We start from the raw sequence: 132595 nt of genomic DNA, 5'->3' as shown, positions 1-132595 counted from the left end.
ACACTGGGGCTCGGTTCATGTGCTGTGCCTTCCACCCACTGTGAATGCCCGAGCCTTTGCTGCTTTTAAATTAAGTTCCGGAGCCATTTCACAACCCACAGCAGCTGCAGGACTCCTGCTGCTGTCCCTGCTCTCCGTGTTAAGGAACCTCTCTTCTCAGAAGCCAAGACATCTCTCTGGCTGTCTTGGATGGCTCAAGCCCCTGCCTGGGGGGCTCAGAGACCTTGGCACAGAGCCCAGGACCCCTGTGCCTTTAATTTTTGACCCATGGAGCAAATTACCGCCTTTATATGAAGAATTACAAGTCAAGACAGTTTACGTAGAATAATAGTTAGTTTGTCACAGGGTGAAAAATAGATTTTTGGGATTTTAGAATGGGGGCTCGGGGTCTCAGGATGGAGGAATTTGGGCGTGCCCTGTCCTTCTTTCTTCTTCCTAGCCTCCATGTTCTGGGTGATGTTGGCACTTTTAGATTGGTTTAGAGTAGAAGCTCACTGTCTAACATAGGTGATAGGCATTGGGAAGTTATTGTAAATAGTGTACAAGTCGTTTTTAGTATAAAAAGATAACACCGCCCCAGGGGCAGGCAGTGTGCCTCAACCCTGCCTGCCAGACAGACCTCGGTGGGGTGGAGAAACAATGTTATAGGTAAGAAATAATAAACAACCTTGAGAATGGGAACAGAAAAATCCCGACTCCTTATTCGGCTGCTGGGCTGGGAAAAAGAGGCTTGTATGCATCTCAGGGTCACTCTGACCAGCAGAGATTCTGAGACTGTCACTCTGCAGAGACATCTCTGACACTGATCTCTCTGCTCCCCATCCCTTTTCCAGCCCCAACTCCGACTCGCTGGAGACAGGATGGGATCCAATGATGCTCTGCCAAGTTATAGGGCTGCCTGACAGCCACAATGAGGGAGCACATTATATTTTAGAGCTCTGTCCAACAATTTCCTAATTAATTCCCATCCCCCACTCCTACATGCAGTAGGGAGTGGGGACATCTCAATTTTCTTATTCTCCCAATGAGGGGAAGCTGCAGCACAGCGAACTTCCACGATTCATTCCTGGGCATTACGAGAAGGCACATGGTGAGAGGAAGCTAATGCTGAGTGTCCCCCTTCCCCTGTAAAGTAAAATATAGGGATAAAAAAGGCATCTCATGAGTAGGACTTATCCTCAGCAGCATCCCTCTGCAGCGCACTGTGCTCGGAGGACAATTAAATTACTCTGCCGTTTCCCTTTCATCATGATCCGATTTACAGGGGAATTAATAGGGGCAGAGGAAGAGGCCTGCATGAAGCCAAAGCCAGGGCAACTGGCAGCTCTGAGCCTTCTTGAAAAACAGGAAGCTTGCCAGGATGTCTTTATTAGAGAGGAGAAGGGGGAGAGAGGAAAGGGCTGCTGCAGGAATGAAAGGCAGATACAGACGTCAGCCTTGTTTACAGCAGGGATTTTGCACTGGTGCAGCTAAACCCTCCAGTTCAAAATCCACCCATAGGCATCTGCCACCAGCACAGCTGGAAAAAAATCACAGCTCAGACTTCTTGGCAGCTGCATGAAGAAGAAAGTCGGCCATACAAGAAGGGTTTTTGTTGTGCTTGGTCCCATGGCTCCAGAGGTCACACCTTTGAGTGGTGATTTCCCATATTTCCCTAAGAACTGCTCCTCCCCTGAGCTCACAGGATTGATGTCCCCATGGAACAGCCTGCAGGACCTGACAGTGCCACCCTGATGTGACCAAGCCTGTCACCCAAGTGGGACAGCAGGTGCCATGGAGACACACTTACTTGAATACATAATAAAATCCCAGCTTCTCACGAGCTGTTTGGCCAGGCTGTGAGGGTGCTGCTCTGCAGATGGAGACATTGGAGCTGGCTCTTGTAGTGCCACTTCACTTCCAGACTGGTTATGGCTTGGATGCCCTATGCTGCAAGCTCAGCCATCGCTGCTGTTGCCAGCTGTGCTCCAGAAGCATTGGCAGCTTGGGGACAGCACAGAGCCACAGCAATTAAACCATGGGGCCAGTGAGCTCTGTGCACAGTGCACATGAGGGAGCTTTGGAAACAATTCCCTGTGTAAAGCCAGATGAACTGCAAAGGCATCTGGTTTGATGGCACTCTTGCTACTCCATGTAACCCATGTACCTCTGTGCCACCCTGCCTCACACCTGGGAGCAGGGCTGCGTGGTGGCACTGGGACAGGCTCTGCTGACTGGGAACTGGGCTGTACAGGAGCTGGTGGCAACAAGAGAAGCAGGGAAGAATGCTTCCAGGCCCATGCTCCCACTCTGCAGAGCCCCTGCAGCAGCTCTGCTCTCTGCTCTCTGTTATGTTCCATGTTATTGAGATTTTTCTGCTTACCTGAGTAGCTGAGCCCTCGGATGAACCTGCAGTGTCCAGACTGTGGAAAGGAGAGGAGACATGGTGCCCCTGGGAAGCCATATCTCAGGTAGTTATATCGACTGCATCCTCAAATTTACATCTCCTCTGCCTCTGGCGCTGGAAAGGCACGGTGATATTTTCTGCATCTAATCCTTTTTGAAGGTTGACTTATGATAAAAGTTTTGAGATGTGCTGGAATCCCTCAGATCATGTTAACTTCCCTCTGTGTGAGGGACAGTCTCTCCAGATGACAGATCCTGTAACAGATGAGGGACATCATTGTCATTGCTCTCCAGAGCTGGAGAAAAGCAACTCAGGCCATTGGAGAGTTTCTGAAGAACCTTCCTGTGTATGGACTTCTCCTTGACATCAGGGGAATGGAGGGGTTGGAGCAGCAGAAATGGATCAAAACCCACTTCTGGAGTCTGGAGATTCCTAGGTAGAAAGAAAATGGTTCCAGAAGTCATAGCAGGTAGATCACAGCTGTACAAAGGTGCAACTGCCTCTCAGGAGCACAAATAGAGGAAACCTCAATTCTTAACTTCAGAAATAAAATGTTGAAAGGAGGGAAATAAGTAGAGAGCTAAAAGTTACTTGCATTCAAAAGAAGCCAAGGATCTAAAATTGCACAGTGAGTGAGCTCAGTGGTGGGACTGTGTGTGTGTGTTACAGGCTGGTGAGGAGATGGCAGAGTCTGTGTGCACCTGATGAATGAAATAGCTGTTAATTCCTAATGCCCATCTCCTCCCATCCTGTTTTCACCAGGAGCTGCCCCTCAGGGAGTCATGGTTCTGATTCAGCTTTGTCAGTGGGACCAGTGGGCTGAGTTAGCTCAGGGGTCTGAGGACAGACACTCATTTAAAGGTGGGGCTTATTATGCAAATAATACCCTGCTTTGTTTTAATTACTGTTGCTTGAATGATGACATTAGCTCTGAGTGGCAGGGCCACTGCTGTGTTGTCACTGTCACCCATGGTCCCACAACAGCCACCCAGCCCAGCTCCTTGACCCTGATCTTGGCTATACCTCATTGACCGGCCCTTTTTCCACTGCCAATACAGTGCCAACAGCGAGTTTTGTCTGAAATGTAAAGGGGAATCTCCACTGCCAGTAGCAACCCCTAATGACAAGCACCTGAATGGTGTGTGTTGGTGAAACATCACTTCTGCTGAGGTTTTACTCAGGCAGTGGTGGGTGGCATAAGGACTGTGGGAGACACTGGGACATGTGGCATCCCAGCCAGTGACCCTCCAAAAGCAAGGGGAAGTGTGCTAGGAAAGGGAGGAGGAGCTGGAGAAACCAATGTCACTGACTTCAAAGATGAATGATTCTCTCTATACTCTGAAAGTGATTGAATAAAATGACTAGCATCATCACTGAGCTAAACAGGATTTTCTATTTGAGTTGGATTATTTTAGATGACAGTTTGATTAGCCTGATTGGTGTTGATTTGTCCCTAAGAAAGGTATTACTTTAATTTAGCCTTATATTAAAAAATTATTTTGAATTATGATGCCATTTATTAAAGTTGATTTGCTTTCTCCCAACAGATGTGTTAGCTTTGCCCAGCACTGGAAGCTTGATGTTTGGAGTGGAGTTCACAGTGCTGGTTGCAGCTGTGGGCAGAGCTGCCCTCCCTGTGAGCACTGGCTCACAAACCCCCTGCTCATGCAGGGACTCCAGTCATCCCATCCACTTAGAGCAGGCTACAGCAGATAACCCCTCATATCCTGCTGAGCTACAGTCACCTGAGGGACAGTTCACACTGCTCTATTTCACACATTCCAGATAAACCCCTGGAGTTATGAAAAGCACTGCTTTTCCTAATATTATTAAGGCAAAGGAGTTCCTAGGAGAGGAAGGAGGAGGAAAGATTACTGAATCCTTGCTGAAAGCAAGGTGAGATCTTATGGCCTGGGAATGCAGCCAGCATTAAACCCCACTGCACCAAGGTATATAATTAACAATACATTGTTCCACCTGCACTTCCCAGTTGTGAGCAGTGCTTGTACTCACTGAAACCTTCCTTGTGAGCTCCTGTCTGCACTCAGCCTTCCATGGCACCGGGACAGAAATCACCCCTCATCTTCAGCCACACATTCTGGAGCCTTCCTTCTGACCTGGAGACCCAAACAGGCATTTTGAGGACACCCATGCAAGGTTTTGTGCAGGTTGTATCAGTGAGTGATCAAGGCATCTCTCGGGATGCTGCTGCAGTCATTGGCTGCAGGAGAGCTGCAGCTCTTCGCTTGCATGCTCCATAACCTGCAGATGGTCAAGCATGTGAAATAAACACAGACTGACCTCCTCAGGCAGAAAGCAATTTGAGAAGGAGCACCTCGTTTAGTCCACCTGGGAATTGCTGAAGGATATATTCAGGAAGATATTTCAAGATTGTCCCTGGCAGCAGCAAAAGCCCAGGTTATTCAATGCTGTGGCTGCACAGTGTCAGCCATGGCCCCAGCTCCTCTGGTCACCTCTCAGAGCTCAAATGCACTGGGAGCACTCCCTCATAACCATCAGCTTCTCAGTCCTGCCAGGTGAGGGAAATGTTTCCAAGATTTCATTTAATACCTGTATTTAATCCATTAGTTCTCCCTGCAGACCTCCTGAAGGCTGGGCTGTGATTAAGGAGGAGATAAGTGCCCTGTTTATTGCTCTCCTGATACTTCTTCACTCTCCTCTACACTTTCACAGTTTTCATCCTACAGTCATGCAGTGCCTTGGAAATGTGCACGGGAGCCCCCTGCTCTGTCCCCTTGGGATGGGTTGGAGAGTCCACCCACACTCCAGCAATACAGCTCCTGCTCTCCTCTGAGGCCCTCTGAGATTCTGTGATTTTATGGAGTTACAGCCTTGGTGTGAGCAAAAGTTATCAGCAAAATGGACCGAGAGTCATCTGCAACCACTTTTTCTCCTTGACTCCTTGCCATTAAGCTGCAGGCTTGAATATGATTTGTTTTGTTATCTCAGTTTAAAGGGAAAATTCATTATTTTTTATGTTTTTCCTTTTCAAAGTACAAGAGGAAGGCAGCAGGAAGTGGCCAGGCCAGGAGGGAAGGAAAGTGACCATCTCCAGCAGACCATGTTCTATGCTGAGTTCTTTCTGGTAATATGCTCCATGAATCCTGCAGCATGGCCATGACTCCTGTAGAAACCAGAGAGGACAAGGATGAGTATTGAATCACAGCAGCTCTCTCTGGGCTTTTGCAGCTGTCACTGCTGCAGCACAGGCTGCACTGGTCTCACTGAACACTTGGCTTCTCCTAGTGCTAAAAGTGCTGGATTTCCTGTGCAGATCAATGCATTGGCAGCTGTGAGGTCAGAATGGTTCCCATTTCTGCTTCACTGTCACATCCTCAGGTGCCAAAGGGTCTTGCATATGGGACAGAGAAAAGTTCTGGTTTACTGCCCCTTTCTACTCAACAAAGATAAATAATCCCTCTGTAATGCACAGTTTATTTCCCTCCCATACAGACTTCCAGTCTTGATGCACTTTTTATTACTGACCTAGGCATAAAGCAGTTTTTATGTTCACTGCAGACTTGGAGTGCCCTACACACTTTCTGCAAACAGGGAGCTGTTCATCTCCTGCTCACTGGCTCTGACCACCTGAACAAATGCACTGCTGCCCACAATATTCATCTGCCTTGTCTTCCATGTTTCTAATGGCTTGACTCACACCTTTCCTGGGGCAGATACCATCAGCATGTGAATTAGCAATGCCTCAAGGAGGTCTTTAGTTTGTGGCAGCACCTGCATGCACCAAAAAGGTGCTTGAGCCTGCTGCATGAGAAGCAAAAAATGCAAAGAATTAAAGAAAAACAAACCCAACACTGGAAGAGCTGAAAATCTGGCATTTTGACGTATGTTCAGCTGTAAGAACCCATGTCTGCTGTCTGTGGACATCAGCACTTTTAGTGCACACTTCAGACAGCTGCAATGATGTGACTGTCTAGTTAACAAAAACTCCAGTTGTCATTTGCTGCTCTTGGCAGCAGCTTCTACCTAAACCACACTGAAGTCCTTATCTGTTAACATTCCCAAAGGGGGACATGTCTGAGGAGCGCTGGGCAGCCCCCTACAGGCCTTTATGTTTGTTTCTCATACACAGACATGAGAGCACAAATTCTGGTGAAATATTCGAAGAAAAATATATTTTCTAATATCACAACTGAGCTCAGTTTCCCAACTAATTTCTGTGAGGTATTTTTGCATCAAACCTTTCAGCATGGCAAAAGAAGGAGTCAGATCATTCAAACAGACCTGCAAGCTCCTGCTGAAGTTGGTTGCTAACTTGGGACCTTCCTGATGCCTTTATATACCTTCCAAGAGGTTGGCACACTTGGAGAATATTACCCTTCCTAATGGGCTCAGAGGCAAGGGAATACACCAGGGTAAATGCACCACAAGCCAAGTCCTTCTTCATCACATTGTATTTTTCTATGCTTGGATACAGCACCCATGTGGCCTGCGAGAGTATGCCAGAGTGAAATTTCTCTCATGATGCACCATTTTCTTAAGGCCTAATTTCCCTCTAACTCCATTTCCCTCTACTCTTCTGTGTTGTACTGGGAATAGTTTTCATCTCCTGACATCACTAGATGCTGAAAGCACACATCTTCTGGGGAGAAAGCACTGTGTGGCAATGAAAAAACAATTGTGGTGACAGGGTGGGGAGAGCAGATATGTCTCTCTACCAAGATTTTACAGCCTCATTTACATTTAAAAAGTTTTTTCTTGTTAGAAGCAGCAGGTAAACATGAGAAATTGAGAAACTCAAAATATTCCCATGGAACAAAAAGAAAAAGGGTTAAAAAAATAATCAAACCCACTCCTACCAAATCACACCTAGTTCAAGCAGCAAAGAATGCATGACCAGCCTGGGGCTGATGCCTGCTTCCTACCCACTGCAGGAATTTCAGGGGCCTGAGCCCAGCCAGAGCTCACTTCTGGAGAAGACACAAACCTACCTTTCATTAACCTCTCTGCTGGAGTGTGGCACTGGCTGAGGCAGGCATGGCCTGGACCTGTATGGTGCACCTGGAATGAGAGCCACAGGTCCCAGGAGTGGACATAGCACAAGCTGGAGCTGCTTGGTGGTGGTGGTTGTAAAGGGCTTGAAGCTTAACTTTAAATTGACACCTGTGTGTGATTGCAGACAGATTGAATTTAGGACAGCTCATCAGCGCTGACTGATGGGAGAACAACAACCAGCACCTTTGCAAGGGGCAGGTATTGATAATCCAACCAAAATGACCCAAGCAATCATTGCCTCACGTGGGCCAGGGCTGGTTCAGACACTGCAACCTAAAGCACACCCAGGTCAGCCGGTCACAGACATTAGTGGTGTCTGACAGACTTGTCCCCCCACAATGCATGCCATGAGAAAACAGCAAAAGCATGGACTGTGCTACTAGAGCATGGAAAATTTGGCATTGGCTCAGGCAGACTTCCATTGTCAGAAGTGCAGAAAATAAATGCTTAAGACTAGGAGGATCTTTTAACCAGGAGGAACTGAGCCAGGCTTCTCAGCTCTGTGCACAATTTTAGCTCACTGCAAAATTACCACTGCTCACCCTCCTTCTTCCAGCGAGTAACGGGATGGCAGAGGCTGGTGATACAGATTCCAGGTGAAAAATAAGCACAAGCAGCATGTCAGGGCTTTAATCACATCTCTGTGAGATGTGATTTTTCCTCCTTGCCAGATGTACCTTTTTTTGTACACAGACATTAATGCTCATGGAACAGCACTTGATCAGCCTTCATTTCCTGGCTGGATCCCTGCCCGTTTCTCTGGCTGAGCAGCCCAAGGTTTCCTCCTGCTGCCTGGCCAGCCCTGGGTGGCTGTGACAGCCAGGGCCAAGCGCAGGCACTGCAGTGGAGCCGCTGCCCATGCGGCTGCCTCAGCCTCCTCTCTGCCACCCCTGCCTGCCTCATTAGCATCACGCTGTTCAAAGGCATGGAAATTCAATTATATTTAGGTCACAAACATATTTTAAGCAAAAATACCTATTCTACTGAAAGCATCTTCAGAGACTGTCTGCTGCTTCAGGATGGTTGCACTAATACTCACTGTCCCTAATGTTTTTTAATGAGATACCAGGTGCTTCCAAAGTCTGATTTTTGTTTGAATACAAATTAGACACATTCTCTCTCTCTCTCTCAATCTAAATGCTGGTAAATAAGAAAGTGCTTTCTGACAGCTCATTTAGGTATCCCAAACAGGAAAAAGCTCAGATTTCCCTGGATATCTTTGAAAAAGAGATAAAACAGCTCTGCCACAGGGACAGGACTATATCCCGAACAGTCTGGTGCTCCTGGTGCTCTGCTCTCTGCTTACTAGCAGGCAGGCAGGCAGGCAGCTTTCCAAGAGCACCAGCACTCAGACATTGCTCCCCATGCTTTGGGCTGCCTCTCCTTTTAGCAGTGGCCTCTCCATGACTCTCTGTGGATTCACATCTTAACCAGATCCAAGCATCTGGCTACACCTATCAAGGCTGTACGAGTGATGATCTCCTTGGACTTTGTAAATATTGATCATTATTCTGGAAGCAGCTCAGCAGAGAGAAGCTGCTGTTCAGCCCCAGCACCTCTGCTGCTGGAGGAGACTTGTCTCACAGTCAATACACTTCAAACTGGAGCACACTGTGATGCTTAGGGATCCTTGGCTGTCCACGGTTAGATCAGTATTCCCAAGCCTCCTGTGAACAAGCCTGGGGCACGGTTACCTAGCCCAAGGCTTCCAGTGGGATAAAGCAGTACCAGTCGTGGACAGCCCAGAGCAATAACCTGGAGCACTGTGTGACACATCCCTGCTCTAAAGGACAGGTCCCAAAGCCTCCCTTGTTTCTGCTGGCACACACCAGAGGAACAGGGCTGCTGCTGCTTTGCCCCCACAGCCCGCCCCTGGACTGCCTGCTGCCTCACCCTGCTGCTGACATGTCCTTCCACCTCATCATAACCTTTCCATTTCCATGAAGGCTTTGTCTTGCATTTGATTCCTGAGACAATTTTCTCTCTCCTCCTAGGGAGGCTCAGTGGGAGACAGAAACCCAAGCACAGCAGGCTGCTTCCCCTGCCAGGCCCTCTTAAACTTCACAGCATGTCCTGGCGCTGCAGGCATCACTGAGGCACAGCTCCCCAGATGTCTCAGGAAGGAGGTGATGCTATTTTTCTGCCCTCTAGGATTCCTCCAGGGGATCTTCAAATCCCTTGACTCTCACAGAGCAAGTCTTTAATCCAAACCTGAAGGAGGCAGCAGCACAGGAAGAGCTGGATGGAGGAAGCCAATTTTTGGAAGCTTAGTAGAAAATACTGTAATGCTTCTGTTCTTCAGGGTTGACAGTGCACATTCTCTCCATCAACAACTTAGCTCATCTGCTCTGGCCTGCTCTGCACTGGGCCAGGGAGCACAACTCCACTGCAGTTTTCTTGACCTGCAGTGGTAGCAGGAACAGAGGAAATTCTCATCCAGCTGGGAGACACCTCTGATCATTGGGAAGAGGAGCAGGAGCAGCCTGGGAAACGCAGTTCTCTTTCCAGAGGGAGCTCCAGTGCCCTGCCCTCATCTACGTCCACAGAACCACAGAATACTCTGAGTTGGAAGGGACCCACAAGCATCATTCAAGTCCAGCTCCTGGCCCTGCACAGGACACCCCCAAGAATCACACCACATCCCTGAGAGTGTTGTCCAAACACTTCTTCAACTGTCAGGTATCACTCATCAGATAAAATGCACTTTAGGCCGGAAGCAGATGCAGAAACTGGTTTGAATGGAGTTAGAACATCCACCCAGGAAGGCTTGGCAGTGTTATTGGGTTAGAGTTAATGCAGCACATGTGGTCTAGCAGGCAGGGGAAATGGCTGGGCCTCCCTCAGAATTGATGCCTTTATCCCTTGCATTAGCACCAACCTGCCTGGCTTTGCTTGCAGAGGCTGTTTTCCCCTCCTGCCACGCCTGCAGAGCTCTGTTCCACTGCAGGAAGAGAAAGAGGGCACTATCAACTGTGTGTTCTGTTCAGGCCAGGCTTGTCATGACAGGGAAGCAGCAGTGTGTGGTTGTCCTTCAGGAGCCTGAGCTGGCTGGAACAGAGCAGAGCAGCCATCCTTTCTAATGCCAGCAACTGTTGGAGAGGGCAGGAAACAAAGGTGCATCTGCTCACACACCTTTGACCTTTCCAGTCCTCCCAAGGGCTGCATGTGGGGCATGAGAGATGGAAGGCAAACCCCACAACCACTGCTCTGATTTCCCCATGTGCAGGGCCTGCCTTGCTGAATGACAAAAACTTCAACCGCTGCACAAACCACAATTAAATGTGTTTATTAAGAAAACCACTACTTTATAGATTTTTATGCTGATTATTTCTTCACTTCATCTTGACTAAACCTACAGCTTGATTTTGCAAACTGAAAACTCAGTATACAGCCCTGGTGAGTTCAGAGCACGAGCAGTTTTCTGTATTCAGGATTAGTTCTGTTTCTGCTTTTGGCTCCTTGTAAATCTACCTGCTTTTCTCCAGTGATAATACTGAATTCAGCCAGATTAAATCTAGACAGAATGGGTACAGCATGGGTTTTTTTCTGCTAGGTGATCACTGAATCTGACTTATCAGCTCTGACTTGATATCTAGAAGCTTGATACAAGATCTTGGAAGCCTGTCTACACAAGAACACCATTTTAACCAGCAGCACCATGTTTGCAAGCCCTCTACCATCAGCCTATGCTTCCCTTGAGGAAGGAGGAAAGAAATGGAAGTGCTGATCAAAAGCAGCCTCTGTTTTGTACACAGCACTGATGCAATGAAACATCCATCCTGGAAGTGCAGGAGGTACCAGGAGGCATTCAAGGAACCTCTGCTAAGGAGAAACAATGTGCAGTGGGATTTCAAATGGTCCTCTCAAAGGAGACCTCAAATTGGTTTTTTTTTTCCTTGAATCCAATAAATCAAAATGATAAGCAAAGAATATTCCCAACTAGGCACAAGATAAACTGAAACATGACAAAGGGGAGAAGTTTCTGTTTATTTATTCCTCTTTAAAATGACTTAAAAGAAAATTCAAAACACTATTTAAAAAAGAGGGGATTCAGAGTATTGAGAAGCTGAAAATCAAACCACAAAGGAGGCATTACAAGGTTAGCAGAACATAGAAAGCATGGTTAGTATAAAACAGATTTACAGTCTCAGTGAGCAGCAAATTTGTACCGCCCATATAAGTGGAACAGCACATAATGCTGCCCCTACTCTCTGGAACACAGAACTCTTTTATAATTTTGTTTTATTGTAGCACTGTGTAGGAAAACACAACAATTTTAAAAAAGCAACATTTTCAATTGAAAGAGAAAAACATTAAAAACATTATATTGCTCTATAGGCACTGATAAATGTCTTTCCGTGGTAAGAGTGTGCCAAGCAGAATTCAAATTGTACAATTCCTTTTAAAATCATATAGCCCTGGTGAGATTGCAGATAAAATTTAGTTATGCTACTTCTCTGGCACTGCCTGACAGCAGCTCTGCCCACTGTGAACTGTCTGCATGTCTTCATGGACAGGGCTAGGCAGAAACAACAGGCAGCAATATTGGAAAATGAAGGTTTCTCCTGGCAAGTCAGAGCACTGGCAGCTCAGATCCATGGAGGGCATTTGTTACACTGACAAGCAGTGACTGACTGCGTGTGCTTGCCAAGGCTTTCGCTCTGCCTGTTTCAAGTTACACCTGACCTTGAGGTGCTGAGTCCCAGCAGGGAGCGAACGGGAGCAAGAAAAGGTTGCTGCCTACAGGCCTGCTTACAAAGAGCCACTCTGGTGGCCAGTGGCTGCTGGCAGAGATTCAGCTACAAGCCCTGTACAAGCTTGCCATCAGCAGACAAATACTTCCCTCCCCTCTCCCCTCACTGAGCACAGGCAGCTGTATGTTACATACGCCCTCCTCTGCAGAGGGCTCTGCTCAGGCTACGGAGCCCTTAGGTCCCCTGAGAGCAGGGATGAGGACTTCACTGGGATCTGCAACAAAAAATCAACTTAAAGCCATTGGGAGAAAGAGCTGCTAGGGCCTTGGAGAAGGTTAAAGCAGTGCCTGTGCAGGGCACCCTGAAGCAGATTTTTACCGTGCAAGCATCCTCTCATCTGAGACTCGTCCTCCCCTATGTGCTTTGGCACATGCAGCTCTGCTGCTCCCCCGCTCTGGAGAGCAGGATGCCTGAGATTAGCAGGGCTGAGCTGCAGTGACCCTGCCTGTGCACAGGGGAGGGAAGATGCGCTCCAGTCTTCTGTTCTGCTAAAGAGTCTCTGCCTTAAAAAGTCCCCTTTAAAAACATGCCCTGGCAGGGACAGTTAGTCGAACATGTCCTCGAACATGCGCTGCCCCATGGCTATGTAAACCTCCTTTTCCTCCGGCGTCATCTGCGCCACCAGCTCGGGGCGCTGGCTCACTTGGCTGTAGGAATGAGGTCGCCCAGCCACTGTGACAGTGGGGTCTTCTGCCACCACCTCGAACTCTTCATCCTCCTCCTCCTCCTCCAGCCCGTAGGTTGCGGTGGCCGCGGCGGCGGGGCGGGGCGGGGACTCCTCCTCCGACTCGCTGGTCTCGCTCTCGGAGTCGCTGGCGTTGCCGCCCGAGAGAGGAGCGGCGCCGCTGACGGTGACGGTGGAAGCGGAAGGCGTCTTCTTCTCGTGGATGAGCAGGGCACGCATCACCTCCTCATTGTCATCCAGGGCTGCCCGGCTCTCCTCACGCTCCTGGAACGCATCCAGATCCCGGCCCCCTGCAAAGGGACACGAGGGAATGAGCATTTCCTCACAGAGATCTGTGTGATGGCCCTGAGAGCTTTCTAAACCTTCAGTAATTACTGCCACTGAGTTCAGCTGACAAAGTCACATCCTTGCTCTATGCCAACCCCTCCTCTCCCTTCAAAGACAGAAACAGTCATGTCTCATAATGGCAGAGCAAGTACTGACATTTCCTAGGAGCCGGGAGGCCAAGAGTCACTGTGGCTCCCAGCTGGAAGCCTTGACCAGGAGCACACTGAATGTGAAGACAACAAATGCACGATGGGCAGGCACCTGGAAAAGACTTCCCCAGGGAGGTGTCAAACTCAGGCTCTACAGTGGAGCAGAAAGCAAAGCAATCCTTAAAATGCCGACCTCAAGCCCAGACCCTAACCTGCTGAGCTCCCTGCCTGTAAGGATTAACACAGAGAAGAAATTGATCCAGGCAGACAAAGAATATGTGGAAATCATGTGTTATAAAACAACATTGAGAGCAGCCATGCCTGCTGAGCTCAGAGGTGCACCTACACCAGGCAGAAAGGGGAAAAGCTCCTTACAGGGAGATGGTGCTGGCATGGAGCAGATGCAGCTGACAACCTGCAGCCCAGCTGTGCAGCACAGCACTAACCAGTGCCTGCTCTCCAAGAGAAACACAGCCCAGACAGTCCCTGGAACTCCCTACCTGCACCTCTTATTTGGAGGGGACTGCAGTGTCCCAGCTGACACACCTGGCCTGTGCCCCTCTTTCAGAAAACTTGGCTGAAAACAGCTGCGAGGGCTCAATACGGCTCTGGCAGGCAAAATGTCTGCAGTTCATGGATTCTAAAGGTAAAATTCTGCTCAAAAAGTAGCATCCCACAGAAAACCTCTCCTAATCCTACCTTTAGTGAGAGGGCTGTGAGTCCACCTAGCACCAAAAGAACTACAGGGAGTATTGGAAAAAAAGAAACAAACCAAATCTAAAAAACACCAAAAAACAGAACAAAAAATTAAATATGGAGGAGGAAAAAAACTAAGGCCTAAAAAGCAGGACAGGCTCCCTGTAGCAAAGTTTCTGTCTTACACCAAAAGATGCTGCCTATGAACAATTGCTGGAGCTGAGGTGTTGGCATTCTGCCCTCATACAGGCAGCCACTTGCCCACTCCTCCAAGACACAGACCCTCATGGTTTCAGCACCACATCCAGGCAGCCAGCTCCCAAGTCTTCTCCCTCCCCAGTTAGAAATGTGCTGGTTACATTTTCACCTTGAGATTAAAAAATAACATGAAGGAAATAAGTTCCAGGGCAGTTTGTGGTCACTCCTTTCATGCAGTAAAATAAAGGCCCAGAGAACTATACCTAATTTCACCAGAATTCTGTTTACATTGTAAACAAAGCTGTAGTAACGGGTGATGGCTACAACTACTAATACTAGAGCACTGCCAAATTCCTGAAAGAAAGGAAGAATAAAGGCATCGTGTTGGCAGTTGTGTGCTCAGCTTACTGCTTGTGATTGTGGAACAGAAGAGGCTGTAGGAGAGCATTTCTGTGAAATAATATCATAGCTCATCACACTGAGAGCTGTGAAACGACAACAGCCAGAGTTAGCTCCACAAAGGCTGACTTTGTGGCTCAGAGGGGCTGTCTCTTGCTTGCAGAACTGTTTCTGCCAGATCCAAGCAGTGAATCTTTTCTGTCAATGGTCCCAAGTTTCTGTCCTTCCTGTTCAGGCTATTTCCACAAGCTCCCTCTTTGATCTCCAGTAGCTGACGAGGTTAAGCTGTGATGCCCCCATCCTGTAAGGAGATACTCCACCCCCATGTCCCTCAGTGACTTCTTGAGAAACATTTATGCTGTGTACATCAAAAACTGTCTCAAGGAGTTGATTTAAAACTACAGGTGAATTGAATGTCTAGCAGAAAAATGGGGTGAGAACTCACCATGGCTGGTGAGTAACAACAACATCTGCTGCAGACTGCAGGAGCAGGTTGTTCAATCATCTCACTTTACTTAATCTATTTGAAAAATGGTTTGGGATCCATAACACACTTGACAGCATTACATGTGAACAAGTTCTTTAGGTATCTTGTGACCACTATATCACATCTATTTTCTTCATTTCTGCTACACCTAAATATTCCGCTCCTCTCCTGAACATGGCATGAGTTTCAGGGTCACATACTCACACATATGACTCCTTTTTGCCATATTTTCTTCCTAGGGCACCAACAGTTTCAGTCCATAATCCTAAAATTACTCTATCTATTGACTCACTCTTGTAAAAATTATAAAAGGCCTCCATTTCCAATTTTGTCATGGAATCTTAAACAGCACACATACCAAAGCAGAATGTTTCCACTAATGGTTATAAGATTTTGACCATTGGTCTGTGGATAACCTGACCCCAAGATGAATGAAAATAAAAGCAGAGATAATGAGAAACAAACAGAAGGGAATAAAGACTCATCACCTGTCATGGTGACAGACCTTCCTACTGTACTTCCAGAAGCTGTATGTCTGAGTATTCTTCATACATAACAAGTTTTGAGAAACAATTATCATTATGGGAGCATATAAACAGTGCTGGTGGATTTAGTAGACTTCAGGGTCACTGAACATTAATAAATGTTATTTTTTAGCAGTGACCTATTAGGGAGACAGCTTTCTAGATGAAACTGAAAGACCTTCATCTAGAAGCAATAAGCTCTCAAGGTGGAAGACATAACACTTAATTAACATTTTAGAAGCCCCACAAAATTTCATGGACAGCTCAGCTTTACTGACCTAGATTTCAATCCTGGATCTAAGGAATTTTTCCATCTGCCTACACACAGGTGCTTTGCACAGCAGAGGGGAGCAGACACTCCGGTGTTGGGAGCAGCAGCTGTACACAAACACCAGAAGATGGTTTGGACAGCACTGTAAAGGCCTTGTACCAGCCCAGCAGTACTTGTGCTCTGTGCATTTCTTACCATCCTTGATTTCATCGGGGTCATAGGCCCCCTGCACCGTGCTCTCCCGCAGCCAGATGGGTCTCTCCCTGGCTGGCTTTCCTTCGCCAGCAGAGCGGCTCAGATCCTCCTGGTCCTCCATGCTGATGACGACGTTCTGGGTGTACAAGTCCTCGTATGATGGCCCCTTTGTGGTCCATGCTTCCCGATGGTGTCCCCCTGCAAGGCCGGCTGCCGCTCCTGAGCCAGCACCAGCCGCACGCTCCTTGCTACATGGAAGTTAAAGAGAGAAAAACAGCTCTCAGAACAAGCCCCTTCTTAGAAAAAATACTGCAGTGATGATTAGTTATCCCTCATGATCTGCACTAGGAACTTTCATTCTCAGTTTTAACATGTGCTGCCAGGAATTTCTGTGCCAGCTTGCTGGTTTGGGAAACTTGTGGGTCTCTACTGGGAAACCCTACATAGGGCCATGGCACCATCCACCACAGACACTGAAAATAAGAGGCAGCACTAGAGATGCAAATGCACCTTGGTTAAAATAGGCATAACATGCCAGAATTCCCTGAAACAAAAGCCACAGCAGAAAAACACAGTCAAAGAGTAGTCTGGTATTTGGAAAAGCCTCTTTTTGGCCTTCACACAGCAGCCAAATCCTGCATTAAAAAAGCACTGAAGCCTAACCAAGGTAGATGGTCGGCCCAGGGACGCAGCATGCTCAGAGCGGTGAACTGTTATTAATCACAGGACTCCTGAAGGAGTTAACTCACCATGAAAAACACAATTCAAACCTTTGCTTGAACTGTGAGTGACAATGCACTTGAGAAGTCACCTCTCCTGTGTTACACAGGAGATCTGTACTATCCACAGAGGCCGCCCTGGGAGGACTGGGGAGCCCAGGCAGAGAAGAAAGAAGAGAGAGCATCTTCAAATCAGAGGACTGGGACTGGACAAAAGGCTTTGTGTGCTGATGCAGTGCAGGAGGAGACAGAAGAACTGTCTTCACTGTGGAAAAAGTGGAGAAATGAAGGTGCTGACCCATGTGAAGGGAGGGTATGGCAGCCAAAGCCCAGCCCTCCTTTGCTCTCTGCACATTTCCCTGCAGGGCTCCTTCTAGCTCAGGAGACTGATGGAGAAAATCATTCCTGCTTGGATCTGATCTAAACAGGCTATCAGGTGAAATATTTTCTGCACACTGATGATGGCTACGAGCCTAAAATACACCCTGGCCTGTGCTGCTATGTATACAGAGTGGGGAAAGCCAAATGTGACTGTTCCTCTACTTTAGAATGAGATTTCATCTTTTCAGAGAAACAAATCCACTGCAGATCATATAATTTCAGTCATCCAATTGCCAGGGGTACCTACAGCTTTTCATGAGGAACAGCCCTGCCTTGACTCCTTCTCTTGTCCAGATTAAATCCATCAGGAATACTCCAGGATGCCAGCTGAGCTGACAGTTGTCATCAGTGAGCATGGTTCAGTTGCTGCTGTCTACTCAATGACCTTTTCTCCAACCAAGAAGCTTAAAGTTGCACTTGGAGAAGACCTGATTAATTTGTGTTTTTTTTTAGTTCAGTAAGGACATTACCACTATTTGATGAGCTAATTCTGCTGGATTTTTAGGGATAACCAGTGAGGGGAAATGACACAGGTAGGTGAACATTGCTCTTCCCCAAATAAAAAATATGGTGTGTTCAGCCACAGTGTTGATTGAGAGCTACTCACAGGCTCTCAGTAGTGGAATGGCTGGGATCTGTTAACAAAATACTTCACAGCATCTGTGTTAGCATGTCTTGTGTCCTTAGCAATCCTGCAGAGCCAGCTCTGCTAGGAGAGCTTCACAGCAGCCTTGAATTCCGGGCAGAAGGCTCACGCGCATGGATTGCTTATGTAACCCAAGGAGCCACACAGAGACCTTCTCCCCAGCGTGTTATTTCAAGTGTTGGTACCTTTCAGCTCCCCAAGACAGGCGTGTGTTCTGTGAAAAGCACCACTCTGCTTCCCACACAATAGAAATCTCTAACCAGCGTTTCCCTGACGATTTTATGTAATCCACTTTCCTCACAGGATGCACAATGCAGCTCTCCCCCAAGCTCTCCCTCCCCATGACTACAGCGTGACACTAAACCCTCCCTAGTGCCAGGAACTACCTAATAATACTTTTGCATAGAAGCCTCTGGGAGTGTGCCTGAAACTGACTTTTTTCCTACACAGAACCATTTAGCAGCAAAACACTTATTCCATGACGTCAGGAACGTTTCAAAAATGAAAGTAACACTTCTAAGAGACATCTACAGTACTAATTACTTCATGTGATCTGCTGCAATGTCCTACACTGAGCTGGAGCCATCCAGACACTTTCTGTCTGAATTTGGACCCCAGTGAGCTTTGCAAGTGTGTCTCAATTGATGTCACTGTTGGTAGGCATGAGCACCACCCCAAGACTACCTGAGCAGGGGAACCACTTCATTCTGCAAGAAGAGAACTTACAGTGGAGCAACCTGTTCCAAAGTACAGCATCAGACACCACGGGCCAGGCACCAACAAAAGCCAGGTGTGGGAGCTGCCTTACAGGCATCACAGAGCAGATGAAGGGATCTCTTAAATCTCTCTTTCTCTCTTAGATCCACGAACTGCTTTTTCCCCACCTTGCTCCAGACTTCACATGGCCACCCTGCAGGCAGGAACTGTGGCAGCTCAGTGGCCCAGATGTGGCTACATTTAGTCTGTTTTATTCACCTCGATGGAAATCCCTTAATGAGTGGTTTAGCTGCCTTTAAAGGCAACATAAATAGCCCTTGACACAGCTGAGGTATGGCCTACAGAAACCACACTGTGCAGTGGGCAAACAACTTGAAATTTTCATCTCAATCCTGCCCAGACTATTAAGAGAGGTCTTGGATAATGGGGACAACTCTCTTTTTTTGCCACATTTGAGATAAAACAAAACACATTTTCATTGTGCTGCTCTTAAAGAGTTTCAACTTCACAAGAGACAACCCATGGTTCTTGACAGCATGACCACAGAAAATTAATTCTGTGAAGATTTTTTGTTAATTGAAATCATGCTATTTTGACACAATGAAATAGAAGGGCTATTAAAATCCATAATTTTTCAAAAACTATGGAGAAGGGCTTAAGTAAAGCAGGTTTATTTTGAAACCTGTGGGGCTAATTCATGCTCTCCCACGATTAAGAAAATTAACAGCCTCTTAGGAAAACATTAATGAAGATCTACCCGGTTTCCCAGGGCAGGTGAATGACAGTTCTGCAGTGCCAGTGGGGCCACCTAGAGCTGTAACTCTCCTGAAAACACGTGGAGTTGCCCAAGTTACTGCAAAGAGAAGATGCAGGCATTTTGTGACCTTTCTGGTTTGTTTCACAATCATCAAATGTCAGTTTTGTCAATGATTTTAGACTCTCAAGACTCCATAAAAACAGAGAGGGTAAATAATCCAGGGTTTGGCACTTTAAAAAAATCTCACAGCAGTGCTTTCATGGAATTAACTGCTTTGAATTAATAAGAGTTAATAAATAATTAAATCACTGTATGTGCTGAAGCAAGTTGTGTTCAAGTAAGCATTTAAAAAGCTGCCTATTTATTTTGTCATTCCTTGCACAGAGTAATTAATCATTTACAATGTTTTTTAAGTATTTAAGAGTCAAGTAAGTGGGTGCTGCGATTTAATCATGGGACTGCACCAGGCCTCTGCTGTGATAATTTCCTGTACACAAAAAGGGAAGACTAAAAAATTACTCTCTTTTTGGTAGGGTTATCCCAGTTCTACTACTTAAACTACTGAAAAAGGGATTTTAAAGAAAAGTCTAGTGATTCAGCTTGGGTATAAAAGCTTCAAACAATTTCCCATATCACCACAGACACGTTGAGTGACCTTGGAAAAATCTCTTCCGCTCTTTATATTGCTTCTGTTTTTCTATCAGAATGATGAGGAAAAATAGCTACCTTCTTGGCTAGAAAAAGACTATGAATAGACAAAGAATTTTTATTATATTAATTAGAAGCTGTCTAGAATGAATATATGAGGACCATTCTTTCTCAAGGTTAGCCTGAGAGGAAAAAAAGAGTATCTTGCTTGCTCTCCTATTAACTAAAGCCAAGCACCCCAAGGCACTGTGGGAATGTTTCCCCTCATGGTACAGCTCTTTTCCCCCATGTGTATAATTAATTTTTTTTAAAATACAGAGAAGTGCATCACATTTCACCACAGCTGACAAAACTGACAGCTCCCCACATCTTTTTGCATTATTTAAACATCATCTGTTTTTGTAAAGCTAGGAATGTTCTGAAAGAAAGTGTCATTTCCCATGGGTAAGAACATTTTAAGGAGTTTTTGATTCCAACATGGTCTTCTCCTGAAAAGAAGAGGTGTGTAACAAGTTGGACAAAATAAGAAGGAAAAAACTGCTTATTACAAGTAATGTCTTCAAACTAGAATACTATTATATGAGGATTTGAAATACAAGGTGTGGATTGCAGATAGCTTCGTTTCAAAAGCTGGGTAGAAGCAAAAGGAACAGATGACAGATAAGTATTTGAGAGGTAGAAGACAGCATAGGTGGCACCTTCAGAGCTTTATCAAGCAGCTGTATTTTTTAACTATTGGGCCAAGGGCTTGGCGTGCATACCAGCTGCAGCGTGGCAAGCAGCAGGCAATTCAGGCATCCCATCTCATAGAAAAATACATGCAGAGGGCTGTTTAGTAAAAAATGGTTACAGCCCCCTGTCTCCTTCTAAACCACACAGCCCTGGGGCAATCTGTCAGCTGTTTGCATAGTTGGTGCTGCACAAGGTTTGGGAAAGCCCCACAGAGCAGAGCAGAGGAACACTCTACAAAGAAGCAGCGCAGTGAGGAAAGACCAGGCAAGCTCCCACCTCTGCTTCAGGGCAGGAATCTCTGTGGGTTCTGGCTCCAGGATTTCATAGGCTAAGTTAACATCTTCTGTCTCCCGAAGCAGGGCATAGATGGGCTCAATCTGCTCGTTGAATCTCGCCACCAGTGTCCTTGCATCCTTCTTGGGCATGGCTGACTCATCTTCCTCCACTTCAGTCTCGCAGAACGTACAGCGGAAAGTTCCTAAAACGAGAGAAGATGCTCAGGGTTGGAAGGAAAGCAGCAGGCCCAGCTCCTCATGCAGCCTTCCCAACAACAGTGCCTTGTTGTTCCCTTAGCTGGATGCTAAGGAGTTTTTCTGCCCCAAAAATCCCTTCCCACACACGGTGTACCTGGTTATTATTCAAGCAGGCAACAAAGGAAGTATTTTGATAGCGGCCTGGGATACCCAGCAGGGTACAGTTTCTCACTCTGAAAAGCCCAGATGGGCTGCAATACCTCTACTGAGACATCTCCTAATCTCCCTCCCTCCTTGCTGCACATTTTAAATGTCAGCTATGACTGGGCTGTGATAAAAAGCTACACAGCATCCTCTAAGGAGTTCAAATATCTTCTGTTTCAGGTGCCTGGGCTGCTATCTCCCAGGCCACACCAATAGGCTGATTTCACAATAAAACAGTGCAGTTTTACACTGCACCAACCAGCCTGCAGGAACTGATATTCTAACCCTTGTCACTTTGCAGCTACTGCAAAAAAGAGATGGTTTCTCCTTCTGTTTCAGGGCCAAACCAGGCAAAAAAGTCATTACTGCAGAGCACCCAATGCAAAAACCTATCCCACCCAACTCCTGTATTAGCTTCTTAAAATTACAAACGGTAAGATACGAATCATGTGAATAGCAGTTAAAAATAAGTTTGTTTTGCAGACCTTGTCAGGATCTCTAAAAACAGGTCAGACTGAAATGGCTACATGGCAAAGCAGCTACAAAAAGCCCACTGAAGTCCTGCACAGCAGCTTTTGGGTTTCATCACTCCATCTGTGAGCAGGACCCTTGGGGCGGTACGTGCACAGTGGGACCTTTCCATCTGCTCTGCTAGGAGGGAGCAGAACACTGTGATGGCTTTGTCTTGCAAGTGCTGGACTGAGAACACACCCCTGCCACCTCAGAACATGACATCAGAGTGATGCTCACAGGCTTCTTCATTTCCCTTGCCCCTGGGTGATATTTTTTATTTATCCATTCTGTGACACCCATGCACATCTAGCCTCACCTCTCAATACCTCAATGAAGAAATTACAAGATCTTTTTACCAATAAGAAGCCTGAGGATAGGTCCTGCCACAGAAATGATAATCTTATGTATAAAAATCAGAATTAGATCAGTATTGAAGCCTTCTATGTCACCAATGCTATGGACAAACACAGTCAGAAGAACAGGGTTTGCCCAGGGCACTTGGGCATGATGTAATGACACAGGCTGGCAAGCCAGGGCTTCTGGGATCTTGGTTTGCTGCTTACACAGACTTGCTAGTGTTGTCACTTCATTTTTCAGCAGAACTCCTTCCCTGCCTGTAAAACAGCGATAAAAACAGACCTAACTTCTTCAGCGCTGGTGGTGAGGGCTAGACAATGCTCACACTCGTCTCAGCAAACACAAAAAGCACTGGTTTTGGCAGAAGGGAGATCTGTTGCCTCTCACCAGTCTGTAGAGATGCAGTTTTCTACTCTGGCACCATCTGAAGCAGCTTTTGCTCATTGTTACTCAGAAATTAATGCATGCTGTGTATGTGCCCTACAATATGGACACATTTCCTGCAATAAATCCTCTCTTTAGAAAGTCTGTCTTATTGACATGCAAAAGCCAGAGCAGCCAACAACAGCACTATGCAAAGTAAAACACAAGTGGATAAAGTGCTCTTCTCTCCTATCCAAGCATGAAACACTTTGCTTCTTTTTTTCCAGGCTGTAAAAACTGTCCCTACTGATTCCAAACTGTTCATTATATAAGCTGTCAGCCCAGCAAAAACTGAACCCAACATTTGGTCTCCTTATCCCACACCTGAGGCTATCAGTGTGACATAAGTTGAATCAAATAAAAATGATTAGCACATCTCAGTTCCCTTAATGGACCACAGGAACAAACACAGGTTAATGAAGAACACTCCCCTGTTTTTACACACCCCCCAAGTCCTGTTACATGTTCCTGAGACAGCTCAGACTTTTCACACTTCCATCTGTGAACCCCATGAGTATCTGCAAAAGACTAAGATCATAGGGAGAATGGTTCCAATTCAGAGTACCAAAAAATCAGAAAGTAAATACAGCTCTAACGAAACAGAACTCCTAAAGCTATCACAGATTTGCTGCAACTTCCACCCCTCAGGGTTCATAATAAGCAAAAGAAAATTTAATAGATGAATTATGTAAAGAATTTGGGAATGAGTGAAACGACAAGCTTCCTCCATTAATATGCTGGTTTTTTCAAGGTGATGCAGCATTTCACAAGAGGCATATGTGATTAGAGAGCTGGGAAGCTGCTTTGCCATGGCAGATGGCATTTACAAGTTGCAAACCTCTTTCATTAGTTTTTAAGAGGTCAGAAAATGTCACCAAAGCTTTTATGACATGGCACATCACATCAGCAGTGACACACGTTCCTTTCAGATATGAATTGCATGTGACAAACATGAAGTGGAGGCTATCCAAAGGCTGGAAACGGCAATGTTTCCACTCCAACGATGTATTTTTTTCCTTCAGCCCTTACACAACAGTTTTTCAATTCCAAAATGCTGCATAAACCAGGACTAACAGATATCCTGGAGCAAACAGACATGAGGCTTTTCTGCATCTTGGAAACGCTACCAGAGAGCACATACATCCCCTTCTTTGAACACATGCTCAAGCACTCAACAGAGCTCTCTGGCTGCATGTTAAAAACCAGCCATCTGAAACAGATCTCCTCATATGCTCCTGGACTCTGGGGGGCACATATGCTGGTAATCTGGCTCCCCAAGGTTTACTAAGATTAAAGCAGCTGAAGCTCTGAAGTATAGGGCCAGAATATTTAGAGATAATTCCTAATGACTTGATTTCACTTGAGAGAAGGAAAAGGTCAACCACCCACACGCGCTGAAGGCAGGATGTCCAAGTGTGCAAGCAGCATCTGCTGCAGTGAACACATTCAACTGGCAACAGACTCCTGAGTCTGAGCCCAGGCCCTGCTTACACCCTTGTCCAAGGGCTCAAGCCTCACCTCCAGCCCAACAAGGGTCTTCCACTCTGTCCTTTGGGATGCTGCCCAAGACTCTCACTACTCTCTCAGAAAACTATTTGATTTTCAACCTCAACTTAATTCCCATTTATCTCACACCCAATGACAGTTTTGCTAAGAACTGTACCTCATCTCATCAAGTTTCCATCCTGCTGTTAATCCTTCAGGTGTATTTACAAACTGCTGTCCTGTTCATCCCTCAATCTTCATTTTGCAAGGCCATATATTCTTCTTTACCTTTTAAAACTGGCCACCCATTCTTTTGACTTTGCTAGCAGCCTCACTGGCCCTTTCTCCAGTTTGCTCTCACCATTCTGCTGTGAACATGGAAGTATAGACAAGTGTCCAGATGAGTTCTCCCAAAAGCTCAAAGGCATTAGTGCTTCTCTGATAGCCACTGAGACCTTTTAAGATCACATTGTAAGAGATCATGAAAGTGATGCCTCAATTATCACAAGACCCAGCAATGTTCCCAGATCTTTCTTTTCCTTTGTATCTTTCCTTCTCCTTTGTAGTTTCCAGTTGATGAACTCCATGTTAATGGCAGACATTTGCATTACAGGGTAGGTGCATGACACTAGTTCATAGTATAATCTTTCAGCTCCTTTGTCGTCCTCCAGTCTTCACCCTCATCCAATTTTTTTTTCTTGACTGCATCACAAAACATTAAGCTAATTTATTTTCAAAATCTCCCACAATCTTCTTTTAGAAGTAGCATTATTACCATTACATGGTGAGTGAGCTGAGGCACAGATGGCATAATTTCAGAAGTATCTGCTGATTTGAGCAGTACTTGATTTGAGATGCTTTTCTGGAACTTCTTTTTCAGAACAGAACGTGCAGTATTCTTACCACTCTTCTTTCAGGCTCTAGGATTGGACATCTCCAGTGAGTTAGATACAGTGGCTAATGAGAGCCTCTGAAAAGCTTAAAATGACTAGTTCAACATCACACAAACTCAGATAGCCTGGAGGATTAGATCATGTTCTTGTAGCTTCTGCAGTCACTCTAGTTAAATAATTCCCTGACTCTTACTCTGCATTTTTCCTTTTTCTGCAGCAAGCCAGACAAAAAGTGCATTCTATAAGTAAATCCCGCTCTCTCATTGAGCAAAGCATGTTTTGTCAGAGGGAGGAATTACGTCAAAGAAAACACGTTACAGGATGCAGAGGCAGCTTTAGTTCAGCACTCCTTAACTCTGCGTGCTTCAGCTGATGTTAAAATGAGAGTATAAAGACCCTGAGGAGAGGACAGGAGTTTCCTAGGTCCCTACCACCAGGAAGGCAGACAAATGCCTCCCACCATGGGATGCTGTGCCAGCAGCCATATGGTTCATCTGCAGACCTGGAGCCCTTAGTCCCTCAGGCCCCTGCCCCCTGACTCACCAAAGGCAAGATGACATCCTGCCAGTGCTGCAGGGGAGCAGGATGCTGTGCCAGCCTGCTTCCTCCAACAAAGGCAGGATGACAAGGAAACACCTTGGGTGCTGCTCTAGCTTCTTGAAAGAGAGGTGCTTTGTGGGAATCTGCTGTTCTGCCTGCTAGCCCCGTGCCTAAACTTTCCTGTCCAGCTCTTCCCATCTGCTTCCCATCCCGGTTCTGGGTTTTTCCTTCACTGATGGTCCTATTCTCCTTGCTGTCCTGCTTTTTCAGCATGGGCTTCACTCACTTCTCAAACTTCTCCATTCATTCTTCTTTTCCTGGACTTCTTTTTCCAATTTCAGCCTCTTCTCATTCCTGTGCCTCTCTGCCCCACACTCTTAGATCAGCTAATTCGGCCTCTTGATTTGAGCCCTGGTCATCAAACAAATTTCCTGTTTCAAGCCAGAGAGATGGAAGATCTTTTCACAGCATTGAAAAGAATATTGCCATTTAGAACAATATTACACAGGCAAAGGAATATACATTTTTCTGGTCTAACCTTCCGTTTTCTCATCAGCCCATTCTTCAATACTGTCTTTAATTAAATTTTCCTAAGCAATTTAAACATAGTCAGATGCACAGAATGGGAAAAACTCAGAGTACAGTAAGTGTTTGACAAAGTTTTGAACAGAACAAAAATCACAGAACAATTCCTATGCCTGCTCTCCACCAATGAGCCAATCTCATGAAATGAAAATGCTTAGCAACCTAAGTAACAGACAGTGCTGTCAGTACAAATAATAATTAAATTCCTTTCATTTGTCATTGATTTTTAAGATTTAGAGGACTGTTTACAGCAGCACCTAAAGGCACATCTCTGCTGAATCATTAAAAACACAAATAGTAGGCCAAGTAGCTACAACAGACCTGGATCATCAGGTACCATAACATAATCTACATTAGGCTATAAGGACACTCAACCTACTAGGAGTGGCAACCTGAGGAGTTAAATGAAAGCAAAGAGAGTTTTAATGACCTTAATGTAAGGTAACAGAGCTAATTGTTAAAACAGTTGATTGTTAAATGGATTAATCATAATGCAGATTAGACTGTGGCAGCTGCTGTCCTTTAGTGACTCCCAAACTTAAACAGACTTCTCAGCCCTCATCAGACTGTTCTCACCTTCCCAGCGAGAAAGCAATCCAGTGTGTCTGAGTGGGAAATGTATTCCTGCCACACAGAAAGATGAGTCTGCTGTTGATTTCATCAGGCAGCCTTCTCTGGCCCCATCCCTCTTTCCTCACTGTACTGGAAACCCACAGTCCCTAGCACATTCCTATCCACATGTGAGTTCTAAAAATGCAGCTGCTTTGGGTAAAAACAAGAGAAATCCACCAACTAAAGCTGTCTCCTGAACACCACAGCAATACACCATTCTCCCTTGCAAGTGATTCAGTGATTCTACACATGCAATAAAAGAGCCAGTTACGAGCACAGTGTGTTACATAAAATGGAATGCCACATCTCATCTTTCTGAGACAGGTTTCATGGTCCACTGGATTTAAAGCTCCTGGGGCCACTCCACAGCCCAGGGCTGATTGCAGTACTCTCTTGAAATGTGACACAGAAAGTTTAACTTCTTATATTAGTCCTGTTTGGGATAGCCCAGAACAGACCCTGCTGTCAGAACTCATGGCATGAAAACAAACACTGGGCCATGTGTAGAAAATGTCAGCATTTGGGGAAGATTCGCTGACCCACTTCTGTAATAAAACATCCATTTTTGCCATTGTAATCCAAAACACATCAGACTTCATCCAATTTGCTTCATAATTTCTAACTATAAAGGAAATATGGGATATTGCAATTGAGATGAGTAGCCTTGGTCAGAGACAGTGTCAGGGCAAATCCAGAACACGTGGGTGATACCTGAAAGCAGAGAACTGAAAGGTTCATGGGCAGGGCTGCCCAGAGCAGCTCAGTGCAGTGGCTGCAGTTTGGAGCCAAGCACACAGCACTGCTTGAACAGCACTGCACCCGAGCAGATGCAGACTGCTAAATACAGATCCTGCCCCCAAAACTGACAGCTCTCCCAGTAACAGCCTCATGAACTACAGCATCTTCTCTGTGCCCCTATTCTTTTTCTGAAGACCTAATACCAGGTACATACAATTACCATTATGGGCAGGAGGCACAGCAGCAGCCAATACTAACACTGCTGGACATATCCTATTGTCAGATTCTAAACAGAAATTTGCTAAAACATCTTTTCTATCACAGTTCTGCCTCAAATGAGTGAGGAAGCATGTGGAGTGCACATTAGAAAATGTCAAGCGTGGTACTTCAGCTAAAAATGGGGCTAGGAACAAATAATGTAACTAATACTATTATCTGAAGAAAGATTTAAATGTCTATTAATTTTTCCACAATGTCTGAATTATTAAGAAAGTTGTGTAATCTACAGTTTACAAATAAGATCAAGATTACAATGAAGTAGAAAAACCCCTTCCTTTTAACTTTATGTGCCCCAAATCTTGATCCAGTTTTTCTCAAGTCTGTACCTTTTCTAGCAAAAATCCTACTGAGTCAACAGCTATGAGATTGATCCTTCTCAGTATCAGACCATAAGGTTTTAATATAGGTTTCTGAGAATTAGAGAATGAGTAATGACTGTTCACCTTCCAACAGCTTGTCTTCACTGACCTGCTGTTCAATATGAAATGGGACTGTATATTGGAGACAGGAGAGTAAAATCCAGGTTCCTGGAACAGCATTCAACTTCCCAGCCTACAGGTTTGGGAAGGAGTCATATATACTCCTACCCTCCAAATCAGCCTTTGAAAATGGGTGATTGAAAAGAGCTTATTCTATGAATTTAGTAAGTGGAAAACCCAATGTTTCACCATTTCATAACACATGCATACCAAGATACAGCTCTGACTTTTAAGTACCTATTTTGAACCTCAATAATGCTTCTTAAACATTTTAATATTAAACATGTTTAATATAGGTCCAGAGTATTGAACTGCCCAGCAGGTTTTAAACAGAGAGTAAACATTTCATTTGGGATAAATGTCAATCAGTTCCCTTTCAAAAATTCTATTCTTGTAATAGATGTAGCAGCCTCCTCATTTAAGGGCACTCATGCAGTAGCACTATTTCTGATTTAGATGAGGTAATTCTGCCAGAAACGTGTTCAGAAGATTTCAAAGCTGCAATTCACTAACATATGAAAAAAATGATAAATTTGTTTAAAAATAAAAACAAGAGGGTAACTTAAAACAACAACAACAACAAAAGAGATAAAGGCATACTCTTCAACACACAGCAGGAACAGCACAAGATGAAAGAAACATATTTTATAATTGCCATTAAACAGTGCCTCACTATAATCAGAAGGAAATTTCACTTAGCCAATGCATATGTTCAAGTATTATTTATTCTTCCAGAGAGCAGTGTGTAAATGTATAAAAACTGAGGGACTGGCAGTCCTGGAAACAGAAGGTCTCTCTGTTAAGCTGCAGAGCGGCTTTTACTCCAGCAGTTACATTATCCTAGGCATAATTTGGAAGAATTCTAGGTGGTGCTAGAATGTTATTACAGATGGCTAAGAATAGTGTCCAGCACTCATTGCAGACCCTCTCGGCACAAAATGAACCCTGCTGTTAACAATAGAAGGAGGAATTGCCAAGATAAGACACCCTTGGCAACACCTTCAAATACATAAGGCCAGCGTTTTTCTCCTTGAAAATCTCAAGTGTTTGGGGACAGAAAACCAGAAGGTTTCAGAAGCTTCTTCTGCATTGCCCTGTTTCAGGCAATGGCAAATGTTAAATGCTTTCCCCATGCCTGAGATCCACTTGTTAAACTACAGCAGTACTTCTGATTTTCTGAGAGATCTTTTCTTCCATGTTCACTGCCACTACCAAATCCCTTTAGTATCATACAAGACATTCCCTGAGCAGAGAAATCCAGAACTCTGGCACACCTACTATGCTACTTATAGTCCAAAACGGCTTCAAATTCCACTGCTCAGAAATGGCAACAACTTAAATCCTTTCTTTTCAAATTCTCCCTCAGAGAATTCAGAATCAGAGTTCGTGTGTAGCAAGAAAAATCTCCTGCATCAGCACCCAGAGCCACCAACAGAGAACAATACAGATTAATAGAAAAAATGTAGAATGTCATTTTTTGCCTTATAATAAAATCTAGTTAAAAAGAAGGGCACCCAAGGGAACACACAGTGGATGCTGAGACTTTGCATTTCATACAAATCTGCTCATGTACACCCCAGAAATCTATTTAAGAACAAAGAGCAAGAACAAAATTCTTAAACCATGGTCCCAAGGCAGTATTTGAAAGGCTAACGGGGCCAATATCAGAAGTGTGTGTTTCCATACCAGTGCTTGGGATGGCAGCAGCTGGAAATAGCAAGAGAGAGGAATTAAAGCAGGACTCCAAAGTCTGCATGGTGTTTCCAGCCTTAGTTTCAACAGCAGCACATAATGGAATGGGCCAACACCATGAGAACAAGCTGCTCTTAAGTCCACTTTTCACTTTTTGTTTTCCAAGATGTTTTGGAGGCCCTTCACAACAAACAAAGCAGGTTTTTCCCATGTTGGTTACTTAAGAATAAAGACAGACTTACCAGAACAGACATCACACTACCCTCCTTCCTACAGGTTTGAAATAATTTATGGGCAGTAATGACCAACAATTTACTGGTGGAAGAGATCATGCTCCTAATTTGCAGCTTTTGAAGGTGCCCCAGCACTGCAAAATATACATCAGTATGTGATAAGGATGAATGCTGCTTTTCAGCTGACTTTCTGCTGGTAATGTGAAGGATGATGCAAGGCAGCATTTTCTACTCAACTAACTTGGATTCTCAGCCATACATAAGGTAACAGACCTCCTGAAGAAACTTCTGCACACACCCTTTGCCTGAAATGCCACCTTTTAACTGCTGCCTTACACGGTATTTTTGTCAATCTACTGATCCATTCTGTACTTCTCACATTTTAGCACATGAAGCCTCACTTCTTACCTGCCATCAAGGAAACAGAAATATCCATGAATTCTTTTTTGTTCCTTGAGACTTTCTTCTGGATAGTCAAGCCACCCACTGTTCTCTTTTCTTCTTAATGCTATGCCTTTTAGAAACTCCTTTGTGCAGAAGTTCTTTATTCTTTACTCTCAAAGGAAATGCCTTTCCCCTGCTCCCTGTGGAAACTACATGGCACATGAAACCAGTCCCAGCAGTGCTCCATGAAGGGCCACCTCTCCTGGCTGGAGAAGGATTACAGCCAAGCCAGCTCCCACCTGCACAAAACCTGGGCCTCAGGCCAGAGCTGGAGAAGAGAGTGAAGAGAAACCCCAAGAAGGGTGATGATGGAAAAGCTTCCTTCAAAGACAGCACTTAGTGCTTAACCATCCTTCCTCCCTCTGTCCATGCAGAGCCATTAGAGTAATGGGAGCAGCCCTGAAAGCTTGGGCAGTGCTTCCCAGAGGCTGCCAGGGAGGACCCCATTTTCTCATGGAATGTAAGGGAGAATAAATGCAAAGAGAGGCTACTCTGGACTGAGCTGAGCTCCAAACTGCAGGACGGTGCCAGAATTGCCATGGACAGAAATAAGTTGGCAGTTTCTAAGTGAAAGAGCTGCACAGATGCCAGGAGGGAACCTGGAGCATAAAGGGAAACTAACACAGACTAGGACTACAAAAATGTTGAAAAAAAAATAGGAAGGAATAACAGGGCACCAGGTGAAACGTGCAGAAGAAATTGTTGAGGCTGCTCAAGTGCTGACCCATAATACTGGGCAGGATCTCTTGTGCAGCCTGGACTGAGGTCTGGGTACCTCTCTCCCACACTGCCTCAGGAAGGAAAGAATAGAGATGTGTATTTTTTACCTTCTCTGTCCTTTTCATTTGACTCATGCAGCAGGAACCACATGGGCCCACACAAGTGAGAGGGACTAAAACAGCAGTGTGGCCTGGTGAAACAGTCACAGGTGCCACAGGCTCGTGTTAATAAACAGAATTTCTGCTAACAACACTTCAAAGAGCAAATTCCCAGCACTCTCACTTCTACTACCTGCTTGGAAAGCAGGTGCTTGTTTTCAATTACAGTTCCTCTTAGAGGAGAAATATGTCTCTAGCTAAGGGCGACTTTTGCCTCCTGTACTGCAGTCTCTCATCACGGGTTTCATGGCAGAACTGAGTAATGCTCACCCATGGAGCCAGGCGCCTCCGCACTGCAGGCTTTGTACAAAACTCACCTTACCAGCATCCAAGCACTCAGAAGGATTTAAAGAGCAAGCCACCCCACGTGCACACACTTCCTTTAAACCATCCTCTCACTCCAGCAACGTGCAGTTTGGAAAGGGCAAGGGCAATGAAATAAACAGGTTCCTGAGATTATTTCACTTAGTACAAAAAATAAATAACAAAGGACTTTTCAGGTGCTATAGGTGCCAAATAGTAAGAGCCTGACTTTCCTGCAGCAGCACACAGAAGAATTGATCAGAAACAAAGCCAGTGAGCCTAGTTTTCCAGGACAGTCTGACTTATGAACAACAAGAAATACTCCAGTAAAAAAAAATATTTTAATTCTCACCATTTTCTATACCAAGCAAAACAAAAATGACTTGTTAGTATCAGGAATATTTTAACAGGGTTCCTGATCTCCAGATTGCTGCTGTTGCAGATAACCCACCAGTGATCTGCCATCTCACTGATGGAACTGTTAAAGACAGAGGCTGATGAAGCTCACAGTAATGCCAAAGCAACAGAAAGTCTGAAATCTGCAAATTTTTAGTACAGAGGCACCACCTCTCTTTAGCCATTCTATCTTATTTTTAACATATCAAATTAGACCATCTGAAAAACAGAAGCTGAAGCAGTTGAATTCAGCCTTGCCTTGACTTAACACTCCCTGTTACATACAGACAGAGCCCTCAGATTATGGTATAACCTAAACCAGCACTACCTGCTTAATAGAAAGTATAAAAGAAGAGCAGATTAAAAATGTGAAGAAATAGCAAATTTCATCCAAATTTTTGCATTTTTTACTGTATATTTGTGGAGAATGTGCTATTTCAGATAGACTGTACAGACCTGACAGTCTTAGATAAAAAAATACTTAGCATATCACCTTTTAAAACAAAGCATAAATTTTCCACAAATTACACCCTAGACATAGCCTGGACAACAGATGCTGAATACACAAAATAAGAAATTTGGTTTAACAAATGTTAGCAGCTTAACAAAATAGACTGACAGGTTATCTAAGTGGACTAAGTGATTAAAAATTACCATTATTTTTAATTAACAATAATCAAGAATGCACTTCCTGTTTTATTTCTTAATGTGATCCATCACTGCTAATTGTTAAACCATTTCATTAACCTCTTGAGTGAAAAAGAAGGTAACAGGACTAAACTACCCTTCAGATTGCTAAAGCATCAGAACTGATACTGCCTTTCAGCTCAGTGGGTTTCAGCTTTTGCCTTGTCTGTTTTGAGAGTGCAGAGATTTAACATTTGTGAACATTTTTGAGCACAGCAAGTGTCAAGTCCTCTCCTCTGACACTGATCACAAATCCAAAACAGGTGCATTCATGGATAACATTTCATACTAGCAATAGAGATAGTGCTTGTAAAGGGTCCTATAAACCTCTTAAATCTTTTTATTTCAGATTATCTACAATTCCAGTGAAATAAATGCATAAGAAGGTGACCAAGTTTTCCCAGTTGCTTTTCAGAAGCAAAGCATACCTATAGATATATAAAAGTGTTAGCACATTTTAAAAAAATCAAATCCTAAAAACATTCCTGTTTTGCTTATTAGAGTCTCTTCTCCATCAGAAACTTTTTGCTTCTTCAAAACAAGTGTTTTTCCAACAATTTATTTTACAGAGCTGTATATCTGCTCTTTCTTCTCTTTTTCAGGGGGAGCAGTGGCTTCACTGATCATGTGCCACAACAGCTTCTGATTAATTCTGATAGACAACCAGCAGTTAGCTGGCACATTATCATCATCACCCTAGGATGAACAATAATCTGCCTCACCATCTGCTCCCAAATTTATTTTTAACCAGCCCCTGCTCCCTCCAGTGCAGAGAGCACGGCAGGAAGGGCAGCCTTCCCCTGGAAGTGCTGTGCTGGGAGGTGCTGTCAGGGGCCAAGTCCAGTCACACACCCCTGAGCACCACCATGGATGGGAAACAGATGGATAAACACAGCATCCCAGGGAGCAAAAAGGGCTCTGCCCCAGAGGGGCTGGCAACTGCCTCTTCTCCTCCAGCAGACAGGGAACACCTGCTGGGCTTTCAGTTCCATGGGCAAGCTAGGTAAGGTTAAATGAACAGGCCAAGGTGGGAGGAGAACTAGGGGCAAGTGATGGATGTGGACCAGTTACTGATGGCAATATGCATGCCTGCTTTTTCTGAGGTCTACCCAAAATTGCAACATGAGCTTTTTTGATCACTTCAGTTCACCACTGAAAAATTAAAACTATGCAGTGTTTACAGACAGACACTGGCCCAAGTGAGCTGTGCTGCTGTGCCAGTTAGTGTGCAACATCCCTGGTGTAGCACAGACTAGATTAAATAATTTCCTTTGAGAAGGAGCACCAAGATGTTACATGTCATGGGGAAGGAAGCTGGGGGGATGGGAGAAAGGCTTGACAAAGGCACAGGGCAGCGAGGAGGTTCATTTTGTAATGAATACTGCAGGGCCCTGCAGGTACAGAAGCACAGTGCAGAAGGTGGCAATGACAGGGTCCTGTGGCTGAGCCACTGCTCACAAGTGTTGCTGCCACCAGCAAACTGCCTGTAGACAACACTGTATGTGGGAACTGATATGATGTAATAGAGAAAAGAAGGAAATCAGCTGGAACCTAAGGCTTTGTACAGCTGCTAAAACAAGTGACACATCAGCAAGATCTGATGATGTTTCCCCCAGAGAACACAGGGAATTGTTGAAAGCAGGCTCTGGGATATGAGGAACTATCAAAATCTCAGGAGGACAAACATAAAGAGTGAAAAGATCAGATTTGAGAAAGAATAGAGACATAGATGGACCTTAGCATGTCTCCAGTCCAGCCTCTTGCACAAATGAGGGCAATCAGACCTGACTGCTCATAACTTTATCTACCGATGCTTTGAAACCTCCCCAGGGTGGAGACTGCACAACATCTCTGGGAAGTCTTGCTCAAAGTGAAAAGGTCATTTATCAGGTTAGATTCTCTTGTCCTCCAACCTGGCATCACTCTGAATATCCTGGCTTCGTCTTCCTGGAGATCTCATAATTACAAATGCTGAGGAACAGGCATTAGGTGTGATGTAAACTGATGCTGGACTGCCCTGAAAAAACATCCTCACCAGGGAGAAAGGCTACAGGTGAAATGACAATAAGAAGGATGCACAACTCAAAAATATTCCCAATATTCTCAGTGAGTAGCCATCAGTAATTTGGTATCAGGTGGGAATGAAGCGAGGCCCTGATCACAGTGTCAGGAAACTAAATTTTGTAAATTTAGTTCACAATTTAAAGAAAGAGTAGGGCTTATCAATGCTTTAGGAGACAGGATTGCCATTCCAAATGGAGAAATATAAAGAAATTCAGTAGAGATTAATAGAAAATATAGCATTTGGGTTAGCAAAAAAAAAAAAAAAAAAAAAAAAAGAGAGAGAGAGAGAGAAAAGAAAAAAAAGGAAGGGGATGACCAGAAAGGGGTAATTGTTTTGGCAGCACACTGCAAAGAACCTCAGGTTTATGACAGAGGACAAAGCCAGGAACCAAACTTGTTGTGCTGCAAGGAAAGTAAGAGAAAAACTGGCTGCTGTATTAATAACTGTCATGCATGACTATGACTGTTACTCTCCACAGTATGTTATCCTGCTTTATTCTTCCCTGTGAATATCTCCTCCTGATAAACCAGGTGTAGCTTCAGATTCCATACTTGTAGTTAGGGACCAATTGTAAAAATTCCAAATGAACCAAATGACACAGCTTAATACATGTTTCTGTAGGGAAAAATTGGGAAGACAGACTTGCTTAGTTTTAAGAAGGTGGTGGTAGAGAACAGCAAATTTTGGGTATTACAGTAATGAAAACAGTGACAAACTGTTCTTTCATTTCACACATACATAAAAAGATTACTCACAGGTTTAATTTGGGGTAAAAAAACCCCTTTAGGTTAGGGTATTATGAAAAACTGAGGATAAGAAGCCTGGAATATGCCAGCCATGAAGGTTAAATTTACCCTGCTTCAGAAAAGGATGATGACATGGCTATCTCTTCTAGCCCTGCACTGTATCTGAAAATAACCTTCAGCATATTCTGAAATGCAGATAATTTTACTGTATACTCATTCCCGATTTTGTATCTATTTTTCAAAGCAGAAACACACATGGTTTTAAAGCCACAAACATAAAATTAAAAACCAAGTATGAAAAATTGAAACAGAACTTCCCTCCCACTACTGAGGGCTGTTTAATAAATAGAATTGTTAACAACATCCTTCCTTGGAAAATTTGATTCTGCATCAACATTCTGGTTCACAAATGCTGTGTCTCTTGTTTCAGGCTTTCTCCTGTACATTTTAACCAACAGATTGCCAGGTGTAGACTATGTTTATGCTGGAAGCCAGTGAGCCAGGGTCACAGTAATTGAAAGTCACCAGAAAGCACACCCCTCTGGAGGCCTGTATGATTATCCATTCTCCCTTGCCTTCTTGTTAGTACTAATAACTGATATTTTAATCAATACCCCACAGAGCCTGAATGCCTTTCTGGCTGGGATTGTAGCAAACACTTGCACCAGTGCCTTACACAAGGACTGACAGGCCATCTGCTAACCTGTTCAAGTGAAAGTCCCAGCTGAGTGTTTTACTTTAACAGGTTATTTTATGTCTGACTTGGCACTGAACACCTCTTGATGCTCTTGTCCTCTTTTCCCAGTCTCCAACACATGCAGGCCGAAAGAAGAGTAAAAACCTGCAGGTTGATTCCTATGACAAATTCTCAATCCTCTCATTTCTTTTCTCTTGCTCCTAGCACACTCCCTTGCAAGGCATGCTGTGAGGCACATCCTCTCCCTTTGGTAGCCTGGATTTCAAAGCTGGAAGGGAGCTTAATCCAACTTGAATTCCTTTAGGCAATGACCACTAAAAAACCCAAACAAGTAACATGCTTGAACCTTGACACTTTCAAATGGTTTCAGGGGTCATGACAACAAAGTACACACGAGGAATTTTACCTTCATACTTGAAACACTGTACAGAATCTGAGCCATGATATTTGTGATCTGTCTGCTATTCCTGCTTTTAGCAACTCAAAATATAAAGCACAGCCAAACAATAATGACTAGCACAAAAACTATCCTAAGGGATAGAGTTTGATTTCACAAACAAGAAGTTTTATTAATGAATAGCTTTCTTGAAGAAAACTAAACCCTGCTATTTTTGTAGCACAGCTCAAAGTCTCTTCTGAATTGTGTTGCTCTACACAGAAGTTTAATACACACCAGACCATATGTGAGCTTAGCTTTAGCTCCTGCCAGTTTAGTAGGTGTTGCAGAGTCCAGAATGGAACTGCCATTCCCATGGCGCACATGGCAGGCAGGAAGAACTTCCACTGAACTTAGGACACTTAAAACCAGACAAGAACAGAGGGGCTCCTGGCCTGCAGGGCTCCCTTCACTGGCAGCAAACAGAAAGATGGATGCTCTGTTTGCAGTTTTCTTCTGCCTCAAGTGTCCATGTCAGCTCTGTAAATGCCTAAAATTAGCAAGATTAATACCTTGTCTAGTATCAGTACCCACGCTTGGAAAGACTCCCTTTCCCTCTCTCCCATTTACTGAATTGTATTACTGGAACATTTTCTAATGTTTTGCAAGTAATTTTTTTTTTAAACAAAAGTATTGTTGACACTAATTTTGGCTTCCTTCCAAAGTCTTCAAAAGAATACAAGAGTCATCTGCATCAGTTTCCTGAGCTGCATTTTCCTTTTACTTTAGCAGAATTAACTAATGAATAGTGCCACTCTAAATATCATATTTTGAAGCACAGGCAGATGAAAGGTTCTACAGTTTTAGATAGTGGCATCAGAAAGAAAATAACAATATCCCAGCCTTTCAAGTTTTCTCTGAGGATGATAATTTAGAAGCCTGAACTCAGAGTCTCTATCTAGGTTTGTCACCAAGTTATTTCCAATTAGGAACACATCATACATCTACCCATGCAATTTATTTACATTTATATATACTTTCACAAGACCTGACTGCAACACTGTCAATTATTGCCATCAGAGAAGAACATTACTGACACAATTATTAGTTCTTTTTAATTAATTAATTTAGCAGCTAAGAGTGCCAGCATATTTTAACACTATATATGAAAAAGCAGCTTAGTGCAAGCATATACTATTTGATACAGCACACAAGGCAGAAAACTCATTTGCAGACAAACAATATCTTGTATTTCTTCTGAGAAGAAAGGGCATATGTAGATTGTGTCAAATGCTTATGTACAGAAGAAATAAAGTTGAAAATCAACCTTAACAATGTTAATTTCCTGATTTTTTAATATCAGTTTTTCACCCTTCTTAAACCCAAGCCAGAAAATTCTATTTAGATATTTCATGCTCATCGCTGCAGTAACTTCTAGAGTCCAATGTCAATAGACTTTCTGTTCTGCCTTGCATCCTGAATAAATTTTTGCATGTATACATTTTTTAAAAATCTAAGAAACAATATTCTGGGTACTTCTCTATTCCTATATTAAACATACTTTTTTGCAGAAAAAGTTTCCATCAAGTATTATCTACCCACACAGATAAGCATCTTTCCTTACTTACACAATCCAAGATCCTATCACTTTTGCTGGCTTTTCTTTTAACAAAAAGCTCCAACTTTCCTAAATGTTTCCAAAATAATTTTGCCTCTCTCACAACAACCTGAGGAATGAAGCAATTTGTTCTGGTTCCATTTGAACACACAAGGATGTTTTTCCTTAGAGCTATGACAAAGTAAGGTAACAGAGGACAAAAAACAAAAGCAAAACCTCAAACCACATAACCTTGCTCAGCTGCAACCTGCAGCGTTAAGAAGAGAAGAGCTTTTCATGGGAAGCAGGCACAAAAGCAAACACTTGTTATCACTGCAATCCCAAACTGGAATAGTGTCAATTCTCCTTGGCCAGAAGCTGTAGAACAGCACTACAAAGTTAGTGGCATCCTCTTGTGTGTGCTCCAAGGACTACCTCTCAGCTTGTTCAACATGTAGGAGTCACAGCAATCCTTTTTATCTGATGCACGTCCAAAGGGATGCACAGAAACACGTGGGACTGGTTAAAGATGCCAGAAAACTCTCAATTTCACAGCAGTGTATTCAGTGTGTATAAGGAGTTTATTTCAGGGTCAAGGAAAGCCAGACAAAGATTCCAGTGGAAGGAAGAAGAAACATTCAGATTTTTGACAAAAAGCAGTCAGCAGGAGGTCAAGGTGCTTTATTAAAATCCATGTGAGCTTTCTCAAGAGCACAAAACATTGCCTTTCAAAGTTATAAACAAATCAGGAGTCTGATTTAACCCTCAAATAACAAAACCATAATGCTCTGGATTAAAAAAATCAGGATTAAAAAAACTTCCATAATAAGATCCTGACATGGGCAAGGGATTGGAAGTTGTCTTTGGAAGAGAAAAGAGGAAATCTGAAGCTCCAGATCACTTTTTTGATTACATAACCCATCAGTAAAACAAACTTTTGAGCAAACTATAAGAATATTTACCTATAAATTATACATGTAGTACTGTAATAATATGCTATATATTATAAAGCATAACACAAAAATAGAATTAGGAACAAGATTAAGATGAAAAACTGTTTTAGAAGATTTTTATTGATGTTACAAAAAATATTTCCTTAGTACTCCTCCCACCTTGATGGATTGTTTTGCATGCATCCCACTTTGGAGACTGCTGCAGATGGCCCTTTCTCCTCCTTCCTATTTCCAAAGACATTATCTAATCTCTTGCAGCTCAGTGAGGAATAGCGTTTACCTTGAGTTACTGCAGAGAAAAATAACAACTCTGAGGGCAGAGATCCAGTGAGTGGAATTCAGGACTGGGGAAGGGTGCAAGCTGACACTCAGCCCATTTTGTCAGGGGCTGTACTCCATAAAACATTCAGGAAAACTGGATATTGGTGGAGGCTAAAGCATGGAAGAGAATTTATCCATAAGGAGGGAACTGATCAGGAGTATGAATTATAAGAGGGGAAAAAAAAGTGAGCCAAATTTTAAATTTTAGAGAAGGATGATGAGATAAGATAAAGGATAATGAGAAAAACAGGAAGCAATCTATTTTGGCTGGGAGAAGAGACAGTATTCAGCTGTTCTAGATGCTTATCAGAAAACTAATGAAACATGGTCCAGATAAATTAATCACAAAATGATTGCACACCTGATGCAGAACACCACTTTTAGAAAAAAAATCATTGCTTACTGTTAGCCTTAGAGGGCATTTCAAAAGTCTATCCTGGTTCATTTCCATTTCATACTTTCTCCTAAAGATTTTGAATGCAGACTCTTAGGTGCATATGCTATGTACTAACAAGACAAAATCGGAAAAGGTGGCAAATCCTCGGTAGAAGACACAACTGGAATAAAAAACTCTCTTTATGCATTACATAAATTGTCATTAGTCAACAAAATGCTGTTTAGTGAAGTCCAAAGCATCCATTTCTTTTTTTCCATACCTGCACTTTACTTTCTATACTGCTTACAGATGATGGCTGTGAGCCTTGAAAAGGCACCTTTGGATTGGCAGAATAGGTATCAAAACAATATCCTCTATCACCATTCAGACTCTGCACCTACAAAGATTCATGCAGACAATCCAAATCAGTGTCTCTGCCTGCAACTGTATCACACAGGATATTCTCAAACAAAGCAACTTCTAAGAGATCAATTCCAAGTTTAAACTGCAGCACCCTAAAAGGGATATCACAAACTATATTAAAGGATTTTGCATCACAGCTGACAGATCTTAAATAAAGAGTCATCACAAGTTGAGGAATCAATGTTTTGACACTATGAAATTGTACAGCATACCCGTAAGCAAACAATGCTACTAAATTAAAGAAAGTGACTTTATATAGCCTTAATAAAAAAATCAGTGACTACATATTAAAAATGTTTTATTGCACAAATTCTGATGCAGGCAGCGATCTGAGATGAAAACAAACAACAACTACATAAATTAATTCTCAGATTTCCAAGCCCGATTTCCTGTCTTTCAGCAGTCAGCAGCTTACAGGGTCTTAATGCTCTCCCAAAACTGATTATAAACAAGCATAGGGACATTAATTGCAAATCTTTGAGCCCTCACAGGGAGTTTCAAAGAGCAGGCCTGCTGTGCTGTTTACTTGCATTTGCTTTCCCTCTCCTTAAGCACGCACTCATGCTTGGTGCCACAAATGCTTCCACCAGAGCAAGCAGAACTGGCACAACTCCAAGGCAAATTGTCATCTTGCTATTAGAAATGTACCAGAGATGATAGAAGTGAGCTAATAAACTAAAATTCAAATAAAAAGGGGTTAAGAGAAGCAAGCTCTTATTCCTTTCTTTCACAGATGCAAGAGCAGCAGTGCTCAAATGATTTTGAATCTGAGATAAAACTCATTACCTGTATTCTGAAGAGGGAGAAGCAGGTTATAAATGATTTATTTAAAAAGGTAACAAAGTCTCTATTAATCCAAGAGAGCAGCAGAACAAAGAAGGATCTCAGAAATTTGTAAACATTTGTTTATAATTTTGTCATCTAGTAAAATATAAACATAAAATTTCAGAACAGTGCTGAAGTCCAGCAGAGACTCACTCACTGGTATTCATGCAGCATTGGTCCTACTCATGTGGGATACAGAAGTTCAGAACTGCACAGAACTGGTATCCTGCAAAAAATATTTGGTAGAAAAAGTTCTGCTTCAAAAACTGTCAGCCCAACCAGGCAAATCAAGCAAGTGAGGAAAAAGTGTTATACATTTCCTATTTGGAAGTCAGAGAACCTCAGTAATAACTGATAAAGCCACATAAGGATGTGATAGAGGGGGGATCTCTGGAGCTCATGCCCAGTTTAAGCTGTGGTATCTAACCAACACAGCCACCCAAGGAGCACTAAGGAGGAGCTAAAAGCTGCATGCTGATTGGCACAGGCCAAACTCAGGCTCAGCCACACCTTCTCTGGTCCCACAAATGCAGCTGGCTTTCCCTCACTAGACTGTAGCCACTGCAGTCCGGAGAACAGGGCGGGAGATCCTCAACACTCCAGTTCCTGAATGAGCACTACAGATTCATATGCAAACCAGGGTCGTGCTTTGGAAGCAAATACTAAACTGCTGAGAAGCACAGCAGCCTTTGTTGCCTGAAAGCAGCAAGTTCCTGTCAGCTTTACAAGTTACTGCTTTTGTGGGTCATTAACTTCCAGCTCCAGGCAGATGAAGATGAATCACCAAAGCATTTACCAGTGGCAAGACCCTTGGCTGAGAGGGAGGACCACAGGCAGGACTGAGGAACTCAATCCTCAACAAAAACATTCCAGCCTAGACACGCGATGTTCGGTTATCACATAAAAATATTTGGGTGATACTAAGCAGCTCAATTCTGTCTTGAGAACACACAGATTTCCTTGAGTTAAATTCCATAAAATAAAAAAAAAGGATCAAGTCAAGCACAGAAGCAGCCCAAAGTTTTAGCTGATAAAGCATCACATACAGCAGGCAAGAATTATTGCCTCTTCCTTCATCTGCTTCTCTGACATTTTTAAGATTTTTACACCAATATTTTTACACAGACACACCAATCAGCCAATTTAATTCCAGCTCTTATTGTCTTCTCATATAAAAAGAATATTCAGATGAGTTTTGTTTGTTTTTAGAACTGATGTGCCCTGTTCCCAACAACAATCATATATTCATGTGATCCTGTTCAAAGAGCAGGAAGAACCACTGAGACTTCAACCTCTCCATTTCAGCTTGAGTGAAGATTCACAAATCACCTAATCTTTTGTCTTTTATGGTCAAGTTACATCCTTGTCCTCACCGCTTTTTAGGCTTCAGGGTAGATAAACAAACCCCTTTTTAATCCGTTTCAGCAGCTCAGTGCAATTATTATGGAAATTAAAAAGGTATCTCTTCTTTCAGCTCCACTGAATTACATTCAGAAGTTGCTAATCTCTTTGCAACTTAAAACTACCGTATTCAAGTATTCCCATAATCATGGACTAGGAGTTTATATACTCCAGTCATGCAGTTAAACTTCTAAAGGCATTTATCTACTTGTCAACAGGATTGTTTTCAGAAGCAGAGTGGTTTAACTCTTTTCCCCAGCCTGAAGTCAGCAAACTGGATCATACTGTTTCAGACTAACAACAAAAGGAATCCAGAAAAGACAGCCTGCCTTAGCTCCACCTGTAAGCACAACCAAAGAACCTTGGTTCCAAACCAACCAAAGATTATTAGCCAGTTGTGTTAATTCATGTTAAGTCTCCAAGAAGAAACAAGAAAGGAAGAATAAAACTATTAAGCAGCCCAAGAAAAAGAAAATTTTTGGCTGTGAAGAAAAAAAGAATGGTTCCATGATGCAATTTTAGACTGGCATTTTCAGAACAGATTTGTATGACTGAGCTTTCTCCTTTTCCGTCAAAGCAGCTGCCTGTTCCCTTCTGACACCCAGATTTCTTTTCATCAATGAAGACAGGATGCTGTGTTCTGATGAAATGCCCTTCCTGGCCAACCCTGGTAGAGGGAATTAAAAGCCTTGCCAATCCTTTTGAAGTGCAAATCTTCACCAAGTAGGTTTCATGCCTCTGTTATTGTTGCCTCCCTCAGGAGAGCACAGTTGAGGTGGAACACTGAACACTGGACTGTTTACTTATCTTCTAAAGTGCATCTTGCCTTGCACTTGAGACCCCATGATCTCTGTCTGCACTTCCACTCTCCTCTTTCTGCATTCCCAAATCTTGCATTGTTCAAGGAAAAAAACCTTGATAACTCTAAATTGCAAAAAAGCTCATTCCTCAAGTGGCAGAATCACTTACCTGAACATGGGTCGACAGATTTTCTTTCCTTAAGCTCCATGCCTGACCTGCAGTGTGCTCTGGAAAACACACATCAGTGCAGGATGGGCACACTTGAGCCTCCAGCTCGTACCCTGACAGCACTTTGGGAGAGAACACACCCAGCACTATCACTGATCTTACACTGAAAGCCAAAAAGACAGCAGCTTTTTTCTGGCTAAGAACCAAGCACAGCTATACAAAGAGAGTCCAGGGGCCCAGTCAGCAGTTTAAAATACATTTCTCTAGAGCACTGTAAAGGATACAAGTTAATAAGCTCTGCCAGGAGGCCACAGCAGGTTATCAGTGGAGAATGAGGCATGCAAGGTGCTCTAAGGGCAAAGCAGTGCTGTAACTCAGCTGTGAAATAGCAACTTGATCACAGATTGTAACGTGTATATGGAACTGCCCCTCTATGAGTTTATTTCTTGACCATAATTTAGGCAGTAAACTCGAGAAAATTTAAGATATCAACCAAATTTCCTTCAGCATTTCAAAATGACATTAAGCTATATTCATGCTACAGTTTCCCTTTCCTGATGAGCTGGATTTGCAATTAGAGAAGGGGAACAGTTTAACCTTTAATGTTTACAAAAAAAACAGCAGCACCTTAAGAATAACTTTATATTATCTAGAAGAACACCACGTTGCACATTCATCTCAGTGAGCAGATCATTTTTATCTCAACTAAATTAAAATTACTGTAACACAATTTTTAAGCAAAGACATTTCTCTTGAAAAGGTAAATTAAACATTCAAAAATTGGACTGCACGAGACACACATCAAATTATTGTTCATTCAGAAGCGTCAGATGATTTAATATGTATTCACTATAAACTGGAAGAGAGGAAGCCTTTCCTCCTCTCTGGAAGCTAATTCTGCTGCAGCTCATATGCACAACCTCAGCAGCTCTCAGCTGATAGAGTTCTTCCTCTGGTCCTACTGTGCATAAATTAAGCCAGACACTAAGGCAAGAAAACACAACTGGACAGAGGGATTACTCAAAGGAAGCCCAGTGGCAACCACAGATAGGTGGCTTTTCTGTCACTTGAGAAGACTACACCAAAATACCAACTAAGCCAACATACTAAACCTTTGAATTGCTTCCAATAGCAGAGAGACTGCAACACAAGTTACAGGATTCTCCATGAGCTCTTGGTCTGATTTACAGATGCCCATGCCTAAAAGAGTAACACTTTTCACAGCCAATATTACCAAGGATGCAGTTTCAAAAGAACAAGTCACTAGAATAAAAGAAAGGAATGCTGCAGTTCAGCTTTCATCACTATAAATGGCTTAGCAATATTCACAGATTTCACAGAGATCTTGCTGCAATCTATTTCAATTTGCAAAGCTAAGAGAAGTTAAAGTGATAACCTTTACTTGAAGGGCAATTACTTCTTGTACTTCAAATAATAAAATGCCCTTCACAGATAAAACAAAAAAAAAAAAAAAAAGGCATCAATATTGTAAGTCAGGGCATGCATTTATCAGATAGGTTTTTTAATCTAAGAGCCACAAGCATTCCAGCCAGAGGTCAGTGTGGAATACAGGGCAGTGATCAGGCAGCATTCTACAGGCAGCAGCTTATCCTCTTGGCTGCTCTTTTGCAAAGCACAGGCTCCAACCCTGCCTTCACCTATTTCCCCATCAAGCTGAGAGATCCATGGCTAGACCAGCTGGTTATTTTCCAGACAGGGTGCCCAACCCACAGGGAATGGGTTCGAGTTACAGATGCAACCTTTAAGTCACTCTACAGAGTGCTCTTACTTTGAGGAAAACATGCATTAATTCTGATATGTTTTTCTCAGTTTTCCTTTCCCTGTGGCTCCAAGCCTTATCAAGCTGAAGCAGAGTGAAGCTGACAGGAATACACTTGGAGATTTTGCCAGGAATTGGAATAGAAATAGAAAAACTAAGCAGAGCATGGACACTTTCCTTCTGCTGGTGTTTGCCAAAAGCTCTCAGTGGCAGCACAGACAAACAAAATGTGCTTGTAGAGTCAAGAAAATCACACTGATGGGTTTTTATGCACTTGGAAAGCTAACAATGATAACAAAAACACACAACTTCACAGAACTTGAAGTTGTTCAAAGCAGAACTGCTCTGAATCCATTCTTTTTCAAGGGAAGTTTCAGTATGCCTGTTTACATTAAGGCTTGCCAAGGCCTCATTTTGGCTGGTTAAAAGCTGTACATTGTTGTAGTGGTAGCATCACCTAGCACATACATGGCATTACATGGCAGACAGAGCTATCCAGAATGTCTGAAAATCAATGAACTCAAAGGACAAGAAACAACAGCATAAAGATCAAACAGGACTGGCTACACTGTGTGAATATATAGAATAAACAGCTCCATGTGATTTATTTTTTTTTTCTAGTGGCTGGAAGGGACAGAATACAAAAAGAGATGTACTAGAAATGGACACGAGAGCTCCTCAAGAAAGGGTAAGGCAAAAAAAGCAGGGAAAAGGGGAAGCATAATAAAAAATTAACAAAATAGATAGGACAGGCTCAAAAGTAATTTGAATCAGATGAGGAAGTTTTGAAGTTAATGTAGAACTTGCCTGAGGAAGTGGGAATTCAAAAGAAGATGAGAAGACAGATGTGCTCTGAACAGCTCACTGGGGATGAAGTAAGGAGCTGAACACTCAGGAGAAAAGGCAGTAGCTCCAGAAGTCAGCACACAAGACCAAAGCAAAAAAATGAAAGCCTAGTCAAATTTCTAATCTCAGAAACAGGGCCCAAACCATTCAAGTGCTCAGCTGCACACAGGCTGCCTGAATGTGATATTAAGTGCCTTATGACAGGTACACAAAACCAGTCTCTGAATTTGTTATGTGCAATTCTGTTAGGAAGTACACAAAGGACCTGTGAGAGCCTGACAGTAAAACAAGTGGCTTAAAATGATATTCAAGATGTTGTCTTTCCTTCTATAAAACTGATATTGTCACCTTCAATTTGTTGTTCCCAAATTAAATTTCTTATCAGTACATGGAATAAGAAAGGCATACAGATACACAGTATGTTACCATTACAATGCTTTTATAGGAACAGCTAGACATCCTCACAAAATCATTCACCAAACCAAGAGCAAACTGTGGGAGGAGGAAGAGCAGACAAGTAATTAACTGCTGTGATTTCAAAAAGCAACAAAATAATTTGGTGATTACAGCTGTGATTGAGAACATCCCAACCAGCATCACCTTTCTGATTCACATTACCCACTTGTCTTGCATCCCTTTCTTTCCACTATTATTCACACCTTATTTAGCTGATTATTATGGTGAGGACACAAGGTATAGACGGACATGAGAGATCAACTGTCATTACAACATACTGGTAACACCAAGATTTTTCTTCACAGTAACAGAAGTGAAAGAAACACAAAAACTGGGCAAAATTACATTGCAAATATAATTTTTGGAAGACAGCAGTGGAAAAACTACTTCATCTAGCCTTACATATTTCAACATCAAATTCACTTACTGCACTGGTGAGTATCCTAACACAGTTTGGTATTTAGAATAGCTAAGAAAATCCAGGGCTGAATACCAGTGTGATGCACTGCAGAATCTCATTTCTGCCGCTCCTTCAGTTCCACCTCACTCTCCCTTTTGCAGTTTCTAGTCACATACTTTCTTTCAAACTGACCTTGAATTTGACAGAACTCCAACACTACACTAGATTTACAAATATGATTAAGGTATGAGAGTAGGATACATTAGAGACCTTCTCCAGCCAGATCCAATTAATCACGCTACAGAAACACACATCCATGAACACAATTTCCAGTGTTGTGACATTCCATAGCAAGCAAGCCAAGCTCATCTGGAGAGAGCAAAGACAGAGCCCTCTACCGGGTGAGAAACTCGCGGCAGCTCCTGCCGTCCTTCCCCCGCACTGCACTGAACGCACGTGGGCGGATTCGATCCTCCAACATCCAGCCCACAAAATGGTATCGAGTGTTCAGGCTGACCTGCGATTCACGGGATTGGCCTGCAGAACCCAAACTTCTGAAGTTTCTATATGAAAAGCACAGAGAAGAACATTCTTCTCATAGGTTTAAGAGACTAATGTAACACCCTATGTCTAGGTGAAACAGGAGAACCCAATGTTCCCTTACAGCAGTGTCCACTGTCAGCCCAGGTGTGGCAGTAGACTGAGCTCAGCACAGTTATTCCCATCACACATCCCACAGATGGCTTTTCCTACAGCTCCTCAACTAAACTCTTTCCTTGTACACCCCCTGCCTCAAGAGACAGCCCTTATCTTGTTCAGGGGAATAGCTGAAACTTTCCACCTCCTGAAGAGTTCATCACAGCAGCAGCTGCAGACTATTGCTCATGTGCAGAACGAGGAGTGATGAAATAGCAGAGTACAGTCAGACAGCAGATGATGGCACAAAGGAAAGGCAAGGATCAAGTGCTCATACTAGGATATTCCAGGAAAACAACAATTTTTTTGTTTCTCAGTCACTCTACCTGAAAAACAAAGCTAGAATAACACTTTTCATTCATCAGCATTGTTTTCCCACCTGTAGATCATAAAACACCCACAGAAGTGGCTGCTTAGCCTGTAACAACCCAGTCTGCACCAATTCCCATAGACAGGCAAACTCCTCAATCAGAAAGCTCTTCCAAGGTTTGCTACAAGTTTCCATTGCAAACTTTTGCACAATAAAATCATGCTGTGTTCATGCTGTTTGCCTCTAAAACCAGGGGTTGCTGATGTAGCTTCTTTGGAGGCAACAGTAAAAAACACCACTGAGGAGAAAGTGTGGCAGCCAGAGGATCTGTTCAAGCTCCTCTTGTAGAACAGATGGGGCTGAAACTCCTGACCTGGGCATGCCATGCTCAGAGTTAACAGGCACTCACTCCCTGGTTATCCAACCAAGCAAACACTTCTCACAGCATGCATTTCTTTTCACTTTTCACAAGATCTCCTTGTAAGCTGAAGCAGCAAAAAAACTCCAGTTTTTGGCATCATCTTGACTTTCACTGTCTCACATCCTGTCCTTGAACTTCCTTCAAGTACCAGATAAGAGTTGTTCAACCTTTGACAACAGAAAAAAGGCTTTGGAGGTTTTTTTGGGTTGAGACATTTAATGGCAGAAGGGATGGAGAAAAAAAATCTTATAATGCTTTCAAAAACAGAGGGAACACACTCTGAAAGTAACACTTCTACTGTTTAACATCTACATTTAAAATTACTGTACTTGCAAACATGCTACTCTGTTCAAAATATTTTTTCCAAGTTAACTGAACAGCAGTCAAAGCACATCTGTACCTACATGTCCTGAAAACATATCCTTCTCACTGTCAATTATTTTTTCTCAGCAGAGTTGTGTCTACACTCCAAAACCATCAATAATCACATTTTCTGATGAAAAAATAAACACTTTGGTTTATTTCAACATTATTCAGAGATGGAGTAGAGAACAGAGCCAAATGAGAGCTACCTGACCAGTAAGAAACAAAGGTCTGCTAAACCCAAGAGGTAGACACACATGCTGTGGTAAAAATTAAAGAGCTCTACAAATCCAAATTATGAACAGGCTCTTCATAAGCACTCTTGATCACAAATTCCAGAATAATGACCACAGTAACAGAGTGGTTCTGGAAACCTCTTCACCCACACTAATAAGGAAGTGTAAGAGCAACTCTTCCAGCTCTACAACAATTGCTCAGAGTTTGCATTTGAGTTGTAGATAGGAAAGAGGAAAGCAAAGCAGAAGAAAACACAGGACATCTAAATCACACCCCTCTCTGAGTGACAAGGACAAAAGGCAGGCAGTGAAAGAGGGAATCTTTTAACAAAAAGCTCTCCATTTAAGTGCAGCTTGGTGCAGATTGGTGCAGAGAATGCCTTCCATGTCCTACCTGCTCCATGGATTAACAGATTTTGGTCCTGCAGGCCTTTTAACTCACAAAGTTTTATCAACATAGCTGCAGTCTAAGAGCAGTTCAGGCCAACTGTGACTGCAGCTATGTGGCTTTTAGTTACCCTTCAACAGTTGTACTGCCACAACTTTCCATGAGTGGGAGAGGTTTATCTTTAGCACTGACAGGAGCTAAAGACATTCTTGGAAAAGCATGGCTCTTCACTGTCTAATAAACCTTGTTTCTCTGCATGCCTTGACCTCTCAAGCTTCCTCTGTGAAAGACCTGGGGGTCTCTCAGGTCTTTTCTAATACAGAATTCAGAGCAGCAGGAAGCATGGAGACAACACATTCCACTGCAATATAAAGCAGACATACAACAGTATCATTGTGCACGACCTAAATGAAGCTATCAGTGACTTAAAAATAATATAAAGAGAAACTGAATATAGATAAACTCTAGGCAGGTATGCTCTTACTGAAAGTAACTGGAGGTAAACTGACAATCTTGTTATTTGCACAAATACAGACAGAACTCCTGGGAATTGCTGAGAAAACAGCACTCAGCCTTTTCCTCCATCAGAACATAAAACACTTCATGTGCCAGTGAATGATTTCACATTTTGGACACAGCCAGTGCCTGTACTGCAGGAAGACCCCTGGTTGACCTTATCAGTTTCTGGAGCACAGGCCTTGGTATCAAAGCCAAATCTCAGCATTATTACTTTCAGCAGCTCCTTGACAGGCAGTTCCTTGCTCTCAGAACTCACAGCCCACCCAGGCTGGGAGGCAATGGCCACAGGCCTCTGCTAAGTGCCCAGGTCCCCTTGGGATCAGTGCCTCACTCTCCCCACTGCGTGTACTCTCTGCACAGCTTCTCTGCTCTCTCCTCACCACTGCAACTGCAAAAGCACCATTTCCCCTCAGCCAGCACACACAACTGTAGGCACCACAGATGATCATTAAATGTGGAGGGCACACAGAGTTTGTACACTCAATGGTGATCACAGAAATTCTGGCACTGCTGGTTTGGTGCTCCACAAGGAAGCAACTTCTACTGCGCTGGACTTCATCAGCAACTGTTACTTGACTTAGTGGATTCTGCTTCTCTGGTAGTAAGTAACATCTTCATGGTTGCTCAGGAAAAAGGAGTTTCACAGCCTTTTAACTTTGGAGACAGGAAAAAGGGAAAATGAGATGCTCAACATTTTTTGAGTGTTTGCACTTGGCAGATTAAACATCAGTAGCCCTAGATTAAAAGCTTCAGTGTTGCTAAACATCATACTTCAACGTATCTGAGAGCTCTCCTAACTTTTGTCCTCTTACTTTTCTCAAAAAGAAACATCAGGATACAGAATTCCAAATAAAAAAATTAAAAAGTAAATTAACATCTAACCTCCCTGCCTTCCCCCCAGAATAATCCCAGATTAGACTAGCAAAACAGTCTCATCAGGTGCAGGTGTTCTTCCTTTTATTCCCTGGCACAGAAGCAGAAAGTAGACAATGACACCCAAGAAAGGCTCTCATTTCATATGCATGAGACAGATACACACTTCCACTGAGACTCATACATGAATAAGAATCTTGTTTACTCCCAACCACAGACAAGACCGTAATTAATTTCTTTTAACTTTCGTGAGACTGCCTTGCACCAAGAAACAAGGTTGTGCAGTACAATGCACCAGGCTAGAGAATATTAAACAGCAACAACACACTTCTTGCATGACCAACTAAAATCAACTCTCCATATGCCCTCTCTGCAAACTATCTGGAAGTCTTACAGTTTGCTGGCGAGACCAGGTTATACTGAAAAGCCATCAGCTTCCTGTCAGGACCCAGGACATCCCTCTGGCTGTCCTGAGCAGCCAAGACCCCTGCCAGGGGGCTCAGAGACCCTGGCAGAGCCCAAAAATGCCTGTGGTTTTGATTATGACCCATGGAGCAAGTTACCAACCTTAGATGAAGATCTGCAAGTCATGACAAATTAAGTAGAATGATAGTGAATTTACCACAAGGTGAAAAAGTAGATTTTGGGGTTTTTAGAATGAGGGTTCAGGGGGCAAGATGGTGGGATCTGGGTGTGTCCTGCCTTTCTCTTTCTTCTTCTTGGCCTTCATCTTCTGCTGTGATGTTGGCACTTTTAGATTGGTATAAAGTAGAAGCTCACTGTCTAACATAGGTGATAGGTATTGGAAAGTTACTGTAAATATTGTACACATAGTTTTTAGTACAAAGACATAACACCACCCCGGGGGCAGGCAGAGTGCCTTGGACTGTCTTGCTGAGCAGATCCTGGCAGGACAGGAGAAAGAATTTTATAGATAAGATACAATAAACAACCTTGAGACCGAGAAATGAAGAGCCCTGACTGTTTCTTCAAGCACCAGGCTGGGAAAAGAGACTTTCCAACTTTTTTTAGGGTCACTCTGACCACCTAGAAGCCCTCACAGCTTCCAACAAGGACAGATTGCCTTATTCACCCTTCAGTGTGACTTCAATAAGACTTCCATTTCTCTACTGCTTGACACTCAGAAGCATTTCACCAAGATTCCTCTTCATCTGTATAAACCTGCATACACTCCTTTTGTATTTTGCTCAAACATTTACCACCTGCAGAAACAGAGTGCCCTCTAGCTCTGGCCAAACTCAAACAGAATTTTCCCAAGACTCCATCTCCTTAAAGTCCAGCACTCAGAAGCACAGCCAGAGCACTCTGTCAGCCTACCCTTACCTGTCCTGGGGTCAAACAGCTGGTTGGCCTCCAGGTCTGTGAAAGTGCTGAAGCAGATGGGGCATTTGAAAGAGGCGCGGTTGGTGGAGTCCCTCTCGTCGGTCTCGATGCGGCGGCGCATGTGGTCCAGCTTGTACTTGACCACGTTGACCAGCCCGCGGTAGTTGATGAAGTAATAGTTGTGGCGCGTGGTCTTGCCGTCGGGCGCCGTCTCCACCCTCATCCTGCACTTGATGAACTTGTCACCCTTGAGGGTGTTGAGGACAGCCCTGAGCTGCTTCCTGTCGAACTTGAGGAGCTCCAGCATGTCCTCCTCCTTCACACAGGGGTTCCTGATGAGGATGTCCAGAGCCAAGGCATGCTCGATGCCGTAGAAGCCACGCACCACATATTTGGCAAGGCGCTTGAGAGCTGCTGGCACCTCAGTGAGGACGTCGGGGTCAGTCATAGCAGGTCCAGATCGTGAGCTTCATGTATACTGCAAGGAAAAACAGGCAGATGGATTCTTAGCTATCTTCTAACTTTCAAAGTTCTTTTTTATCTTACTTAGAGGTAAGAAAATGTGGAGAGCCTGGTTTAAGCATGGCTTAAAGAAAGGGGCCATGAAGGTATTCAGCTAAGGGAAAAAGCAGCCTTTCCCAGGCTTGATCCTGTAAATAATTAGGTTCTCAGCCACCTTTTTTATAAACAACAAGATTCTCAGACCGTTCTGTCCTTGGCTGCTACTGGAAACAGACAGCCAGTCTGGGAATAGATATGAAGGTTTTGAGAACTTTTCATATTATGGTGGGAACACTGATCTTGGTTTCAGTAAACTAACTTCAGATATTGTAAACAAAAGGAGGAGCTGAAGTTTTCTCTACAGCCTGTCAGGAGCTCAGATTTTGCAATATGCATGAACTTAATTAACACGGTTATAAAAAGTGACAGATAGAGTGAATAAACGGAGTCAGATGCGAAAATCAACAAAGGTGGTCGCTCCCTCATTTCAACAAGAAAAGGTGAGGTGTTTTCCATTTCCCTTTCCTAAGCCTTGTACTGTCTCCTTAGGTGTCAATAATGCTACAGAAGAAGGAAATGATACCTCTCGTTCAAAGCAAAACAATGTAAAACTTTTTTAAAAGCGCACAAGAAATTAGTACCAAAACATAGAGCAGATTTCATTGATATTGAGTCACAGCCAACACAGCTTGAGTAAGAAAGCTGTCCTCCAGAAGACAGCTTTGGCATAGCTGAGACCTGCAAATTGGGAAAAGCAAACAATGGCTACAGCAAGAAAGGTCCTAAGACAGCCCAAGAGTGGAGTCTGGGGGCCTCAGCTGACATCACTCTGTCCCACTGTAAGCAGCCCTGCCAGGTTTAACACCTCAGCCACCCCTGGGCAGAGATGCACCATGAGCACAGCTTGCAGTACAGGCTGGCAGCCCTCAAGCAAAAGCTCCCAGATGCACCATGAGAACAGATCCTTGCTCATGAACACTCCTCAGTCAGCTACCTGCATATCCACCAGAACCCAGAGAGCTTCCCCCTGGGAGCTCTCTGCTTTTAACCCCCTGGCTTCTCAGAGGCATATCCATGTCCTCAGTGGCCACACCAGGTGCCAATATTCAAATCTGAGCACCTACTGGTTTGACCACCACACTCCCAAAAAACTCACTTCCTTTTCAAACCAGGACATTGCAGCATTAGCACTCCCAACTGCTACACCACAAACTGCTTCAGCCTTGTTCTTATATGAGCAAAGAGGTCCTTACAGAGGACTGAACCTTCATTTGAAGTCCCACATTCAGGCCTTAAAAGCCCATGAATAACATAGCATAATAAATGAAGCAAAAGTCAAGACATAGCAAACATGAAGTGATGAAGTTTAAAAAAAGAGGAGAATATTTCATGAAATATCCTTTGAGTTACTTACCACCACTTACCAGGCTGCCTGTGACAAGACAATAATTTCTAAGTACTCTATTTTCACTTTCCTTTTCTTCACAATAACATCAAATGGCAGAAATGGTCATGCCTATGACATACATGGCAACATACATAAAATCATATGCAAGGAATTCCTCACATTGTCACCCCTGCCAGATTTAGCTCACAAACACCAGTGATTGAAGGGAAGAAGAAAGTATTAGAGATGCTTTTGAAATAGCCATTCAGAAGGTTGCACTTCCAGCTAACATCAAATGAGACTCTGAATTATCTTTTTCTGTAGGAATTTTCTATGCTAGCTTAAGACATGAGCAACCATTTCTTACACAAAAGGTTCCCTCCACTGAAGAAAACCCCTCTTACCCTAATCTCTGGTTTTTTCATCATTGCTATGCAATTTTTGTCCATGAACTAATATATTAAATCGTAAAACTCTTCCAATCCTAATTTTCACTTCCATTAGATGTTTCACACACTGTGTATGCATCTGTCCAGTATCAAGCCTATCAAATAAAGGAAAAAGTGACAGCAGAAGAAAGGATCTGGATGAGTATCCTATTTTTTTCATCACTATCATAAAAGCACTGATAGGCCTCTTCACACACACCATCACACAACTTGTGTCCACTCCCCACACTAAGACATCCCTCTGAGATCACCAACTCTGCAACCAAGCAGCTGCTGACTCACTCCATCAGCTCAGACTTCTCAAAGATCTGTGATCATTGATCACAGTAGTCTGCTTGGATTTTTTTTTCTTATGACAAACAGCATCCTCTCAAAAAAGTGTAGCATTAGCCACTGAAGCTTTACTCCTTTTCCACCCCTACCCTCTGCTGCCACTGAGGAGGGATGTTCCTCTCAAGGGTTGTGGCCAGTACCACTGCAAAGGCTGTGGAATGTGAAGCTTCACAGTAACTAACTCAAGATCATCCTGTCTTTTCTGCCTGTTGGGTAAGAAAAACAGCACCTTCGTGGTTTTCTTTTAGAACACTTCCCTGCTTGAGCTTTTTTTTCCCTCTAACTTAGAGCCAAATAGTATTTGCAGTGCTCAGATTGAAATTACTGAATGTCATTTGTTGACTGCTGGTGTGCAGGCTGAGAATAGCTCCCAGCAAACAATGCCTGGATGTCCAGCTACAGCTTCCCCTTAAGGAAATTCAATTAAAACACATCTATCACACCACAAACTACCCATGAAACAAGTACTTCCAGAGTCAGCCAGGTTTCTCTGGCATGCCAGAGACACAGTGATTCATCTCACACAAAGGAGAGCTTTAGAGAGCTTTGCATTGAAGGTAAAAGTGTTAGCAATAAATGATGCCCCACCAAGAGTTGGCCATGCACTATTTGGGAATCTCTAAGTCAGACCAAATCTAAATACTGTCAGAGGAGATTGTCTCTGAAGATTAACATCATTCTGTTGGTATTTTTTCAGTCTTTCAGTCACCTAAAGACAAATCTTGGTTTTGACTGTATCTGTCAGCAACATACTGACACTACGAAACAATGCCAATGCAGAAGCTGGAGGGAAGCCTCGATTTATTCTAATTGATTAAATCTTACTCAGAGTTAAAGCACAGGAAAGAATAAATGTAAAGATCAATTTTAAATAAAACCTGGCACCCCAGAGGGTTAAAAAGTCAAATTTTTTAAAGTCAAAAGAGCAGACAACTTTCTCTCCTCAACAATCCACTTTCCCTACAACTTCCTTACAGAAAACTTGGTGATGCAACTTGCAGGGGCACAGTGACCTTCAGATATCAGTTGAAATAAAAAAAGGAGAAAAGTGCTTTTAAATAAGCACATCTCACTCTGGACACCTCATCTGAGAGCTGATGGAAAGCACTTTCTCTGCATTGATAAGACAGTTGCAGATTTCCACGGATACTTCCAACACAGGTTTAAAGTACAATTTCCTGAATAATGCACTCAAACAGCTTAAACAGAGACCTACAGGGGGCCAATAAATAAAACCAACTCTAAGAGTTTCCAGCAACATTCACAGATTTAATAATATTTCTTAGTGTCAATCACTAGAAAATATTCTTTTTCATCTAGTGGCAGTAGGAGTTTTAACACAGTTTCCTCTATTGTGCTGGAGATTGAGTGATGTCCAAATGTTCTGTGTTCTCAGGTAACAGAGGGCATCTTGACTGTGATACTGTTTCCTTCCAGGTGGGGATATATGGAAATACAGGCATTCTGAAAACACCAGAAACTATTCTTCCCTGTTATCCTCCACTTCAAAAGTGGATTAACACACTAAGTTCTAAATCCTGCAGAAAACAGTCTTTGGGTGAAACAAAAAATTGATTAGTGCCATTTCTGAGGGAAAAAAAGCCAAAAGCAAGTGCATTCCACTGCCAGATCTCACCAGGCCAAGTGATGCCTGGCCCATGAAGAACCCAAGGCTTTTAATCCCTAAACTGCAAATTCTTACCATCTTTCACCAGGCCAAAAGGACACTGATTCAGCTCACAAAATTCAAACCCAGGGGACTTTACCATTGCATCCTTTAGCAATGATTTCACCTTCTGCTGAAGCAGTAAGTCAAACCTGAATTAATTACCTGTGCAAAGAAATATGGTAACACCTTTAACAAGGTTTTAATGGGCGTGCATCTGTTTCATAATAATGTCTGAACTGACCTGAATCATTTATGAACATCAAGGAACATTTTCAGGCAAAAACAATACAATGGCCAGGATACTCAGCTATGCCAGTAAGCACCTCCAGCAGCAATGATAAGGCACCCTGGACAGCATCATATTCAGAAACAGCCAAAAGAAGAATTTCCAAATTTAAACATGGACTTTATTAAAAGAGACAGTTGGTTGGGGAATTGTTCTGGGTAATCACATTAATACAATTCAGTATTATGGGTGCAGGAGGAAAGCAGACCTGTCTGTGTTAACACAGTAGGACAGCAAACCTAAACACACATCTGTTGGGTTTTTTAAATTGCTGTAATTGAAAGAATTAATATTGATGTGTCTATAAAAGGCAACCCTGGAAAAAGAGACTTACAGTTACACAACACAATCAGATCTGCTGGGTGAAGAAAATAAGGATACCTTCTGCAAGATTGTACCTAAGGTTTAGTAAAATGTGTGAGGCCTTCAGCATAACCAGAGATGCCAGGAAGGGTGTCAGGGGGAGAACAAGTGAAAAAAACCCTTCGGTATGATGGGATCAGAGACCACACAGAAGCCAAAAACTGAATTGAGCAAACACCTCCACTTTCAGGTCCTTCCTGATGCAACATCAAAACAACTGAACTCTTCTTTTTCACATACAACAATTTCAAGAGTTTTCAATTCCAATGAACTCTTAACAGGAATTGTGCTAATGAAGTTAGATCTGTTTTTCTTCCTGCTTTTCCTGACTCAAACTGAGACAAAGAGTGCTAGAAGGGTGGTAACCTAGAAGCCACAATGTAGATGAAAATAGTACTAGAAAATATGAAAACCCACATCAGCCAGTGAATTAATATGAATTCTTATCTAATACTGCAAATGTAGATCTTCCTGTTTCAACATGCAACTTTTGAGACTTACATTAGTTTTATCCAGAAAATGCAATGGTCTCACCATTAATATATTTGACAGAGGATCTTTAGAAGCAGAATCTTAAAAAGGAAGCAGACTGCTCTTCAGACTCACAAGGATGTACAAAGCTTTTGAAACACCCCAGATCTGTTTTGGAGGAAAACTTGGAGTTGCAGGTTTGTCTGTAGGCTATCAGACACACTGTTAACTCTTGCACAGGTCCTTCCTATTTTCCCCCACATTTATTTAATTAGTGCTCTTTCTCACTAAATCATTGAAACCACAAAATGCTTCTTCAAGCTTCTGACACAAGATTTTTAAGAAAGAGGAGAAAGCATTATTTACTTACACCACTGACATGGTGAGTGGTGACCTGAGTTTCTTCAGGTAAAATCCAAATCAGGATATATTGAGAGAATCCCCTCTGCTGTGGATGTGGCAGGTACAACAGCCTTCCTGGAGCCAGAGCATGCCATAGCCTGCTCCAGCTGTCACTTGCAAACACCAGATCCCAGTTTTGTAGCCTCTCACTCTAGGCAGCTTTAAAATTCTGCTTTTCAGAAGATGATGAGGCTAAGCTAAGAGAAGCAATGCTGAATCTTCCTGAGAACAGGAAGGGAAGACATAAATATCAGAACTACAGTGGGAAAACATGTTATCAATATTTTCACTGTCTGTACAATGTAACCTCAGATACTATTCATCCTTTCCAGAAAAGGGCACAGAATCTTCCACTTTCAAGTCCTGTTTTCACTTGCTTTTCTCTGTAGTGAGCCCAGAACTGCCTTTATCCCACATCAATTGCAAAATAAAATCTTCTGTCATTTTATCAAGAGCTTACTGAGTTTCATTCCCTGGAGAGTTCATGAACACTGCTGCTCAGCTTTTCTCCTGCACTACATCTTGATGAGAAATAAGTGTATTTTCATTATGAGACCTGCCTTGAAGTATAAGGGCAGAAAAGAACAATCTGCTTTCACTGAAATCCCTTCTTGCTGGCTTTCCATAAACTGAAACCAGGAGGCCAAAGGGTTTTCTTCACTCAGGATGAGAAGCTGTGCTGCAGCTGCACACAGAAAGGCTGAGGGGCCTGGCTGAAATGAGGGTGCTTTCCTCTCATTCCACAAGTAAAAACACACAGAACTGTAATAAGGCCACGAGGTTTGACCACACCAGGCAGAAACTGAACAATTCAGGCTCAGGATGTAATTCTCAATCACTTTTGTAATCTTAATCCAGCATAAACAATAGCAAGGTGTCAGGAAATTACAGGACCACCTGTGTGCATGCACACAAATGGATGAAATTTCCTGTTGCCGCTGACGTCAAATTACACCTCCCTCCCCCAGGGAAGTCTTTCTTTTCCTTCCTTGCCTTTTGCCACAAGCCCCACACCCTTCTGTCTTAATTCTGGCAGTCCACTACTCATGTAGCAACAAGAATCGATTGACAAAAAGTGAAAAACTAACTTGCCAAAATAAAAAAGTGGGACATTTCAGAGAGGTCAAAGGGGAAAAGTTCAAGAATTGAATCATTTAAGTTACCAGACTAGAGCCAAAACAAAACAGAGAAAAGAATGCATGGCTAAGGATGGAGATGAGTGGGGAGTTTTCCCCACATGGTGGCAAATTAACCTAACTGTAATGTGATGCTGTTAGAAAATTTTAATTATGGATACCAGAACCTCCTACAATTTAGACTGATTTGAACCTACCAGGAGAATATGTGTTATTTTGGAGATGTGTAAGCATCAGCCATCACACAATGAAGTTGTAAGGTTTTGGGGGCCTCTTTAAAGGGAAGAAAGTAAGATCATTTCTCTCACATATCAAGCCCAGGAAGTCATGATTACACCAAAGCACAGTGAATTTAACCCCAGCATTCCTTTCTACATTTCTGACAGGAAAAAATGCAATAATTGATTTTCACATTATGGATTCAGTGGGACCTGGAACACCACACTTTTCATCATGATAGATGATGTGAGCAATATTGCCTTTTGGAAATTCCAGAAAGACAATGAAAAGTTATGGAAGTATTGGGTCCAGTACAGTTCTAGTGTATGAGAGTGCAGATAATTGGGTACATACCGTGGATACAAGCAATAAAGAAACAAAGAAACTAAGTAACAAGACACCAGATTAGCTTTAATTAACTCAGTCTCTTGTTCAGAAGAATCCCCTAAAGCATCCTGTGAGCAAATGAGCTGTATGGCACAGGAAGTGGAAGGCAGGAATGCAATTCCCATCAAGCCTCATTCCTGCCTGAAAGCATGTGCTCCTTCCCAGGCACATGGCTCTGCCCTCACAACACCAGCCCGTGCACCAAACTGATTGCTTAAAGGTAGAAAAATAATTTCTTTTCCCCTTTTTGCTGTTTTTCAACAGTGCAGCGAGCTGGCGGTGAACTCTGATGAGCAACAGAACCAGCATGTAAGAGAGGATGCCACTGCACTGGAAAAGATGAAAGAAAAAACTCCAACTTTTGTGGACAAAAACATTAAGCTACCTAGACTTCAAGAAAATGCACCTCAGCTGAACATCCTTTCCAGAATGCTGATCCTCCTTGTTCATTGTGAGCCGGCTGGAACGGCACAGGCCTATGGCCGGACCCATTTAACAGCAGCTCGGTGCCACTGTGTTGCTGTTCTCGGGAACCAGCCCGCTCCTGAGGCCAGAGAGAATGAAATAATAATAATAATGTAATAATGTAACAAAAGAGAAAAAATATATAAAAAAAAAACACCGATCAAACGTCACCTTGCTGACCTGGAACACGGAATGGTTCCACAGCTGGCTCCAAGGAATGAGCCAAGCAGGACTGAGCCGGCTCTGGCAGAAGCCCACAGCCCTGCGTGCCCTCAGAAGCACACACGGCACATGAGCTTCAACGCAGCCAGCGGGAGAGCCCCTGCACAGCTTCCCGCTCTCTACCCATTTCATGTGCTGACATTTAAACATCGAACTGTGTACGACTCCCTAGGGCAAGAGGAGGTCAGGAGGACCTCTTTAAAAAAAAAAAAAATCACATAAAACAAAGAAGCCTCAACAAACACCGCAGGAGGAACGGCAAACGGTGGGAAGGAGCCAAGGCGAGGAAGGGGCCCAGACGGGCACAAGGTGCGGGGAGCGGGGGCCCCGCGGGCCGCAGGCACCCCGCGCTCCCGGGGCCGGCACTGACCTGGCGCCGCTTCCAGCTCTCCCGGCTCCGGGCGGCGCTTCCAGCGGCTCCGCCACCGCGTCACCGCCGCGCGCCTCTGCCGGCACCGCCCGCGCCTGCGCCGCGCCGCCCCCCCCTGCCGAGCGACACGGAAACGAGCCAATCGCCTGCCCGTACGGAACGGCGCCTTCCCGCCCCCGCCGGGGCTAAGCCAATCAAGAGTGAGAACGCGCTGGCCGCCCGAGCAGGCAGCCAATGGGTTGAGAGAAGCAGCAAGAACGCGCGCCGCGATTGGCGGGCACGCCGGTGGCCGGGCGTTGTTGCTAAGCAGGGTAAAGATGGCGGCTCTGGACAGGGTCAAGGTGCTGGTGCTGGGCGACTCCGGTGAGTCCGTGGTGTCCCCAGGCCGTGCGTCCTGGGGCCGCTCCTGGCGATCTGCTCCTCGCCTCCCTCCCCGTTACCGCTGAGGGGCCGGGAGCGCCCGCGCTCGCTCCGTGCTGCTCCCGGCCTCGCCACCTGTAAGCCTGGCACCGTCCCCAGGAGCTGTTCTCTCTCTGTGCGCTTGCAGGTGTCGGGAAATCGTCCCTCGTCCACCTCTTGTGCCACAACCAGGTGCTGGGAAACCCGTCCTGGACTGTGGGCTGCTCCGTGGATGTGCGAGTAGGTGACATGCAGGCCTCTTGGTGGCTCGGAGCTGTGTAAGGGAAGGGCCTGGACATTTTATTTCAATGACTTACCGCCCCAGACAGAGCTGTACTTTGGTCATGCCTTTTGCTGAGGGCTTCATCTGATGCACGTAGCGTCAAACGTGAGCCAAGCACTTGTGTAAGCAAGTTTTGACCTTCCAGGGTTGTCACTGTCAGACAAGAGATTTGTCACTCGTAGCTCTGCTCCCTACTGCAATGGCCACTGGTGTGTCACAGGGTGGCTGGTTCCTTGAGAAACAGACAAGGAGCGGCCAAATTGTCAGCCAAACACAGTGGGGGAAAACTGTTCACTCATTTAGCTTGTGGGAACACAGGAAAGCTCAGGATGATGCTCATGTGTTCGAAAAACAAATTAAAATTCAGGGCCTGGCATGCTTCAGTGCTCTTAGACCTGAGTAAAGAAATTAACAGGAGAAATTTATTCCTGAGACCTGGACACCAGGAATGCAGAATTCATAAACCACAAAGACATGTTAGAGAAAGCAGAGTTGAAGAAGAAACTAACAAAGACAATTAATAAGACCTGGGAAAAAGATAATAAAAGAGGCTGAAAAAGTGGGCTACATAGCATGAGAAGTGAGAAATCAATAACCAGTAGAAGATTAAATACTAATTAATGAAGACAACTGGGTCACTCAGTGAGCCAGTGAGCGCTAATTCCTTTGTTTGCCAAAATGTATAAACAGTTGTAAGTTTTGGTGACTGATGTACACATTTGTGAAGTGCTGCTGCTGCATCTCACTGCCAGATAAAGTAGTGGTGAATTTCTAACCTGCTATTTGGAGACAGTTGTGACCATGGGGTTGCTGCTCCTCCTGACTGCTTGCTGCAGGACCTGCTCTGGGCGGAATGAGGATGCCCATCCAGCAGTTCTTTGGCCCAGCCTCCAGCCCTCATGGGACATTGATAAATGTTTTTTCCTTCATCACTCTTTGCTGCATTCTCCTTGAAATGCTTTGCCCTAGGTTAGAAATGTATTTCCAAAATCTGAGGAGAGGAACATGGCTGTCCTGTTAGATTGTGGGCAAAACTACTCAGCAGATCTGGGGGCAGAAGTTGTTGATTAATTCAGTTGAGATGTCAGAGTTTGGTAGGAAAAAGATGTGGTTAGTTGGAATCCAGGTCTGTCACCTGTGTTAATGTTCTTGCAGTGCTGCCATGTGGGTTTTAACAACTGTAAGAAGTCAAGACCTTAATTTTTCCATTTGCTTTAGCAAAACACTGTGTCTGAGCACATCATGAGATGTTGGGTTTGTTAACACTGAGATGCTCAGGATGCTCCCTGTTCACTCACCAGGCTCCCTCTAACATGAGATGGTGATCTCCATCTCTGTGGCGTCCAGTGGCTGCTGCTTGACTCATTCCATCTCTCTTCCACTTGAGAGGTTTGAAACAGTGTCAGCATGAGAATTTCCAAATTTCTATCCAAGCACAATAATCCTTCCAGCTGTGCCATGTGGATTAACTCCTGTGGCAGGGTGCTGTGGTTATGTGTGTTGTGAATTTTTCATCAGATCCATGACTACAAAGAAGGAACCCCAGAAGAGAAGACCTATTACATTGAGCTGTGGGATGTTGGAGGTTCTGTGGGCAGTGCCACCAGTGTGAAAAGCACACGAGCTGTTTTCTATAATTTGCTGAATGGTAAGTCTGCTTGGTGTAAGTGTGGTTTTAATACTGTTTCTGTAAGGAGCTGTCCCTTGCTTCTGGGGCAGAGTTCCAGGCAGCCTGCCTGAGGACTACATTGTTCTCCTTTCTGATTTATACAGGAAAAATGTTATTATTTGTAGGCAGAATTTTATGGATTCAGTAGTGAATGGCAGATCAGCAGATTTTTTTTCAGGCAAACCTGTACAGATGAGCTCTATCAGCCTTTCCCTTCAGTCTGATGCTGCTGGCACAGCAGGGAGGCTTTGAAGGTGCAGTGAAGGTATATCAGACCTTCACCTTTCTAGGTCTGATATACTGCAGATATGTGATTTATATTTTTTAAGGGTTTTTTTTTAGTTGTTGTTTATATTTTCTTGTCTGTTCGGTTGTAAAACTTACAGCAGAAAAATGATTCTTTCAGTTTTTATGAACTTTGATCGTTACATCCTACCCTGGCAAATTTGAACTGTGTCCCATAAAATTGCCATATGCTGATAACCATCTTGCCTCTGCTCATTTAGCTTACCAACTTATTTTTAAGAGTTGAATCTTGCAACTTGCTGCATATGTAGGAAGTAGTATTTTGTGCCTTCTGTTGAAATATTGTCTTAAAGGCCTAGTAGTTCATCTGTGTCTCTAACCAGAGTAAATAAGAGATTATAAACATAACAGTGCAGTATTTGAATTGTTACTTTTTGTCATCCCAGGATAGTTCACTAAAACTAGAGGTGTATCAGAGTAAGAACTGCTTCTGAAAATCTGGCTCAAGTGTTCTGTTTGATTCTCTTTGCTTATTCCCTCTCATTTGAAGACTTTTCAGTACCATGTTAAGCCACACAATAAACGTTTTTGGCCTGTGACTAACTACTTATTTCTTCCTCTTTTCTCAGGGGGAAAACTGTGTTAGGTACCTCTTGCTTATACTGTTAACCAGATTTCTGTGCATGAGAATTGAGTTGTGCCCTCAAAGCAAGCCTCTTTGGTATATGAAAAAAAATTGATTTCTTTTTGATACCAAATCTGCAGTGTGCCAAGGAGTGTGGGTCAGACTTGGAAATACCTTAGAACAGCCCATTAGGAAATGAAGTCTTGGACTTCTGCATCTGAGTTATAATTGATGACATTAAAATAGAGTTATTTATCTCCACTGCCCAAAAGATACTAATTAGACAGCTTGCATATGAAGAGTGTTGACTTTGGTAGTTAACCTTGGGTCTTTTTTCTTTCATTAGATTAATTTCTCCATTAGAGCTTGTCTCACAAATTGCCTCTGCTTGACCTGATTTAAGAAGAGGAGATGAATGCATTCCTTCTGCCTGACTGCTTGTGCTTTCTGGGCCTGCAGTGGTCTGAAAGCCAGTCAGTGTTTGGTTGTGGCAGCAGCTGAGCAGGCTGCTGACCAGGCTGGTACACTTTGGTTTGGGATTATCCACACATCTTCCACCTGGTGTGGGGACTGTGATAGCTGAGGACAGTGACTGGGCAGTAAGGCTTGGCCTTGCACACCTTGTTGTGGGAGGAGCATTTCTGGGAGTAGTCATTGACCCTGCCTGCTCTTTTTGGATGTTGGCAGCCTTTTCCTGCTGGTGCAGCTAACTGTGCAGGTTTTAGGTGAAGCGCATAAGGAAATCAAAGACATAACTGAGGGAGAGAGTGTAGAGGTGGGGAGTGTTTCTCACAGGCTGTGCAGCAGTGCCTCTGGATCTGTTGCTGTAGGCCAAGTTTTGTTGTATCAGGCATTTTCTCTCTACACTGGGGGTGGGCACGCAGCAGAGTTGCCTTTTTATAGTGTTACTGAGATAAATGCCTTGAAATAGGGCTACAGCTGTGATATGCTGGGAACTCTCGTGGGAGAGCCTGTGCACAGTCATGTGGGGCAGTGGAAAATGTTTGTGGAAATGTGGTTTGTTCCTAGCAGTGGGTGGCACCTCTGGAAGTTATGGTGAAAGACTAAATTAGTGAGTTTTTTCTACCTGTAGGCTGTGAAGTGTTTTGAGAATGAATCCTAATGCAGATAAGGGATATCATTCCATTTTGTCCTTGAATTGATGGTAGCTTGAAGTCTGGAGGAAGTGGGAACATTCCACATATTGCAGAAGGTGTGAATAAATAGAAGAAATTTGCTAGCAGGAGTTGGTAATTGAGTTAGGAACTGTGGTTATCAGAAGTGGGTGTCTGTTAATAGCACAGCTAGGAAGCTTGACTCTGTCTCAGAATTTACATTTTGAAGGCTCATGGTAATGAAAAATGCTAGAAACTTAATCCTAAGTGCAGTAAGTCTTATTTATTTATGCTTTTACCAGCCATTTAGTGGACTGTGAAATTTTGTTGGTGTCTGTTTTCCCTTTGGATACCTCCCCAAATATATAGCATTAATTCTTAAAAAAACAGGAAACCAGTAGTTCTCTCTGAACTCCTTTAAAACAAAGAAAAAGCCTTCAGACTTTATAGATAGTGGGATAAAAAATAATTATGTTTACCAGAGAAAGGCTGAATTTTCTGCTGCAGTAATATAGAATTTCAGTGTCATGAGAAGTAGACAGAATCAGTGAATGCCTGCAAGCCTTTTGCAGATTAAAGCTTGAGATGGTTGTTTGTTTCCTGCTTTCATGTGATTTTTCTCCTAGCTCTTAGCCAATTCTTGATAAGCAGCTTTAAAAAACCTGTTGCACCCTGATATTTTCAGCCTTACTTATTCACTGTAACAGAACTGCTTCAACAGTCCCTTCCTTCTCAGATATCTGGGAACCTGTGGGTGTCATTTTGGTAAGATAAGGAGGAGAATATGTATCTTTAAATGGCATCTTGCTGTCTTGTCTTTCCCTGCAGGGATAATTTTAGTGCATGACTTGACCAACAAGAAATCATCCCAGAATTTGTATCGCTGGTCTGTGGAAGCACTCAACAGAGATGTTGCTCCAACAGGAGTTCTTGTGACAAATGGGTGAGTGAAAAACAAACATGCAGAGCTCAGACATGGTGATTCCAAGCAGTTGTACAAGTTTTTGTTCCTCTCTAAGGGTGCTTGGTCTCCACAGGAAAGTACATGTGGTTGGACTTAGAAGAAAGAAAGAAAGAAATGGGGAATATCAAAGAAAGTTGTCTGTTGATTGTTCTTTTTCTTTTATACTGCCAGGCAATATCAGGCAGTTCTGACAGCAGATTCCCAAACTGGGTGGCAGAGACCTTGCTTTAAGGGAAAAGATGTTTATGCATCCTTTATTTGTCTGAGGCCTCTGTGAGAGTGGGTCCAGTCCCAGTTACAAGATTTCTCTGTCTGCACTGAGAGATGCCATTGTAGAGGAAATGTCATGGAATAATGTGACTGGGCAAAGAGGCATTCCCCTCCATGCACCAAGACTGAGGAAGTTCACTTCATACATTTTTGGTTTGGGTGATGAGGGAATTATTTTAGGAGCGTGGCAAAAAGAGCTTAGAAAACTCTGCTTAAACAGCATGTTCATAATTAGCTCTCCAACACCTTGTCAAGGATTTCCTCCTGCACCTCTTTGCTCCTGTCATCCATCTAGTCAAGGAGGTTTTAAAATCATTGTTAAACCTCACACATGAGCAGGAAGGCAATAGTGAGGAGTGGCTTTTTGTGGGAAAAATATCAATTGTTTATCTGTCTGTTCTGGTACACAGAACAGTCCTGTAGAAATGTAGGAAATGGGAAAGAGGATTTGCATTGAATAAACTGCAAAATTCTCTGGTGTCTCCACAGACAGGTTCTTCACAATTGTTTTCATTTTCAGAAGTTTAACTTCTGTAAAGGACAGATGTTCAGCCACTAGAATTCTTGCTGAAGTTGTTGCTGTTGGTATTTGCTAGAAACCTTGGTTTAGGTAAAAAATTACAGACAAGTGATTATTCTAGCTAAGGAGAGTGATTGAAGCTTGGATTCCTTTGTAGTGACTTAGGTGCAGAAGCTCTTCCTTAATGTAAAGATATTGCATATTTTAACTTAGATTAAATGATTATTAATAGATAAATTGCTGGTTTTTGAGAGGCACAGGGGAGGTGATGTTGTGCTTGTGCCCACTTACATGGGCATTGCCTCCTTCAGGATTGTCTTTGCTTCCCTCAGCAGTGACTATGACCGTGAACAGTTTGGTGATAACCAGATCCCACTGCTGGTAATAGGAACCAAACTGGATCAGATCCCAGAAACTAAGAGGAATGAAGTTTTGACCAGAACAGCATTCTTGGCTGAGGATTTCAATGCTGAAGAGATAAATTTGGTTTGTATCCTTGTCATCTTTGTTGTTTTTCTTTTGTATAGGAATGAGTCCAATTTTTAGTAAGTAAAGATGAAACAAAAATTTGGCTTTTGGAGATTTTTCCAGTAGTGCCAGTCATTCACATTTCTGTTGGCTCTGCCCCTTGCTTGTTGAAACAGATGTCTTTGTTCACTATTAGGAGATGTAAGGGGTATTAGGTAAGGTCCCTTAAGCTTTGAATTGTTGGCTGGGAGTTAAATTTTCTTTTTCATGTTCATAACTCTGACATAGACTGTCTTTGAATGAAACATGAAGACAACTTTATATAGATCTGTGGGTGTAAAAATACACATGTGCTGTGTCAATGCTTGTATACACACTCCCAGTCTCAGGTGTAGCCTGTACAAATCCCTGCCTGACTGCACAGCTGGTGGTGGAAGGAATATGTGGAGCATATGAGGGGTTGCTTGCAATTCTGCAGTTGGTCTTTTCTCTGAAGTGACTGTGGAGCAGAAATCAGCAGATCCATTGTTTTCCCTTGCTGATGGTGTGTGTCAGGGAAAGGGTATGTTCCATTTTCTTGTGTTTGGCTTCCTTGCACTGATTTCCTTGGTTTGTTGTTGTCTTTTTGGGTGTTCTAGGACTGCACCAATCCTCGTTATCTGGCTGCAGGTTCATCCAATGCTGTCAAACTGAGCAGGTTTTTTGATAAGGTAAGTCAATGAAAGGATGTTTTATTGTCCTGTGCATCAAATGTTGGGATTTGAGCATGAGCAACAGTTTAAGCTGCTCCTTTCACATTCCATTCTCTTGAGTTGGTTCAAGCTAGGTGTGGGAGGGCCAAAGATTGATCTGCTTTTGGAACCCTACAGGAGGTAGCTGATCTGCTTGAAGATTTAGTTCCTGATCTGCATAGAGCAGTGAAAAAGAACTCACGAATGTGCAAAGACACTCTGCTTCTGCCTTTGAAGTTGTCTGGCAGGCCAGAGGGGTTGCAGCATTCTGAGGTAGTAATGTGGGGGGATACAAGACTGGTTAGCTCTGTTGATCCTAGTTAAAGCAACCTTTAGGAATTAAGAAATTAATTAAGAATATTATTCTCCCTTCCTGAAGAAGAGACCATTAGGCAAATGTACTACTGTGCAAATGAGAGAGGGAATGCTCTGTTTTAAGCATCCTCTGGGCAAAGATAGCATAGTGGGGCTGCTGTGCAGTGGTAGGAACCAGTATCCCTGCAGAGGGAATGGGAGTAACTGAGTCTGAAGCAGGAGGCACACAAACCATCACTCCATTACCCAGGAGGGCTGTGTCAAAGTTGAGGATGATCAGACAGCTTAGAGAGCTTGTGTAAGGATGGCTGTGGGTGGCCACTGCTGTGTGTGCACTAAAGCTGTAGGCCTGTGGCAGAGGTGTGGGGTCAGACCTTGTCCCTTAGCCCTGAGTTCAGTGCTCATGTGTGAAGTGTTGGTTGCAAGGTGAGGTTATGCATGTGCTGTGCAAGCTGAGCTCATTCTCTCTTGTTCCCAGGTCATAGAGAAGAGATACGTCTTGAGAGATGGCAATCAGGTTTGTCACTTTTCCTCCTCTTTTGTTTCATTTCTCCCTGTGTAATGTGAACTGCTGACATAGGCCTCTTGAAAACACAGCTTCATGCAAGCTAAGTGGCAATCTGTGCTGGTAATTTCATTCTTGTATCTGTGGGAGCACAGCTGTTAAGGCTAGACAGAAGAATGGCTGACTTTTGTCAGCTGAAGTATTTGTCTGTAAAGTGATTGGCAGTGAAATACTTAAGTATGCTAACATACTGCAAGTTGGAAGAGTGAGGTAAAATGGGCAAATATGATTTCTTTCAGCTCTGTCAGCTTTGGTTGCAGATTAAGGCCATAGATGCTATCCTGAAGGTCAATGAAAGGGTTTTTCTGTACAGCTGGAATGAGATTTTATGTTTAATACAGGTAGTTTCCAGAGACTCAGTGGAGCCACAGGGAAAGTGGCAGTATGATGTCAGCTTGTAATTCATTCCTAAAAGACTGAATTCACTGTTTTCAGCCAGATGGGGAAGTACCAGCAAAATGACTTCTGTTTTGGGCAGGCCACTACAGCTTTTGTGCCCCCCACCTCCCCACGTGCAGTCTGCCATGCAGGGAGTAGTGAAGTTGCATTTACCTTACGTCAAGGTGTTGCAGGTTACCATGAAAAGCATCTCTGAAGTACAGTCACACCTGTACATTGTTAGAGGTAGCTGTGCTGAAAGCCCCTGGACTGTGGGGGGGAAATAGTCACAGGTTACAAAATGTTTCCTCTCTTTGAGTGCTGCTGTAGTGCCTTTTGAAAATAAATTTGCTTTTGCCTCTTTTAGTTCTGCATGATGGCTTTTTTTATTCCCCTCTCCTCCCCACATTCTACTGAAAGGAAGTTTCTCTTTCATGGGAATAATATCTTAATGCAGAAACCTGCCTGTGTGCTGGTTGTCTTTGATGCATGATGTAAGATTTTTATTTCCATCATTTGATCCTATTTAGTGGCTATCCAGGGATTAACTATACATTCCTTTTGGCTGTGTGCCACAGACTGCAGCCTGCTGATGACTGTCTACTTCCCTAACAGCAGCTCAAAAGCTGAAAACAAATCTCAAACAGCAAACAATCATGTTTAAAGAGGCAAAATCCAAATTGGAAATGGAGACTTCAATGCAACCTCTTAATGTTACCATTTGAAGTTATCTCCTTAATGTGGCTCTTACCAATGTGTTTGTGGGTTCTCTACAATAGGTTCCTACAATTATTTGTGTTTTGAGGTATTTCTGTTATAAACTTCTTCAGGATGAAAAGAATGATAAGTTTCAAATTGTTCATAGCTATGACTTCAATCAGATATGTGATAAATAAATAATTGTTCCTCTTAATTAGTGACTTTGATGTGAAAAATGCTAAAGCAGATAACTTTTTACCTATGATGTTCAGGTACTTTTTAGTTACAATGATTGCAATTTTCCTCTTTAAATTCCTGAAGCAGTTTTCATGAGGTGAACCTTTGTACCAAATCTGCCTGATTTTGTTCTTAGAGATGATTGCTTTTCAGAGATGAATAAACCAGTACCTTAGTGAATACCTTGCATATGTGAGTTTTGGGCCTGAAAACCCCAAGTAAATTTAATCTGTGGAGTTTTTAGGGGACTTTTATTTTGGAAAAGCTCTTCAGCTCTCTGCTTACCAGTGAAGTGTGTAACCTGAGCAATCTGCTGCGAATTGTAGATTATGTTTTTGTCCCCACCATCCATACATGCCCTTGTGCTTCTGGCATGATTTGTAGGGCTTGGTTGACTCCCTCCATTTTAATAGACTGGATTTCCTATCAATGTGTGGAATTTTTTTGGGAGGGTGTGTTTACAAGGGTCTGCTGTTCCTGCTTGTTTGTAGTGAGTAAGGTAAAAGTTACTCTGGTCTGTAATCAAATGGTTTTATGATGCCAGTAGGGCAGATATGCAGTATTAGAAAGCAGCACATCACTCTTTTTTGGGGATTCACAGGTGCATTGGATTGAAAATCTGTCTGAAATGCTGTTAAGGCCAGAGAAGCTTCTGATGGTTTCAAGTAGATTTTCTTTGTAAACATCCATTGTCACTGTGTAAGCAGTGTCTGCAGATGGGCTGCAAAAGCAGGAGTGCTAATCCTTTGTATTGTTGCAGCCATTTCTGTCCCAATGATTTTCTTTAAGCTTTCAGTCATTGATAAAACTGTACTTTCAGCTACCACTGAAGTGCTGCTGCCTAGTTTGAAGGCATAAAGCCTCAACAGCTCTTTGATAGGACTTGGTTTATATTATTTTATAGTTTTAAAAATGAATGGAGGAGAAATTCTTGTATGCACTTGAATCTGCTTTGAAATCAGTCATTAACTGTGTTAGGATTGAGGCTTTCAATTTCCCTTGCCAAAAGTGTTAAGGAGCCCCAGAGAGCAGATGAGCCATAGTGGAACTGTGCAGTGTTTAATTAGAGCTGCTCCTGGAGCAGCCAGCCGAAGCACTGTGGCCCTGATTCTGGAGATGGCAGAGGTGGGAGATGCTGCAGTTGGCTTGGTAACAGTGTGGGCAAGAGGGAGCTCCTGCCGATTCTGACATGACAGCTTGTCTTCCCTGCCTCTAGATTCCTGGCTTCTCTGAAAGGAAGAGGTTTGGAGGAGGAACACTGAAGAGTCTTCATTATGACTGAGCACTGGAGAAGTGGAAGACAACTTCTCTGAGTTCCTAAAGACATTCCTGTTCCCACTGGATGCTCAAAGGCAGCAATGCTTCTGTCAAGCACAGTAAAATGGTATTACAGCTGGCTAGCCTGCTGAAGCTTCTGTTGTTGGAAAAGACTTGGAAAGGTTTTGGAAAACCTTTTGGAGAGGTTTTTCAAAAACCTAATCAGGAACCTAGAGTATTGCTTAGGATTGCAGACCATCTGCATCTATGGGAACATCTGGGGAAACTGTGCAATAAATTGAATGCCTCTCACTGCTGTGGGAAACTTCATCATACACAGCACATACATGTGACATCCTTGTCTCCATTTGGAAAACTTATGGACAGTCTTTGCAATGATTTGCATTCATTTTACCTCTAAAGGGAAGATGACTTTGAGTGGGCCTCTCATGTACAGTAAAGTGACCAAAAGAAGTGAGCAAAACAATGATGGGTAAGGAGTGGTCTGGAAAATAATGGAATGCCTTCATTAAATGAATGGAATGTTGTTTCACCTAGAGCACACTGTTCATCCCTATCCAAAAGGGATAAAAGCAATAGGCAAGATATGAAAAAAGATTTGAAGCCTTAAAAAGAAAATCATTAGTAGAAAACAACTGGTGTTAGTTCTGCTCCTTAAATTAAAATTGTTTACTTTGGAGAGGGCAATGTAAATCAGGTTCTCCTGTTTATCTTTTCATAATTGATTGTGTCTTGTTTTTTATATTAAATTAAAAGGCAATTCATTGAAAACTGATGGAAAAAGTATGTTTTTATACAATGCTTATTTGGAACAAATGTGACATGGTCCTACTGAGCCTGAGGACTTAGTGGATTCAGAAAACATGGAATGTAAGAACATCCTCTGAACTAGAATGGATAGAAATTTAGAAGGGATATAAAGCTGTGTAAAAACTGAGCATGACTGGGAGGAGAGTTCTGTGAAATAGAGGTTTGCTTTACATAGTTAGCAGTGAGGATAAAGGAGACTTGATCTGGTCTGATCTTCTGCACAGGGTCTTGCTTTCCTAAAGAGCCCAAGCTTTGCACGGTTTCTCACTTTGTTAGAATTCCATGGAGTGGCAAAAGCCTGATTTATGGCTTTTCCTTCTTTCCACACCTTCCTCACAGTCACCTCTAATGGTTAAGCCCCTGGCAAAGGCCAACTAGGAGCTGGAGTTAGATATAAATAGAGATTAATAATAAATGGGGATAGAAGAAAGTAAAATGCCGGTGTGAAATTGACAGGGAGCAGAGTTCTGCAGTTTCTGGATTACCTCTGCCTGCAGCTCTTCTGGCAGCTGCTTGGAAATAAATGGAAATCTGCCTACTGCCACTAATCAGGCACAAAAGTGACAGCTGGGGGCACCAGTCAAACTTATTAAAAAGATGGATGCTTTGCTTTTCCTTAGGCCATTTCCAGAAAGGTCTGGGAGCAGTTGTAAACATGAATGCAATAAGTTTTTAGGTGCTTGTGTGAAATAGGTTGTTAGTTTACAACCAGAAGAAACAAGGTACCAAAATATTCATAATAAAGAGCACATGTGTGAGCTGTGCAGCTCGTGACAGCCCCAGTGTCTGTCTCTGATTCTTTGACAATGAAAGCTGGAATTGTTTTCTTAAGGTCAGGTGCAGTCTTAGGGAACCAGGTCTGGGATCCCTCTGGTTCCTAAGGGGCTGCAGAGCAGAACAAGCAAACTGTGGTGCTGTTCCCTCCTTCACCTTTAGTGCCAAACCCCTGGCTGCAGCTCACCTGTCTGTGTGTTCTAAAATAGGCCTCTAGCCCAGAGTAAGAATCTTGTTTGTTTAGATCTCAGCAATTAGGTATAATTTTTCCTTCTTAGGACAAGGTGATGAGTAATGGAGTTGTGCATGTGGATGATGTTACATTTATTTGTGCAGGGAGCTCCAGCTTCTTGTCAGAACCAGGAGTATGTGAGCAGCTGGAGTTAGTTACGTTGCTTTTCCACCTTTCCTGTTTCAGCTGTCCAAAAATGTTTCACTTGCAAGCTTAGGGATGTGACACCGGACAACTTAGTTTTCTATGTCACACTTGTTTTATGTGTTTTACCTTCCTTTTCTCTGCACACACACACACCTCTTCCATGCCCTGTCACCCTTCTGTCTGTCTTGCCTCTTGTCTGCCTATACCTCATTCCCTGTTCCCACAAATTCTATCCCTCTTTGTCTCCCCATTTGCCCCATTTGTCTGACCCCCCTGTATGACAAGAAGTCACAAAGATTCCTCTTTGTGTTTCCTGCTCAGCTCTCCGGTTTCCCCTTTTTTCCCATTTTCCTCTCTGTTCCTCTGTGCCATGCATTGTCTCTTTTGCTGTACCACTGAAATTCTGTTTCTCTGTTTTCCTTCATCTCTGGTCCTGTCTGTCCCTGGTTTGTATTAGGTGCCCACACATTTCACATCAGAACATTGTTACCCAGTCCCTTTAGATTCAAGCTGCTCAATGTCTCTGTGTTATTTCCCAGGCAGAAATGTGTGCCCAGCTGCTGTGTTCCAGAGGTGTCAGTGAAGGTGGCTGGTGCAGGTACATGTGAGATGTGTTGGACCTCCCATGCAGGTGAAATGTAGAGCAAATAAACCACGAGCCTTCCCTGTTCCCAAGGGGCTTAGCAGAGCTTTCTGGTTGATCTGTGACCACTCTGATGACTGGGGGGATCATCAGAATGAATATGAGTATGTCCTTAGCGTGGAAAATTTAGCAAGGATGCCACTGGCTTTTTAAGCATGTGAAACCTATCCAGTAATGGGATTTTGGGTGCAACCTTAATACAAATTTTCATTATTGATTATATTTGCAGAGGCAGCTGCAATATGCTCCGTTTGTCACAAATGAAGGATGAGCTGCTGAGTTGTAGCCTGCAGTCAGTATCAGTCAACTGTGGTGAAGTCAGGGTCTGGGTTCTCATTTCTCAGTGGATAACAAGGTGACAGTTTTCACTGATTGAAAACCTGCTTCTGCTTTTCAGCAAAGAGAGCTTAATCCTTCTCTTTCTTTTGTTAGTCAGTTCCTCTTGTTAGAAGTCATGTTTCTGTCTCACTGTCCTTACAAGGATGCTGGTTACTTTGATTCCTTTGTAGGGCTGAGCAAGTGTGTGGCTTAGTGCACTAGTTTGCTTCGACAGAAAGCCATTATCATTATTGATGAACCTGTCACTGGCTGGCAAGTTACCAGGAAGTGTGCAGAGGTAAAGCTTTCCTTAGGGTGTGCTTTGCTGCAGCACTCTGTGTTAAGGTCCTCTGACACACAGGGATTTTACGAAAAAAAACAGTTTTCAGGTGGAAAAAGGGAAGAAAAATAAAAGCAGTTCCAATCTTTAATTTCAAGTAACAATGTCAAAGCTCTCCCATCTAGTGACGGCCTGTGACATGTAGCCAAAAGTATTATTCTTAGTACTTAATATCCACTTTGTGCTACTGTTTTTATTCAGATATCTGATCAGTAAGTGTGGAAAATAAGTTTCTTTATGGTACATGAGGACACAAAGGAGAATTTAGGAAGCATCTCTGTCACTAACAGTGGCCATGTGAGCAGCATAAGGGATTTCCAGTTGTGCAGGCAAAGCTGCAATGAACAGCAATACTCAGGTCCTGACTCTAAATGGATCTTGAAATGAGATGCAGCTCCCTAACAGTGGGAGCAATGATGTCTGAAACAGTTACTGGAAAAAAAGGCAGATTTGTCAGTGTTTAGAGTTTTTCAGAGTGGCATTAGTTGCTTTGGGAAAGGCAGGCTTTAGCATAGCTTTGAGGACAATTCCCCAGCATGCATGTAAGGAAGGTGGTTTAGATGTTCAGAGCTCTCTGTGGCGGCAAAGAGACTGTGAAATGTAACTTTGGCAGTTCAGCTGTTTCGCCAACACCTGCTGCAAATACCATTAAATACAGAAATGTGGTTTCTTTTTCCTACTTTGGCATTGTATTGCTGAGGTACAGCTTGTTGTGCCCCTTGGCCTTAGCTGTGCACAGAAATGCTGGTTCCATACCTACTGAAATTGCACAGGGAGGTTTATTCTCAGCATACCACCATGGACTTCTCTCAAAAAGATGCTGAACACAAGACCAGCTCATAAATAAAAACATATGCTCTTTCTTGACTAGTTCAAAATGAAATCTGGACTGTATGAGCAAACCAACTTAAATTTCAATCATATTTTTGAATAAGAGGAGCATGAATGGAAATAGTGGGTGATTAACCCATGCACATCTACGTTCCCTTTGACCTGAAAGTTAATGTTTGCACAGTGGAAATGCACTGCTGGCTTTGGGTTAAAAATTGTTTAAAGGACAAGGATGCCCAGTAGCTGTGAAGGCTACAACTATGGTCAGAGCTTCTATCTTTCTGTCTGATACCATCTGCTTTTCCTGAGGCTGGTTCTGCTGTGGCTTACATGGGTTTGATGGACTGTGCTACCCTTGCTGAATATAAGGTCAGATTGCAAATTCAGTGGCTGTCCAAAATTAGCACCAGAGTGGGGGAGAACAGAACAAAGCAATGTGACTAAATTTTCTGCTGACTTCTAAGAGTGGTGGTTCTAGCTTGCAGGCAGAAACATCACAGCAACGTGAGCAGGTGGCTTCTCCAGCTTCTATTCATGCAGCATCTGCTTTTTGGCAACCAGGAGTGTGTGCTTTCTGCTGCAGACAACTTTTATGATCTTTCCTGCACAAATAAATGATAATAATTAACCTGTCTGGCATCTCCTGCTGAACAGTCCCAGAAAAATGACAAGGACATATTTCATAAGATCCACTCTACAGGGAAGTACATGTTATTAAAAAGAGCCTTTTTTAACACATTGCTGTAGGCAGTGATTTTTTTAAAAAAGTATAAACATTGTTGGTTTATTTTGCTATATTGTGATGAAAGGTTCAAAAAAGAGGTTAATTGTCCTGGTACTAAGTAGTACACTATCAGATAAACAAAGACAGCTGCTCTAAAGAGCTCCTGTCCAATTTAGCAGTGTGTAAAGGGTTAACAAGCAAAGAACAGATGCAAATTGAGGAAGCTGGGATCACAGAGACAGAAGTGAATGAGGATATTTATTAATAGGTACATCACTGATGCATTGTAGCTAATAAAGACAGGAGAAGTTGGTCAATTTGGAAGCAGGGTGCATCACTGTGAAAAGCAACAGGTTGTTGCAACAGGAGGGGCACAGATCCATCAGAAAGAATCTGCCTCAGTCACCCCTGACGTCTTTTGCCCACAAGAGGGAAGAGCTTGACTCTTGGGACTGGACAATGCCTTGCTGCAGGACACAGTGGTGAGCTGTGATCCACTAATAGTTCACACCATGGCCCCACTACCTGAATCAGCAGGAAACAAAATGCCTTTTAATGCATATGCTGTGAATTCAAAAATTTTTTAGTCCCCTTTTTCTGTTGGATCAAATACAAGCTGCTTCAACTTCTCATTGAAAGGAAATATTTTCCATTCTCCTCCTCATCTTTCATTCATCACTAGGATGTTGAACACTAGCTGCTAAATTTTCAAGCAAGTCCCTTGGTATTTTCATGCTGCCTCTCTGAAGTAGGAGAGCTCTTTGAACACCTCTTCAGATGCCTCTGAGAGCAGTTCACAAGTAATAAGCTGCTGGTATGCAGGTACCATCCAGTTGTACATACATCACGTTGCAAATACAGTGGTATGGATGTCTTTGCTTTTTGACATATCTCTTTTGGGTCTTGTTGTGTCTTTCAGCTAGAATCTCTTTGGAGTAAAGGCCAGGTAAAGACATGCACTGGATAACGTCATGAACCCAGAAAGGTAGCTGAGAAAACACTCAATGCTTTTAATGCTCATTCTTCCAGGCTTAATTCATTGTGTTTATGCCCCATGTTTATTGTCCTGGTTTAGGGCAAGTTTGGGAGGAAGTCACCCTAGGACCTTTATGCAAAAGCAATTCATCCTGTTTCCATGTTTCATAGTTACGTGACAATGAATACAGTTGCTAAAATATTAATGAAGTACATCTATATTTCATGTTACATAAGATTTATAGTCAAGATTTATACTGCAACTAACTAAAGGAGTTGTTTAGGCTAAATCACAGATTTACTGAGCCTGGATGTGACCTTTGGAGATATCTCATCCAATCCCCTGCTCAAGGAGAGTCAACTGGAGCAGGTGGCCCAGGACCATATCCAGATGGATTTTGAATGGCTTCACAGGTGGAGAATGCACAACCTCTCTGTGCAATCTATTCCAGTGTTCGACCACCACTTAATATTCACATTTATGGGCAAGGAGGGAAGTCCACAGAGCTGCAGGCCAGTCAGCCTGACCTCCATCCCTCAGAAGGGATGCTTCCAGGCAACTAATCCTGGAAATTTTCACACACATGAAGAGCATGAAGATGATTTGGAGTGATCAGCATAGATCTATTATTTCCCTCTTAAATTTTATAGGCTAGAAGAGAAACACAACATGTGTTAAGATTTTTCTTCTGTATTTCATATAATTTGGAGATCAATAACTTAAGTGGCATTTCAAGAGAATCTTAATAAATAATGATTTTTGTGGAGTGGAATGGAATGGAATGGAATGGAATGGAATGGAATGGAATGGAATGGCAAGGTTAGGCAGACTAATCAGCTTTAAAACATTCTATGGCCATCAAGTGAGTAAAGTGACAACACCTTGTCTGGTTTTAGGAAACAAAAACCAGGAAATAGGCCTACAGATAATTAAAAAGCAACACCTTTATTTTTACCTGTCCCATGAGAAGAAAACAAGAGAATGGAGCCTGTAAGGAGATGTGAGCAAGGTGAAATGAAGGCTCCCAAAGGGAAAAGTAAGGTAAAATGTGATGTTCTCTCTCCTGCTGTGTGTCTCAGTAAAAGAGGATCTTGGAAACCCCTGAAACTCTGCAACTGCAGTTCGCTAAACTGTAGTCAAATGTGTAATTTTTCACTGTCAGAAAATAAGTGAGGTGAACTTTTTACTCTTAAATCTTGTCTGGTAGAAAAGGAGTCTCAAGGGTAGGTGACAGGTGCCAGGTACTTCATTTCTTTGGCAATGATGAATCACTGCTCAAGGTGAGCTAACATATTCACAATCTCTGCCCTGTCCTCCTGTCCTGGAGAATTCCTCTCTGCTGGAGCAATTTTTTATGGCAAAGCTGGGAGAGACCAGGGTATGGAGAGAGCCTTCCTGGTGTGCAGAAACAGAGACCTGAAGAAGACTTATAACTTGGAGATTGCTCAGTCTATATTCTTCTAGAGCCAAGGAGAAGTCTCTCTCCCTCTTCCCCATTCAGAACCATTGGCTCTTCATTCAGCCCATTTTCTCCCTCAGGGCAGCCAGCCCATTTTGCCAGCTCCTGGAAGTGGCAGCTCTCAGTGGCTGGAATGAGGAGCTACCAGTTTCCAGAGAAGCAAAGGTGATTTAGGACCTGCCCCTCCTGCAGCCCAAGCTCAGGGGCTGCTGTGGGGGTCACAGGGGCTGGCAACTGCTCTGGGGAGGGAAGGCTTCCAGGATGCTCTAGGAGAGGAAGGGACATTAATTCAGGGTCACATTCAAATTTCAGTGGGTGCCTCCTAGAAATTTCCTCCTGGCAGGGCATATAAGCAGAGCAGGTGATGGAAATGGAAAAAAATGCTGCTTTTTATTTTATTTTATTTTTTTAAAGGGGGATGTGGAATTCAAAGTAAAAAAAAAATCAAATAAAATCAATTGTGTTTTTTCCCCTGCAACTTCTGGAGTGCAGAGCTACTTTCATTAGTATTCTGTAGGTAAATGCTTGCTGCCACTTCTTCCCCAGCAACAGCTTTCTTGAAGAATATTAATATTTCAGAATTTGTAAGTTCCCCTTACGCTAGCTCTAATCACAGGAATACAAAATCCTCCCTTGCTTTTGGCCCCGAAATGCTGTGTAATGTTGCCACACAGTGTTTCCCAAATATCACTGCCTTCACCACGATGAAGATGTGATCTCTTCTATCCCCCAGCTCAGAAGCATTAATGAACAAATATTCGTTACACATTTAAAGGGTTGTGTCTGAAAATTGCTAGAGGTACAATTTACAAAAGAAGTTTATAAAACAGTTGCAGAATGGCTTTTCTTGGTTCTAAACACCTTGTTCTTTCCCCCTCCCCATGTGTGGGAGCTCTGACCCCTTTTTTAACATCTAAGGGGGATCAGGGGCGATGAGGAAACGCAGTCCCCCTCACCCCCTGTTTGTTCAGATCGATCCTGGGGTTGGTTCTGCAGAGAAGGGCGTTTAGTTAAACACACACTGGGCTGAGCAAACAGGTTGAAAATTCCCTTGGACTTTCTCACTCCCAGCACTGTCAGCCTGCCTCCAGCCCAGCTCAGTTGATCAGTGAGCAGGCTTTGCTTGCCAGGCTGCTTTGGCCAGATACCTGCTCGGGGTTTGTGTCTGCTCCAGGAGGAGGACAACCAGGAGAGGATGACGGGCCTGCAGGTAAGAGGCTGGGTGCCTGGAACCCACCAGTGCTGGCTCTAGAAACCTTTTCTCTGCTCACACTAATTCTTTGGGGCAGTTTCATTTTATTGTGCCCCTCTTTTTTGTGTCAAGGTGTGTTTTTAAAGCTTTTTTGGGATGAAGTATTTTGCTGTGTTTCATCTATAAATAAGCATTTCTCTCCCTCTTCACCTCCTTTGGAAATCATTCTTGGTCAGGACTTCTTCATGGTGGGAGTTGTCCTTTCCCCACCTTTGGCATGTGCCCCTCCTCCTGTCCTGTTTGCCAGGGGGTGTTTCCCCCTCAGCCTATGAAATCTGGCTGGCAACATCTGCCCAGATGTTGCAATCCGGGCAGCCCCGGGAGCGGCTCCATTCAGGGCTGTTCCTCAGTACCCCTTGCAGGGCACCTGGAGCAGCCAGGCTGTGGCCATGCCCTCCTCTCCAGGCCCCAGCAGGCAGCTGGCAGGAGCTTTCCCTGCACCATTTGCCAGAGCACGGGGCAGCTTGGGGAGAAGGGTGTGATAGGGAGGTTTGTGGCTCAAGCACAGGAACACGAGATTTGCAACCCTGAATCTCAACAGCACCTCACCACTGTTATGGGGGCCCAGCTGCCCCAGGGCCACTGGGGTGCAGGAGCTGCTGCAGCATGCAGGAGGGGCAAGGCCTCACCCCAGGACATGGTGAGTCTCAGGAACTTGTGTAGGATCATCATATTCCTCCCTGGACTTTGGGGATGTAATTGTTACTAAGCCTGTTCCTGGTTCTGGAGATACATGAGTGTGCTCCTTCCCCACCTTCTGTAATGCTCATTATTTTACACAGTGCTCTTACAGTGCTCATTCCCCTCTGAGGACTCCTGTCTCCTCAAACAGTAGGATTTCACTGTGCTTCTTCCCTGCCTGTCCACGACACTTCCCAGCTCTCACTATCCTCTTTCAGCAGCAGGACAGCCTTGTCCCTGCACCATTCCAGATGAGGATCCAGCCGGTTCATGTCATGGCTGTGACTGCATCTTCCATGTCCATCTCTGCCTCACTCCTAGCAGCCCTAACACCTTGTTGACCCTCGTGGCTGTGGCTGCAGGCTGAGTGTGGGTCTGCCCTGAGCTGCTCATGGCAACAGGCTGCTCTGCCAGCAGCTCCTCTTTGGGACGTCACATGTGTCCCTACCCCGTCACCACGTCACCTGCTTCACCTTCTCTTGGCAGCTCTCCTCCAGAACTGTTTGTTTACCCTTCCTCTCCACTGCCTGGCATCCATCCCTCTCTCTTGCTGTCTGCAGATGTCACATCCCAGCCTAGAGCTGAGCAGGTCCTTTCAGGAAAGGTCTGGCCCTGGGCCATCTCCAGCACTTTTGGAGCACAGGGATGTTGAAATGTCAGGGGAGGTGGCAGCTCTGTCTGGGGATATTGGCCCTGCAGCACCGGGGCAGAGCTCTGGTTTGTGTGCTCTGGCTTCAGCCTGCCAGGAGGCTGAGGAGCCCACACAGAGAGTGACAGACCTGCTCTGCCCATTGCCCCAAATGCTCATGTCAATGTTTCTGCATTTGTGTTAAACACTGCAGGGCTGACTGGACTGAGCTGATAAAAAGTGCCATGTTTCTCGTGGAGACAGGAATGTTGTTTCCCTGTGTCCTGCAGCAGGAGCTGATAGAGAAATATATTATGCAGTGTTTGAAGAAGGGTCTTAATTGCTTTGCAGACTATGTGTTCAGACTTCAAATGCATTTTTCCCATGCCTGCTGTCTAATCTGGAGAACAAAAGGTTATGGTTTATAGGTCAGAGCACGACACCCATTGCGAGCACTCTGCTTTACATCCCAGTTATTCCAATCAATGAGCTGTGCTGAATTTTTTATGCTGTGCTGGGCTTTTATCTCTCTCATTTTATCGAAAAACTACAAAACAAAAACCAAAGTGGAGTCAGATGAATACCTAAGGTCCTGTTGGCATAAAAATCTACAGGATCTTGAACAAAATAACAACAGTAGTTAAAAGCAGGGCTGAAAACAAAGAGCCACAGAGACTATTTTGTGTAACAGAGAAACCAGCTGCTCAATTACAATAGTGCCCATCAACCTACCCAGCCTGGAGATTTCTACAAGTTACCTAGGAACTGTAGAGGCCAGGCAGAGATGTAGGGGGAAGTGCTCTGGGATTCAAATCATGGTGCCACTTCACAGAGAAGGGTTGGGTTCCATTTTCACAGATTTCTCAGCCCAGGAAGGATGCTCTGCTGCTGGGCAGGCAGAAAGAGATCATTTCCCTTGGCTTGGGGGCACCTTGTGCAGCACAAACTGGGAAATGAGAGGTGGGAGGTAGATAAATAATACATAATAAATACTGAGAATAATACTTTTGGCTACATGTCACAGACTTGGAGGATGGGAAGGGAGAGAGGCCGTGATGTGCCTGGCCCTTCCACCACTGCTCCCACCAGCCTGTATCAGCAGGGTCCCTGCATGGTGCCCCAGAGCCCTGGGAGCACGATGATTCCAAGGCATGCAGGGAGCACATGTGGCACAGTTTTTTGGGAGCCCAGATAATGTTTGACACCAACTCCCTACGGGCACGTAGAGGAGAGAAGCCTCTCTGAGGTATGCCACAGGGAAAGAGAAGATGAAACAGGGAATAAGAAAAGGCACATCCAATCTCTAGGCAAAAGTCTTGGAGCCACACTCAGGGTGATAAATCACCAGCAAGGCGTCTCCCCTCCAGTGGCTGCAGTCCTGCCAATGTCTTTTTTTCAGCCCTCGATGCAGTTACCTGAGAATTCTTCTTTTTTTTTTTTTTTTTTTTCTTGGCAAGAAAGAATTTATTTGACCCAACAGTGATGCAGCAGCTTCTGCTGCCCCCCCAGAGGCAGCGGGGCAGTGGCACCCCCTGCAGCCCCTGGTGCAGCCGGGGAAGGCAGCGGCTCTGCATCCCAGCATCCTTCCCAGCCCAGCGGGAAGTGCCCCTGCCATCGCTGTGCTGGGGCACAGAGCCGCTGCTGCTGCCGAGCTGGTTCGCTTTCTTTCCTCTGGCCCAGCAAGCAGAGGCAAAGGGACTTTTGGGGATGTGGATGGGCAGCTCAGATGTGCAGGTCCCCAGCTTTTTAGCCCGAAGGACAAGGGATGGATTTGTCACAGCAAAATCTCTGTGCCGCCTTTCCCCCCCGCCCCAGCAGTGCGGCTGCCGGGGAGCACACGGCGCTGCCAGGGGCACAAACCCTCCGGAGAGCCGCCGGCTGTCCCCTCCCAGCCCTCCACCAGCATTCAGCAGAGCCTGTGGAACCTTGCTGACTGTGCTTCCAGAAAATCAGCTTGTTCCCTCTTCCGTCCTCTTCCCTCTTTCCTCCCCTTTTCACAGGGCTGCCCGAAGGCAAACGCTGGGACAAGCTCAGTGCTACCGGTGAAGGAGGATGCAGTGTGCAAGTCTCAGTTAATTCTGGAACTGCTGCAGTCCCATCAGATATTGCTGCATTTCCGTTCAAAAGGAGGGAGGGGGGAAGAAAAACGGGGCGGGGGGGAAATGTTCCAATACAATACATTTGCCAAGGCTGCTTAGGTGACCTACTGCTTTGCATATCAATATGCTTCTCGCAGAACCCAGTGGAGAGCAGCTCCTAGCGATGTATATTCATTTACAAGACGAGAGAAATATCCTCCCTGCACCGAGGGAAACCGGGATGTTTTCAGGTTCAGGCTGAGCAGGGCTGAGCCAGCCTGGGCCCCCTGGGAATGGCCTTCTCTTACAGGTCGCTGAAAGGAGCCTGAGGGAAACACATGATTTCTCTGGAGGTTTCAGGCTTGCTCTCTGAGTGTCTGCTACACTGGGAAAATTATAAGGAGGCTGCAATTTGCCCAAGTTGAGCACCCCTGGGGGGAATAATCCAGGCACTGTAATGCTATATATAAAATAAACCAGGTTACAGGGGCTTCTATAACCAGGTCTGTCCGCTTTAATCTCACACCTGTGCCTCCCGGGGGTCATACCATGCTGAGGATTGTCCCTGTGCCTGCCAGGGCTGCTCAGTGCTGGGGACAGCCAGGATGTGTGACAGCCAAGCCCGAGGGCTCCTGGGCTTTGCCATCCTGGCACTGCTGTCTGATGGCTGATGAGCAGCCCCGCCACTCCTGCAGTTGTTAGAGGGCAGCATTAATATTTAACTCCCTCCCAGGCCACGGGGCTGAACCGCCAGCCGCTGCCAGGAAACACCTCTGTGTCCATGCAGAGTTCAACAGAGCTGTTCTGTGGCTTCCTGGAGCATCTGAAGGGACTGTATTTGCATTTCTGACAGTGCAAAGCCAAGGTCTCTGTTATTCCTGCTTCCCTTAAGTGTCTCAGGCTTGCTGCAGGGCTTTTCCCTGTGCTGCAAAGCAAGGATCTGCACCCAACCTATCCTGTAGCCTTTAGCCATGCTCAGACCATGAGAGCTGACCATGTCTGTTCCATCTGTGGGTCTCTTGGGAATTCACTGCCCTAGAGACCCAGAAAATCACCCAGTAATGGATTAATCCTTGTTTACTACCATGGTGGACAGTTCATGCCCAACATGAACAAGGCTTTTGTAGGGCAGATCAGTGACACAGTTTAACTTGGCTGTGTTTCTCTTCATCCCCCATCCCATCTACATCCTGACCTTTTCTTTGAGCATGGGGATTTATCACAAGGCATGCCAACCAAATGATTCCCAGTTTCATTCCCTAAGAATCTGAGGACCCAGTGAGAAAATTTGCAAGGCAGTCTGGAGATTTTGGAACACCCATGACTGAAGCAAAGTCAGAATGAACGTGAATAGTGCTAGCACACATCCATAATGTTGGTGCATAGTTCTTCCTATCCATCACCCTGTTGTCCTTGAGTCTGACAGTATATGTGATATTTGGGTTATTTCTCAAGTACCTCCATGGAGCAGAATGCTGTCAAAATAGACATGCAGCCTTAGGAGAGCAATTCCTGTCTGTGCTTCCCAGCCCAGCACACAGTTACCTAACGAAGCAAATCCAGGAGCTGTGAAAATGGTCTGTGGCAACATGCAAGCAGATCACTTGAGAAAGTCTTAATTCATACAAAGAGCCTGGAAAAATGCATGGGAAAGCAATGGGTGGGTGGTTGGGAGAGGTTTTGATTGTGTTTTCAAAACAGTGATGATCTGTGTGGTTTGTTTTACAGTACATGTCTGGATTTGGAAATGAACATGCTTCTGAGGATCCACGCTGCCCAGGAGCTTTACCAGAGGGACAGGTACTGAGGGTTTTTTAAGTGCTTTATCAAAATGCACTCTTGAGTGACTATCTAATCCTTTGGCTCCTTTTCATTTAAACATGTTTCCTTTCTCTCTGCCACCATGAAAATTTCCAGGAGTCTTCTTTATACAAGACTGGAATAATAAGATGCTGGCAGAATTCAGAACTGAAGATTTCCATTAATACTTTCTATTTTAAGTTATTTGTGAGCTTCCAAGTTTCACCTTGGGTGTTAAGACCTGCCTAAATTACCTCTGCTCAGCAACAGGGGTTTTTTTCCTAAAGGAGTCTGCAATACAAGTGACTCAGCCACACTGAGAAGGAAGCCACCAGCTCTGGATTAAACCAGAGCAGAAATTTGAAGATTGGCAGAGAGATATGCTCATGCAAGAGAGGCAGATTTCACAACTTCTGTAGGAATGGGGTTCAATGAAGCTGACATACAAGTCTTTGGCAGGGGAGAAGCTTCTTTGGAGGGAGGGGACATAAATAAATACCTGTCGTAATTAACTGACAGATTAAATTTTAAAAGTAACTTCTGAACAAATTTGATGACAATAAATGATATGGAGTCATTCTGTTTTAAGGGAAGGAATTGCACCCGATGTGGTGCTGCCCTCTTGGTGCCCAAAGGTGAGAAATGAAACCCTGAAGAATTAAACCTCTCTCACCTCCTTTTGTGCTGGTCTCCTTTACACCAGCACACACTCTGAGACTGCCTATGGCTTCCCTTGGGTCTCCTGAAATCTTGGGACTTGGATGGCAGCACATCTGCTATGAAGACAGGCTTAGAGGGTTGGGGCTGTTCCGCCTGGAGAAGAGAAGGCTCCAGGGAGATTTTATAGCACCTTCCAGTACCCAAATGGGGCTACAAGGGATCTGCAGGGGGACTTTTCACAAGGGCATGTAGTGGATGGGACAAGGGAGAATGGCTTTAACCAAAAAGAAGGCAGGCTTAGATTAGATATTAAGAAGAAATTCTTTGCTACAAGAATGGTGCAACACTGGCACAGATTGCCCAGAGAAGCTGGGAACAGCCCATCCCTGGAAATGTTCTAGATCAGGTTGGATGGGGCTTTAAACAGCCTGCTCAAGTGGGAAGTGACCCTGTCCATGGCAGGTTGGTTTAAGGTCCCTTCCAATCCAAACCATTCTAGGATTCTATGACTTGATGCTAATTACCAATTAATTACCAATTGCCAATTACATCCCTTGGTGCTCCCTTTCCCCATCGGTACAGAGAGGCCAGTAGAATTAAGGTCAAATGGAGACCTTTTCAACTTTTGCTTTTCGTGAGTTTCCTGGATTTCCCCAGTCCTCATATTTTGCATGTTTGTGCCAGTGAGGACACTAACACACAACACAGGGACATGGTGAATGCAAATGTCCCCTAGGTGTGCATGGCAGCCCACGGTGTGCTTGCAAGAAAGACAAACTGCTGTGCTGGTTTGGCTGGTGCAGTGTCTTGTTACTGAGGCTGGCTAGAAAAAATGGAAGATAGAGGCACTTAAAACTGGAAGATCAATAATAGTGACTGCTAAAAAGGCAGTGGGATGTGGTGGATGTGCTCTTTGAGGATTTGCACAGTAGCACCACTTTGCAGAGCAGACTCCTCTAACTCCTGGGTGAGGTGCTCTTATCTGGACAGAGTGTGGACTCTGTATCAAAAGAGTTAATAGAAAAATCTGAAAACAAGTTAGACAAAAAAGATTTTCAGTCCCAGGAGTGGATCCTTTCTCCGATGCAGTATTTATAAGACTGGCATCTGCAGTAGTGCTGGCTAAGTTAAAAATTCCAAGGGTTATTGATCCCCCTGCTTCACTGCATGCCCGTACTGACAAGATGGAGCTGGAGGGCTGGAGGCTACACACACACTGAGAGCTTTAGCTCTCCCCTCTGCCCACCTCTCAGGGCAGGGTTTGATGCTGTATGGATGGCTGCTCTGCTCAGCAGCAGGATACAGGATGCTATAGTAGGCCTTGCAGGAGGGAGATGGGATAGCAATTGGTCTATGAGTGTCCCACTGGGGTGTTTCCTGCAGTTCTCACATATCTTTGCTTCTTGCTGATCTCAAAAAAATAGATGGTGGCCTACTTAGATCAAAATGCTTAGTTTCTGTTCTCTGGAAAGGAGGAATCTGTCCTCCACTTATGAACTCTTAAGGGTTGCTAAAACCTGTGCTGGTTGTACCCACAGCTCTGCAAAGGGGGAAATGCCCCCTTTGTACTCCAAAGGAGGACTCTCACTGTGCAGAAACCCTGCAGGAAAGCAAAGGCTCCTACACAGGTCACTGACGCTCTTGGGCAGCAAGCAGCAGTGTCAGGAGGAAGCAGTACAACACCAAAACCCCTGCTCTGGGCACTGCTTCTGTAGGCAGAGGGCAGGAGAATGGAGAATTCAGTGCATTCAGCCTCTGTGTCTTAATTAGCCTTTTGGAAAGGCAGCCAGACATGATGCTCTGGGATAACCCCTCTGAACACTTGGTCTGAGGAAAGTTTGTGCTCAACACTAGTGTGCTTTTCAGTCTGTATTCACTGGGGAGTATTTCCTTTTCCCTGATAATTCCCTGTTTCTAACCCTGTGCAGCACTGCCCCTTGCAGCTTACCCTATTGCAGCCTCAGTGGCTGTGCTGACTCCCTTGGGCACTTTTGTGGTGTGTGGGAATGGTGTTTGGGGTCTGGCTGGTGCTCAGAGGAGCAAGAACACGCGAGCACTGGAGCTGAAGCACAGCCCCAGGAGAGCACAGCACCCTACAGCACCAGGGTGCCCAGCTCAGTGCTCTGCTGGAGGCTTCATTCCATGGCACTGCCTCACTCCTTTTTCCTTGTCCCCCCGCAGAACAACCCCCAGGTGTGTCCCTATGGCCTGTACGCGGAGCAGCTCTCGGGCTCTGCCTTCACCTGCCCCCGCGCCACCAACAGGAGAAGGTACCGTGACCCCGGCGCTGGGGGGATGTGGCACTGGGCTGAGCTCTGGGGAGCAGGGGAGGGGCTGCCTCAGGGCCAGCACTGCTTCCTGCAAGCCCAGAAAGGTACAAAACCTCTGCTGTGCTCTGGGAAAGGAACAAGGACAGAAGACCACGGGTGAGGAGAGAAAAGGCTTTGGTGGGGGAAAGTGGGTTAAAAAAGAATGCTGAGCAAGGAGTGGTTGGGGTGGGAAACAAAGTGGTTTTCTGAGCAAGATGAGGAGGGAGGGGGATGTTCAGAGGGACCACGGAGTCCTGAATGGGTTATGCGTGCTGTGTGAAACAACCTTGGGGTTTCAGCCCTGCTGCTTCTATGGAGAGATCACCCCTGACACTGGTGAGCAATTGATGATGCACAGTGTCAAAGCCAAGCCTCTGAGAAAGATACTTTCCTCCTAAGGGATGTTCCTGCACACTGGTTGGGGCCAGTGAGCTGCTAGATCAGTCTGTTCCCATTTTGGGGCTGCCCAGGGCCTCAGAAAAGTGCCAGGACCCAGCATGATCTTTAACACCTCAGCAGTGCTGGGAACAGCTTGTTCCAGCCAGCAGCAAGCTTCCCAGAGCTCTGTCCCGGTTGTCATGCTCCAGCCATAACCAGATTGCAGAAGATGGGTTTCTCTTTTTGCTTCTCCCACTGTGGCTCTTCTGTCCCTTTTGCTGCTTGTTCAAATGAAAGGCAAATGCATCATCTGAGATGCCTCTGCTCTCCAGGCTGGTGCCAGCTCTCAGTGTGCGTGGGAAAGCGATGAATCATTGTTTGCTGCACGAAGTTGTCCTTGATGGAATTTTTCAAGCTCTCAAGGGAGTGCTCCCTCCTCCCCTCTCCCACTTGCCCAAACTGCAACCACCACTGTTAGCACATCACAAGCATGGGCTGCCCTGCCTAGCTCAGGCTTTTCTGATGCCCTCTGCTCTCTCACCTGACTGAAAGCCCAGCTTTGGGCTTGGCTGCAGCATGCAGTGTGTGTGGATGCTGGAGGGGCAGTGCTGGCAGGGCCCACAGCCCCTGCAGGCAGCAAGGAAGGAGAGTGACAGTCCCAGGCAGTGACAGAGGCATGGGGGGACCTCCTGCAGCAGCAGGAAACATCACATAAAACTCTGGCCTTTGCTGTGTGGGCATGCCCAACCAAGCAAGGGATGCTACTTTTTGTAAGGCATCCAAATTCAGATACAGGCTGTCTCCAGAGAGCTCCTCTGTTCTTTCCATTGGACACTGCTCATCCCTGCCTTGTCTGAGCTGCTTTGTAGCTGCTTTAAACAAGCTTCTTTTTCCAACTGTGAGATCGCTGTATTTCAGCAACAGAAAAGGCTCTATCTTTATTTTTTCCTATGCAATTGGGTGAATGTGAATTGTGTGTATTTACATGTAAGTAATTATGTGTAAATACACATAGACATTCACCTATATAAAGCAGGACAAGTTTGTATTTAGAACCCATCATAAAAGCCATCTCTCTGGAAACCTCTGGCTGTGAGCTGTTGTTTGCTATGTAATCTTAATATTAATATTACTAATTTGATATTTAATAAACCTCTTGTTCCAGTTGCCACCCATGTAAATGTTATTCTAGGAGCTCAATCAGCCAGCAGCCACCCAGAGGGTTTGACCTCTTCCCCAGGCTAACCCAGGTGTTTTCCTTGTTTGTAGCTGGCTGTATCGAATCCTGCCTTCAGTCTGCCACAAACCCTTCAAACCGCTCGAGGAGGGCCACCTGACACACGACTGGGATGAAATTGAGCCTGACCCCAACCAGGTAACCATGCTGGAAGGAGCCCTGGTCCTGCCAGGAGTTCAGTCAAATGTCAAACTAACCAGAAGTGCAAAGGCACTGAGTTGCAAGAGGTCTGAGGGAGCCGTGGGTTCCTGGGGGGCTGACCAATTCAAAAGCAGGGTCTTGTTTGCCACCTGTCCATTGTTCCTCCCCACGGTCCCCCAAGGAAGGACAGCCCTCCATGCTTGTTGCTTCCCATCCTGACAGATCCTTGTGCTGCTTCCCAGCACGGCTACAGTGCCACAGGGTTAGATCTGTGCTACCTGGCAGCTCCCCTGGAGCTCCTGCTGGCCACCTTTAATCTGCTCTCTCTTCTCCTTCCTTCAGTGCCCCCCATGAAATTCTCGTGCCCCAGCTCAGCCAGCAGAGCAGCTGCATGTCTCTGCCATCCATCCTCTCCCTCCCTGTGCTTTTGGAGAGGCTGCTGGCTGCCAGCCCATTTCTGGGCAGCCCTTGTGGGAAATCTCTCTTCATTCTGGAGATTCAAACAGAGAGATGGCATTTGTCTTCCTCTGTTACAGCCTTGCCATTGTCTTTAATCATGATTTCTTCCCTGCCAGCCCCAGAACATTTGGTTTTGCTAATCTGTTGCCATTCTCCTCTCAACATCATCTCATGGTCATTGGTTTTCACTTCTCTCAGGTTTTGCCCTTTGATGCATCATGATCAGCTAATTTCCAGCCTCCCGGCAGCCTCACCATTTGTCTAAATAATTTCCTGGATCTGCTGGAATATGTTTTCCAGCCATTGACCAAGGAGCAGTGACAGGCTCATATTTACATGCCTCTGGTGCTCCTTCCCAGATAAAGCTCCAATGACTTCTGTTATCACCTCATCCATCCTCGATGTCCTTTAGCACCTTTATGATTATTTACGAATACAGTAATTCCAAGATGCCCAGCTCTCAAGCATTTGAAACCATTTATGTGTAGTGCTTTTTTTGTCTAAGGTAACAGCAGCAAAGCCCCTGCCCACTGCCTCTCTTGCCACTTTCAATGGCAACCACCAAACCCAGGAGAGTTATTTCCTGGCAGTAAGTGGGAGCCACCCTCCTGCTTTCCTTCTTATCCTCTCTGAAGCAAAGCCAGAGACGAGGTTCACTTTGCTGGACAGCACCTACTCTGCCCTGAGATGCTTTGTGTTTCACCCAGGTACTTAAGGAGCTTCAGCAGTCCTCATCCATCTAAAAAGATGCCATATGGAGGCACCTTATGCAAAGCCCATTGAAGTCAATGGGGAAAATGACCCTTTAAAATTACCCAAGGACAATGGCAGAATTACAAAAGATGACAGAACTGAAAAGGAGTCAAATGTGATGAAAAAATATGGGGTGACATCTGAGCAAGAAATGCTGAAACAGAAGAAAGCTCTCCAGACTGGAACAGAGATTACAAAGGGAAACTATGATTGACAGGCAGGGAAAAAACAAATATCAATAACAAATGTCACAGTAATAAACCAGCCAAACAAAAACAAACCAACCAACCAACCAAACAAAAAAGCTCCAGACAAATATAAACTGTGGAACTTCTTGTGAGAGGATGCAGGTGGATTCAAATCCAGCAAATATTTTGGACTCCTCTGGCACTTTCTGCCTGAGGACCTCAATAGGCTTTGCAAGAAGTAATTAGTGCCGCTCATGGCTCCTGCTCATGCAGGCAGAGCTATTTCTGCTTTGGATGTGGGGAAAATGAGGTGGAGCAAACAAAAATGTCACGTTTGGGTCACAGAAGGACTGAATCATTTAGCATGGAGCACAGGACCATAACAATTTGACTGTGGAAAGCTGGCTTATCTGAATTTTTTCACTCTCAAAAGTGTTGTTAATAGAGACAGATTTTAAATAGGATTTTTTTTGACCTTGGCACTACACAGGCCTGCCAATTACTTTACAAAATTATGATTAAAAATTTTAAAAGCCCCCCCAAATAATTTTTTTTAATTAAAAAAAAACCCACAGCAACAACAAAACCACTTGTAAACCAGATGATCAAGGCAACGAGGAAAGAGAGGAAAGAGCTCAGCAAAGAGAAGCAGGGGAAGGACAGGGGTCTACTCTCTTTTGAATTACCACTATTTGTGTTCTGATCACTGGCACCTCCTTCTTGTTTTTTGTTTGCTGCAATCTAGCTGCGATGGAAACCTTTTGAGATTCCCAAAGCCCCTCAGAACAAGATGGACTTTGTCAGCGTAAGTTGGGGAACCAGGGCACCTGGGCATCCTCCATCTCTGTTTCCCCTCAGGGGGTGGCAGGGCACACAAGATGCTCAGACCTGGGGTAATATTGGCAGGTTTGAAACCACTGGGCTTGCAGAGCATCTGTGAGAGAAGAGAGGATTGCAGATTTCAAGCAACTGGCAGTGTGCTTGATTTTCTTCATTGACTTTCAAGGAACTCTTAAAGAAAGAAAAAAGCCCCAAACCCTCAGTTTTCCCCAGATCCTTGGCTGGAAAACACCAGCTTACATGGATTTTAAGAAACCTTTATTATATTAAAATGAATTCAGTGCATTTGACAAAGGGCCACGCAGAGAAAGGCTGGGGGCAGTGTGGGAAGTGAGAGAGGAGGTGAGACCCAGCCAGAGGGAGGGGAGAGGGGAGGAACGAGGGCTGTCCCTGCTGCCCTGCCTTCTGCTCACTGCTGGTGCCTCGGGTTTGCCTGCAGGGACTGCACACCCTGTGTGGTGCTGGTGAGCCCCGAGGACGCAATGGCATCGCCGTCCATATTTTTGTCTGCAACACCTCCATGACTGACAGGTCAGTGCCCGCTGCGCTGGGGGCTCAGGCTGCTCCAGGCTGTCTGTCTGTCTGCCACCACCTGGAGTCCAGCTCCCAGTGTCCCTGTATGTCCTGTGCTCCTGTGTGCACAGGCAAACGTGTTCTCCATGTCCACAGCGGGTTGTGGTCAGACACTGGAGGAGTGCCTGAGGAACCACCAAGAGAAGTAGGCAGCTGGACATGGGGTGCAGCAAGAGGAGGTGTCTTGGATTTAGGTCCTGCAGCTGCTCCTCAGAATTGAACACACCTGCAGCAGGCACTGCTGCTCCCTGCAGCAGCTCAGGGGGGAAATGAGCCCCACGCCCCAGCTTACAATAGCTGATGTGCCCATGAGTACAAGGGCAGGGACCTGGCAGAGGTCAGAGAACATCCTGCTTCCAAGCTGGGCCGTTTACTTAAGAGCTGGACTTGATGATCCTTGTGGGTCCTTTCCAAGTCAGAATATTCTGTGAATTTGTGAAACTCTGCCATGTCAGTCTCCCAGAGCAAACCTCCCCAGCTGTGGCTGTGGTGTGCACAAATGCATGGGCTTATGGCACCTTAACCTTACTGTTTCCCTTTTCTTTAGATGCCTTTATAATTCTGATGGCGACTTCCTGATTGGTGAGTTGATGCTTTGGCTTCTTTGTTCCTCCAGGTGGTTCTGCCTGGGCTACCACCTGCCTGCCTCTTTGTTCTTCCAGAGCCTGGGGCTCTACAGCCAAGATTTGGAGGAGAGGGTTGACTTCACCCCTATGCCATGCAGATTTGGTGGTCTGGCACCAGCTCTGCTCCTGTGCCAGACCTCAGCTTTTTGAGCAGTGACCCAGCTTCCTCAGGGATCATTTCCCAGGGCTCCCCAGACTGGTATTAGACACGCCACAGGCAGAGGTTTTCTGGAAATCATAAACCTCAGGATTTCAGAACAGCTTACAGTTGGATGCCTTTGTTGCTTTAGCCCAATATTATTTGGCACGGCAGCTTAGCTCCCATGCTGTGCCAGCCTCAGGCAACCAGACTGCCACAGTGAGCATGGAGGTTGACACATAAAGTCCACACATGCTGAAAAATATTCTGAGTGGTATCAGAAGGCAGATATTTGCTTGTATCTTTCTTGAGTAAGGAACAGGAATGCCTTCGGGACACCAACAGGAACATTTGTTCCATCAAATAGCTATTAAATTGTTCTCACTCACCTCCCTCACTACTGTGAAGTAAAAGTGCCAGGGCAGGTTTTGTAAATCTGCTAGTTTTTCAAGTCAAAATGTGAGCTCTCTTGTGCCAGAACAGTCATGAAAAACAATGCAGATGTTAGCAGAGTATTGCTTCTACCCTCAGGAAGCAGTTAGTCCCAGACATCTCACATTGCCACAGTCCTGACAAAGATGGGTACGTGCACTCTTTTGTACGAAGATTGTGAGACAGAGAGGTATGGACCCAAATGTATCAAATCCCATTTATCTGGACTGTGGTGCAAACCTTACACCAAGGGGCCAGGAAGTTTTGGCTCATCCAAGTACCTTCTGTGACATGGGGATGATGGAGCTGGTCAGGAAGCTTCGCTCCAATGCAGGGCTCTCTGCTGCAAGAGCCTGCATGGGAGCCCAGACTCTCTGTGTAACTGTGCCAAGAAGGGCCCATTGCTCTTCCTTGGAGCCTGGGTGCTCTGACAGGGAGAGAGAAGGTGGCAATCACCACACTACTTCGGATCCTCTGCCTGCATTTTGTTTCCACAGTACCCCAGCAAGGAAAACTGCTCATCACAACTGAGTTTGGGAAGATGCTAGTGGAGCCAAATGAAATCTGTGTCATCCAGGTAAGGGCTGAATGCACCTTGCCTGTGGCTCAGAGCCAGAGGCTGGAGCAAGCCAACTCCTGCACTCAGCTGCTCATGGTTTGTCAGCAAAGTCCTGGGAGTATCTTAGTGTCTTTCTTCATTTTCCAGCAAGGAATGCGTTTCAGCGTGGAGGTGTTTGGAGAGACCAGAGGCTACATCCTGGAGGTGTATGGGGCACACTTCGAGCTGCCTGACCTGGGACCCATTGGTAATGATCTCCTGTTACACCTACAGTGAATTCCATAGGGAAAGGCATGAATTACAAGCCCAAATCCATCACATCCTCCCATGCACATGCTCCTTCAAAGAGTTGTTTTCCATTCCAGCACTGTTATTTCCCAGAAGAGCCCAAAAAATGTGACACACTAGTTGTCCAGAGATTCCCCTGGCACTGAAGGAACCATTTGTCCCCCACCCTCTTTCCTATTGTTTTCTTTTCAGTTCTGGTCAGCGTGTCCCCATCTGCTGGCTCTGAAACTGTTCCTACCAAAAGAAACCCAAGAGGCCATCACCACTGATGCCTCATACTTACAGAAATGGCATAAACTGGAGTGATAGGAGAGAATTTTTCTGGTAAAAGGAAGGGCAGATTTCAGAGGCAGCTGAAAATGAGATATTCCTGAGGCCCATTTTATCTTTAATCAAGTGGTTTTTTCCCCCTGCTTCTGTTAACAGAGGAACCTTGGAGCTCTAGAGTGCTTTAGTGTCAGAAGCTGCTTCCTCTGGAGAATTAGAAACCAATAAAATGAGCAGAACAGGACTTGGACCAGCAAGACATTCACATCCCCATGTGGTGGTGCTGGGGAGGATCTGCTTTCACTGAGTGCAGGTCTAGCTCTCAGAAATCACAGATCCTCTGTGCCAGATGCCTCCTGCTCTGTGCAGGGTCACAGATCATGAAGACACAGCCTCTTGCTGCCATGACAAAGATATTGTGAGGGGACACAGCATCTGAAGGCCTGCTGCCCACATTGTGATTGCCCCGTCAGCTTTCTGGCAGTGCTCACCTCAGGTTATGTCACCTTCCTCATCCCTTGGGTACTGGCCTCCAAATTTATCTTGCTGAGAAAAACACCTCCTGCTTGCTTCCACTAAGATTGTCCCAGGGAAGGGAAGTGAAACTCCTTTTGTAACAGCTAAAATAACTACAAAACCAGTGCTAACAGTTCTCCACTTTCAGACTGGTGTTTTGGCGTTGCTTTTTTAGTTTTAGGTTGGATTGGGGTTTTCCCCCCCACTAGATATTTTTAGTTCTCAGCATGACCTAGAGGACTAGCCATGCTTCAAGCAAATTAACTGGTATTATCAATCAGTAACAAGCTTGGCGTGGCACATCTGTGTTCAGGGGCATTTGTATCTCATGGCCATGGTGAAAGTGAAGCTTGTCCTTCTTTCAGTGGAGAGCCAACCCAATCTGCAGCTGTTCAGTGGAACCCCATTTGAGCATCTCTTCTGTGTGACATTCTGGGCACATCATTTTCCACATGGAGCCTACAGTGTTTTTCAGCAGCTTGCCTTTTAGTCAGCTGCAGCTTTCTTCCATCCCCCATGTATCTGTGCCTGCTCCACTTGATTATTGATATGGTTGCCCAGCCTGTTTGTAATAAGTTTTCCCATTAGGTAGTTTTTCAGACACAGTTAGACTTTCTTTTGGATTTTGGTTTGGAGTTTTGGGGGTTTTTTTTTGTCTCCAGAAGGCAGGAACCTATTATAAGGCTTACTTTCTGGAGAAAAGAAAAAGTCTGCACTTGCCTGTAAACCTTTTCAGGAGGTGGTAATTATAAGAGCTCCTCTTCTCACCATCTACCCGCCTTCCCCTCAGAGACTAAGATCCTTTGTATTTCAGTCTTACTTTATTTTAACTTCACTTTTCACTTGTAAAAAGTGACAGCTGGAGAAAAGCAGTGACTGTTAAACCTTAGCAGCAGGTAGTAATGTCTGCACATTTTTATCCAAGAAATTCAAAACCACTTTGTAACAATAACACTAACGAGGAGAAGAATGCTCCAGCACCCATATGGTGCTTTGCACTTTGAAAATGCACTCTTCACATTAAGCAGCTCAGTATGCCCTGAGTCTGTAGGTATCACTATTTTATTGCTCTCTTTGTTAGCATTCAGAAATGCATTTGGTCCCCTTGTGACATACCTCGTAGCTTCTGCATGGCTAAGCATCCTGTCAGCAGGATGTCCAGGAACAGAGAGCAATTCATCCTCCATTTTTCACTTAATTCCTGGTTGTTACATGCCTTTAATTGAGGATGACGTACTAATCTTGTTCAGAAGGCAACTGGTGGGACCTCTCTTAGTCACAAAAGGAGCACGGACCTGAATGCTAGGATGAATTACAATCACCTGCTCTCTGGAGTACAAGAAGTACATGACAATTTCAGGTTCCATGGTGGGCCAAGAAGCAGTTGGGCCACTCAGAACACAGAAAGGCACCCACAAAGCCAGGAAATGGCACCAGCCTCTCACTTCCCCAGCAGATTGCCCAAAGAGCTTTGTCACCTTTTGTCCTTCTTTCCCAGGAGCCAATGGCCTGGCCAACCCGCGTGACTTCCTGGTGCCCGTGGCGTGGTACGAGGACCGCCAGGTGCCAGGGGGCTACACAGTGATCAGCAAGTACCAGGGCAAGCTGTTTGCAGCCCAGCAGGTGAGGATGTCCTGGGAGAACAGCTAACACTGAAGTGCAGTGACTGCCAGTGCATGGCCTGGGATATGCAGCTCAGCAGCAGGGATGTCATCTCACAAAGCCCTGCTCACTTATGTGGAGCAGAACTGAGCCCTTGTCTTCTTGGGCCATTCATTTTCCCAGCTGAGGATCCTCAGCCTGGGAAAAAAAAGTGTTTGTGAAGACTTGGTTGTCCAAAAACTCAACAGTGTCTTTGCCTTCTAATGTTTATAGTGACAATGTAGAAATGAGGAGCTGGTGCTACTGTGGAAATCCAGAGCTTCCTTACCAGAGCTGGCGTTGCAGCTGGCCTTGTCCAAACACTGCCTGAGCACTGAAAAGCTCTTAGAAACCAAACTCCAGAGGGAAGGCTGAGGTTCACCAAGGAGAAATGCTGAGGAAAACCTCATCCTCACAACACTGGGCTGTGCTTAAATAGCTGCCAGTGTACCTCCCATCAGTACTAAAGCCACTTTTCACTTGGGAAAGAGCAGCATCCTGCGCATGTGCAGCATGTTGGAAGGCTGTGTGTGGTAATCCTCTGTCTCTTTGCTATGTGGTAATCCTCTGTCTCTTTGCTTTGCTAGGATTACTCCCCCTACAATGTTGTAGCTTGGCATGGGAACTACACGCCATACAAATACCACCTGGAAAAATTCATGGTCATTAATGCTGTTGCTTTTGACCACGCGGTAAGTTCTGGAACTGGGCAAGGCAAAGCAAAATTTTGTGGCCACCATACCACCCAAACCCACCCTGAGCTCCAGGGGCTCTGTGCCTCTTAGAAAATATGTTGTGCTCTAAGAAACAGTGTGAAATCTTTTGTGCTGCCTTCCATGGGTCCAAACCAAGATTTCATAGGAGAAGACATCCTCCTTTGTGGTACAAAGACATAACTGGAGGTTGATCAGCTTCTTAAACAGCTCTGTGCAGCTTAGCATAGAATTTCTCTGCCCTGGAGGAGGAATGAATACTGATGCCAACATACACTGTGCAACTCAGCAAAAACACCGTTGCTTCAAATTCTTGTCTTGATTTATTTCTTGCTATTGGACAGGCTCCTTCCTCTGGTTCCTCTGAGTCCAGCACTGAATTTCATTTTGAAGAGCTGGCAGCTTTTATTGCAATAATTTCTAGATTTTATGGAAAATAACTAAGGCCAAAACTAATGTAAGCAACTCATCTAAAAAAGACACCAGTCCAGTGGGAGAGATGAGATGTCCACAGCAGTGCAAATGGGTATGCAAGGGAAACTGGAGCATTTCTAGTGAGAGAACCAACCGAAAGTATTGTTTAAAACTCCGGAAAAATCTGCCAGGGGAAGGACAGGTTTGGGATCAAAGCCCAGAAAATAATTTTACTGGACTAGAGATTTCAACAAGCCACAATTTCTCTGCAATTTCTTCTCCATTTGTAAACTAACAGGGCCATAAGGCTAAATGCCTCTAGCAGGATGTTCCTGTCCTCTGTAACTGGCTAAGGAAAAGGTGTGGTTTTGTGGTAGGAGTGTTGGAGACTGCTCCTGGAATTGCAGTACTTCATATTGCAGTGTTGTCCACCCTCCTCATCTATGCTGCCAGCTACAAGGGCCAGGATGGGAAGGATTGTCAAAGCTGCTCAAAGAAAGAACCATCCAGATCCATTCCTCATCCTCCATGTGCAGCATGGAATTGAGCGCTGTCCCCCAGGGTCCCACATCTCATCCACACTATCAGGTGCAGGTGACAAAAGTGTTTAGGCCAGGGAGAGGCTGTATCAGTCAGCTTTACCACCTGGGTGACCTGAGCAGACAGCTCTGAGCCCTGCTCCATTTCATTCCTTTTTGCTTTGCTTTTTTCCAGGATCCTTCCATCTTCACTGTCCTGACAGCCAAGACGACCCGTGCTGGCGTGGCACTCGCTGACTTTGTCATTTTCCCCCCGCGCTGGGGGGTGGCCAACAACACCTTCCGCCCCCCCTACTACCACCGTACGTCTGTGCCTCCCTGGCTCTGCCCAGGGCTGCAGGAAAGAAACAAGTCCCCATTTGTTTGAGAGCGTGTGCAGGGAAGCAGCAGTTTGGTTTGTTGTCCTTGGCTCAGTTAGTCAGCTTCTTGGAGTCAGTCAGTCCTCCCTGGAAAATGGACAAATCCAAAGATGTTCCTATTTAAAGCATCTCACGAAAACTCAGAGGTGATGGGCTTCTGCATAGGTGTATGTATCTGTACTCAAGGGGCTCCCACAGAGCCTGGGTGCATATTGAACTTGGCATTGTACAAATGAGTCAGACATTGTCCTGCCACCCAGCCATGAATCACTTAATATCTCATTGGAGTACATGGATAAAGAACAGGAGAAAGGGAAATATCATATTACAAGTGGTGAGAAGCCCAGAGGGATGTAGAGCTGGCACTGGTATGGTGAGATCAGAGTTACAGCAAAGGAGGGAACTGGCTCTCCACAGCCCTTCTTCACCACCTGTACAGTGATGGACGTATTGCTCACATTTAAGAAGCCAGTGATGAGGAATTGGCTTCTCAGGCAGGGAGTTGGTTGGTATTTTTTGGATTTGGTTGCCATCTGCAGATCTGGATTCTTTTTGGCAATTTTTTGGCTTTGTCTTGGCAGAGCATGGCAACATGTTGCATTGAATGGATGCTAGAAATCCAGTTCCTGACATGGGACTGCCCTTCCAGGGAGAGGATGAGACACCCTGCTCTGTGAGATTGAGGAGGAAAGCATGGCCATCCAGCACTCTTTACACCAACAGCTAACAGGCTCCATCCCAGAAGATATCAAGTGACCGTGCTGTGGTCATTTTGATGTGCTGAGAGGATTTTTGCACACTTACTAAGCACAGTTTAACAGCCAGTTCCTTCTGCCACTTAAATTATTTCCAAACACCTTGGAGGCCAGCAGAATTAGGGACACTTACAAACATAGCAGTCAGCTCTGCAGTCATCTGAGTAAATTCCACAGGCAAAGTCCTGCCCTGTTATTCTACTTTCATTTGCAATAATGAAGGTGACAGGAAAACACATCTCCTGACTGGCTGGGATAGTGCCAAGACACTTTTCCTAGACCCTAGGAGGTGAGACACACTGCTGGTTAACTTCAATGAAGTTGCTGCTCATCAGCAGTGCTGTGCTAATTTTACACGGATGCATTGTGAGCCATAACAAATATGAAGTTGTTCAACCTTGCTTCTTCTGAGCTAAAAGGCAGAAAGAGCTCTCCTTCTCTTGTCCATGTTGTGATGATCTAAGAGCACCCATGAGGACAGCTGTGGCTGCCATAGCTACTCACTTGACCAAGCATAAGCCAGAAGCTGGAGCACTAAATTCATGATGAGTAGGTTGGTTGTCTGCTCTACCCCAGCCATGGAGAGGAAGAGCTTGAGTGAGTAAGGCACACATTGTGATTGTCAGCTATCAAGACACTGCACATGTTAATTCCTTCTGCAATTAGTGCTGTGACGAGAATGTTGTTGCATTAAGAGAGGAATAGCAGGACTGAGCAACTCTGGGGTAGAAGTGCCATATTGATTCCAACAAGTTCAGTTCTGCTGAACTCCCTTCTCTCCAAGTATTTCACCAGGGGCTTATTTTGCTTGCCAGAAATCCTTTGTTGCCTGCTCTCCTCAGGTGCAGTGGAAAGTCTGTGTTCAGAGAATTTTGATGCACTCGAGAGTTACATTTCATTAACTTTGCTCCAAGTATAGCAATGGTGTTTCAAAAGTATTCCTCTTAGACACTGTAACAATTTCACATACTAAGGGGGTTGTACAGCTTGTAAATACTGACTTCTCCTGGCTGCATTTACATCCTTAGAGGCTGTGAATTACTCCTAAGTACTTTTGAACCTTGACTGAAAAACCCTGATACACTTTTTATACCATGGGCATACATAAATTCTGTCTGAGAGAGTGCTTATGTGATTCTCATGATGGTGGGCCCTTAATACCTACTGGCCACTAAGAGATTTCAACTTCACAGCATCCTGCTTGTAGACAACACTATTTAACTAATGGAACAGAGGCACACTTAAGTTGTTTGGGTTCACATATAAAATTTGCAAGTGAAAAAGAGACTGGACTCTGCTCATCTCCTAAGTTCCAGGCTTGTTTCCTACTTACTTGCCCAGTCTTCCTCAGAGATATTAAAATTTCTGTTGCAGACAAATTGGTATCCAGCTCTCAGGGTCTGTACTGCAGTTTAAATGCGTCAAGTGCAGTACATGAGCGGGTTCAATGAAAATCTCGTAACTATCCAGTCCTACATGAGACACTGACAACTTGGAATGAAAATTAATGAATGTTTGCATACATATATAGGCCAACTCTGCTTTGAGCTAAATTAGTTTTGCTGTTAAACATTTCAGACTCTGGATTGTACTTAACAAGGATTGAACCAGTGGTTAAAAAGGGCTATATATAAAATAGCTAGGGAAGCATGTCCTGATTTTGCAAAAACTAACTGCTGAGAAGAAAGATGCCATATTGTTTAGTCACATCAGGTGTAGGAAAGCTGAAAGCTTGGATGACAAGTGTTAAATAGTTTCCTTACTAGGGAGCATAACTCAGTAAGTACTGAACAATTACATATAACCATCCTTGCCTACGTTTGTGGTATGTTATTCTAGTGGTTTCAGAGGGTCTACTGGAAGTTATTCTTCCTCAGGGAAGGACAGATTTGGCTCCTTGTCTTTGGGCATACAGTGGATGTAGAGAAATAGGCAGATAATGCATGAATTAAAAGCATAAGGTAGTGAAGTGTCTGACTGCACTAGAGGTGGTAGAAGAGGATTATCAAAATAATTTCCTGCTTATAACCTGGGACAGCAGAGCAAACTCTCTAATAAGACTGTTGATCAGGTATACTGTGTCTGTAACACAGGTGTGATTCCTGAACTTCCTTTCCAACGCCTCACAATCCCTAATCCAAGTCTGTAAAATCAGGTTACACCATGCAGTCCTTATGCAGGTGTGTTACTAACACAGCTCAAGATGGCAGGAAAAGCACAGGTCTAACAACATCATTTAGGGATTGGTGGAACCCCCTTCATTAAGGTGATTTCTAATGAACTTCCTTCATCAGGGAGCTCTGTTTCTGAATTCAGGAAGTAAAATCCTGTACAACTTTACAAGCATAGCCTGTAGGATCCCTGATGTCCCCTAGCATGACAGATACCCTGTCTAGAAACTTCCAGTGCACCCTCTGCTTGGCCCAGCTTAGCTCATGGGTTTCAAGGAGCTCACAGCCTGTCTGTGATCCCTCCCAAGCACCGTTCTTTGCAGCCTCTTCTCTTTGCCTCCTGCAGGGAACTGTATGAGCGAGTTCATGGGGCTCATCAAAGGCCACTATGAAGCAAAGGAGGAAGGTTTCCAGCCGGGAGGCGGCAGCTTGCACAGCATGATGACCCCTCACGGGCCAGACGCTGACTGCTTCGAGAAGGCGAGCAAAGCCAAGCTGGAGCCGGAGCGGGTCGCAGACGGGACCATGGTAAGGAGCCAAGGGAGCTGGTAAGAACTGGGGTAGTGCCCACTTTTAAACTAAAGCCTAGTACTGTCACTTCTTGCTGGCAAGCTGGAAAAGTACTTGGACCCAACTGCTGCAGCATTCAGCTCCCTTACCAGTGAGCACTGCTCAGCTCCCAGGAGCTCCCCTGGAGACATCCAGTGCCAGGCAGCTTTGATCATCTGCTCACATGTACTGCTGCCTGAGCAGGAAGCTGGGAATTTCATTGTTGTCTTAGCCTATGGGCAAAGAAGCAAACACCCTGACTGTCCTCCTGTCTCTACCCCCTAAGATCTAATGATGACCATCAACAGAGCTTGAACTAGAGCTTTTGGAACAACCTGGCTTTCCTAGGCAGGCACGGAGTCCAAAGTCACTCCTGAGACCTGACTAATTCCAGCATTGCATTGCCAGATCTGAAGAGCATTCTCCCTGAGTTGGTCAGGCTGAAAAGAGAACCTGGAAATACTGGACCATGTATACAAATCCTGTTTGTGGTAGAGCAGACACCTTGCCTGGATTTAAAATTTTCCTCTTACCATAACCTACCTTTCCTCTTCCCAACAGGCCTTCATGTTTGAATCATCCCTCAGCCTTGCTGTCACGAAATGGGGCCTCCAGACCTCAAATCGCCTAGATAAAAACTACTACAAGTGCTGGGAACCTCTGAAAAGCCATTTCAACCCTAAATGCAAGTAAAGGGAAGTGCTTGCTGCATGCAATCTGAGTGAAGGCACTCATGGAAATCCAGCACACCTACATATGATGGCACAGTCAACTCAGGCAGTGCAGAATGCTCCAGCACAGAACAGCACTTCCACCAGCCACCAAGCCACGAAAATTATCATACCTAAGTAACATGGGAAATGCAGTAAAACCCATCATTGCTCTTAACTTTCAAGTACCCAATTAAAGCTGGTGACATGTTGAAACTGAAATAGTTGTGTGGCTCTCACCACATGGAGCCGGTGTGAAAGCTGCACCTTGTGTGGACATGAGGTGCCAGCTGGCTCCCATTCACAGGGCCTGCTGAAAATACAACCCAGTGTGTCTTTCCCAGGGAGAGGCTAGAGACTGACAAAGCATTGTATGCTGTCTGTATGGGAAGAGCTTATAAACAGAGCTGAAGGCTCTAGCAGGCCTAAGCCCACTATCAGAGCAAGCCACTTGAACCTGCTCATCCATGGAGGGCTGCCAAGGAAAGACTTGGTTGTCAGAAAAGTAGACCACAAATGATAAAGGCTGGAGAACCCAAAGCACTTCACTGCTAAGTGAGGGAAAGTTTCTATTCCACGCTCTGGCCATCCTGCAGTATCGACTTGTTTGTCAGCACTTGACAAATTCTCTCCCTAGTTCTGTGCTAATCTACAGCATAGCAAATGTGAAAGGGCTTCTCTGGCCAGTCCAAGCATTTGTTCCTGGGAAGGTACCTGGAAAAAAGCTCAACTGCAGACACCGTGGGGGACCTCAACATTTATTGGAGTACACAAGCCTCACCCCCAGCTGGTGAATTCCACAGGGTGGAGGGAGCAAGCAAAGCCCCAAGTAGAGTGGGAACCATGAGGACAGCCAGGCACCCCACACTTCAGGCCTGTACTTTAGCACATACCCACGTGGAAGTTTCTAAACTTGGTGCCACCAGATTTACGTTTCTTACTTCCCCAGAGAAGCAATTTTCCCAAAGAGAAGGAAATGTAGACCTGTAACACACAGTTATCAGTCAGTCACATCCATCATCAGTTTTGGATCTGCACCAGGTCCTTGGGGAAAAAAAGGCATCAGCTTTGAGCAAAGTATTATAAAATCTACACAGAGACGTTTACCCTAAAATAGCCATTTCAGAAAAGGACATTTGGGAGAATCAATTTGCCAGAGAAGCTGATTTAATCAGACTGATCCAGGGATAAATAAGGTCTAAATGTTTCACAGGCAGAGGAGAAGAGCTTGTTTTCTTTTTGGGACCTTAATTATCATCCAGGGACCTACAGGCTTGGATTTCTCTCGTACAGACACATCACCAAAGCATATATGGGTGGTAACACATCAGTCAAGGGTAAAATTCCGCAAGGCACATTCACTTTCCTACCTCCACCCTAGATATCTGAAGGGAAACTTCTCTTTCCTTCCTCACTGCACCCAGCACCACTGCCCCAAACATCAACCCCACCTCCAGCAGCATGGCATGCTCATTCCTAGCAAGAAAACAGCTTGGAGAGTTCTGGAAATAACAAGACATAAAAGTAGGGCAGCCTTTCCCCAAGCACCCTGCTCAAATCTGCAGGGATCAGAGACTCAGGGCTGGAAAGGGCTGGAAAGGAAAGGGCTGTGGCAGGTGCCACGAGCATCAATCCAACGCTGCTCTAAAAGACCAGAGGCACTATGCTCATCCACAGCCCATCCTGAAGCATTTGCTCTGCTGGCCTGAAACAAATACAGCTGCAAGGGAGAATTTACATGTGTGGCAACTCAAGTTCCAATTAGCTGAGGAAATGGGTCCTGGGAGATCAAATTAGTTTGTGGCAGCAAGAATAGCTAATTTAGCATGCTCAGACAAGCAATTATTTCTTTCCCTAAATACCACTCTCTCCATGCACTGATGCCTCTCTGCACTGGTCCACAGCCTTATCTTGTAATATCATTTGTGACAGTCTTTTAGGAGCTATTCTGCAGAGAATAATACAGGTTTGCTTTAGTTAAACTAGCAGAACAAGCTGCAGAAACTGGTGCAAAAGGGTTGCTGGAAGCACATATGGGATTGCAAAACCTAGCACTGACTAGCCGAGTTTCTGTACAAAGCATTAGTGCCAAGCTCCACACAGCCTGAATGGGCCACACAAGAAGAGCTGCAACAGGAAACACTTTTAAAAAATTAATTTAAAAAAACCAAGAAAAAACCACCAAAACCAAAAGAGTAAAAAACCAAAAAACAACAAAAACCCCACAAAAACCAAAAACAAACAAGCAAACAAAAACCCCCAAGCAACAAACCCACCATCAAAAAGAACCCACACAGTGAGAGTGATTTTATTGGGAGGGTGACTGAGCATGGGCACAGGTTGCTCAGGAAGTTATGGAGTCTTCATCTCTAGAGACACTCAAAAGCCACCTGTACATACGTGGTCCTGGACACCCCACTTTAGATGGCCCTATTTGAGCAGAGGGCAGAACCCAGACCAGCTCCAGAGGTCCCTTCCAACCTCAGCCACTTTGTGATTATAAGGAAAAGCTCATCAACTCACTCTGCTGGAGAGTGACTGCAAATGGCCCACATTCACATCTTCATCATGCAGGAAAAGAAAGGATGCAGTAGACCTGTTTTTGCTGACTTCACATTGCTGCTTTCCCAGCAGGCAAAGGGAATTTTTCAACTTCTGTATCAGACTGAGCTTCTGGCATGAAGCTCAGCGCCTGGGAAGAAACCAGTCCCTGAAGAATGAGGGTTGTTTGGAACATGACAGCATCTACACGCCATGTAAAAATTCAAGTATGCATCAAAAATATTTTCTTTGCACTCATACCTCAGTACATTGGCAGTAACAATTCCAGGGTCCTCTGTAACAGTTGATCTGGGCAGGAAAAGCTTTTGTTCTTATAAGAATAAATAGAAAAGGCATCTTTGCAGGCACAAGATTCAGTTATGCTTGGTGGTGGATTTTTTTTGGGAACATAGACCTCTTACAGGGGACTTGTACTCTCCTGTACTAAAACAGGAGTACTATCTTGCAGTACTCTCCTGCACTACAAGATAGTCAGTGTCAAAGTAAAAATCCTCATCTTACACTTCTTGTCTCCCATTCACAGGAACCACAGAATAAGTGGAAATTCTGGTTACATACAGCATGACAACATTGAGCTCATTATTTCCAAGTCTGGTACTAATGAAAAATAGAAGTTTATTGCAATAAACAAACACATGGTTTAGGCTTGTAGTTCATTAGGGAAAAGAAAAATTAACTTAACTTATTGAGAGCAGTCAGGCAGACTCCTAAGTTCTTAAAAATGTATCATACAACTTGCCTATTATCCAGTTAGGACAAACTACACAGCCAAAGTGACACCAAGAAGAAACACCTGGAAGGCAAGCAGTAGTTCCTTTAGGAAACTGCTTTGGTCTTGCTTAGCATTTTAGCCTGCTACTAATTTTAAACTTCACCCTTCCTGGACAACAGCAACTTCCATGGTTTAAAAAAGATCCTCTGTATGTACACCAAAAGAGTACAGTGGCTGAGTTCCAGACACTCTCTCTGTATCCATCTGGTTTAGCCATAAAGATCCTACATTTGTGCACTTCCCATGATTTTTAAAGATGCAAGACAACCCACAAGCAATTAAGATTTATTCTTGTGACAGAGAAATGTCATCACATAGTGCATCTTATTTTATTTCTCTCCCAAGAACATCAGTGCAATTCCAGGGACTCAGAAGAATACACTGATTGGCGATGGCTTGAGTTTCCCTTCCTGGATACGCTTCTCTTTACGATCCTGTGGAAGAGAGAGAACATTTATCACCATCCTACCAGAGAGGAACTTCCAATCAGCCTGGGATAACAGAAGAGCAGTTCTGGTATTTCAGCACAGGCTACATGAAGGCAGCACCATATAGGATTTTAAGGGTGTTTTCCACCCTAAATGATTCTTTGGGCACAAGCTGTTTAAGAGTAAAAGATAACAAGGCACTTAGCTCCACCCACTACAGACCTGCTCAGATTGGCCTCACATCTAGCTACTCTCACAGGCCAGCACAGACCAATTCCTGCAAGGCATTTTGCACCAAACTGGTTGTGTCTCATCACTTGTACCTTAGTTTCTATCTCCTCCTTCTGGCTGAATAATCCAGCTTAGAGAACTAATTCTGGAGAAACTTCTTAATAACTTGCCTAAAAGTGCCTGGGCTCACTTCCTACCCATTTGTACCCCACTCTGCAGTCATGTACCTCTCTGACAGGTACCATTGCAGTACACAGGCACTGCAGAAAACGGCCAGATTCCTGCTGCTGGATAAAACCAGATTTACTTCAAACCTGGTAATTTACCTCTTGCCTTCCCAGACACACAGCAAACATTCCTCAGAGAAGAGACTATGACTACCGTGCCTTATGTAATACCAGGAAAACAAGAAGAATCCCCAAACATCACTAAAGGAACCACAATAAAGGAAAGTGAATTATCCTGGACTTCAGCATGGCAAAATACTTAAGTCTCAAGAACACTTATATCAAGATGCTCAGCATGTTTCCTAAAACCCAAATTTCCAATTCACTCAGGCAAACAATATTACCTACAAATTCTGTTAATTCATGCTAGTGCTTCATGGTTTATTATTTGATCTAAAATGCTACTTCTGTGCAAAAGAGGGAAATAAAAGTGGTTTACAACAGCCACAAATTCTCTACTAAAAACAGGCACTGTCTGCCTGTTAGCATTTTTTATGTATGTATACAACAGAGTTTTTTTTCATAATGATCTACCATTGCTTAGATTCTGACACTCATAGTTTAGGAGTTAGAATAGAAGCAAGATAAACCTTCCATATTATTAGAGCGTCCAGCTGAGATCAGACACTGCAATTGGCATAATTATCCCTCCCCTTTTGCTTCACTAAATTAGAGAAATGGTCAAGCAACTGCACAGAGATATCGCTAGGTCTGCCATCCATAAGCTTCCTGTGTATTTTGAGTTCAAAAAGCATAGTTTATGTGTGCAACTGCTGAAAATAAGAGTAACTTAGGATTAATTTTCACTCAGTGCTAAAGAGAGCTTTGTGACTGCAAAATAGCCTGATCAAGCAACCTGTGACTGGCCACTGGCCACAGCCCCAAGGGTACAATAAAGGGCTCTCAGAAAAACAAGGCTCTGCAACCAGTAACAGGTTTTGAGACAGCAGGCTTGCTACAGCCTTCCTTCCCTCACTACTTCAATGTATTAATCATTCTTAGGGGCATGAGGATCCCACAGACTGAGACCCCAAGAAGATGTACATTTTACAACCTGGTGTTTGTGGTGTTCGCTGACGTTCAGCGTTCTCGGCCGACTTACCCTGTCAGCTTTTAAGACAAAGATCCAGAAGAGGAGGGGGCCTAAGCCATAAACAGCTCCTAGAAAGGACGTCCTGGGTGTCGGGCGGAATGTCGGGTAGACGTTCTGCGACTTCGCGTAGGCCCAGCGGATCAAGGCGGGATTTTCCTGGGGTGCAAAGACAACAGCGGTGAGGCCGCGGGGCTCCGCACTGGCCCCTCCACCCGGGGACCGAGGCCGAGGCGCAGCGGGAAGGGCACCAAGGTCACGGGGAGGGCGGGCAGCGTCCCGCCGCCAGGCCCCGGCCCCAGCACGGCCGCAGGAGCGGGCCCCGCTCCGGGACCCGCCGGGTGAGGCGGGCGCGCCCCGCGCTTCCCCCGCCGCCCCTCGGCCCCTCCGTCCCCACTCACGATGACGGCGGGCGGGCTGGGGTTGTTGAGCTGCAGCAGGTACTGCCGCTTGAGCCGGGAGCGGATCGCCAGGCGCTCGGCCTCGGCGCGGAGCTTCTCCGGCGATGTGTCGAAGGTGGCGGGGTCGAGCTCGGCGGGCAGCGAGACGTACTTATTCGGCCTGTAGAGCTTGGCCGCCGATGGAGGCGGTGCCCACGCCATCTTGGAGAGCCGGCCGTGCCGGCCGTGGGGGCGGTGCCGGCCCTGCCCCGCCCCGCCCGCTGCGGGAGCGGCCGCCTCCCCTCACGGAGCCGGAGCCGGGAATGGTTTGGGCTGCAGGCACGGTAAAGTTCATCCTCTTCCAACACCGCTGCCGTGGGCAGGGACAACGTCCACTAAAACAGGTTAACAGAGCTCCGTCCCGCCTGATGGGCCATCCACAGCTTCTCTGGGGAACATCCACAGCTGGGGAACCTGTGCCAGTCCCTTACCACACTCAGGGTAGAGGATTTTTTCTGTAATGTTTAACCGAAACCTACTCTTTCGATTTAAACCCGTTCTCTCTCCTCCTGTCACTACATTCTCTTGTAAATAATCTTTCCCCATCTTTACTGTGAGCTCCCTTCCAGGTACTGGAAGACCACAATTAGGTCACCTCAAAGCCTTCTCTTTCTCAGGCTGAACGAGCCCATTTCTCTCAGCCTTTCCTCGTGGGAGAGGTGTTCCATCCCTCTGATCATCTTGTTGGCCTCCTGTGGACTCGCTCCAGCCGGTCCATGTCCTTCCTGTGCTGGGCCCCAGAGCTGGATGCAGTGTTCCAGGCGGGATTTCGCAGAGCGCAGGGACAGAATCCCCTCCCTTGTCCCTTGGATGCAGCCCAGGACACGTTTGGCTTTCTGGGCTGTGAGTGCCCGTGGCCAGAGCATGTCCAGCCTCTCACCCAGCAGCAACCCTGGTGAGAGCTGCTCTCCATCTGTTCCTTCCCCATCCTGTGTTGATACCAGAGCTGCTCTGACCCAGGTGCAGCACCTTGATTCCCAGGTACCCACTTCTCCAGCCTGTCTTGGCCTTACCCGGCCTCACCTGCTGTGGCTCAGGGCATGTAAGGAGATGGTTTTGTTCTCACAATAACAACAGTCCCAGCAGGTAAATTTTTCCTGTCCCCTGCAATTAAAATGGCCTTCAGGATGGGTCACAGGTCCTGAGTCTTGACCTCTTTGAGTCTGCTGGGACAAGGGGGTGCCATTGCTGTGGGGGTGTTTACTGCCCTTTTGAACAGTATTTCTATGTTTTAGAAAGTGTAGTTAATGTATGTCAAACTGCTGAAAATAAGTCTCTTAAGATTACAGGATCATGGAATCACAGAATATTCTGTGTTGGAAGTGACCCACAAGGATCGAGTCCAACTTAGCCCTGCACAGATTCATCCCCAAGAGTCACACCCTGTGCCTGAGGGCATTGTCCAAGCACTTCTTGAACTCTGTCAGGCTGGGTGCTGTGACCACTTCCCTGGGGAGCCTGTTCCAGTGCCCAGGCACCCTCTGGCTGAAAGAACCTTTTCCTAATATCCAACCTAAACCTCCCCATGGTCAACTTTAGGCCATTCCCTCAGGTCCTGTCATTGTTCACCAGAGAGAAGAGATCAGTACCTGTCCCTCCACCTCCCCTCACAAGGAAGGATGGCAATTAATTTACACTCTTGGTGCTACAGAGAACTTTGTTATAGCTATATTTGAACATTAATTAATTTTTGAACTGAATAAAAAATCCCAACATTGGAACAGTATTCCATGTTATGCAAGAGATATGTTGCAGGTAGACTGGTATTTGCAAATCCCGCCGTTTCTGGCTTTCAGCTTCAAATTGTCCCTTTGATTCTTTAACCAAGGCTGAGCTGACTGGACAAGCTGCCAGGTAACCTCCAGGGTTCTCAAGAGGTGACTCACCCCCTTGACAGACACTACTGACATGTTCAGGATTCAAAAGATGTGGCATGTGGGGACGCTGTCTAGTGATGGACTTGGCAGTGCTGGGTTAATCACTGGACCTGATGATCTTAGAGTTATTTTACAACCTTAATGATTCTTAGGCTTTGTCTTAAAGAGGTTTTTATCTTGTTGGTATTAAGAACATTGGTTTCCAGTGATGTAAAAACAATGCAAGTTGTCTCTCTGGAAACAAAGTAGCCAGTAAACAAGGTTCCTGTTGTGTTTTCTTCTTCTAGTCTACAAAACAGTGATAGTTATGCTGATTGGGACCCCGTAAGTTGCTGTGCAGATGTAGTTATGGCCTGATTCACTCTGTGCTAACTGCAGACTTAAGGTAATGTTGAATGAGGGATTACAATTTCCTCCTAAGCATACACAAAATAATACTGCTGACTTGATTTAAGATACTGTGTTTTGGCACTGCAATAATAGAGCACAAGCCCTTCCTCACATCCTACAATTTCACTCTTTTTTCCTAAGCACTTAGAAAATAAATGACCTCCTTTTGGTCCGAACAGCTAATTAGGAGTTGTGACTTGCTTTCAGCAGGATGAAATACAAGTTGGATGTTTCAGCAGTTTGTGTACCTTGAGCACCCCCACCATAACACACAGCATTAGGTGCATTTCCCTCTCTCAAGTACAAGCCCATAGTCATCTCAGAAATCTCTCCAGCTTTTGCACCCCCATTTTCTTCACAAGCATGTGCCTGAAAATCCAAGTGAACACCAAGCTGCTTCATTCACAGCCTGCTCCAAGGGAAGTACTTAACATGCCCTGTTGCTTTTTCTCCCAGGGCTTTCAGCTTGGGTCAGTGGCTCCTATAGCATGGAAAAATATGCTCCCTTTACTTCCCATTTTGTGACCATTAGATTTAGCGAGCTCAGTGTCTCCAACTCCATGATTTGTGTCTCTTCATAACCAGCATGTAGAGCTGCTTTAGCAGCACAGTACCTATACCAGCAGCACTGCCATGTGGCACTCCTGTGGTACTTTCATCTCTGAGTGCTCCCAAGGACTTGGCAGCCTGTGCCTCCCAGACCCTGCATGGCTTGCTGCTTTTAAAGCTGCTCCTCCCTGCTCTCTCTTATTTCTTAATAAAAGGACAATCACAGATTGATTCCTGGCAGAAGCAGGAGTGCAGATTGGATTAGCAGACTGGGAAGGGTTAGCTGTTCTGTGGGAAGTGGTGGGGTTTTTTTCCCTCTTTGCTGCATCACAGAGTGGAACAGAAGGCTCCTGTTCCTGCAGCTCTCCCAACGGACTTCCAAAGAGCCAGATGCCTTTGCCCCAATGCACTGACTCCCGAGGCCTGTCTGTGGTGGTGTGTGATGGCTCCTGTGGGCAGCAGCAGAGGTGGTCTCGTGGTGAAGTCACTTGGCAAAGGCAGCGGGTTCAGCTCCAGCCCTGTTGCAGAATCTTTGTGATCTTATCAGTGCAGGTCCAAGCTGAGCCTCTCCCCAGAGCTCGTAGCTGTGAGTGTGCATGCTTGGCATGCAAACAGTGCTGGGATTAATTCTACTGGGAGAAAAACAGAAGGTACAAAGCAACATTTCCATTAACAATGTAATGTACTGTATTAGAAAACCGAGCAGCCAGCTGCTATGCTGAAAACACCTTTGCATTTCATCTCTAGCCACTAACTCATCCTCCTTCCCAAAGGATCAAAATCTTCACAGGAAGTCTTTTCTGAGAGATGGCACTTGTTTCATGGGGTAAGAAAATAACTAAATAAATCCCTTCCTGAGAAAAATATTCTCTGACAGCGAAGCTTGTGCATTGCAATTTGTTGTTTTCACTCTTCCAGGGGTGAATTTGTGCACTTTCTTTGTTTTGTAACAGCCATGTTTCTAACTTTAAACCACATCCTTCAGCAAAAGCCTGAGTCACCAATAGTCAGTGTCTCACCCTTGCATAAAGCAATGCAGGACAAAGACAGAAACACTGCAGACAAAGCACTTGACTGAAATCAGTGATTGTTTTTTCTCCTGCTGACAGGAACTGCTGCACCCAGGGAGAAATGCTGCGGTGACAAACTGTCCTCCTGTGCAGACCTCCTGCATCATCTGCTCCTCCTGGGCCACCCTATGGCAGCCTCTGAACACAGCCTTGCTGCTGCTGCAAACCACCTCTGAAACAAAAGATTTTGCAAGAATGAACAAGACCCTTCTTGTCTCTTTTGTCAGCCAGATCGTGAAGCTCCTTTGACTCTTCTCCTGACTGCTAGTGTTGACCTAAGGCAAGCAGCAGGAATATAAAATAGGCTCCAGTAAGGGTGGGGCCAGTCTCAGTAGGGCAGCACAGGCTTGAGCTAGAATATGCTGATCTTAAAACCACATCCTCATGGGCTCACACACCAAAGCTTAACAGGTAAGACCCCAAGTGCTTTTTCTTCTTTTTAATTAGGACTGATGTTTATTGACTGTTCAAGGCTGGCAGTATTAAATGAAATTGACAATTCTCCTATGAAAATGCCTTTGAAGTTTACATCATCTGTTTTCTTTGCCATCAGCAGTAACCAAAATGGAAAGAACAGTCAAGAAAATTAATCTTTGTCCAGAACCCCATGGAGGGTTGGCCTTGACTGACTGCCAGACATCTACCCAGCTGCTTTCTCACTCCTCTCCTTGAAAGGGCTGGGGGAGAAAATGACATAGAAAATCTCATGGTTTGATAAAAGTGCAGTTGTTAAGAAAAGCAAACACTGCACATGGAAGCAAAGTAAAAAGAGGAATCAATTCACTACAACACATCAGCAGGCAGATGTCCAGCTGTTTTTTGGGAAGCAAGGCCTCAATAGGCATAGCAGTTGCTTGGGAAGACAGATGGCATCACCACAATGTCCTCCCATCATTCTCCTTTCCTTCAACTTTTATTTCTAAGAAGGCCATCATATGGCATGGGATATCCCTTGGGTTATGTGAGTCAGCTGTCCTGGTTATTCCCTCTCCCAATCTCTTGCCCATCTCCAGCCTACAGCCCTCCAAAGTTGTTGGTGGGGTGTTGGAGAGAAAGCCCTGACACTGTGCTAGCACTGCCCAGCAATACCCAAGCCAATGTGCTACCAGTGCTCTTTTAAGCACAGATGAAAGCACAGCCTATAGCACAACCTATAGGTTGCTGTGCAGAAAGTAGAGTCCATCCCAAACAGCAGTTTGAAAGCTATCTGACACCACTGGATTTCAGACTATTCTCATACAAGGTAGCCTGAAATCAGACACACTTCTATGACACTCTGATTGAAGCTGCAAATAGCTTCCACCTAGAGTTTAAAGTAATCCAAGATACCTTCAGTTTAGAACTGTGTGATTTTGCTAGTGGCTTTTCAGTCATGCCCTGAAATACACAGACTGAATTTTTTAACTGTGTACTCAAAGTCACTCTTTTCAGTGTGACCAGGCTAAGTGATTCTGTGCTTCAAGTGAATGAGAGAAAAATTAACCTAAATCACATACCTGTCTACTTACCTCCAAGGTGACCATGCATGATGTTTTCAGAAGAGACAGGTTAAACATGCTGTCAGCTCAAAAAATGCTGGTGCCTGTCAGACTTGTGCTGAGTGCTTGCAGTTGCCCTGTTTGAATCCATTGTCTGACTAGGTCAACATGTTGGTAGGCTCTGCTGTGAATTCTCACTGACTTTTTGCGAAGAAAGCAAGCTGGAAAATGAGGGAAGCTGACAAAATCACTCATGTCACAAGGAGGTTCCTGAACAGAGGCCCCTAACTTCTAATTCCTATATGTTATGTCCAAGAAGGGTTATTTGGCTCCTATTTCCATTCTGTACAAGTGAATAAATACTGTCAAGTGTGCTGCTGCTCTTCTTTTGAAGAGGCATCAATATCAAGCATTCATGTGCATGGATTTCTCCATGGTAAAAGCCAAATGGATACAGAAAGGGAGCAGTGTAAGCAGCATTAGGATTCAGCACAGTTTATTTGAGCTCAGAATGAGTACATCTAACTGCAGCATATAGCTATATTAATAAATTTTCCAGATACATGTAATTCATTCTGTGTTAAGAACTGAAGTCCTCAGTATCTTTATTTTATAGTTGTTTAAAGGAAGCCTAGCATGCAAAGGAAGGAGTTAAGATGGTTAGGGGAATTATGAATTGTTAGTACAGCCAACAGGCCACCCATAAATGTGTATCAAATGTTGAGCTCAGCAGGAGTTAGTTACAAAACTAGGACATTTAATGAGTCATGAAGTGCCAGGAATAATGAGACATGGCATTAAACAAACCATTCCTGCCTCTCCTTGGCTTGTCCAGAGTCGATGGCAAGAAGCCCTCTGCTGTTTCAGCTTTTCCTGTCAAAAGAAAACTTTGGATTCACACTGAATTATAGCCTCAGCCAGGGAGCTGGTGCCGCCTGGGCGGCCCTGTGAGAGAAGGATAAGCTGGCAGCCAGCATCCCTTCTCCCCTCCTTTGCAAGTCATTGATTGTAGCGTTTAATAGTGTTGTATTCTTAGCTCTCCCTCTGCTTCCAGCTCCTCGCTCAAGAAACTATTAATAGTTATGTATCAATGAAGAGTGGGAGAGGAAGAGGTCTTAGAGTAGGGTGGGAATGTGAAACATCCCCTGCATGTCTGAGGGAAGTCCAGTTGTTGGTTTAGTGTTAGAAGTGCTTAGCCAGCTGAGGGCTAACACTGTTCCTAGACTTCCCCTCACAATGGCTGTCAGGACCTGGGGTACTCCAGCAAGCTGTCATTGCTCCAACCACCCTCCACGTGGCCCAGGTGCAGGATGAAGCTGAGATCCTTGCCTTAGAGCTGGCCTGAACTGTGTGAAATGTGTGCTGTATCTGGGCTTGGCTCAAGTTCCTAGCTTGACCTCAGGCCTTCCTTATTACTTTGGCTTTGCCTGGACAACACTGGACTGCAGCTGGTGATGGTTGTTGCCACTGGACCTGCCCTCATCACCTTGTCTGGCTCCCAGCTCAGCCCAATCTTCCCATTCCTGGACTGCAGTGTCACTCATGGAGCAGCTCAGCCTCACGGCTCTGGGGATTGTATGTGGTGCCAAGGGTGAACTCAGATGGCTGCCAGAAAAAATTCACAAAGCAGCTGCTAGCAGGAGTCAGTGAGGAGAAACTCAAGTGTTGCAGGAAATGGCTTATGCAGCGTTAGGGGAGGCATCTTTTCTGGCCTGCTGCTCCTGACACAGACCGTCACCAGAAGCTGATGCTTCTTTTTTCCCCCATTTCTCTGCAGGTTTTTTGCTCTGCTCACAAAAGAAATTATAGATTTGCCTCATTCAGTTTGAGTATCAGAAAAGTAGCAGTGCCTGCTGTGAATTCTGCCTGCTTCTCTCTGACATGATGGGGAGAGTTTCAGATGGAGAGTCCTCTTAACCCAAAACATGTCTGAGAGGTGAACCATCCCTTAGAGATTCATTTTTAACCATCCCTTAGAGATTAATTTTTTCGTCATGGGTTTTGGGAAGAGTTTTGTGTAGCCCAGATACTTTCCAGCTCCTGAGTATCCACTGTGTGACAGAGTGCCATGACTTGTGTAGCTTGGAGCAAAATGTTACACAGCCTTTATTGCACATGGAGGATGCTCCTGTAAGCTCTTCTCAGACCCAGGTGAAATGCTGCACTTTCTGACAGCAAAGGAGAGCCCAACGAAAAATGGCTCTGGCCCACAAAGCTTTCACATTGCCTACAGTGTCTTATTTGAAGTTACCTGGTGGGTTTAGTTGGACTTTGTTTCACAAACAGAATCAGATTGTAAAGGAAAGCCTGCTGTGTGAAGATCCAACCAGGAGGGGCCAGGGAAACTTTAATCAGGGGTACTCCTGCTTGTCAAGACAGAAATACAGTGCCTCAACAGTGGGTGTGGAGTTAGGGACTGTGACTGCCAAGGTGGAGTCCACTCAAGAACATTGTCTTGGAGGAAGCCTCACTTTGTGGTGTCATCAGGTCCAAAATTTATCCACAATCTGAAATTAATTTTTAACTCAAAAAAGAAGTAGAGCTTTATAGACAATGATTCCTTTAGAACTCACAAATTTCTCCTTTGTACAGGAAGGCACTCCAACTCTGTGTGGGGAAAAAACCTCCTGCCTGAAATCTGTGATAGATGAGCCTTGAAGGAGAAGCAGTTCTGTTGAATTGCTATGTAGAAAAAGATGCTCGCTTTGTTTTGCTTTATATATTTTGCTAGAAGTATGGAGCTTAAATTTTAAATCAAGTATTTGGGAACACACTGTGAAGCAGACCATCAGTATGAATAAAATAAGTTAGTAGGAACATGTTGAATTTAGTTGACTCTTTGGCAGTCTCTGTATTGCAGTGGGGAAGGACTTGGTTGTGGCAATGCAGAGTGGTTTTTTTCTTTGCTGAAGTAAAAGACAGAATACAAATGAGGCTGTTGCTGCAGAAAGCCAGCTAGTGGGAAAGATACACCATGTCCAGACTGGGTATTTCAGTGCTTTAAAAAAAATAATGGCAATACTAGACCTTTAAACTTCTGACCCATAGAGATAGAAAGGCAGAACAGTGATGTCCCTGGATTCTTGTTATCTTTGTATAAATCAGGAACATTCACTAAACAAGAAACATGCCTTTGCATTGCTGAGCCCTGTATCCATCATGTTTCACCTGCTTTTTTGAAGAGATGGGGTAAGGCAGCTGCCAAGGTTAAAAATTGCTTCCTAAATGAATGTTTCCATACTTCTCTAGATAACCTCTTAGCAGAGAGGTTGCTCTTTGTGTAAACCACTTCTATTTACAGTGCCATAATTCCCTAATTCAACCAGTGTAATTGTGATTTCAGTCCTTAAAGGGAAGATTTCTACTTGTAGTGTGACCCTTGCAGGACTCTTTAGACACAGTGCTTTTCCTGCTCTCCTACTGCCCCCCACTCCATCCCATTACATGCATCTGTTTCCTTCCTACTCACTTGCATGTGTTTTAACCCTGCCCAATTCTGTTCTCCCACACTCTCAGCACTGCTGAGGGGCTCTTTACTCCCTCAACCTACTTTGACTTCCTCTGCCTCCTTCACTTGCTCCTCAGTTTTTTCCCTGCTCTCTGCTGGACATATCTTGCACACTTCCATCCAAACATCTTCAAAAGCAGATCCAGTTGTGGTGGCAGCCACTTGCCAAATGCTTGACAGATGGCAACTGATGACTTTTTGGTACTCTGCTCGCTGATTCTTCTCATCTTCTTTGAATCAAGCATTGTGTACACAGCAATTTGGGAGCAGGAGCATTCAAAGTTCTTCTTCCTTTGCTTTGAATTATTTCAGAATCTTCCTGGGCCTGAAGCTAAGGGAAGTGCAAGCAGCCATCATACTGCTTGCTGGTTCTCCTCACCACAGAGGGGCTGATCAAACTCAGTTTCTACAACCAGCCTTTTAGTTTTACTGAGCAATATCACAGTGAAGGCTATGGAGAAGGGCCCACCCATCTCTACTAATGCTTTGTGTGCAACAAATGTCAGGAGAGAGGTTGTTGTGACTCAGGCACAGGCATGGTATCCCCACCTTCTGTTGCTGAGTTGGTTTTGCTGCAAGCTCCAGGGAGGCAGCCCTCTCTTGTTCCCAGCATAGTCCACCAGTCCCTGCAGTGACCAGAGCTGCCCACAGCACAAAGTCACAAACAGAATGACTCCAAGGGAAATTGCAAAGCCTGGTGCTGTTATGTCTGTATCAGTCTTTCACAGCTGGCTGAGATGCCTCTTCTTCTGGACCAATTAATAGGGAGGTTGCATTTCTCCATAATTTCCCTGAGGACTGAACACATCTCAGCAATTGAAAGAAAAAGGGTGGTGACTCACCTCTCGACCTGCTTAATTCTTTCCAGGATAGTCCTTCTCATGAAGAATTGAGACTGTCTGGGATATACTCATGAGACAAACTAATATGCTAAAATCTGTCTCAAATCCAAATGAAAATTTGAAATATGATAAAGCACTTGCAGCACAACAGTCATCAAAATTAAAGTCCTTTTTTTTTTTACAGTTATATAACTTCTCCCTAGCACAGAGCAAGACCCTATTTCCCATCCCTTTGCTTTGCCTTGTGGGGCTGAGTCAAATTCTTGACCCTTCCTTGTTTTACTTAATTGTAAAAAGAGCTTCAAAAAAGCAGGAAACTGAGCCCCTAATCTTAAAAATCCCCTGCATATGTTTTAAGATCAGTGAAATGATGAAGCTTTGGTTTCCTTGTTCTTAGACATAGTTTTTGCAGAGGCGTCACAGGAGTGAGATCTGCTCCTGACAGCAATGCTGCCTTTTTTCCAGGCAGTGATAGAAAAGGTCTTTCTGACCTGCAGAGCAGTCTCACAGCAGAGTTACCTCTGGCTGCATCATCCCACCTCTGACATTTGTCAGGCAGTTGACAACTTCCGTTGACAGCTTATAGATTTTTATCCTATTTTCTTGCAGCACAACCTCTTCCAAATACCAGCATCTCTCTCTTCTCTGAGTGGACCTATATAGCATCTGGCACCAGCTTTGTCTCGATTTTTGACTCTGTTTGGGACAAATTCTTCTGACTTGCCTGTCATGTAGCATACTGTTCACACAGAGTTTTTGATGTGCTGTGCATGGTGCACAGGAAGACAACTGCAAGATGTGACACCGTGGTGAGAGGTCTTGGAGGGAGAATCTGTCACTCACTGCATTATCTTGACCTTGTTCAGAAGCAGAAGTGCAAAACTATTTATTGGTCCCAGAGTCTAGACAGTCACAGGTTTGATCAGGGCTGAATTGAAACAGTTTCCTACAGAGAGTACTGTTGTGCTCATGGCCCTAGGGTGACCTTGGGGCATGCAGAGGGATGTCCCTAGGAGCTTAGGGCTGACCATGTTGTTAGCATTGGCTTGTCCTTGCCTAATACCTTATTCTTGGAAGGAAGGAAAAGTCAGGATTGGGTGTCCCTTGGACAGAGCATTAGCTGATCAGAGCATAGATATTTCCAAGTGATTTATTCTGGTAAAGCAGTTGCTTATTGTTTGTGCTCTGTGGCAGTGAAAGGGCGGTATGTGAGGAGGAAAAGGTGATCTTTAGTTTAGGACAGGAGAAATGAATGAACAACCGAATAGCTGGAACTGCATTTTGGGACATTGCTCAACACCCTCTGCTCTTTAGGCTTGACCCTGTCTCAGGATGTCAAATCTTTGGATCCAGTCCAGGATTTCTGGAGGTCACCAGTCTTTCCCAGCAGTAAGAGGTAGTGCAGAGAGCATAGTGGGTTAATAGTGGTGGTGGTAAAAATACCAATGAAAATAGTCTGACAAAATTTCCCTCAACAACCATTTTCACATATTTGCTGTTTTGATGCAACATTTCTGGTTTTTTTGACAGAAACAGAAGCACTTTCTCATCCTTCCATTAAAAAATTGTTTGTTTATTTTTCACCTCCTTTTCTCCTCTTTATACCAGTTGCTAAGGGAAACAGAGGAGTAAACAAGAGGGGAAAACTGAGAGGAAAAGAAAACAATTCAGGTTTTGTTATTTTTTATAATTTTTTTTCAACCAAACCCAGCTGTATCATTATTATAAAAATATAAGAAAATTCCTTTCAGCAAAAGCTGCTAGTCCTCTGTGCTTTCTCAAATCAATTCCTACTGCATTGTGTCTCTCCAAGTGTAGCAAAGGCTAGCATGAGGTATTCAGAAAATGCTGGCTCCTGACAACATGGCTGGTTTGGTTTTAGAACTGCAGAAATGCAATGATAAACAGCAAATCTTAAGTGTTTTCTTAACAGTTATCAATTGCTGCTGCTTCACTTTGCAAAGTAACTTTAGATTGCTCCTTTCTGCACCAGTGAACAAAGCCTCCTGAGACTCTGCACATGCTGGTCTGGTGGGTGTGATACAGGTGTGCTGGAATCCTGCTCCAAGAGGATTACTATAATTATTATTATTATTATTATTATTATTATTATTATTATTATTATTATTATTATTATTATTATTATTATTATTATTACTATTACTATTATTATTATTATTATTATTAATAATAATAATAAATTTATATTAATGGATTAATAAGAATAATGATAATAGTGAAAAACTTCAGCTGCTGTTGTTGAGCTGAGATCAGTGAAGCTCTGCAGAAAGCAGGAGGTGAATAGCAGTGATGCAGCAAAACTGTTTTCTAGAAAAAAATCTTTTCAACAAGCATTCACACTGTTCTGCAGAGACCAAAAGAGTCAAAACAAGTTCTGTACACTTTTAGGCAGCATCAAACATATTTTAGCAAAATTGGTGCTCTTTATTGAGTTCTAGAATGCTTTTCCACTAGGTAGCCAACAATTATGGTCAGCTGAATGGGGAAGGAGGTTTGAGCAATGCAGTCCCAAACTAGTAAAATAGAAAAGGGTTCAGAAAAGAAGGGATCTCTGATCTAATGAGACAGAGTAGGTGAAGTGTCTGGGAGAGGTGAAGGGTCTGTGGAGCTAAAGCTGAAGGAGAGGCCGCGTTCCAGAGACAGCGAGGAGACAGAGAAAGAAAAACAGAAAAACCACGAGGTCAATCTGCCCCCGACCTAGGAATTCCTCCGATAAAGAAGAATTAGTGCTAAGTGTCATGCAAGATGAATATGTATGAACTTATTGTGAAACTGTATGCATATGCATTTGGAAGGGGGATAAAAGGAGGTCTGAAATCTTCAGGGGTACGCATGCCCTTTTGGGGAGTCTTGCGTCCGGCGCGCGTCGTAATAAAGCATACCGGGCTTTACAACTTTTACAAGTTGTGAGGTTTCTTCTTTTCTCCGCAAAACATTTTGGCGAGCCAAGGCAGGAGTTCTCTGTCCCCGCGGGGGCAGGGGGGATAGACGGACCTCCAAGGCGCGCCCCAGGATTTTTTCCTGGTGGGGCTCCGCTTGTCTCAACTTGCCACCTGCGAGGACAGACAACGACCCGCTGGCCTGCGGAGGAGAATACGGTATGTATGGGGCCCCAGGGGGGGAAGAACAAGGAAAGAACAAGGGAATTAACGACCCAGAGACGTCTGGGATCAGCCGATAGAGCGGCTGTATTAGAGACGGGGTTCGTTCCATCGTCCTGATAGAGCAGGACTGCCAGCGGCTCCGGGGTAAGCTAGCTGCAGCTGATAGAGCGGCTGTATTAGAGACGGGGTTCGTCGCCTCGTCGTCCTGATAGAGCAGGACTGCCAGCGGCTCCGGGGGTAAGCCGGGTGAACCCGTGTATGCGTGTATTAGAATTCAGATTCTGATAGGGCAGAGCTGAATTCGCGTATGTTTCTTCTGTTTGTGCGTGTGTGAGTGGTGTCCGGACACTGTGTTGCTGTATGGTTAATGTGTGTGGCCAGTGCACTGTGTTTGTGATCGTGCAGGTGATATGTGTATGGTGTATAAAAGAGAGTAAATCTACAGTGCCCTACAGTGCGGGGATGGGTCAGTACTCCCCGTGTTTGAAGCAGCCGAGTGAGGCCAGAGGCGCCGGCTGCAGCAGGCTGCGGGGGCAAGGAGAGAAGTGCCTGCGGAGAAGTGAGTGGAGGAATGTCAGTGATGGTATTTATCGTGTTTGAATGTAGTGATTTGTGTAGATTTGGTACATTTTAACCGTGAGTATGAGCTCAGAGAGTTCCTTTGCCTTGGATGTTTGGACTTGATCTCTAGACTGTGTGCTGTTATTTTGATTGTGTCCAAGAAAAATTGATTTGAGTAAATGCCGAATTATGGTGTGCTGTGTTGTGTTGAGAAAAGTGAGCACTTTGAGAAATATGCCCTTTCCCAGTGATTTTGTGTGGTGATTTTCTTCCGCTGCATTGTGGTAATTTGATTCTCAGACTGTATAGTGGTGTTTGTGGAGATTTTAAGATTTTGTTGCAACAAGAGTAGCATTTTACATAGGAGAGCTATAGTACGGTGATTTATGTTTAACTTCGATAAAGTGAGTTAAAGGAATTCCAAGAATTCTCCCCCTCACAGCAATTCAAGCCTTGGCTCTAGTGAATTTGAGATAAGGCGGGGGGGGGGAGGGGGGGGGAGTGCGTGTGTCTGTGTCTGCAGGTATATCAGAGTTTTGGCTGTGACTAGCACAGCCCTTTTGCAAAGCAGCAAAACAAGTGTAAGTAGACACAGTGCTTAATTAGATTGTGCAAGAAGAGAACTAGAAAAGACTGATATTTTGTAAAACAGAGTTTATATAGAAGGGATGAATGAGATGAATTAGTTAATGAGACTTATGAGATTTATGAGACTTCGGTTGGTACTGCAGTAAGTCTTTACTGGAAACAATCTGCTGAAAGGATTTAAAGTTCTCTGTAATAAACAGAATAGCCAGCCTTTGTGGGCAATTTTGGGGAGCCTTTGGTACATCAAGAGGCCAGCAGGCTGTGTGAGGTGACAGTGGCTGCGCCCTGGGCACAGGGACAGCTCTGGCTGCCCTGTCTCCCCAGGGAACACGGGAATGGCCTGTGAGCAAAAGCTGGATGTGCAGGTATTATTGCAGTGCGGTGTTTATGAGAAACACTGGTATTGCTGTTTTGCTGTTCCAATAAGTGTCAGGGTACACGCCCCGAGTGTAAATTAAAGGTTTCTGGTCAAGCGGATTCAGAACCTAAGGTCTTAGAGCTTGTGTGTGGGAATCACATCTGATACCTGCCACCTGGAGCTGTGTGTATAGGAGGAAAACTGAGAAACTACTGTGAAAGTCTGTAAAAAGTTTGAATAGAAGCAGGATAAGGCAAGGAGAAATAAATAATAAGAACTGACCAGAGCAAACAGGTTCCTAAATTAGCCCCTTTTGGGAGGGGCTCATTGGGAGGAGGTTGCCAGTAAGAGCAGCTCAGAAAATAAAAAGATTTATAGTGCTTCATTGCTGTTAGTACTGTTTTATAACAGGAAGATAAATGGGATAGTTTTTGTATGCTGAAATGTCTTTTGTTTTAAGAAATCACCCAGAATGACAAAGAGACTGTGAGATCAGACTGCTCTCTGGTCTTGGCCCCTGAAAAGGAAAACAAGGCAAAGAGAAAGCAAATCAAACATGTTGTTCAGCATGCAGCATAAGATAGCAACGTATGAAATCAGGCAAGGATTATCACGCTGAAATGCGAAGCAATCACAGTTCGCAAAATGAGTACGTATGATTTGTAAAGGCTTCCTCCCAAGGTAAGGGAGGAGGGGTAAAGGTAACCTTCCCAAAAGGGAAGAATTTTTGTCAGCACAAGGGTCATGTGTTCAGTTTTAAATAAAGCTTTAGTACCTGTGGAGAATGTTTATGTTGTAGTGTGGGGAATGAACAACTGGCCAGTCTGAAAAGGCATACTTTTGAAAACCTTTAAAGTAACATGTGTACTATGTGTACCTAAAAGCTTTTGTACAATTCGCTCAATTTGCTAAATATTCTCAAATGAGAAAGGTTACTCTGGAGGCAAATAATATAAAGATGTTAGGCTTAATATTAACAGACACTGAAATTAAGAAAGACATTAGTAAGGAGATATTAGAATAAGTAAATAAGTGTTTTCAAGGGTATGGGCCTCTGCTGCACCAGGGAGAGTGAAAGATGCTCCCCCATGGGATGCTCCCCCATCAAGCTTAATGAAAGAACACAACCAGTGAGAACTGAGTAGTACCCTCAAAAGGAAGGTAAGGAAGGAATCAGTCCAATAACTGGTAGTACTGGATTAAGAGCTGTCAATAAGATAACACAGAATTTGTACCCTGTGGTAGCAAATCCATAGACCTTACTAACTTGTTTAACACCTGAGCTAACCTGGTTCACTGTTTTAGGCCTAAGAGATGCCTTCTTTTGCCTCCCTATCCATGAAGCCAGCCAGAACATTTTTGCATTCAAACACAAGCTCACACAGTCCATGTGCCTGAAGGCTTCAAAATTCTCCACTCCGATTGGAGAACAGCTTGCAAGGACCCAGAGTCCCAGGAAGCTCCACAAGAGGAAAGGAGGCTGTTGCAGTACGTGGATGATCTTCTAGTAGCCACTCGGACGAGGGAAGCAAGAGAAGCCTGGACGGTAAGCCTTTTGAATTTCCTAGGACTCCAAGGATGCAGAGTCTCAAAGAAAAAGGCACAGGTAGTGAAACAGAAGGTAATCTACCTGGAGTAAGAAGTGAGTGCTGAGCAGCAGACTTTAAGGCAGGGAAGCCCTATGCCAAACCCTGAACCCCAGACAACGAAAGAACTCCAAACCTTCTTAGGCATGGCAGTGTAGTGCCAGCTGTGGGTTCATAATTGTGGACTGTTCTCCAGACCCCTCTATGCTCTTATTGCCAATGGGAACTGAGATCTCCAGTGGACAAGAGACACCACACGGGCCTTTCGCCAGCTAGAGAGTCCCCTCATGTCGGCTCCAGCTTTGAAACTTCCAGATGTAAGTAAAGCATTCTTTCTATTTTTCCATGCAAGGAATTGCTCTGGGAATATTGGCTCAGGACTTGGGTCCATACTGAAGGGCAGCTGCTTACTTCTCTAAGCAACTAGATGCAACAGCCAAAGGATGGCCAGGTTGCCTCAGAGCTGTAGCAGCAGTTGTGCTGAACATTCAAGAGGCACACAAGTTTATCCTGGGACAAAAATGACTGTGCTAGTGTCCCACACAGTGTCTGCAGTACTGGAAGTAAAGGGTGGCCACTGGCTTTTCACCAGAGAGGTTTCTGAAATACCAGGCCATCATGGTAGAGCAAGATGATGGAGAGATAGTGGTGACTAATATTGTCAACCCAGCTTCTTTTCTCAGTGGAATCAAGGAGAAGCAGTACACCATGATTGCCTAGAGACCACTGAAGCTACCTACTCCAGCCGCCCAGACTTAAAGGACACTCCTCCGGACGATGCAGAGACCTGGGTCACTGACAAGAAAGCGACATTGCAAAGTTCACAGTGACTACCTGCAGAGAGGTAATAGAGTCTGGACCCTTACCAACAGGTACCTCTGCACAGGATGCTGAGATAAATGCATGGACCCATGCCTTAGAAACAGCAAAAGGCATTCAGAGTTGTGCATGCACATGGAGCCATCTGGAAGGAGAGGGGACTGCTGACCTCACAGGGAAAGAAGAGACAATCCAGCTGCTGGAAGCAGTTCGGCTACCTGAAAAGGCATATTAAGGCACACCAGAGAGTGAGCTTAAAATTGGAGGAAAGAAATGAGCTGGCGGATGGAGAGGCAAAGAAAGCAGCAAAGGGTGAGGTACAGATTTTCCTCGAAGGTAAGCCATAATACAATAATACTAATCAAAAGAGACGTACAACTGCAAGGGGTGGGCTACCATTGAAAGAGAGCTAGTAATCCCCTCCCATTTTCGTGGTTACTAGTGAAGGAAGGGCACTAGAAAACACACTAGGGCCTAATTACTTAAAGCCTTTTATAGAGTGTGGCTCCTTTCTCGAAATGACCAAGGCTGCGAGTGATACAGAGTGCACTGGAATGAAGTGTTGACTTTGAAGTAGTAATCCCCACAGGCTTTCTAGAACACACATCTGATTGAAAGGACTGTTGTATCATTGTCAGGAATCTATATGCCACTATCACTCAGGTGAGCTGATAATGTGATCCTTGCCTCCAGACTAACCTCAAAATACCCCCGGGCCAAAACTTGGTCAGACTGGGAGAGGCCATGGGCCTGTATAGCAGTGGCAAATCAACTTTTCAGAACTCCCAAGGAAAGGGGGGTATCAGTATTTACTGGTATTAATGGATACATTTTCAGGGTGGCCAGAAACATTCCCCACCAGAACTGTCAAAGCTCAAGAGGTGACCAGATCATTTTTACAAGAGATAATACCACGCTTCAGAGTTCCAGCCACAATATCCTCAGATAAAGAATCACCTTTCATTTCCAAAATAGTGCAACAGATTAGTAGCCATCTGGGCATAGATTAAGAACTTCACACCCCATACTGCCCCAATCAAGCGGCCAGGGGAGAGAATGAATCATTTGATTAAGCAGCAAATCGTAAGACTGGGGCAAGAAGCTCTTCCACTAGCACTATTGCAAATTCAAACTAAACCTTTTGAGCTAAAGGAATGCTGAATCCTTTTGGAATGCCTTATAGAAGACAATAGAATACAAGGGGAATGTCCAGAATGTCCACTTACATGGTGGCATTAAGCAAACAGCTCAGAGTAATTGAGAAACTTGTGGCTGGAACTCGGAGCAGGGAGTTGGATAGCCTGGGGTTGATGTATATGTTAAGTCTCTTACAGAGAAGACTTCGGAACCACAGTGGGAGAGACCACTGCAAGTACCTCTCACCACCTTCACTGCAATCAAAATCAAGGAGCAGAATGCTGGATCCATCACTCTCGAGTGAAGAAGGCCCAGAAGCCCCTTCAGGAGTGACACCAGGAGACAATGAACTGAGACTAAAACTTATTCGGGCAAAATGAGTATATTGCGGTCGGGAGTAGCTCATACTTTAGTGTACAGAATTGTTTTGTATGGAATTATAACTGAAGTTTTAGAACTAGAAAGTACCTCTACCCAAAGCAATGCTGAATAGCCTTGGTCCCTGGCATTTAGTCAGTATACTAGATCCATAAGAAAACCTTTTGAGATAAAGAAGGTTTATATTAAACATATCTACTGTAGTAATCCACGAGAATCAAGTATATGAGCAGTAAGAATAGCAAGAACAGGAGCTGTAAACACTTCAAGGAATCTGAAGAGAAGAAATCAAAGTAAAGTGCTTAGTCATCAATAGGATGGTTTATGAAAGACCAGATGTAATTAGTGTCTGAACCTCCCCTGGTGTATATGAGCACCAGGAAGTCTGTAATGACCTAAGTGAATCAAACTGTTGGTGTAATTTCACCCTGACACAGCCTGTAGAAGTGACCTGTCTTTGAGCTCAAGTTACTGTCAGATTTTCATTTGAATTCAAAGTGGACACTGCACTTTTTACCACAGCGGGCCTTATAAGGTGATTTTCCTTATTTATAGCTATCCCTTTTCCTACTGAGATTTGGATCAGTGATTGTCCCAGTCTGAGGTGGTTGGATTCTGCTTAAAAGAGGTAGAGAGAGAGAGACCCCTCAGAGCTCAGCAGCAGGCTGTAGGATTTTGAGCATCACTTTTGTGCTGAGTGTTTCAAATAGCAGAAACCTGATCCCAGTTTCTTCTGAGGCACTGCAATGAATTTAGGCTTTTCTCTCAAGATTTCCCCTCCATTATCTTCTGCCCTGAACACAGTCCACAGCTTGATCTTAGCTAAGGGCAAGGTGGGTGAGCAGGAGAGACATTCCTGCTTGCCACACATCTGGGAAATCAGGTGCTTTGGAGGGAGAGAAAGAAGTTAAGATTCCCTGAAGTCTCTACATTTCAGAACAAACATCTGTCTCAAGTATGACCTAAACCTCTGTCAGATACACTTGTGAAGTGTGTCTGAATTTGTAGTAGGAGCCCAGCACATCCCTCTGGCAGGGAGGGATGATCATGGACAGAAAGCAGTTCCTGTTCCCCATAACAAACATCTAACTGGCATATTAGGGACAAGATTAGGAGTTTTAAATAGAATTGATTCAGAAATACTGATGAATAAACTGGCTGCTGCAGCAGGTAGCATAACAAAATTGAAGCAGCCTTTATAGTAATCTCTACTGGCATTAGGAACTAGCCAGTGACAGATTTCAAAAGTACTGCCAAAGTAAAGAAGTATGAACAGGCCGGGGACCAAGACCACAAATTGATAGTAGAAGCACTTAGTATAGTTCAAGATAATGTGTCTTTAGCTTTCAGTTGTATACAAGCACAGTTATGGATACAAGCAACAGCAGCTCTGATCATATAGGAAAGGGGTGAAGGTAATTTTCCAGCTGAAATTCAGAAAATTGAATGGGATAATGCAATTGATTTTGAAAGGAAGTTTTAATCCTGGTGGATTATGGTGAATTTCACCTATGATCCTATTTCTAATGTGGCCACTGCCTTTGTGCTTACCATATGTAATGCCACTGTTTATGTTATCCATCCCATCATTGCCCTAAGATTAAACCATGAAGAAACAACACTCTATCCTTCAGAACATAGAGTGTGGGCACAAAAAGATGAATGAAAAGTGGCAGGTAGTAAACTTAGAATCCTGCATTACTAGAGAACAAATGGGATTCATTTGTGAAAGCAATACTGCTAATGCCCAGGATGTGTTTGGACATTGAACAGAGTATTTGTCACTTTGAAATTCATCCAGTCACTGACCAGAAAACTGTGCTCGTATATACTGGAAAAGGGTGTATGTTTGAGAACTGCTTGTGCTGCTGTACAAATTAATAGCAATGATGTTATTCTGTCTAGTAGAAACCATTCTAATCTCTGTATTTGTATTTGTAATTTTGTTAAGATTATTGGGTGTGATTTTTCGTATTTGGTACCAGTAACATCCCACCAGCTGATTACAGCCAATTACACAATGTATCACAGACTACCACCTACCCCTATCGGGGCGAACTAAAACAATTAATTAAGCACCAAGACCTATTAGAAGTCTTGAAAGAAATCCGAGAAAGTGGAAAGAAAACCTTAATTACTGTCCAACATGGTACAAAAGAAATAACCAGAGTTCTACAAAGAATAAAATACAGATAATCACTGGTGAGATGTGATCTTTGGGTGATCACCAACTGCAAAATGGAATCTTTGATAAGTTGTGTCACCCCATTGTAGTTTTACTAATATTAGTTGGGATAAGCTTAGGATTGTCTATTATATTGTTAATTTGGAACTGTAGGATGCTACAACGAATAGCTGTACTAACCTCTTTGTCGAATGTACATGGTAAAGCGCTAAAAGACACTTATTGTCGTGGAAATTTTCCTTAAGTAAAAGAATTTACTTATTTCCTAGGAAAGGGGGGAATGAGACAGAGTAGGTGAAGTGTCTGGGAGAGGTGAAGGGTCTGTGGAGCTAAAGCTGAAGGAGAGGCCGCGTTCCAGAGACAGCGAGGAGACAGAGAAAGAAAAACAGAAAAACCACGAGGTCAATCTGCCCCCGACCTAGGAATTCCTCCGATAAAGAAGAATTAGTGCTAAGTGTCATGCAAGATGAATATGTATGAACTTATTGTGAAACTGTATGCATATGCATTTGGAAGGGGGATAAAAGGAGGTCTGAAATCTTCAGGGGTACGCATGCCCTTTTGGGGAGTCTTGCGTCCGGCGCGCGTCGTAATAAAGCATACCGGGCTTTACAACTTTTACAAGTTGTGAGGTTTCTTCTTTTCTCCGCAAAACACTAATGCAAAACTTGATCTATGTTTTCAAGATACATCTTGGCTGCAGCAGTAAAGTAGATAGGATCAGAAGTAATTCTGACTAGTATGCTGGGGTTCAGCCCAAAGAAAACTTTCTAAAGGGAAAAAATAAACTTTATAAAGGAATACACTGAGCAAAATGAAGCTGTGATAAGTAATGTTTCTTCTACCTTCATTCTTAACTCTGAGCTGCATTCTGTGGGTAAAAATAGCTGCTGCCAAAAATACTAGTTGCTTTAAAGAAGCTGCAGTGCCATCACTTCTGGAGGAACTTCCTGTTGTTTCTGGGTACAGTGTTAAAATAAGCATCTGGTTCAGAAAATAATATTGAGGTTGCGATAGAACTCTTCCAGTTGTTGTTATCTTTCCCAAAGAAAACAACATAGGAGGAAAATTAAAATACACAAGCCTTATTTACACAGAGCCCAGTGCAGCAACACTGAATACTTAAGATCTCAAGCCCAGATGAGAGAGAGCTTCAGGGATGTGTCCAGAGGGATCCCTGTCAGAGGGCTCTCAGGGGTCTCTTTGGGAGCCCTTCCCCAGAAGAGACAAGCAGCTGTGTTGGCCCTGCACAAAGGCACAAAGGACCAGGACAAAACCAATCTTCCCCTGCTTGGTCTGGTAGCCAACTCAGGTTAAAAAGATACAGTATGTGGGAGGGCTGGAAAGAGAAGAAAATACACTGCCAGGCCAAAGTTGTGGTGGATTAATAAAAGTCAAAACATCTTGCCATCTGATGATGGGATCAAAACTCATTCTTAGGGCTGCTTCGAAAGGTCCATGCACAATATGTCATGCTACGAAAGAATGAGTAAGAACTGAAGCAAAAACTTACCATGGGAAGCTCAGTTACGATTCCCCTCTGCTCACTGCCAAAGGGCCACAAAGCAGATTCTCACAGGCTAAAATTCTGGGTAAAAAGAGGATTTGACATCTGAGTTATCTATGTCCTCAGTGCACAAGGTCAGGAGTCAGTCCAGCTTTTTCTGAGTATCTAATTCAGAAGTTTTGCCTAGGGATGCTGTGGATTGCTCACATTCCCTGGTATTTGGAAATACATACAGAAGCATTTCTAGCACATTTTCACCCAAGATCAATGCAGTGGTGCCACAGTGCTGCCAGATCAGAGTCCCTCAGCACCACAATATTGTGCCATTGGTAGAGAAGACTAAGAGCCATTTGGCAATGGAAAGACATAGGTTTAAGAAGGGGCAGAGCAAACTTTATTAGTTGCTTTATGCTGGGCAAGAAATATAGAAAGAAATTATGGATCACATCACAGGGGTTTTACCATGATGAGGATGTGTTCTCATTGTTCCTGCTTCCTGCAGCAGGACTATCCCTGCCAGGCTGCAGATCAGGCCTGGAGGAAGAGCAGTAGCTGTATTGCATCAAGGACACCTTCCCAAAATTTCCTTGGAGACCTTGCCTTGGGCTTCTGCAGCCCACAGTTTTACTGCCCAAATTTTTTGTGTCCTGCAGGAGGAACTCCACCAGTCTCCTGAGAAGGCACCCCCTCATTCATGTTGTGCTCCTCTTCACTGATGATAATTGACTTTCCCTTTCTGAATATCCTGGGCTGACTCCCTGGCAGCTCCACAGCCTTGGAAGCATCTGGTGCATGTAGAGAGATAAATTGTCAGGGAGAGAGGCTGAGAGCAGATGTTTAAAACACCCATAAAAGACCTGGTGCCTGCTGGTGAGCCTCATGGAATGCTGATTTGTATGTATTTCTGCTTATATAAAGCTGGTCCTTCCAATTGCCTGGTATTTTTAGTAGCCTCATCATTTGCATAAGAATACAATCTTTGCTGCTTGGGAAAATTATATGTCCTATATAACTGCTTTCAAACTCCTAACCTTTTCCAGCACAACAGGCTCTGATATTTGGCATTTACACAGAGCAACATCTTAGGCTCTTTTTTTTTTTTTTGCTTTTACCAGTGAATTGCTAGAGTCCAATTCAGAGTACCTTCCAATATCCATTTGTATCTTCAAAAAATAAAAATAAGCTTTGCTATATTTCTTCCTTTAAAATATGAGGCTGCTTTGGCAAGATCATGTTTGCCTATTTTTCATGGACTT

At 44.4% G+C, this 132595-nt stretch overlaps 4 protein-coding genes across 5 annotated transcripts; 2 read left to right on the top strand and 2 right to left on the bottom strand.

Annotated features, from left to right (window-relative positions):
* Positions 1-11395: 11395 nt before the first annotated feature.
* On the bottom strand, positions 11396-61070 carry GTF2E1 (general transcription factor IIE subunit 1). Its single transcript, XM_064722651.1, has 5 exons — positions 60961-61070; positions 52301-52778; positions 20982-21183; positions 16106-16353; positions 11396-13149 (listed from the first exon to the last, which is right to left on the bottom strand). The coding sequence occupies exons 2-5, from the start codon at positions 52746-52748 to the stop codon at positions 12719-12721; spliced, it is 1329 nt and encodes a 442-aa protein (XP_064578721.1). The 5' UTR covers positions 52749-52778; positions 60961-61070; the 3' UTR covers positions 11396-12718.
* A 99-nt stretch (positions 61071-61169) lies between these two features.
* On the top strand, positions 61170-73311 carry RABL3 (RAB, member of RAS oncogene family like 3). 2 transcript variants are annotated; one of them, XM_064722630.1, is made up of 8 exons: positions 61170-61323; positions 61508-61599; positions 63161-63290; positions 66126-66240; positions 67384-67537; positions 68158-68229; positions 69044-69082; positions 71661-73308. In XM_064722630.1, exons 1-8 carry the CDS (start codon positions 61278-61280, stop codon positions 71724-71726), a joined length of 714 nt encoding a protein of 237 aa, XP_064578700.1. In that variant the 5' UTR covers positions 61170-61277; the 3' UTR covers positions 71727-73308. The 2 variants fall into 2 exon arrangements, with proteins under 2 accessions (XP_064578700.1, XP_064578709.1); XM_064722639.1 differs by having other exon boundaries at positions 61219-61323; positions 67387-67537; positions 71661-73311.
* Positions 73312-80018: 6707 nt separating this feature from the next.
* Positions 80019-103853, top strand: HGD (homogentisate 1,2-dioxygenase). The gene is made up of 14 exons (XM_064702752.1): positions 80019-80186; positions 85344-85415; positions 88257-88345; positions 90032-90137; positions 92286-92345; positions 92820-92911; positions 93501-93535; positions 94648-94727; positions 94857-94956; positions 97279-97403; positions 98009-98113; positions 99263-99389; positions 102719-102900; positions 103483-103853. The coding sequence occupies exons 1-14, from the start codon at positions 80172-80174 to the stop codon at positions 103612-103614; spliced, it is 1320 nt and encodes a 439-aa protein (XP_064558822.1). The 5' UTR covers positions 80019-80171; the 3' UTR covers positions 103615-103853.
* A 3381-nt stretch (positions 103854-107234) lies between these two features.
* NDUFB4 (NADH:ubiquinone oxidoreductase subunit B4) lies at positions 107235-109586 on the bottom strand. The gene is made up of 3 exons (XM_064722617.1): positions 109343-109586; positions 108954-109100; positions 107235-107399 (listed from the first exon to the last, which is right to left on the bottom strand). Exons 1-3 carry the CDS (start codon positions 109541-109543, stop codon positions 107334-107336), a joined length of 414 nt encoding a protein of 137 aa, XP_064578687.1. The 5' UTR covers positions 109544-109586; the 3' UTR covers positions 107235-107333.
* Between the last annotated feature and the right edge of the window lie 23009 nt (positions 109587-132595).

This window comes from Zonotrichia leucophrys, chromosome 1 (genome assembly GCF_028769735.1).
Source record: "Zonotrichia leucophrys gambelii isolate GWCS_2022_RI chromosome 1, RI_Zleu_2.0, whole genome shotgun sequence".
Lineage (NCBI taxonomy): Eukaryota > Metazoa > Chordata > Aves > Passeriformes > Passerellidae > Zonotrichia > Zonotrichia leucophrys.
This window is presented reverse-complemented; position numbering and strand designations above follow the sequence as displayed.

Excerpts from the sequence above, each read along its gene's own strand:
- GTF2E1 (XM_064722651.1), bottom strand. The coding sequence starts at position 52,748 with ATGACTGACCCCGACGTCCTCACTGAGGTGCCAGCAGCTCTCAAGCGC. Across the intron at positions 21,184-52,300 it reads GCTGTTTGACCCCAGGACAG|GAACTTTCCGCTGTACGTTC; the intron begins GTAAGGGTAGGC and ends CTCTCGTTTTAG. Across the intron at positions 13,150-16,105 it reads CCCCGATGAAATCAAGGATG|GGGGCCGGGATCTGGATGCG; the intron begins GTAAGAAATGCA and ends GTCCCTTTGCAG.
- RABL3 (XM_064722630.1), top strand. The coding sequence starts at position 61,278 with ATGGCGGCTCTGGACAGGGTCAAGGTGCTGGTGCTGGGCGACTCCG. Across the intron at positions 61,324-61,507 it reads GCTGGTGCTGGGCGACTCCG|GTGTCGGGAAATCGTCCCTC; the intron begins GTGAGTCCGTGG and ends GTGCGCTTGCAG. Across the intron at positions 66,241-67,383 it reads GGAGTTCTTGTGACAAATGG|CAGTGACTATGACCGTGAAC; the intron begins GTGAGTGAAAAA and ends TGCTTCCCTCAG.
- HGD (XM_064702752.1), top strand. Across the intron at positions 85,416-88,256 it reads GAGCTTTACCAGAGGGACAG|AACAACCCCCAGGTGTGTCC; the intron begins GTACTGAGGGTT and ends GTCCCCCCGCAG. Across the intron at positions 94,957-97,278 it reads GCCTGACCTGGGACCCATTG|GAGCCAATGGCCTGGCCAAC; the intron begins GTAATGATCTCC and ends CTTCTTTCCCAG.
- NDUFB4 (XM_064722617.1), bottom strand. The coding sequence starts at position 109,543 with ATGGCGTGGGCACCGCCTCCATCGGCGGCCAAGCTCTACAGGCCGAAT. Across the intron at positions 109,101-109,342 it reads CCAGCCCGCCCGCCGTCATC|GAAAATCCCGCCTTGATCCG; the intron begins GTGAGTGGGGAC and ends TTTGCACCCCAG. Across the intron at positions 107,400-108,953 it reads TTGTCTTAAAAGCTGACAGG|GATCGTAAAGAGAAGCGTAT; the intron begins GTAAGTCGGCCG and ends TCTCTTCCACAG.